Here is a 144,179-nt window from a genome sequence, read left to right as displayed (position 1 = left end):
AGAGGGGTGTTGTATTTGCAATCCTCCAGTCCTCTGGCACCGCCCCCATATCTAAGGAGGATTGGAAGATTGTGGCCAGAGCCTCCGCAATTTCCACCCTTACTCCCCTCAGTAACCGAGGATGCCTCCCATCAGGACCGGGTGACTTTTCTACTTCCAGTACTGTCAACCTTTTAAGTACCTCCTCTTTATCTATTATTCTCCTATCCAATATCGCTACTGCCTCCTCTTTCACTGTTACAAGGGTTTTCATTTAGTGCCTCAGCCATGCCCTCTGCCCCACAAGAAGATTGTCTGTTTTGTCCCTAATCGCCCCCACCCTTCCTTTGACTACCCTTTCACTATTTATATGGTGATAAGAGACTTTTGGGTTGCCTTTTATGTTAGCTGCATATCTATTCTCGTAATCTTTCTTTGCCCCTCTTATTCACTTTTTTCGATCGCCTCTGTACTTTCTGTATTCAGCCTGGTTCTCGACTGTATTATCAACCTTACATTTGTCATAAGCCCCCTTTTTCTGTTTGATTTTAATCTATATCTTTAGTCATCCAGGGAGCTCTAGCTTTGGATGTCCTTTCCTTTCCCCCTTGTGGGAATGTGTCTGCTCTGTACCCGAACAAGCTCCTCCTTGAAGACCTCCCATTGTTCAATTATTGTTTTGCCCACCCAATTTTTGACTCCTATCCACCTGGGGAAGATCCCTTTTTAACTCCCTGAAATTACCCCTCCTCCAGCTAAGTATTTTTATGCTTGATTGTTCCTTGTCATTTTCCATAACTATTCTAAGCCTAATGATATTGTGATCACTGTTCCCCAAATGCTCCCCCATTGAAACATGCTCCATTTGCCCCACTTCATTGCCCAGAACTAGCTCCAGCACTGCTTCCTTCCTCGATGGGCTGGAAACACACTGATCAAGAAAGATCCCTTCTACACATTTCAGGAATTCCTCCCCCTCATTGCCCTTCACACTTTTACTGTCCCAGTCTAGATTGGGATAATTAAAGTCCCCCCTTATCACCACTCTATAGTTCTTGCATTTTTCTGTAATTTGCCTGTAAATTTTCTCCTCTTTCTCCTTCCCACTATTTGGTGGCCTATCGTCCCCACCCAATAGTGTAATAGTTCCTTTATTGTTCCTTAATTCAAACCAAATAGATTCTGTCGTTCACCCCTCAACTACACCATCCCTTTCCAGTGCTATAATAGTTTCTTTGATCAATACTGCCTCCCCTCCCCTTTCTTTCCTTCCCTATCATTCCTAAATACCTTGTAGCCAGGAATATTAAGTACCCAATCCTCTCTTTCTTTGAGCCAGGACTCTGTTATTCCCACTATATCATCGTCCCATGTGACGATTTGATCCTGCAGCTCACCAACCTTATTTACCAGGCGACGTGCATTTACACACATGCATTTCAAACTCATCTTAGACTGTCTCGCATTTCCCCCTGTCTGATCCCTCCCATTTCTGAACTATTCTTTTCTCTAGTGTTATTTGTCTCCTCCAATCCTCTGATTCTCTTTTCTAATGTTTCATCCTGGTGCCCATCCCACTGCTAAATTAGTTTAAACCCTCCCCCACAGCAATATTTAATCTTGCCGCGATGACGTTGGTCCCAGCCCTGTTGAGGTGCAACGCGAACCATTTGTACACATCCCTCCTGCCCTAAAACTTGTCCCAGTGCCCATGGAATCTGAAACCCACCCCCCTGCACCATTTTTCCAGCCATGCAGTCTTATCCTACGAATCCTATACTCACTGGCGCGTGGCACTGAGAGCAGTCCAGAGATTACTACCTTTGAGGTCCTGCTTTTTAACTTCCTTCCCAGCTCCTGAAATTCTGACAGCAGGACCTCATCCCTTTTCCTTCCGATGTCGTTGATACCCACATGGACCACAACGTCTGGCTCTTTTTCTCCCTCTCCTCAAAATGTTCTGCAACTTTTGAATTAGAACCATCTGTGGATCCCCTGTCACGATCAGTAGAGTATCTGGACACCCTGTAAATATTAGTACTGATTCTAGAACCCATCTAAAAATTAGAACCGTCTCTCGATCCCTTGTAAATATTAGTACCATCTCTGGATCCCCTGTAAATATTAGAACCATCTCCAGATCCCCTGTAAATATTAGTACCATCTCTGGATCCCTTGTAAATATTTGCACCGTCTCTAGATCCCCTGTAATTATTAGTACCATCTCTGGATCCCTTGTAAATATTCGTACTGTCTCTGGATCCCCTGTAAACATTAGTACTGTCTCTGGATCCCCTGTAAATATTAGTACAGTCTCTGGATCCCCTGTAAATATTAGAACCGTCTCTCGATCCGTTGTAAATATTAGTACTGTCTCTGGATCCCCTGTAAATATTAGTACTGTCTCTGGATGCCCTGTAAATATTAGTACAGTCTCTGGATCCCCTGTAAATATTTGAACCATCTCTAGATCCCCTGTAAATATTTGCACCGTCTCTGGATCCCCTGTAAATATTAGTACCATCTCTGGATCCCTTGTAAATATTAGAACCATCTCTAGATCCTCTGTAAATATTTGCACCGTCACTAGATCCCCTGTAAATATTAGTACCATCTCTGGATCCCCTGTAAATATTAGTACAGTCTCTGGATCCCCTGTAAATATTAAGACGGTCTCTAGATCCCCTGTAAATATTGATGCCGTCCTGGATCCCCTGTAAATATTAGAACCGCCTCGAGATGCCCTGTATATATTAGTACCATCTCTGGATCCCCTGTAAATATTAGTACCGTCTCTGGATCCCCTGTAAATATTACTATCGTCTCTGGATCCCCCGTAAATATTAGTACCGTCTCTGGATCCCCTGTAAATATTACTATCGTCTCTGGATCCCCTGTAAATATTAGTACCGTCTCTGGATCCCCTGTAAATATTTCTATCGTCTCTGGATCCCCTGTAAATATTAGTACCGTCTCTGGATCCCCTGTAAATATTAGTACAGTCTCTGGATCCCCTGCAAATATTAGAACAATCTCTAGATCCACTGCAAATATTACCACCATCTCTCGATCCCCTGTAAATATTAGCACCATCTCCAGATCTCCTGTAAATATTAATACCGTCTCTGGATCCCCTGCAGATATTACAACCATCTCTAGATCCCCTGTAAATATTAGCACCATCTCGAGATCCCCTGTAAATATTGGTACCATCTCTAGATCCCCTGTAAATATTAGCACCATCTCTGGATCCCCTGTAAATAGTAGTACCATCTCTAGATCCCCTGTAAATATTAGTACCATCTCCGGATCCCCTGCAGATATTACAACAATCTCTAGACCCCCTGTAAATATTAATACCGTCTCTAGATCCCGTGTAAATATTAGTACCCTCTCCGGATCCCCTGTAAATATTAGTGCCGAATCTCGATCCCCTGAAAATATTAGCACCATCTCTATATTCCAAGTAAATATTCGTACCATATCTGAAAAGCCTGTTAATATTAGTACCATCTCTGCATTCCCTGCAAATGTTCGTCCCCTCTCTGGATCCCCTGTAAATATTAGTAGTGTCCCTGGATCCTCTATAAATACTGAACCAACTATGGATCCCCTTTAAATATTGATATCGTATCTGGATCCGTCTGTAAATATGACAGACTATGGAACACTGTAAATATTAATACAGTATCGAGATCACCTCTAAACATTAGTACCGTTTCTGGATCCCCTGTAAATATTCATACCGTCTCTGGATCTCCTGTAAATATTAATACTGCCTCTCGATCCTTGTAGCTATTAATACCATCTCTGGATCCCCCCATTACGATCAATACCAACTCTGGATCCACTGTAAATATTAGTACAGTCTCTGGAAACCCTGTCAGTATTAGCAACGTTACTGGTTCCCCCTGTTACTATCAGTACTGTCTCCAGATCCACTGTAAATATTAGTACCATCTCTGCTTCCCCGGTAAATATTAGTAACTACTCTGGAATCCCCTGCAACTGTTACTACCCTCTCTTGATCCCCTGCAACTATTAGTACTTTATCTGGGTCCCCATGTAAATGTTAGCACCATCTCTGGATCCCCTGCATGTATTAATACCATCTCTGGATGCTCTGAAACTATTAGTACCATTTCTGGACCCCCTGTCAATATTAGTACCATTTCAGGACCCCCTGCAAATATTAGTATCATCTCTAGATTCCTTGTAAATATTAGAAACGTCTCTGGATCTCCCTGTAAATATTAGTACCATCTCTGGTTCCTCGGTAAATAATAGTACTGTCGGTGGAACCCCTGCAAATATCATCAACATCTCTGGAGTCCACCTGTAACTATTAGTACTATCTCTGGATCACCCTGAAACTATTAGTAAATTCTCTGGATCTACTGTAAATATTGGTACTGTATCTAGATTCCTTGTAACGATTAGTTACATCTCTGGATCTCCACTGTAACTATTAGTACTGACTATGGATCCCCCTGATACTATTAGTAATTTCTCCGGGAACTCGGTACATATTAGTACCGTCTCTGGATTCACTGTGAATAATTGAACCGTCACTTAATCCCGTGTGAAAAATAGTACTGTTTCCAGATCCCTTGTAAATATTAGACCGTCTCTGGAACCCCTGTAAATATCAGACCGTCTCTGGATCCTTTTAAAAATTAGTACTGTTTCTGGATCCCCTGTAAATATTAGAACGTCTCTGGAACCCCTGTAAATATCAGACCGTCTCTGGATCCTTTGTAAATATTAGTGCTGTTTCTGGATCCCCTGTAAATATTAGACCGTCTCTGGAACCCCTGTAAATATCAGACCGTCTCTGGATCCTTTGTAAATATTAGTGCTGTTTCTGGATCCCCTGTAAATATTAGTGCCGTGTCTGGATCCCCTGTAAATATTGTTACCGTCTCTGGATCCCCTGTTAATATTAGTTCAGTTTCTGGTACCCCTGTAAATATTAGTGCCGTCTCTGGATCCCCTGTAAATTTTAGTGTCGTCTATGGAACCCCTGTAAATATTGGTACCGTCTCTGGATCCCCTGTAAATATTAGCACCATCTCAGGATTCCCCAATAACGATTGATATTGCCTCTGGGTCTCTTGTAAATGATAGTGGAATCTCGTGAAACCCTGCAAATATTAATACTGTCTCTGGATCCACTGTAAATATTACTACCGTCTCTGGATCCCATGTAAATATTAGTACCGTCTCTGGATCCACTGTAAACATCAGTACTGTCTCTGGATCCCCTGTAAATATTTGTGCCGTCTCTGGATCCCTGTAAATATTAATACCGTGGCTGGATCCGCTGTAAATGAGGGTACGTTAGCGTAGTGGTTATGTTACTGGGCTAGTAACATAACCACTATGCCTGGAATAAAATCCAGAGTCACGAGTTCAAATCCCGCCACGGCGGCTGGCGAATTTAAATTCAATTCATTAAATAAAATCTGGAATTAAAATACTAGTATCAATAATGATAGCCGTGAAACTACCGGATTGTCGGAAAAACCCATCTGGTTCACGAATGTCCTTCAGGGAAGGAAACCTGCCATCCTGACCCGGTCTGGCCAATATGTGACTCCAGACCCACAGCAATGTGGTTGATTCTTAATTGCCCTCTGAAATGGCCGAGTACGCCACTCAGTTGTAAAAAAAATCTCGCTTGGGATGGGCAATAAATGCCGGCCTTGCCAGCAACGCCCACATCCCGTGAACGAATAGAAAAAAAAATGTTAGTACTGTCTCTGGATCCGCTGTAAATATTAATGCAGTTTCTGGTACCCCTGTAAATATTGGTGCCGTCTCTGGATCCCCTGTAAATTTTAGTGCCGTCTCTGGAACCCCTGCAAATATTGGTACCGTCTCTGGATCCCCTGCAAATATTAGCACCATCTCAGGATTCTCGAATAACGATTGATATTGTCTCTGGGTCTCTTGTAAATGATAGTGGAATCTCGTGAAACCCTGCAAATATTAATACTGTCTCTGGATCCACTGTAAATATTACTACCGTCTCTGGATCCGCTGTAAATATCAGTATTGTCTCTAGATCCCTGTAAATATTAGTACTGTCCCTGGAACCCCTGTAAATATTAGTACAGTCTCTGAATCCCATGTAAATATTAGTAGCGTCTCTGGATCCCAGTGCCCATGGAATCTGAAACCCTCCCTCCTGCACCATTTTTCCAGCCATGCAGTCTTATCCTACGAATCCTATACTCACTGGCGCGTGGCACTGAGAGCAGTCCAGAGATTACTACCTTTGAGGTCCTGCTTTTTAACTTCCTTCCCAGCTCCTGAAATTCTGACAGCAGAACCTCATCCCTTTTCCTTCCTTTGTCGTTGATACCCACATGGACCACAACGTCTGGCTCTTTTTCTCCCTCTCCTCAAAATGTTCTGCAACCTTTGAATTAGTACCATCTGTGGATGCCCTGTCACGATCAGTAGAGTATCTGGACACCCTGTAAATATTAGTACTGTTTCTAGAACCCATCTAAAAATTAGAACCGTCTCTCGATCCCTTGTAAATATTAGTACCATCTCTGGATCCCCTGTAAATATTAGAACCATCTCCAGATCCCCTGTAAATATTAGTACCATCTCTGGATCCCCTGTAAATATTACTATCGTCTCTGGATCCCCTGTAAATATTAATGCAGTTTCTGGTACCCCTGTAAATATTCGTGCCGTCTCTGGATCCCCTGTAAATTTTAGTGCCGTCTCTGGAACCCCTGCAAATATTGGTACCGTCTCTGGATCCCCTGTAAATATTAGCACCATCTCAGGATTCTCCAATAACGATTGATATTGTCTCTGGGTCTCTTGTAAATGATAGTGGAATCTCGTGAAACCCTGCAAATATTAATACTGTCTCTGGATCCACTGTAAATATTACTACCGTCTCTGGATCCGCTGTAAATATCAGTATTGTCTCTAGATCCCTGTAAATATTAGTACTGTCCCTGGAACCCCTGTAAATATTAGTACAGTCTCTGAATCCCCTGTAAATATTAGTAGCGTCTCTGGATCCCTGTAAATATTAGTACAGTCTCTGAATCCCCTGTAAATATTCGTACTGTCCCTGGATCCCTTGAAAATCTTTGTGTCGTTTTTGGATCCCCTGTAAACATTAGTACTGACTCTGGATCCCCTGTAAATATTTGTGCCGTCTCTGGATCCCTGTAAATATTGGTACCGCGTCTGGATCCCCTGTAAATATTCGTACCATCTCTGGATCCCCTGTAGATATTAGTACCGTAACTGGATCCTCTGTAAATATTAGTGCTGTCTCTGGATCCCCTGTAAATATTAGTACTGTTTCTGGATCCCCTGTAAATATTGGTACTGACTCTGGATCCCCTATAAATATTAGTACTGTCTTTGTATCCCCTGTAATTATTAGTACAGCCTCTGGATCTCCTGTAATTATTAATACTGTCTCTGGATCCCTGTAAATATTATTACTGTCTCTGTATTCCTTGTAAATCTTTGTGTCGTCTTTGGATTCACTGCAACCATTAGTACTGTCTCTGGATCCCCTGTAATTATTAATACTGTCTCTGGATCCCTGTAAATATTCGTACTGTCTCTGTATTCCTTGTAAATCTTTCTGTCGTCTTTGGATCCCCTGCAACCATTCGTACTGTCTCTGGTTCCCCTGTAAATATTAGTACTGTCTCTGGATCCCCTGTAATTACTAGTACTGTCTCTGGATCCCCTGTAAATATTACTGCTATCTCTGGATCCCTGTAAATATTAGTACAGTCTTTGGATCCCCAGTAAATATTATTACAGTCTCTGGATCCCCTGTTAATATTAGTGCTGTCTCTGGATCCCTGTAAATATTAGTACAGTCTCTGGATCCCCTGTAATTATTGGTACTGTCTCTGGATCCCCTGGTAGTATTAGTACAGTCTCTGGATTCCCTGTAAATATCAGTACTGTCTCTAGATCCCTGTAAATATTAGTACTGTCCCTGTAACCCCTGTAAATACTAGTACAGTCTAAGGATCCCCTGTAAATATTGGTAGCGTCTATGGATCCTGTAAATATTCGTACTGTCTCTGGATCCCTTGTAAATATTAGACCTGTCTCTGGATCCCCTGTATATCTTTGTGCCGTCTCTGGATGCCTGTAAATATTAGTACCGTGTCTGGATCCCCTGTAAATATTAGTGCAGTTTCTTGTACCCCTTTAAATATTAGTGCCGTCTCTGGATCCCCTGTAAATTTTCGTGCCGTCTCTGGAACCCCTGTAAATATTGGTACCATCTCTGGATCCCCTGTAAATATTAGCATCATCTCAGCATTCCCCAATAACGATTGATATTGTCTCTGGGTCTCTTGTAAATGACAATGGAATCTCGTGAAACCCTGCAAATATTAATACTGTCTCTGGATCCACTGTAAATATTACTACCGTCTCTGGATCCCTGTAAATATTAGTACCGTCTCTGGATCCACTGTAAATATTAATACTGTCTCAGGATCCCCTGTAAATATTTGTGCCGTTTCTGGATCCCTGTAAGTATTAGTACTGTGTCTGGATCCGCTGTAAATATTAGTACCGTATCTGGATCCCCTGTAAATATTAGTACCGACACTGGATCATCTGTAAATATTAGTACTGTCTCTGGATCCCCTGTAAATATTAGTACTGTCTCTGGATCCCCTGTTAGTATTAGTACAGTCTCTGGATTCCCTGTAAATATCAGTATTGTCTCTAGATCCCTGTAAATATTAGTACTGTCCCTGTAACCCCTGTAAATATTAGTACAGTCTCTGGATCCCCTGTGAATATTAGTAGCGTCTCTGGATCCCTGTAAATATTGGTACCGCGTCTGGATCCCCTGTAAATATTAGTACCGTCTCTGGATCCCCTGTAGATGTTAGTACCGTAACTGGATCCTGTGTAAATATTAGTGCTGTCTCTGGATCCCCTGTAAATATTAGTACTGTTTCTGGATCCCCTGTAATTATTAGTACTGTCGCTGGATCCCCTGTAATTATTAATACTGTATCTGGATCCCTGTAAATATTAGTACTGTCTCTGCATTCCTTTTAAATCTTTGTGTCGTCTTTGGATCCCCTGCAACCTTACGTACTGTCTCTGGATCCCCTGTAAATATTAGTACTGTCTCTGGATCCCCTGAAAATATTAGTTCTGTCTCTGGATCCCCTGTAATTACTAGTACTGTCTCTGGATCCCTTTTAAATATTAGTACCGTCTCTGGATCCACTGTAAATATTAGTACTGTGTCTGGATCCCTGTAAATATTAGTACTGTCTCTGGATCCCCTGTAAATATTAGTACGGTCTTTGGATCCCCTGTATATATTATTACAGTCTCTGGATCCACTGTAAATATTAGTGCTGTCTCTGGATCCCTGTAAATATTAGTACAGTCTCTGGATCCCCTGTAATTATTAGTGCTGTCTCTGTTTCCCATGTTAGTATCAGGACAGTCTCTGGATTCCCTGTAAATGTCAGTACTGTCTCCAGATCCCTGTAAATATTAGTACTGCCCCTGGAACCCCTGTAAATATTAGTACAGTCTCTGGATCCACTGTAAATATTAGTAGCGTCTCTGGATCCCTGTCAGTATTCGTTCTGTCTCTGGATCCCTTGAAAATCTTTGTGTCGTCTTTGGATCCCCTGTAAATATTAGTACTGTCTCTGGATCCCCTGTAAATATCAGTACCGTCTCTGGATCCCCTGTAAATATTAGTACTGTCTCTGGATCCCCTGTAAATATTTGTGCCGTCTCTGGATCCCTGTAAATATTAGTACCGTCTCTGGATCCCCTGTAATTATTAGTACCGTCTCTGGATCCCCTGTAAATATTAGGACCGTCACTGGATCCTCTGACAATATTAGTACTGTCTCTGGATCCCCTGTAAATATTAGTACTGTCTCTGGATCCGCTGTAAATATTAGTACTGTCTTTGGATCCCCTGTAAATATTGGTACAGTCTCTGGATCCCCTGTAATTATTAATACTGTCTCTGGATCACTGTAAATATTAGTACTGTCTCTAGATTACCTGTAAATATTTGTGTCGTCTTTGGACCCCCTGCAACCATTAGTACTGTCTCTGGATCCCCTGTAAATATTAGTACAGTCTCTGGATCCCTGTAAATATTAGAAACGACTTTGGATCCTGTGTAAATATTAGTACCGTCTCTGGATCCCCTGTAAATATTTGTACTGTCTCTGGGTCCCTGTAAATATTTGTGCTCTTTCTGGATCCCTGTAAATATTAGTACCGTCACTGGATCCTGTGTAAATATTAATACCATCTCTGGATTCCTGAAAATATTAGTACCATCTGTGGATCACTGTAAATATTAGTACTGTCTCTGGATTCGCTGTAAATATTAGTACTGTCTCTGGATCCCCTGTAAATATTAGTAAAGTCTTTGGATCACCTGTAATTATTAGTACAGCCTCTGGATCCCCTGTAATTATTAATACTGTCTCTGGATCCCTGTAAAAATTCGTACTGTCTCTGGATTCCTTGTAAATCTTTGTGTCGTCCTTGGATCCACTGCAATCATTAGTACTGTCTCTGGATCCACTGTAATTATTAATACTGTCTCTGGATCCCTGGAATTATTAGTACTATCTCTGGAACACCTGTAAATATTAGTACTGTCTCTGGATTCCCTGTAATTACTAGTACTGTCTCTGGATCCCTTTTAAATGTTAGCACCGTCTCTGGATCCCCTGTAAATATTAGTACTGTTCTGGATCCCCTGTAAATATTAGTACAGTCTCTGGATCCCCTGTACATATTAGTACAGTCTTTGGATCCCCTGTAAATATTATTACAGTCTCTGGATCCCCTTTAAATATTAGTGCTGTCTCTGGATCCCTGTAAATATTAGTACAGTCGCTGGATCCCCTGTAATTATTAGTACTGTCTCTGGATCCCCTGTTAGTATTAGTACAGTCTCTGGATTCCCTGTAAATATCAGTACTGTCTCTAGATCCCGTTTAATATTAGCACTGTCCCTGGAACCCCTGTAAATATTAGTACAGTCTCTGGAACCCCTGTAAATATTAGTAGCGTCTCTGGATCCCTGTAAATATTCGTTCTGTCTCTGGATTCCTTTGAAAATCTTTGTGTCGTCTTTGGATCCCCTGGAAACATTGGTACTGTCTCTGGATCCCCTGTAAACATTAGTAATGTCTCTGGATCCCCTGTAAATGTTAGTACCGTCTCTGGATCCCATGTAAATATTAGTACTGTGTCTGGATGCCCTGTAAATATTAGTACCATCTCTGGATCCCCTGTAAATATTAGTACCGTAAATGGATCCTCTGAAAATATTCGTACTGTCTCTGGATCCCCTGTACATATTAGTACTGTCTCTGGATCCCCTGTAAATATTAGTACTGTCTCTGGATCCCCTTTAAATATTAGTGCTGTCTCTGGATCCCTGTAAATATTAGTACAGTCTCTGGATCCCCTGTAAGTATTAGTACTGTCTCTGGATCCCCTGTTAGTATTAGTACAGTCTCTGGATTCCCTGTAAATATCACTACTGTCTCTAGATCCCTGTAAATATTAGCACTGTCCCTGGAACCCCTGTAAATATTAGTACAGTCTCTGGAACCCCTGTAAATATTGGTAGCGTCTCTGGATCCCTGTAAATATTCGTACTGTCTCTGGATCCCTTGAAAATCTTTGTGTCGTCTTTGGATCCCCTGTAAACATTAGTACTGTCTCTGGATCCCCTGTAAACATTAGTAATGTCTCTGGATCCCCTGTAAATGTTAGTACCGTCTCTGGATCCCATGTAAATATTAGTACTGTCTCTGGATCCCCTGTAAATATTAGTACCGTCTCTGGATCCCCTGTAAATATTGGTACCGTCACTGGATCCCTGTAAATATTAGTACTGTCTTTGGATCCCCTGTAAATATTAGTACAGTCTCTGGATCCCCTGTAATTATTAATACTGTCACTGGATCCCTGTAAATATTAGTACTGTCTCTGGATTCCTTGCAAATCTTTGTGTCGTCTTTGGATCCCCTGCAACCATTAGTACTGTCTCTGGATCCCCTGTAATTATTCGCACCGTCTCTGTATCCCCCTATTAACATTGGTATTGTCTGTGGGTCTCTTGCAAATTATAGTGTAATCTCTGGAAACCCTGCAAATATAAATACTGTCTCTGGATACACTGTAAATATTAATACCGCCTCTGGATCCCCTGTAAATATTTTGACGTCCCTGTATCCCTGTAAATATTAGTACCATCTCTGGATCTCCAGTAAATATTGGGACCGTCTCTGGAAGCCCTGTAAATGTTAGTACCGTCTCTGGATCCCCTGTAGATAATAGTACCGTCTCTGGATCCCCTGTAAATATTAGCACCGTCTCTGGATCCCCTGTAATTATTAGTACTGTCTCTGGATCCCCTGTCATTATTAGTACTGTCTCTGGATCCCTGTAAATATTAGTACTGTCTCTGGATCCACTGTAAATATTATTACCGTCTCTGGATCCTATGTAAATATTTTTGCCGTCTCTGGATCCCTGTAAATATTTTTGCCGTCTCTGGATCCCTGAAAATATTAGTACTGTCTCTGGATCCCTGTAAATATTAGTACCGCCTCTGGATCCCCTGTGAATATTTTGCCGTCCCTGTATCCCTGTAAATATTAGTACCGTCTCTGGAAGCCCTGTAAATGTTAGTACCGTCTCTGGATCCCCTGTAGATAATAGTACCGTCTCTGGATCCCCTATAAATATTAGCACCGTCTCTGGATCTCCTGTAAATATTAGTACCGTCACTGGATCCCCTGTAAATATTAGTACTGTCTCAGGATCCCCTGTAATTATTAGTACTGTCTCTGGATCCCTGTAAATATTAGTACTGTCTCTGGATCCACTTTAAATATTAGTACCGTCTCTGGATCCCCTTTAAACATTAGTTCAGTCTCTGGATCCCCTGTAGATGTTAGTACCGTAACTGGATTCTCTGTAATTATTAGTGCTGTCTCTGGATCCCCTGTAATTATTAGTACTCTCTCTGGATCCCTGTAAATATTAGTACTGTCTCTGCATCCACTGTAAATATTATTACCGTCTCTGGATCCCCTGTAAATATTTTTGCCGTCTCTGGATCCCTGTAAATATTAGTACCGTCTCTGGATACCTTTTAAATAGTAGAACTGTCTCTGGATCTCCTGTAAATATTAGTACCGTCACTGGATCCCCTGTAAATATTAGTACTGTCTCAGGATCCCCTGTAATTATTAGTACTGTCTCTGGATCCCTGTAAATATTTTTGCCGTCTCTGGATCCCTGTAATGATTAGTATCGTCTCTGGATCCCCCTATAACGATTGATATTGCCTCTGGGTCTCTTGCAACTCATAGTGGAATCTCTGCAAACCCGGCAAATATTAATACTTTCTCTGGATCCACTTTAAATATTAATACCGTCTATGGATCCCCTGTAAATATTAGTACCGTCTCTGGATCCCTTTATAATATTAGCACAGTCTCTATATCCCCTGTAGATATTAGTACCGTCTCTGGATCCCCTGTAAATATTAGCACCGTCTCTGTATCCCCCGATAACGATTGATATTGTCTCTGGGTATCTTGCAAATAATAGTGTAATCTCTGGAAACCCTGCAAATATTAATGCTGTCTCTGGATCCACTGTAAATATTAGTAACGGCTCTGGATCCCCTGTAAATATTAGTACCGTCACTGGATCCCCTGTAAATATTAGCACCGTCTCTAGATCCCCTATAGATATTAGTACCATCGCTGGATCCCCTGTAAATATTTGCACCGTCTCTGGATCCCCCTATAACGATTGATATTGCCTCTGGGTCTCGTGCAAATAATAGTGGAATCTCTGGAAACCCTGCAAATATTAATACTGTCTCTGGATCCACGGTAAATATTAGTACCGTTTCTGGACCCCCTGTAAATATTAATACCGTCTCTGGATCCCCTGTAAATATTAGTACTATCTCTGGATCCCCTGTAAATATTCGTACCGTCACTGGATCACCTGTCCATATTAGTACTGTCTCTGGATCCCATGTTAATTTTAGTACTGTCCTTGGATCCCCTGTAATTATTAGTACTGTCTCTGGATCCCCTGTAAATATTAGTACTGTCTCTGGATCCCCTGTAAATATTAGTACCGTCTCTAGATCCCCTGTAAATATTAGTACCGTCACTGGATCCTCTGAAAATATTCGTACAGTCTCTGGATCCCCTGTACATATTAGGACTGTCTCTGGATCCCCTGTAAATATGAGTACTGTCTCTGGATCCCTGTAAATATTAGTACTGTCTTTGGATCCCCTGTAAATATTAGTACAGTCTCTGGATCCCCTGTAATTATTAATACTGTCACTGGATCCCTGTAAATATTAGTACTGTCTCTGGATTCCTTGCAAATCTTTGTGTCGTCTTTGGATCCCCTGCAACCATTAGTACTGTCTCTGGATCCCCTGTAATTATTCGCAACGTCTCTGTATCCCCCTATTAACATTGGTATTGTCTGTGGGTCTCTTGCAAATTATAGTGTAATCTCTGGAAACCCTGCAAATATAAATACTGTCTCTGGATACACTGTAAATATTAATACCGCCTCTGGATCCCCTGTAAATATTTTGACGTCCCTGTATCCCTGTAAATATTAGTACCATCTCTGGATCTCCAGTAAATATTGGTACCGTCTCGGGAAGCCCTGTAAATGTTAGTACCGTCTCTGGATCCCCTGTAGATAATAGTACCGTCTCTGGATCCCCTGTAAATATTAGCACCGTCTCTGGATCCCCTGTAATTATTAGTACTGTCTCTGGATCCCCTGTCATTATTAGTACTGTCTCTGGATCCCTGTAAATATTAGTACTGTCTCTGGATCCACAGTAAATATTATTACCGTCTCTGGATCCTATGTAAATATTTTTGCCGTCTCTGGATCCCCGTAAATATTTTTGCCGTCTCTGGATCCCTGTAAATATTAGTACTGTCTCTGGATCCCTGTAAATATTAGTACCGCCTCTGGATCCCCTGTGAATATTTTGCCGTCCCTGTATCCCTGTAAATATTAGTACCGTCTCTGGAAGCCCTGTAAATGTTAGTACCGTCTCTGGATCCCCTGTAGATAATAGTACCGTCTCTGGATCCCCTATAAATATTAGCACCGTCTCTGGATCTCCTGTAAATATTAGTACCGTCACTGGATCCCCTGTAAATATTAGTACTGTCTCAGGATCCCCTGTAATTATTAGTACTGTCTCTGGATCCCTGTAAATATTAGTACTGTCTCTGGATCCACTTTAAATATTAGTACCGTCTCTGGATACCCTGTAAATATTTTTGCCGTCTCTGGATCCCTGTAATTATTAGTACTGTCTCTGGATCCCCTGTAAGTATTAGTACAGTCTCTGGATCACATGTAAATATTAGTACATAATCTGGATCCCCTTTAAACATTAGTTCAGTCTCTGGATCCCCTGTAGATGTTAGTACCGTAACTGGATCCTCTGTAATTATTAGTGCTGTCTCTGGATCCCCTGTAATTATTAGTACTGTCTCTGGATCCCTGTAAATATTAGTACTGTCTCTGCATCCACTGTAAATATTATTACCGTCTTTGGATCCCCTGTAAATATTTTTGCCGTCTCTGGATCCCTGTAAATATTAGTACCGTCTCTGGATACCTTTTAAAAAGTAGAACTGTCTCTGGATCTCCTGTAAATATTAGTACCGTCACTGGATCCCCTGTAAATATTAGTACTGTCTCAGGATCCCCTGTAATTATTAGTACTGTCTCTGGATCCCTGTAAATATTTTTGCCGTCTCTGGATCCCTGTAATGATTCATATCGTCTCTGGATCCCCCTATAACGATTGATATTGCCTCTGGGTCTCTTGCAACTAATAGTGGAATCTCTGCAAACCCGGCAAATATTAATACTTTCTCTGGATCCACTTTAAATATTAATACCGTCTATGGATCCCCTGTAAATATTAGTACCGTCTCTGGATCCCTTTATAATATTAGCACAGTCTCTATATCCCCTGTAGATATTAGTACCGTCTCTGGATCCCCTGTAAATATTAGCACCGTCTCTGTATCCCCCGATAACGATTGATATTGTCTCTGGGTATCTTGCAAATAATAGTGTAATCTCTGGAAACCCTGCAAATATTAATGCTGTCTCTGGATCCACTGTAAATATTAGTAACGGTTCTGGATCCCCTGTAAATATTAGTACCGTCACTGGATCCCCTGTAAATATTAGCACCGTCTCTAGATCCCCTATAGATATTAGTACCATCGCTGGATCCCCTGTAAATATTTGCACCGTCTCTGGATCCCCCTATAACGATTGATATTGCCTCTGGGTCTCGTGCAAATAATAGTGGAATCTCTGGAAACCCTGCAAATATTAATACTGTCTCTGGATCCACGGTAAATATTAGTACCGTCTCTGGACCCCCTGTAAATATTAATACCGTCTCTGGATCCCCTGTAAATATTAGTACTATCTCTGGATCCCCTGTAAATATTCGTACCGTCACTGGATCACCTGTCCATATTAGTACTGTCTCTGGATCCCATGTTAATTTTAGTACTGTCCTTGGATCCCCTGTAATTATTAGTACTGTCTCTGGATCCCCTGTAAATATTAGTACTGTCTCTGGATCCCCTGTAATTATTACTACTGTCTCTGGATCCCTGTAAATATTAGTACTGTCTCTGGATCCCCTGTAATTATCAGTACTGTCTCTGGATCCCCTATAAATATTAGTACCGTCACTGGATGCCCTGTAAATATCAGTACTGTCTCTGGATCCCCTTTAAATACTAGTACTTTCTGTTGACTCCCCTTTAAGGATTAGAAGCATCTCTGGATCGCCCTGTTAATATTAATGCAGTCTCTGGACCACCTGAAAATAGTTAGAAGTCGGGAGGGATGTGGTCGAGGAGGCGAGCAATGAGGGAGAGGAGGGGACGAGTGGCAGAGAGGAAGGGAGGAATGGGGATAGGAGGACAGGACGAGGACAAGAAGCGAATTACAGGGGAGAGGAGGGGAGAATTGGGGAGCGGAGAGGAGGAATGGGGAGAGGAGGGGAGGAATGGGGAGAGGAGAGGGCGAGACGAAGTGAGGAACGGGGAGAGGAGGCGAGGAACGGGGAGAAGAGGTGAGGAATGTGGCGAGGAGGCGCGGAACGGGACGAGGAGGCGAGGAACGGGACGAGGAGGCGCGGAACAGGGAGAGGAGGGTAGGAACAGGGGGAGAGGAGTGGAGGAACAGGGGGAGAGGAGGGGAGGAACGGGGGAGAGGAGTGGAGGAACAGGGGGAGAGGAGCAATGAGGGACAGGAGTGGAGGAATGAGTGAGTGCAGGGAGGAACGGGGGAGATGAAGGGTCAATGGGAAAAGTAGAGAGGAATGGGGAGAGTAGGAGAGGATCATGAGAGGAGAGGAGTAATGGGTTTAGGTGGGGAAGAATGGATAGGAGGAATGGGGACAGAAGGAGAGGAATGGGGGAGAGGAGGGGATCCCCCTGCAAATAATAGTACTTTATCTGGATCCCCTGAAAATATTAGTACCGTCTCTGGATCCCCTGTAAATATATGTGCCGTCTCTGGATCCCCTGTAAATATTAATACCGTCTCTGGATCCCCTGTAAATATTTGTACCGTCTCTGAATCACCTGTAAATATTAGTAGCATCTCTGCAGTCCACATATAACTATTATTAATGTCTCTGGATCAGCCTATAACTGTAAGGAATTACTCTCGGTACTCTATCAATCTTAGTACCGTCCCTGGATCCCTTCCAAATATTTGTACCCTCTCTGGATCACCCTGTAACTATTCGTACCATTTCTGGGCCTGCTGCAAAAATTAATACCGTCTCTAGATCCCTTTTGAATTTAAGCACTGCTTTTGTATTCTCTGCAAATATTAATACTTTACCTGGATCCCCATGCAAATATTAGTACCATCTTTGCTTCCCCGGTAAATATTAGTAACTACTCTGGAATCCCCTGCAACTGTTTGTACCCTATCTGGATCCCCTGAAACTATTAGTACTTTATCTGGGTCCCCATGAAAATGTTAGTACCATCTCTAGATCCCCTGCATGTATTAATACCATCTCTGGATGCTCTGTAAATATTAGTACCATTTCTGGACCCCCTGTCAATATTCGTACCATTTCTGGACCCCCTGCAAATATTAGTATCATCTCTAGATTCCTTGTAAATATTAGTAACGTCTCTGCATCTCCCTGTAAATATTAGTACCATCCCTGGACCCTCGGTAAATATTAGTACTGTCGCTGGATCCCCTGCAAATATCATCAACATCTCTGGAGTCCACCTGTAACTATTAGTACTATCTCTGGATCACCCTGATACGATTAGTAATTTCTCTGGATCTACTCTAAATATTGGGACTGTATCTTGATCCCTTGGAAATATTAGTTACATCTCAGGATCCCCACTGTAACTATTAGTACTGACTCTGGATCCCCCTGATACTATCAGTAATTTCTCCGGTACTCGGTACATATTGGTACCGTCTCTGGATTCACTGTGAATATTTGAACCGTCTCTGAATATCATGTAAACATTAGGACTGTTTCTGGATCCCCTGTAAATATTAGACTGTCTCAGGATTCCCTGTAAATATCAGACCGTCTCTAGATCCTTTGTAAATATCAGACCGTCTCTCGATCCTTTGTAAATATTAGTACTGTTTCTGGATCCCCTGTAAATATTGGAACCGTCTCTGGATCCCCTTTAAATTCTAGTGCATTCTCTGGATCCCCTGTAATTATTACTGCCGTCTCTGGATCCTCTGTAAATATTAGTGCCGTCTCTGGATCCCCTGTAAATATCAGTGTCGTCTCTGGATCCCCTGTAAATATTGGTACCGTCTCTTGATCCCCTGTAAATATTACTGCCGTCTCTGGATCTCCTGTAAATATGAGTGCCGTCTCCAGATCCGCTGTAAATATTAGTGCCGTCTCTGGAAACCCTGTAAATATTGGTACCGTCTCTGGAAGCCCTGTAAATATTAGTACCGTCTCTTGATTCCCTGTAGATATTAGTACCGTCTCTTGATCCCCTGTAATTATTCGAACCGTCTCTGTATCCCCCTATTAACATTGATATTGTCTGTGGGTCTCTTGCAAATTATAGTGTAATCTCTGGAAACCCTGCAAATATAAATACTGTCTCTGGATACACTGTAAAGATTAGTACCGCCTCTGGATCCCCTGTAAATATTTTGACGTCCCTGGATCCCTGTAAATATTAGTACCATCTCTGGATACCCTGTAAATATTAGTACCGTCTCTGGTTCCCTGTAAATATTCGTACTGTCTCTGGATCCCCTGCAAATATTGGTACCGTCTCTGGAAGCCCTGTAAATATTAGTACCGTCTCTGGATCCCCTGTAGATAACAGTACCGTCTCTGGAACCCCTGTAAATATTAGCACCGTCTCTGCATCCCCCTATAACGAATGATATTGCCTCTGGGTCACGTGCAAATAATAGTGGAATCTCTGGAAACCCGGAAAATATTAATACTGTCTCTGGATCCACTGTAAATATTAGTACCGTCTCTGGATCCCCTGTTAATATTAGCACTGTCCTTGGATCCCCTGTAAATATTAGTACTGTCTCTGGATCCCCTGCAAATATTACTGCTGACTTTGGATCCCCTGTAAATATTAGGACAGACTCTGGATCCCCTGTAATTATTAGTACTGTCTCTGGATCCCCTGCAAGCATCAGTGCAGCCTCTGGATCCCAGGTAAATACTAGTACAGAATCTGGATCCCCTTTATATATTAGCACAGACTCTGGATCCCCTGTAATTATTAGTACTGTCTCTGGATTGCCTGTAAATATTAGTACTGTTTTTGGATCCCCTGTAAATATTAGTAAAGTCTCTGGATTCACTGTAAATATTAGTACTGTCTCTAGATCCCCTGTAAATATTGGTGGCGTCTCTGGATCCACTATAAATATTAGTACCGTGTCTGGATCCCCTGTAAATATTAGTACCGTCACTGGATCCCCTTTAAAAATTAGAACTGTCTCTGGATCCCCTGTTAATATTAGTACTGTCCTTGGATACCCTGTAAATATTAGTACAGTCTCTGGATCCCCTGTAATTATTAGTACTGTCTCTGGATCCCCTGTAAGTATTAGTACAGTCTCTGGATCACATGTAAATATTAGTACATAATCTGGATCCCCTTTAAACATTAGTTCAGTCTCTGGATCCCTGTAAATATTAGTACAGTCTCTGGATCCCCTGTAATTATTAGTACTGTCTCTGGATTCCCGGTAAATATTAGTACTTTCTTCGGATCCCCTGGAAATATTAGTACAGTCTCTGGATTCCCTGTAAATATTAGTACTGTCTATAGATCCCCTGTAAATATTAGTGCCGTCTCTGGATACCCTGTAAATATTGGTACCGCCTCTGGAAGCCCTGTAAATATTAGCACCGTTTCTGTATCCCCTGTAAATATTAGTACCGTCTCCAGATCCCCTGTAGATATCAGTGCTGTCTCTGGATCCCCTGTAAATATTAGCACCATCTCTGGATGCCCCTATAACGATTGATATTGTCTCTGGGTCTCTTGCAAATAATAGTGTAATCTCTGGAAACCCTGCAAATATTAATACTGTCTCTGGATCCACTGTAAATATTAGTACCGTCTCTGGATCCCCTGTAAATATTTTTCCCGTCTCTGGTTCCCTGTAAATATTAGTACAGTGTCTGGATCCCCTGTAAATATTAGCACCATCTCCGGATCCCCTGGAAATATTGGTACCGTCTCTGGAATCCCTGTAAATATTGGTACCGTCTCGAGATCCCCTGTGGATATTAGTACCGTTTCTGGATCCCCTGTAAATATTTGCCCCGTCTCTGGATCCCCCTCTCACGATTGATATTGCCTCTGGGTCTCTTGCAAATAATAGTGGAATCTCTGGAAACCCGGAAAATATTAATACTGTCTCTGGATCCACTGTAAATATTAGTACCGTCTCTGGATCCCCTGTACATATTAGTACCGTCTCTGGATCCCCTGCAAATATTAGTACTGTCTCTGGATCCCCTGTTAATGTTAGTACTGTCCTTGGATCCCCTGTAAATATTACTACTGTCTCTGGATTCCTTTAAAATATTACTGCTGTCGGTGGATCCCCAGTAAATATTAGCACAGTATCTGGAACCCCTTTAATTATTAGTACTGTCTCTTGATCCCCTGTAAATATTAGTACAGTCTCTGGATCCCCTGCAAATATTAGTACAGTATCTGGATCCCCTTTAAATATTAGTACAGTCTCTGGATCCCTGTAAATATTAGTACAGATCTGCATCCCCTGTACATATTAGTACCGTCACTGGATACCCTGTAAATATTAGTACTGTCTCTGGATCCCCTGTTAATTTTAGTACTGTCCTTGGATCCCCTGTAAATATTAGTAATGTCTCTGGATCCCCTGTAAATATTACTACTGTCTTTGTATCCCTGTAAATATTAGTACAGTCTCTGGATCCCCTGTAATTATTGTACTGTCTCTGGATCCCCTGTAAATATTAGTACAGCCTCTGGATCCCCTGTAAATATTAGTACATAATCTGGATCCCCTTTAAATATTAGTACAGTCTCTGGATCCCTGTAAATATTAGTACAGACTCTGGATCCCCAATAATTATTAGTACTGTCTCTGGATTCCCTGTAACTATTAATACTGTCTCAGGATCCACTGTAAATATTCGTACTGTCTCTGGATTCCCTGTAAATATTAGTGCTGTCTCTAGATCCCCCTTAAATATTAGTGCCGTCTCTGGATCCCCTGAAAATATTGGTACCGTCTCTGGATCCCCTATAAATATTAGTGCTGTCTCTGGATCCCCTGTAAATATTGGTACCGCCTCTTGATGTCCTGTAAATATTAGCACCGTTTCTGGATCCCCTGTAAATATTAACAACGTCTCTAGATCCCCTGTAGATATTAGTACTGTCTCTGGATCCCCTTTAAATATTAGCACCATCATGGATCCCCCTATAACGATTGATATTGTCTCTGGGTCTCTTGCAAATAATATTGTAATCTCGGAAACCCTGCAAATATTAATACTGTCTCTGGATCCACTGTAAATATTAATTCCGTCTCTGGATCACATTAAATATTAATACGGTGTCTGGATCCCCTTTAAATATTAGTACCGTCTCTGGATCCCCTGTAAATATTTGCACCGTCTCTGGATCCCCCTATAACGATTGATATTGCCTCTGGGTCTCTTGCAAATAACAGTGGTATCTCTTGGAAAGCCTGCAAATATTAATACTCTCTCTGGATCCACTGTAAATATTAGTACCGTCTCTGGATCCCCTGTAAATATTAGTACCGTCTCTGGATCGCCTGTGAATATTAGTACTGTCTCTGCATCCCCTGTACATATTAGTACCGTCACTGGATCCCCTGTAAATATTAGCACTGTCTCTGGATCCCCTGTAAATATTACTACTGTCTTTGGATCCCCTGTAAATATTAGTACAGTCTCTGGATCCCCTGTAATTATTAGTACTGTCACTGGATCCCCTGTAAATATTAGTACAGTCTCTGGATCCCCTGTAAATATTAGTACAGAATCTGGATCCCCTTTAAATATTAGTACAGTCTCTGTAACCCTCTAAATATTAGTACAGTCTCTGGATCCCCGATAATTATTAGTACTGTCTCTGGATTCCCTGCAACTTTTAGTACAGTCTCTGGATCCCCTGTAAATATTAGTACAGAATCTGGATCCCCTTTAAATATTCGTACAGTCTCTGGATCCCTGTAAATATTAGTACCGTCTCTAGATCCCCTGTAGATATTAGCACTGTCTCTGGATCCCCTGTAAAAATTAGCACCATCTCTGGATCCCCCTATAACAATTGATATTGTTTCTGGGTCTCTTGCAAATAATAGTGTAATCTCTGGAAACCCTGCAAATATCAATACTGTCTCTGGATCCACTGTAAATATTAGTACCGTCTCTGGATACCCTGTAAATGTTTTTTCCCGTCTCTGGATCCCTTTAAATATTAATACTGTGTCTGGAACCCATGTAAATATTAGTACCGTCCATGGATCCCCTGTAAATATTACTACTGTCTCTGGATCCCCTGCAAATATCACTGCTGACTTTGGATCCCCAGTAAATATTCGGACAGTCTCTGGATCCCCTGTAATTATGAGTACTGTCTCTGGATCCCCTGCAAATATTAGTACAGTCTCTGGATCCCATGTAAATACTAGTACAGAATCTGGATCCCCTTTAAATATTAGTACAGTCTCTGGATCCCTGTAAATAATAGTACAGTCTCTGGATCCCCTATAATTATTAGTACTGTCTCTGGAATGCCTGTAAATATTAGTACTGTTTTTGGATCCCCTTTAAATATTAGTACAGTCTCTGGATTCACTGTAAATATTAGTACTGTCTCTAGATCCCCTGTAAATATTGGTGCCATCTCTGGATCCAATGTAAATATAGTACCGTCTCTGGATCCCCTGTAAATATTAGTGCCGTCTCTGGATGCTCTGTATATATTGGTACCGCCTCTGGAAGCCCTGTAAATATTAGGATCGTTTCTGGATCCCCTGTAAATATTAGTACCGTCTCTAGATCCCCTGTAAATATCAGTACAGTCTCTGGATCCCCTGCAAATATTAGTACAGTATCTGGATCCCCTTTAAATATTCGTACAGTCTCTGGATCCCTGTAAATATTAGTACAGATCTGCATCCCCTGTACATATTAGTACCGCCACTGGATCCCCTGTAAATATTAGTACTGTCTCTGGGTCCCCTGTTAATGTTAGTACTGTCCTTGGATCCCCTGTAAATATTAGTAATGTCTCTGGATCCCCTGTAAATATTACTACTGTCTTTGTATCCCTGTAAATATTAGTACAGTCTCTGGATCCCCTGTAATTATTCGTACTGTCTCTGGATCCCCTGTAAATATTAGTACAGCCTCTGGATCCCCTGTAAATATTAGTACAGAATCGGGATCCCCTTTAAATATTAGTACAGTCTCTGGATCCCTGTAAATATTAGTACAGTCTCTGGATTCATTATTATTATTAGTACTGTCTCTGGATTCCCTGTAACTATTAGTACTGTCTCAGGATCCACTGTAAATATTCGTACTGTCTCTGGATTCCCTGTAAATATTAGTGCTGTCTCTAGATCCCCTGTAAATATTACTGCCATCTCTGGATCCCCTGAAAATATTGGTACCGTCTCTGGTTCTCCTATAAATATTAGTGCCGTCTCTGGATCCCCTGTAAATATTGGTACCGCCTCTGGAAGCCCTGTAAATATGAGCACCGTTTCTGGATCCCCTGTAAATATTAGTACCGTCTCTAGATCTCCTGTAGATATTAGTACTGTCTCTGGATCCCCTGTAAATATTAGCACCATCTCTGGATCCCCCTATAACGATTGATATTGTCTCTGGGTGTCTTGCAAATAATATTGTAATCTCGGAAACCCTGCAAATATTAATACTGTCTCTGGATCCACTGTAAGTATTAATTCCGTCTCTGGATCCCATTAAATATTAATACGGTGTCTGGATCCCCTTCAAATATTCGTACCGTCTCTGGATCCCCTGTAAATATTTGCAAGGTCTCCGCATCCCCCTACAACGATTGATATTGCCTCTGGGTATCTTGCAAATAATAGTGGAATCTCTTGGAAAGCCTGCAAATATTAATACACTCTCTGGATCCACTGTAAATATTAGTACCGTCTCTGGATCCCCTGTAAATATTAGTACCGTCTCTGGATCCCCTGTAAATATTAGTACTGTCTCTGCATCCCCTGTACATATTAGTACCGTCACTGGATCCCCTGTAAATATTAGCACTGTCTCTGGAGCCCCTGTAAATATTACTACTGTCTTTGGATTCCCTGTAAATATTAGTACAGTCTATGGATCCCCTGTAATTATTAGTACTGTCTCTGGATCCCCTGTAAATATTAGTACAGTCTCTGGATCCCCTGTAAATATTAGTACAGAATCTGGATCCCCCTTAAATATTAGTACAGTCTCTGGAACCCTCTAAATATTAGTACAGTCTCTGGATACCCTAAAATTATTAGTACTGTCTCTGGATTCCCTGCAACTATTAGTACAGTCTCTGGATCCCCTGTAAATATTAGTACAGAATCTGGATCCCCTTTAAATATTAGTACAGTCTCTGGATCCCTGTAAATATTAGTGCAGTCTCTGGATCCCCTATAATTATTAGTGCTGTCTCTGGATTCCCTGCAACTATTAGTACTGTCTTAGGATCTCCTCTAAATATTAGTACAGTCTCTGGATTCCCTGTAAATATTAGTACCGTCTCTCGATCCCCTGTAGATATTAGCACTGTCTCTGGATCCCCTGTAAATATTAGCACCATCTCTGGATCCCCCTATAACAATTGATATTGTTACTGCGTCTCTTGCAAATAATAGTGTAATCTCTGGAAACCCTGCAAATATCAATACTGTCTCTGGATCCAATGTAAATATTAGGACCGTCTCTGGATCCCCTGTAAATATTTTTCCCGTCTCTGGATCCCTTTAAATATTAATACTGTGTCTGGAACCCATGTAAATATTAGTACCGTCCCTGGATCCCCTGTAAATATTTGCACCGTCTCTGGATCCCCCTATCACGATTGATATTGCCTCTGGGTCTCTTGCAAATATAGTGGAATCTCTGGAAACCTTGCAAATATTAATCCTCTCTCTGGATCCACTGTAAATATTGGTACCGTCTCTGGATCCCCCGTAAATATTAGTACTGTCTCTGGATCCCCTGAACATATTAGTACCGTCACTGGATCCCCTGTAAATATTAGTACTGTCTCTGGATCCCCTATTAATATTAGTACTGTCCTTGGATCCCCTGTAAATATTATACTGTCTCTGGATCCTCTGCAAATATCACTGCTGAATTTGGATCCCCTGTAAATATTAGGACAGTCTCTGGATCCCCTGTAATTATGAGTAATGTCTCTGGATCCCCTGCAAATATTAGTACAGTCTCTGGATCCCTGTAAATAATAGTACAGTCTCTGGATCCCCTGTAATTATTAGTACTGTCTCTGGATTGCCTGTAAATATTAGTACTGTTTTTGAATCCCCTGTAAATATTAGTACAGTCTCTAGATCCCCTCTAAATATTGGTGCCGGCTCTGGATCCACTGTAAATATTAGTACCGTCTCTGGATCCCCTGTAAATATTAGTGCCGTCTCTGGATGCTCTGTATATATTGGTACCGCCTCTGGAAGCCCTGTAAATATTAGGATCGTTTCTGGATCCCCTGTAAATATTAGTACCGTCTCTAGATCCCCTGTAAATATTGGTACAGTCTCTGGATCCCCTGCAAATATTAGTACTGTCTCTGGATCCCCTGTTAATGTTAGTAGTGTCCATGGATCCCATGTAAATATTAGTAATGTCTCTGGATCCCCTGTAAATATTACTACTGTCTCTGTATCCCTGTAAATATTAGTACAGCCTCTGGATCCCCTGTAAATATTAGTACAGAATCTGGATCCCCTTTAAATATTAGTACAGTATCTGGATCCCTGTAAATATTAGTACACTCTCTGGATCCCCTATAATTATTAGTACTGTCTCTGGATTCCCGGTAACTATTAGTACTGTCTCAGGATCCACTGTAAATATTCGTACTGTCTCTGGATTCCCTGTAAATATTAGTGCTGTCTCTAGATCCCCTGTAAATATTAGTGCCGTCTCTGGATCCCCTGAAAATATTGGTACCGTCTCTGGTTCCCCTATAAATATTAGTGCCGTCTCTGGTTCCCCTGTAAATATTGGTATCGCCTCTGGAAGCCCTGTAAATATGAGCACAGTTTCTGGATCCCCTGCAAATATTAGTACCGTCTCTAGATCTCCTGTAGATATTAGTAATGTCTCTGGATCCCCTGTAAATATTAGCACCATCTCTGGATCCCCCTATAACGATTGATATTGTCTCTGGGTCTCTTGCAAATAATATTGTAATCTCGGAAACCCTGCAAATATTAATACTGTCTATGGATCCACTGTAAGTATTAATTCCGTCTCTGGATCCCCTGTAAATATTTTTCCCGTCTCTGGATCCCATTAAATATTCATACGATGTCTGGATCCCCTTTAAATATTCGTACCGTCTCTGGATCCCCTGTAAATATTTGCACCGTCTCTGGATCCCCCTATAACGATTGATATTGCCTCAGGGTCTCTTGCATATAATAGTGGAAGCTCTTGGAAAGCCTGCAAATATTAATACTCTCTCTGGATCCACTGTAAATATTAGTACCGTCTCTGGATCCCCTGTAAATATTACTACCGTCTCTGGATCCCCTGTAAATATTAGTACTGTCTCTGCATCCCCTGTACATATTAGTACTGTCACTGGATCCCCTGTAAATATTAGCACTGTCTCTGGAGCCCCTGTAAATATTACTACTGTCTTTGGATTCCCTCTAAATATTAGTACAGTCTCTGGATCCCCTATAATTATTAGTACTGTCTAGGGATTCCCTGCAACTATTAGTACAGTCTCTGGATCCCCTGTAAATATTAGTACAGAATCTGGATCCCCTTTAAATATCAGTACAGTCTCTGGATCCCTGTAAATATTAGTACAGTCTCTGGATCCCCTATAATTATTCGTACTGTCTCTGGATTCCCTGCAACTATTAGTACTGTCTTAGGATCTCCTCTAAATATTAGTACAGTCTCTGGATCCCCCGTAATTATTAGTACTGTCTCTGGATCCCCTGTAAATATTAGTACAGCCTCTGGATCCTCTGTAAATATTAGTACAGAATCTCGATCCCCTTTAAATAGTAGTACAGTCTCTGGATCCCTGTAAATATTAGTACAGTCTCTGGATCCCCTATAATTATTAGTACTGTCTCTGGATTCCCTGTAACTATTAGTACTGTCTCAGGATCCACTGTAAATATTCGTACTGTCTCTGGATTCCCTGTAAATATTAGTGCTGTCTCTAGATCCCCTGTAAATATTAGTGCCGTCTCTGGATCCCCTGAAAATATTGGTACCGTCTCTGGTTCCCCTATAAATATTAGTGCCGTCTCTGGATCCCCTGTAAATATTGGTACCGCCTCTGGAAGCCCTGTAAATATGAGCACAGTTTCTGGATCCCCTGTAAATATTAGTACCGTCTCTAGATCTCCTGTAGATATTAGTAATGTCTCTGGATCCCCTGTAAATATTGGCACCATCTCTGGATCCCCCTATAACGATTGATATTGTCTCTTGGTCCCTTGCAAATAATATTGTAATCTCGGAAACCCTGCAAATATTAATACTGTCTCTGGATCCACTGTAAATATTAGGACCGTCTCAGAATCCCCTGTAAATATTTTCCCGTCTCTGGATCCCTTTAAATATTAATACTGTGTCTGGAACCCATGTAAATATTAGGTCCGTCCCTGGATCCCCTGTAAATATTTGCACCGTCTCTGGATCCCGCCATAACGATTGATATTGCCTCTTGGTCTCTTGCAAATAATAGTAGAATCTCTGGAAACCTTGCAAATATTAATCCACTCTCTGGATCCACTGTAAATATTGGTAACGTCTCTGGATCCCCGTAAATATTGGTACTGTCTCTGGGTCCCTTGCTGTTTGTGGTCGACATTAATGACTTGGATATGAATGTAAAAGGTATGATCAGTAAGTTCGCTGCTGATACAAAAATTGGTAGTGTGGTAAATAGCGAGGAGGATAGCCTCAGTCTGCAGGACGATATAGATGGGTTGTTCAGATGGGCGGAACAGTGGCAAATGGAATTTAACCCGGAAAAGTGCGAGGTGATCCAATTTGGAGGGACTAACGAGGCAAGGGAATACACAATGAATGGGAGGACCCTAGGCAAGACAGAGGGTCAGAGGGATCTTGGTGTGCAAGTTCACAGATCCCTGAAGGCGGCGGAACAGGTAGATAAGGTGGTAAAGAAGGCATATGGGATACTTGCCTTTATTAGCCGAGGCATAGAATATAAGAGCAAGGAGGTTATGATGGAGCTGTATAAAACACTGGTTAGGCCACAGCTGGAGTACTGTGTGCAGTTCTGGTCGCCACACTACAGGAAGGATGTGATCGCTTTGGAGAGGGTGCAGAGGAGATTCACCAGGATGTTACCAGGGCTGGAGCGCTTCAGCTATGAAGAGAGACTGGGAAGATTGGGTTTGTTTTCCTTGGAGCAGAGAAGGCTGAGGGGGGACATGATTGAGGTGTACAAAATTATGAGGGGCACAGATAGGATGGATACTAAGGAGCTTTTTCCCTTCGTTGAGGGTTCTACAACAAGGGGACATAGATTCAACGTAAAAGGCGGGAGGTTTAGAGGGGATTTGAGAAAGAACTTTTTCACCCAGAGGGTGGTTGGAGTCTGGATCTCACTGCCTGAAAGGGTTGTGGAGGCAGGAACCCTCACAACATTCAAGAAGCATTTGGATGAGCACTTGAAATGCCATAGCATACAAGGCTACGGACCAAATGCTGGAATATGGGATTAGAGTAGACAGGGCTGATGGCCGGCGCGGACACGATGGGCCGAAGGGCCGCTATCCGTGCTGTATAACTCTATGACTCTAGATTAGTACCGTCACTGGAACCCCTGTAAATATTAGTACTGTCTCTGGATCCCCTGTTAATATTAGTACTGTCCTTGGATCCCCTGTAAATATTAGTACTGTCTCTGGATCCCCTGCAAATATTACTGCTGACTTTGGATCCCCTGTAAATATTAGGACAGTCTCTGCATCCCCTGTAATTGTTAGTACTGTCTCTGGATCCCCTGCAAATATTAGTACAGTCTCTGGATCCCATGTAAATACTAGTACAGAATCTGGATCCCCTTTAAATATTAGTACAGTCTCTGGATCCCTGTAAATAATAGTACAGTCTCTGGATCCCCTGTAATTATGAGTACGGTCTCTGGATTGCCTGTAAATATTAGTGCTGTTTTTGGATCCCCTGTAAAAGTAGTACAGTCTCTGGATTCACTGTAAATATTAGTACTGTCTCGAGAACCCCTGTAAATATTGGTGCCGTCTCTGGATCCACTGTAAATATTAGTACCGTCTCTGGATCCCCTGTAAATATTCGTGCCATCTCTGGATCCTCTGTAAATATTGGTACCGCCTTTGGAAGCCCTGTGAATATTAGGACCGTTTCTGGATCACCTGTAAATATTAGTACCGTCTCTAGATCCCCTGTAGATATTAGTACTGTCTCTGTATCCCCTGTAAATATTTTCCCGTCTCTGGATCCCTTTTAATATTAATACGGTGTCTGGATGCCCTCTAAATATTAGTACCGTCTCTGGATCCCCTGTAAATATTTGCACCGTCTCTGGATCCCACTACAACGATTGATATTGCCTCTGGGTCTCTTGCAAATAATAGTGGAATCTCTGGAAACCCTGCAAATATTAATACTGTCTCTGGATCCACTGTAAATATTAGTACCGTGTCTGGATCCCCTGTAAATATTCGTTCCGTCTCTGGATCCACTGTAAATATTAGTACTGTCTCTGCATCCCCTGTACATATTAGTACCGTCACTGGAGCCCTGTAAATATTAGTACTGTCTCTGGATCCCCTGTTAATATTAATACTGTCCTTGGATCCCCTGTAAATATTAGCACTGACTCTGGATCCACTGTAAATATTACTACTGTCTCTGGATCCCCTGTAAATATTAATGCAGAATCTGGATCCCTTTAAATATTAGTACAGTCTCTGGATCCCTGTAAATACTAGTACAGTCTCTGGATCCCCTATAATTATTAGTACTGTCTCTGGATTCCCTGCAACTATTAGTACTGTCTTCGGATCCCCTGTAAATATTAGTACAGTCTCTGGATTCCCTGTAAATATTACTACCGTCTCTAGATCCCCTGTAGATATTAGCACTGTCTCTGGATCCCCTGTAAATATTAGCACCATCTCTGGATCTCTCAAAAACGATTGATATTGTCTCTGGGTCTATTGCAAATAATAGTGTAATCTCTGGAAACCCTGCAAATAGTGACTGGATCCCCTGTACATATTATTAGTACTGTCTCTGGATCCCCTGTAAATATTAATGCAGAATCTGGATCCCTTTAAATATTAGTACAGTCTCTGGATCCCTGTAAATATTAGTACAGTCTCTGCATCCCCTGTAATTATGAGTACTGTCTCTGGATCCCCTGTAAATATTAGTACAGTCTCTGGATCCCATGTAAATACTGGTACAGAATCTGGATACCCTTGAAATATTGGTGCAGTCTCTGGATCCCTGTAAATAATAGTACAGTCTCTGGATCCCTTGTAATTATTAGTACTGTCTCTGGATTGCCTGTAAATGTTAGTACTGTTTTAGGATGCACTGTAAATATCAGTACAGTCTCTGGATTCCCTGTAAATATTCGTGCCGTCTCTGGATCCTCTGTAAATATTGGTACCGCCTCTGGAAGCCCTGTAAATATTTGGACCATTTCTGGATCCACTGTAAATATTAGTACTGTCTCTGGATCACCTGTAAATATTAGCACCATCTCTGGATGCCCCGATAACGATTGATATTGTCTCTGGGTCTCTTGTAAATAATAGTGGAATCTCTGGAAACCCTGCAAATATTAATACTGTCTCTGGATCAAATGTAAATTTTAGTACCGTGTCTGGATCGCCTGTAAATATTAGTACCGTCTCTGGATCCCCATTAAATATTAGTACTGTCTCTGGATCCCCTCTAAATATTAGTGTTGTCACTGGATCCCCTGTAAATATTAGTACCGTCTCCGGGTCCCCTGTAATTATTAGTTCAGTCACTGGATCCCCTGTAAATATTTGCACTGTCTCTGGATCCCCGATAATTATTAGTACTGTCTCTGGATTCCCTGTAACTATTAGTACTGTCTTAGCATCCCCTGTAAATATTAGTGCCGTCTCTGGATCCCCTGTTAATATTTGTACTGCCTCTGGAAGCCCTGTAAATAATTGCACCGTTTCTGGATCCCCAGTAAATATTAGTACCGTCTCTAGATCCCCTGTAGATATTAGTACTGTCTCTGGATCCCCTGTAAATATTAGCACCATCTCTGGATCCCCCTCCAACGATTGATATTGTCTCTGGGTCTCTTGCAAATAATAGTGTAATCTCTGGAAACCATGCAAATATTAATAATGTCTCTGGATCCACTGTAAATATTAGGACCGTCTCTGGATCCCCTGTAAATATTTTTCGCGTCTCTGGATCCCTGTTAATGTTAGTACTGTCTCTGGATCCCCTGAAAATATTTGCACCGTCTCTCGATCCCCCTATAACGATTGATATTGCCTCTGGGTCTCTTGCAAATAATAGTGGAATCTCTGGAAAACCTGAACATATTAATACTCTCTCTGGATCCACTGTAAATATTAGTACCGTCTCTGGATGCCCTGTAAATATTAGTACCGTCTCTGGATCCCCTTTAAATATTAGTGCTGTCTCTGGATCCCCTGTACATATTAGTACCGTCACTGGATTCCCTGTAAATAATAGCACAGTCTCTGGATCCCCTGTAGATATTAAGACGGTCTCCAGATCCCCTGTAAATATTGATGCCGTCTCTGGATCCCCTGTAAATATTAGAACCGCCTCGAGATGCCCTGTATATATTAGTACCATCTCTGGATTCCCTGTAAATATTAGTACCGTCTCTGGATCCCCTGCAAATATTAGAACAATCTCCAGATCCACTGCAAATATTACTGCCATCTCTAGATCGCCTGTAAATATTAGCACCGTCTCTAGATCCCTGTAAATATTCATACCGTCTCTGGATCCCCTGCAATTATTACGACCGTCTCTAGATCCCCTGTAAATATTAGTACCATCTCCAGATCTCCTGTAAATATTAATACCGTCGCTGGATCCCCTGCAGATATTATAACCATCTCTAGGTCCCCTGTAAATATTGGTACCATCTCGAGATCCCCTGTAAATATTAGCACCATCTCTGGATCCCCAGTAAATATTAGCACCGTCTCTAGATCCCCTGTAAATATTAGTACCATCTCCGGATCCCCTGCAGATATTACAACAATCTCTAGATCCCCTGTAAATATTAATACCGTCTCTAGATCCCGTGTAAATATGAGTAGTGTCTCTGGATCCTCTGTAAATACTGAACCAACTATGGATCCCCTTTAAATATTGATATCGTATCTTGATCCGTCGGTAAATATTACAGACTATGGAACAATGTAAATATTAATACAGTATCGAGATCACCTCTAAACATTAGTACCGTTTCTGGATCTCCTGTTAATATTTGTACTGCCTCTGGAAGCCCTGTAAATAATTGCACCGTTTCTGGATCCCCAGTAAATATTAGTACCGTCTCTAGATCCCCTGTAGATATTAGTACTGTCTCTGGATCCCCTGTAAATATTAGCACCATCTCTGGACCCCCCTCCAACGATTGATATTGTCTCTGGGTCTCTTGCAAATAATAATGTAATCTCTGGAAACCATGCAAATATTAATACTGTCTCTGGATCCACTGTAAATATTAGGACCGTCTCTGGACCCCCTGTAAATATTTTTCGCGTCTCTGGATCCCTGTTAATGTTAGTACTGTCTCTGGAACCCCTGTAAATATTCGTACCGTCTCCGGATCCCCTGTAAATATTAGTTCAGTCACTGGATCCCCTGTAAATATTTGCACTGTCTCTGGATCCCCTTTAAATATTAGTACAGTCTCTGGATCCCTGTAAATATTAGTACAGTCTCTGGATCCCCGATAATTATTAGTACTGTCTCTGGATTCCCTGTAACTATTAGTACTGTCTTAGCATCCCCTGTAAATATTAGTGCCGTCTCTGGATCCCCTGTTAATATTTGTACTGCCTCTGGAAGCCCTGTAAATAATAGCACCGTTTCTGGATCCCCAGTAAATATTAGTACCGTCTCTAGATCCCCTGTAGATATTAGTTCTGTCTCTGGATCCCCTGTAAATATTAGCACCATCTCTGGATCCCCCTTCAACGATTGATATTGTCTCTGGATCTCTTGCAAATAATAGTGTAATCTCTGGAAACCATGCAAATATTAATACTGTCTCTGGATCCACTGTAAATATTAGGACCGTCTCTGGATCCCCTGTAAATATTTTTCGCGTCTCTGGATCCCTGTTAATGTTAGTACTGTCTCTGGATCCCCTTAAAATATTTGCACCGTCTCTCGATCCCCCTATGACGATGGATATTGCCTCTGGGTCTCTTGCAAATAATAGTGGAATCTCTGGAAAACCTGAACATATTAATACTCTCTCTGGATCCACTGTAAATATTACTACCGTCTCTGGATGCCCTATGAATATCATTACCGTCTCTGGATCCCCTTTAAATATTAGTGCTGTCTCTGGATCCCCTGTACATATTAGTACCGTCACTGTATCCCCTGTAAATAATAGCACAGTCTCTGGATCCCCTGTAGATATTTAGACGGTCTCCAGATCCCCTGTAAATATTGATGCCGTCTCTGGATCCCCTGTAAATATTAGAACCGCCTCGAGATGCCCTGTATATATTAGTACCATCTCTGGATTCCCTGTAAATATTAGTACCGTCTCTGGATCGCCTGTAAATATTACTAGCGTCTCTGGATCCCCTGTAAATATTAGTACCGTCTCTGGATCCCCTGTAAATATTAGTACAGTCTCTGGATCCCCTGCAAATATTAGAACAATCTCCAGATTCGCTGCAAATATTACTGCCATCTCTCGATCCCCTGTAAATATTAGCACCGTCTCTAGATCCCTGTAAATATTCATACCGTCTCTGGATCCCCTGCAATTATTACGACCGTCTCTAGATCCCCTGTAAATATTAGTACCATCTCCAGATCTCCTGTAAATATTAATACCGTCGCTGGATCCCCTGCAGATATTATAACCATCTCTAGATCCCCTGTAAATATTAGTACCATCTCTAGATCCCCTGTAAATATTAGCACCATAACTGGATCCCCTGTAAATATTGGAACCATCTCGAGATCCCCTGTAAATATTAGCACCATCTCTGGATCCCCTGTAAATATTAGCACCGTCTCTGGATCCCCTGTAAATATTAGTACCATCTCCGGATCCCCTGCAGATATTACAACAATCTCTAGATCCCCTGTAAATATTAATACCGTCTCTAGATCCCGTGTAAATATTAGTACCCTCTCCGGATCCCCTGTAAATATTAGTGCCGACTCTCGATCCCCTGAAAATATTAGCACCTTCTCTAGATTCCAAGTAAATATTAGTACCATATCTGTAAAGCCTGTTAATATTAGTACCATCTCTGCATTCCCTGCAAATGTTCGTACCCTCTCTGGATCCCCTGTAAATATGAGTAGTGTCTCTGGATCCTCTGTAAATACTGAACCAACTATGGATCCCCTTTAAATATTGATATCGTATCTTGATCCGTCTGTAAATATAACAGACTATGGAACACTGTAAATTTTAATACAGTATCGAGATCACCTCTAAACATTAGTACCGTTTCTGGATCCCCTGTTAATATTTGTACTGCCTCTGGAAGCCCTGTAAATAATTGCACCGTTTCTGGATCCCCAGTAAATATTAGTACCGTCTCTAGATCCCCTGTAGATATTAGTACTGTCTCTGGATCCCCTGTAAATATTAGCACCATCTCTGGATCCCCCTCCAACGATTGATATTGTCTCTGGGTCTCTTGCAAATAATAGTGTAATCTCTGGAAACCATGCAAATATTAATACTGTCTCTGGATCCACTGTAAATATTAGGACAGTCTCTGGATCCCCTGTAAATATTTTTCGCGTCTCTGGATCCCTGTTAATGTTAGTACTGTCTCTGGATCCCCTGAAAATATTTGCACCGTCTCTCGATCCCCCTATAACGATTGATATTGCCTCTGGGTCTCTTGCAAATAATAGTGGAATCTCTGGAAAACCTGAACATATTAATACTCTCTCTGGATCCACTGTAAATATTAGTACCGTCTCTGGATGCCCTGTAAATATTAGTACCGTCTCTGGATCCCCTTTAAATATTAGTGCTGTCTCTGGATCCCCTGTAGATATTAAGACGGTCTCCAGATCCCCTGTAAATATTGATGCCGTCTCTGGATCCCCTGTAAATATTAGAACCGCCTCGAGATGCCCTGTATATATTAGTACCATCTCTGGATTCCCTGTAAATATTAGTACCGTCTATGGATCCCCTGTAAATATTACTAGCGTCTCTGGATCCCCTGTAAATATTAGTACCGTCTCTGGATCCCCTGTAAATATTAGTACAGTCTCTGGATCCCCTGCAAATATTAGAACAATCTCCAGATCCACTCCAAATATTACTGCCATCTCTAGATCCCCTGTAAATATTAGCACCGTCTCTAGATCCCTGTAAATATTCATACCGTCTCTGGATCCCCTGCAATTATTACGACCGTCTCTAGATCCCCTGTAAATATTAGTACAATCTCCAGATCTCCTGTAAATATTAATACCGTCGCTGGATCCCCTGCAGATATTATAACCATCTCTAGATCCCCTGTAAATATTAGTACCATCTCTAGATCCCCTGTAAATATTAGCACCATAACTAGATCCCCTGTAAATATTGGTACCATCTCGAGATCCCCTGTAAATATTAGCACCATCTCTGGATCCCCTGTAAATATTAGCACCGTCTCTAGATCCCCTGTAAATATTAGTACCATCTCCGGATCCCCTGCAAATATTACAACAATCTCTAGATCCCCTGCAAATATTAATACCGTCTCTAGATCCCGTGTAAATATTAGTACCCTCTCCGGATCCCCTGTAAATATTAGTACCCTCTCCGGATCCCCTGAAAATATTAGCACCATCTCTAGATTCCAAGTAAATATTAGTACCATATCTGTAAAGCCTGTTAATATTAGTACCATCTCTGCATTCCCTGCAAATGTTCGTACTCTCTCTGGATCCCCTGTAAATATGAGTAGTGTCTCTGGATCCTCTGTAAATACTGAACCAACTATGGATCCCCTTTAAATATTGATATCGTATCTTGATCCGTCTGTAAATATAACAGACTATGGAACACTGTAAATATTAATACAGTATCGAGATCACCTCTAAACATTAGTACCGTTTCTGGATCCCCTGTAAATATTCATACCGTCTCTGGATCTCCTGTAAATATTAATACTGCCTCTCGATCCTTGTAGCTATTAATACCATCTCTGGATCCCCCGTTACGATCAATACCAACTCTGGATCCACTGTAAATATTAGTACAGTCTCTGGAAACCCTGTCAGTATCAGCAACGTTCCTGTTTCCCCCTGTTACTATCAGTACTGTCTCCAGATCCACTGTAAATATTAGTACCATCTCTGCTTCCCCGGTAAATATTAGTAACTACTCTGGAATCCCCTGCAACTGTTACTACCCTCTCTGGATCCCCTGCAACTATTAGTACTTTATCTGGGTCCCCATGTAAATGTTAGCACCATCTCTAGATCCCCTGCATGTATTAATACCATCTCTGGATGCTCTGAAAATATTAGTACCATTTCTGGACCCCCTGTCAATATTAGTACAATTTCAGGACCCCCTGCAAATATTAGTATCATCTCTAGATTCCTTGTAAATATTAGAAACGTCTCTGGATCTCCCTGTAAATATTAGTACCATCTCTGGATCCTCGGTAAATAATAGTACTGTCGGTGGAACCCCTGCAAATATCAACATCTCTGGAGTCAACCTGTAACTATTAGTACTATCTCTGGATCACCCTGATACTATTAGTAAATTCTCTGGATCTACTGTAAATATTGGCACTGTATCTAGATTCCTTGTAACGATTAGTTACATCTCTGGATCTCCACTGTAACCATTAGTACTGACTCTGGATCCCCCTGATACTATTAGTAATTTCTCCGGGAACTCTGTACATATTAGTACCGTCTCTGGATTCACTGTGAATAATTGAACTGTCACTTAATCCCGTGTGAAAAATAGTACTGTTTCCAGAATCCCTTGTAAATATTAGACCGTCTCTGGAACACCTGTAAATATCAGACCGTCTCTGGATCCTTTGTAAATATGAGTGCTGTTTCTGGATCCCCTGTAAATATTAGTGCCGTCTCTGCATCCCCTGTAAATATTGGTACCGTCTCTGGATCCCATGTTAATATTACTGCAGTTTCTGGTACCCCTGTAAATATTAGTGCCGTCTCTGGATCCCCTGTAAATTTTAGTGTCGTCTATGGAACCCCTGTAAATATTGGTACCGTCTCTGGGTCCCCTGTAAATATTAGCACCATCTCAGGATTCCCCAATAACGATTAATATTGTCTCTGGGTCTCTTGTAAATGATAGTGGAATCTCGTGAAACCCTGCAAATATTAATACTGTCTCTGGATCCACTGTAAATATTACTACCGTCTCTGGATCCCATGTAAATATTAGTACCGTCTCTGGATCCACTGTAAATATTAGTACTGTCTCTGGATCCCCTCTAAATATATGTGCCGTCTCTGGATCCCTGGAAATATTCGTACCGTGTCTGCATCCGCTGTAAATATTAGTACCCACTCTGGATCCCCTGTAAATATCAGTACCGCCACTGGATCCTATGTAAATATTAGTGCCGTCTCTGGATCCCCGGTAAATATTGGTACCGTCTCTGGATCCCCTGTAAATATTAATGCAGTTTCTGGTACCCCTGTAAATATTCGTGCCGTCTCTGGATCCCCTGTAAATGTTAGTGCCGTCTCTGGAACCCCTGTAAATATTGGTACCGTCTCTGGATCCCCTGTAAATATTAGCACCATCTCAGGATTCTCCAATAACGATTGATATTGTCTCTGGGTCTCTTGTAAATGATAGTGCAATCTCGTGAAAACCTGCAAATATTAATACTGTCTCTGGATCCACTGTAAATATTACTACCGTCTCTGGATCCCCTGTAAGTATTAGTACCGTCTCTGGATCCACTGTAAATATTAGTACTGTCTCTGGATCCCCTGTAAATATTTGTGCCGTCTCTGGATCCCTGTAAATATAAGTACCGTGTCTGGATCCGCTGTAAATATTAGTACAGTCTCTGGATCCCCTGTAAATATTAGTACCGCCACTGGATCCTCTTTAAATATTAGTACTGTCTCTGGTACCGCTGTAAATATTAGTACAGTCTCTGGATCCCCTGTAAATATTAGTACCGCCACTGGATCCTCTGCAAATATGAGTACTGTCTCTGGATCCCCTGTACATATTAGTACAGTCTTTGAATCCCCTGTAAATATCAGTAGCGTCTCTGGATCCCTGTAAATATTGGTACCGCGTCTGGATCCTCTGTAAATATTAGTACCATCTCTGGATCCCCTGTAAATATTTGTGCCGTCTCTGGATCCCTGTAAATATTGGTACCGCGTCTGGATCCCCTGTAAATATTAGTACCATCTCTGGATCCCCTGTAAATATTTGTGCCGTCTCTGGATCCCTGTAAATATTGGTACCGTGTCTGGATCCCCTGTAAATATTAGTACCATCTCTGGATCCCCTGTAGATGTTAGTACCGTAACTGGATTCTCTGTAATTATTAGTGCTGTCTCTGGATCCCCTGTAATTATTAGTACTGTCTCTGGATCCCTGTAAATATTAGTACTGTCTCTGGATCCACTGTAAATATTATTACCGTCTCTGGATCCCCTGGAAATATTCGTACCGTGTCTGGATCCGCTGTAAATATTAGTACCCACTCTGGATCCCCTGTAAATATCAGTACCGCCACTGGATCCTATGTAAATATTAGTGCCGTCTCTGGATCCCCGGTAAATATTGGTACCGTCTCTGGATCCCCTGTAAATATTAATGCAGTTTCTGGTACCTCTGTAAATATCAGTACCGCCACTGGATCCTATGTAAATATTAGTGCCGTCTCTGGATCCCCGGTAAATATTGGTACCGTCTCTGGATCCCCTGTAAATATTAATGCAGTTTCTGGTACCCCTGCAAATATTAATACTGTCTCTGGATCCACTGTAAATATTACTACCGTCTCTGGATCCCCTGTAAGTATTAGTACCGTCTCTGGATCCACTGTAAATATTAGTACTGTCTCTGGATCCCCTGTAAATATTTGTGCCGTCTCTGGATCCCTGTAAATATAAGTACCGTGTCTGGATCCGCTGTAAATATTAGTACAGTCTCTGGATCCCCTGTAAATATTAGTACCGCCACTGGATCCTCTTTAAATATTAGTACTGTCTCTGGTACCGCTGTAAATATTAGTACAGTCTCTGGATCCCCTGTAAATATTAGTACCGCCACTGGATCCTCTGCAAATATGAGTACTGTCTCTGGATCCCCTGTACATATTAGTACAGTCTTTGAATCCCCTGTAAATATCAGTAGCGTCTCTGGATCCCTGTAAATATTGGTACCGCGTCTGGATCCTCTGTAAATATTAGTACCATCTCTGGATCCCCTGTAAATATTTGTGCCGTCTCTGGATCCCTGTAAATATTGGTACCGCGTCTGGATCCCCTGTAAATATTAGTACCATCTCTGGATCCCCTGTAAATATTTGTGCCGTCTCTGGATCCCTGTAAATATTGGTACCGTGTCTGGATCCCCTGTAAATATTAGTACCATCTCTGGATCCCCTGTAGATGTTAGTACCGTAACTGGATTCTCTGTAATTATTAGTGCTGTCTCTGGATCCCCTGTAATTATTAGTACTGTCTCTGGATCCCTGTAAATATTAGTACTGTCTCTGGATCCACTGTAAATATTATTACCGTCTCTGGATCCCCTGGAAATATTCGTACCGTGTCTGGATCCGCTGTAAATATTAGTACCCACTCTGGATCCCCTGTAAATATCAGTACCGCCACTGGATCCTATGTAAATATTAGTGCCGTCTCTGGATCCCCGGTAAATATTGGTACCGTCTCTGGATCCCCTGTAAATATTAATGCAGTTTCTGGTACCTCTGTAAATATCAGTACCGCCACTGGATCCTATGTAAATATTAGTGCCGTCTCTGGATCCCCGGTAAATATTGGTACCGTCTCTGGATCCCCTGTAAATATTAATGCAGTTTCTGGTACCCCTGCAAATATTAATACTGTCTCTGGATCCACTGTAAATATTACTACCGTCTCTGGATCCCCTGTAAGTATTAGTACCGTCTCTGGATCCACTGTAAATATTAGTACTGTCTCTGGATCCCCTGTAAATATTTGTGCCGTCTCTGGATCCCTGTAAATATAAGTACCGTGTCTGGATCCGCTGTAAATATTAGTACAGTCTCTGGATCCCCTGTAAATATTAGTACCGCCACTGGATCCTCTTTAAATATTAGTACTGTCTCTGGTACCGCTGTAAATATTAGTACAGTCTCTGGATCCCCTGTAAATATTAGTACCGCCACTGGATCCTCTGCAAATATGAGTACTGTCTCTGGATCCCCTGTACATATTAGTACAGTCTTTGAATCCCCTGTAAATATCAGTAGCGTCTCTGGATCCCTGTAAATATTGGTACCGCGTCTGGATCCTCTGTAAATATTAGTACCATCTCTGGATCCCCTGTAAATATTTGTGCCGTCTCTGGATCCCTGTAAATATTGGTACCGCGTCTGGATCCCCTGTAAATATTAGTACCATCTCTGGATCCCCTGTAAATATTTGTGCCGTCTCTGGATCCCTGTAAATATTGGTACCGTGTCTGGATCCCCTGTAAATATTAGTACCATCTCTGGATCCCCTGTAGATGTTAGTACCGTAACTGGATTCTCTGTAATTATTAGTGCTGTCTCTGGATCCCCTGTAATTATTAGTACTGTCTCTGGATCCCTGTAAATATTAGTACTGTCTCTGGATCCACTGTAAATATTATTACCGTCTCTGGATCCCCTGTAAATATTTTTGCCGTCTCTGGATCCCTGTAAATATTAGTACCGTCTCTGGATACCTTTTAAATAGTAGAACTGTCTCTGGATCTCCTGTAAATATTAGTACCGTCACTGGATCACCTGTAAATATTGGTACTGTCTCAGGATCCCCTGTAATTATTAGTACTGTCTCTGGATCCCTGTAAATATTTTTGCCGTCTCTGGATCCCTGTAATGATTAGTATCGTCTCTGGATCCCCCTATAACGATTGATATTGCCTCTGGGTCTCTTGCAACTAATAGTGGAATCTCTGCAAACCTGGCAAATATTAATACTTTCTCTGGATCCAATTTAAATATTAATACCGTCTATGGATCCCCTGTAAATATTAGTACCGTCTCTGGATCCCTTTATAATATTAGCACAGTCTCTATATCCCCTGTAGATATTAGTACCGTCTCTGGATCCCCTGTAAATATTAGCACCGTCTCTGTATTCCCCGATAACGATTGATATTGTCTCTGGGTATCTTGCAAATAATAGTGTAATCTCTGGAAACCCTGCAAATATTAATGCTGTCTCTGGATCCACTGTAAATATTAGTAACGGCTCTGGATCCCCTGTAAATATTAGTACCGTCACTGGATCCCCTGTAAATATTAGCACCGTCTCTAGATCCCCTATAGATATTAGTACCATCGCTGGATCCCCTGTAAATATTTGCACCGTCTCTGGATCCCCCTATAACGATTGATATTGCCTCTGGGTCTCGTGCAAATAATAGTGGAATCTCTGGAAACCCTGCAAATATTAATACTGTCTCTGGATCCACGGTAAATATTAGTACCGTCTCTGGACCCCCTGTAAATATTAATACCGTCTCTGGATCCCCTGTAAATATTAGTACTATCTCTGGATCCCCTGTAAATAATCGTACCGTCACTGGATCACCTGTCCATATTAGCACTGTCTCTGGATCCCATGTTAATTTTAGTACTGTCCTTGGATCCCCTGTAATTATTAGTACTGTCTCTGGATCCCCTGTAAATATTATTAACGTCTCTAGATCCCCTGTCGATATTAGTACTGTCTCTGGATCCCCTTTAAATATGAGCACCATCTCTGGATCCCCCTATAACGATTGATATTGTCTCAGGGTCTCTTGCAAATAATATTGTAATCTCGGAAACCCTGCAAATATTAATGCTGTCTCTGGATCCACTGTAAATATTAATTCCGTCTCTGGATCCCATTAAATATTAATACGGTGTCTGGATCCCCTTTAAATATTAGTACCGTCTCTGGATCCCCTGTAAATATTTGCACCGTCTCTGGATCCCCATATAACGATTGATATTGCCTCTGGGTCTCTTGCAAATAACAATGGAATCTCTTGGAAAGCATGCAAATATTAATACTCTCTCTGGATCCACTGTAAATATTAGTACCGTCTCTGGATCCCCTGTAAGTATTAGTACCGTCTCGGGATCCCCTGTGAATATTAGCACTGTCTCTGGAGCCCCTGTAAATATTACTACTGTCTTTGGATCCCCTGTAAATATTAGTACAGTCTCTGGATCCCCTATAATTATTAGTACTGTCTCTGGATTCCCTGCAACTATTAGTACAGTCTCTGGATACCCTGTAAATGTTAGTACAGAATCTGGATCCCCTTTAAATATTAATACAGTCTCTGGATCCCTGTGAATATTAGTACAGTCTCTGGATCCCCTATAATTATTAGTACTGTCTCTGGATTCCCTGCAACTTTTAGTACTGTCTTAGGATCCCCTCTAAATATTAGTGCAGTCTCTGGATTCCCTGTAAATATTAGTACCGTCTCTAGATCCCTGTAGATATTAGCACTGCATCTGGATCCCCTGTAAATATTAGCACCATCTCTGGATCCCCCTATAACAATTGATATTGTTTATGGGTCTCTTGCAAATAATAGTGTAATCTCTGGAAACCCTGCAAATATCAATACTGTCTCTGGATCCACTGTAAATATTAGAACCGTCCCTGGAGCCCCTGTAAATATTTGCACCGTCTCTGGATCCCCCTATAACGATTGATATTGCCTCTGGGTCTCTTGCAAATAATAGTGGAATCTCTGGAAACCTTGCAAATATTAATCCTCTCTCTGGATCCACTGTAAATATTGGTACCGTCTCTGGATCCCCCGTAAATATTAGTACTGTCTCTGGATCCCCTGTTAATATTAGTACTGTCCTTGGATCCCCTGTAAATATTAGTACTGTCTCTGGTTCCCCTGCAAATATTACTGCTGTCTTTGGATCCCCTGTAAATATTAGGACAGTCTCTGGATCCTCTGTAATTATGAGTACTGTCTCTGGATCCCCTGCAAATATTAGTACAGTCTCTGGATCCCATGTAAATAATAGTACAGTCTCTGGATCCCCTGTAATTATTAGTACTGTCTCTGGATTGCCTGTAAATATTAGTACTGTTTTTGGATCTCCTGTAAATATTAGTACAGTCTCTGGATTCACTGTAAATATTAGTACTGTCTCTAGATCCCCTGTAAATATTGGTGCCGTCTCTGGATCCACTGTAAATATTAGTACTGTCTCTGGATCCCCTGTAAATATCAGTGCCGTCTCTGGATCCTCTGTAAATATTGGTACCGCCTCTGGAGGCCCTCTAAATATTAGGATCGTTTCTGGATCCCCTGTAAATATTAGTACAGTCTCTAGATCCCCTGTAAATATTAATACAGTCTCTGGATCCCATGTAAATACTAGTACAGAATCAGGATCCCCTTTAAATATTAGTACAGTCTCTGGATCCCTGTAAATATTAGTACAGATCTGCATCCCCTGTACATATTAGTTCCGTCACTGGATCCCCTGTGAATATTAGTACCGCCACTGGATCCTCTTTAAATATTAGTACTGTCTCTGGTACCGCTGTAAATATTAGTACAGTCTCTGGATCCCCTGTAAATATTAGTACCGCCACTGGATCCTCTGCAAATATGAGTACTGTCTCTGGATCCCCTGTACATATTAGTACAGTCTTTGAATCCCCTGTAAATATCAGTAGCGTCTCTGGATCCCTGTAAATATTGGTACCGCGTCTGGATCCTCTGTAAATATTAGTACCATCTCTGGATCCCCTGTAAATATTTGTGCCGTCTCTGGATCCCTGTAAATATTGGTACCGCGTCTGGATCCCCTGTAAATATTAGTACCATCTCTGGATCCCCTGTAAATATTTGTGCCGTCTCTGGATCCCTGTAAATATTGGTACCGTGTCTGGATCCCCTGTAAATATTAGTACCATCTCTGGATCCCCTGTAGATGTTAGTACCGTAACTGGATTCTCTGTAATTATTAGTGCTGTCTCTGGATCCCCTGTAATTATTAGTACTGTCTCTGGATCCCTGTAAATATTAGTACTGTCTCTGGATCCACTGTAAATATTATTACCGTCTCTGGATCCCCTGTAAATATTTTTGCCGTCTCTGGATCCCTGTAAATATTAGTACCGTCTCTGGATACCTTTTAAATAGTAGAACTGTCTCTGGATCTCCTGTAAATATTAGTACCGTCACTGGATCCCCTGTAAATATTGGTACTGTCTCAGGATCCCCTGTAATTATTAGTACTGTCTCTGGATCCCTGTAAATATTTTTGCCGTCTCTGGATCCCTGTAATGATTAGTATCGTCTCTGGATCCCCCTATAACGATTGATATTGCCTCTGGGTCTCTTGCAACTAATAGTGGAATCTCTGCAAACCTGGCAAATATTAATACTTTCTCTGGATCCAATTTAAATATTAATACCGTCTATGGATCCCCTGTAAATATTAGTACCGTCTCTGGATCCCTTTATAATATTAGCACAGTCTCTATATCCCCTGTAGATATTAGTACCGTCTCTGGATCCCCTGTAAATATTAGCACCGTCTCTGTATTCCCCGATAACGATTGATATTGTCTCTGGGTATCTTGCAAATAATAGTGTAATCTCTGGAAACCCTGCAAATATTAATGCTGTCTCTGGATCCACTGTAAATATTAGTAACGGCTCTGGATCCCCTGTAAATATTAGTACCGTCACTGGATCCCCTGTAAATATTAGCACCGTCTCTAGATCCCCTATAGATATTAGTACCATCGCTGGATCCCCTGTAAATATTTGCACCGTCTCTGGATCCCCCTATAACGATTGATATTGCCTCTGGGTCTCGTGCAAATAATAGTGGAATCTCTGGAAACCCTGCAAATATTAATACTGTCTCTGGATCCACGGTAAATATTAGTACCGTCTCTGGACCCCCTGTAAATATTAATACCGTCTCTGGATCCCCTGTAAATATTAGTACTATCTCTGGATCCCCTGTAAATAATCGTACCGTCACTGGATCACCTGTCCATATTAGCACTGTCTCTGGATCCCATGTTAATTTTAGTACTGTCCTTGGATCCCCTGTAATTATTAGTACTGTCTCTGGATCCCCTGTAAATATTATTAACGTCTCTAGATCCCCTGTCGATATTAGTACTGTCTCTGGATCCCCTTTAAATATGAGCACCATCTCTGGATCCCCCTATAACGATTGATATTGTCTCAGGGTCTCTTGCAAATAATATTGTAATCTCGGAAACCCTGCAAATATTAATGCTGTCTCTGGATCCACTGTAAATTTTAATTCCGTCTCTGGATCCCATTAAATATTAATACGGTGTCTGGATCCCCTTTAAATATTAGTACCGTCTCTGGATCCCCTGTAAATATTTGCACCGTCTCTGGATCCCCATATAACGATTGATATTGCCTCTGGGTCTCTTGCAAATAACAATGGAATCTCTTGGAAAGCATGCAAATATTAATACTCTCTCTGGATCCACTGTAAATATTAGTACCGTCTCTGGATCCCCTGTAAGTATTAGTACCGTCTCGGGATCCCCTGTGAATATTAGCACTGTCTCTGGAGCCCCTGTAAATATTACTACTGTCTTTGGATCCCCTGTAAATATTAGTACAGTCTCTGGATCCCCTATAATTATTAGTACTGTCTCTGGATTCCCTGCAACTATTAGTACAGTCTCTGGATACCCTGTAAATGTTAGTACAGAATCTGGATCCCCTTTAAATATTAATACAGTCTCTGGATCCCTGTGAATATTAGTACAGTCTCTGGATCCCCTATAATTATTAGTACTGTCTCTGGATTCCCTGCAACTTTTAGTACTGTCTTAGGATCCCCTCTAAATATTAGTGCAGTCTCTGGATTCCCTGTAAATATTAGTACCGTCTCTAGATCCCTGTAGATATTAGCACTGCATCTGGATCCCCTGTAAATATTAGCACCATCTCTGGATCCCCCTATAACAATTGATATTGTTTATGGGTCTCTTGCAAATAATAGTGTAATCTCTGGAAACCCTGCAAATATCAATACTGTCTCTGGATCCACTGTAAATATTAGAACCGTCCCTGGAGCCCCTGTAAATATTTGCACCGTCTCTGGATCCCCCTATAACGATTGATATTGCCTCTGGGTCTCTTGCAAATAATAGTGGAATCTCTGGAAACCTTGCAAATATTAATCCTCTCTCTGGATCCACTGTAAATATTGGTACCGTCTCTGGATCCCCCGTAAATATTAGTACTGTCTCTGGATCCCCTGTTAATATTAGTACTGTCCTTGGATCCCCTGTAAATATTAGTACTGTCTCTGGTTCCCCTGCAAATATTACTGCTGTCTTTGGATCCCCTGTAAATATTAGGACAGTCTCTGGATCCTCTGTAATTATGAGTACTGTCTCTGGATCCCCTGCAAATATTAGTACAGTCTCTGGATCCCATGTAAATAATAGTACAGTCTCTGGATCCCCTGTAATTATTAGTACTGTCTCTGGATTGCCTGTAAATATTAGTACTGTTTTTGGATCTCCTGTAAATATTAGTACAGTCTCTGGATTCACTGTAAATATTAGTACTGTCTCTAGATCCCCTGTAAATATTGGTGCCGTCTCTGGATCCACTGTAAATATTAGTACTGTCTCTGGATCCCCTGTAAATATCAGTGCCGTCTCTGGATCCTCTGTAAATATTGGTACCGCCTCTGGAGGCCCTCTAAATATTAGGATCGTTTCTGGATCCCCTGTAAATATTAGTACAGTCTCTAGATCCCCTGTAAATATTAATACAGTCTCTGGATCCCATGTAAATACTAGTACAGAATCAGGATCCCCTTTAAATATTAGTACAGTCTCTGGATCCCTGTAAATATTAGTACAGATCTGCATCCCCTGTACATATTAGTACCGTCACTGGATCCCCTGTAAATATTAGTACTGTCTCTGGATCCCCTGTTAATGTTAGTACTGTCCTTGGATCCCCTGTAAATATTAGTAATGTCTCTGGTTCCCATGTAATTATTACTACTGTCTTTGTAACCCTGTAAATATTAGTACTGTCTCTGGATTCCCTGCAACTATTAGTACAGTCTCTGGATACCCTGTGAATATTAGTACAGAATCTGGATCCCCTTTAAATATTAGTACCGTCTCTGGATCCCTGTAAATATTAGTACAGTCTCTGGATCCCCTATAATTATTAGTACTGTCTCTGGATTCCCTGCAACTATTAGTACTGTCTTAGGATCCTCTCTAAATATTAGTACAGTCTCTGGATTCCCTGTAAATATTAGTACCGTCTCTAGATGCCCTGTAGATATTAGCACTGCCTCTGGATCCCCTGTAAATATTAGCACCATCTCTGGATCCCCCTATAACAATTGATATTGTTTCTGGGTCTCTTGCAAATAATAGTGTAATCTCTGGAAACCCTGCAAATATCAATACTGTCTCTGGATCCACTGTAAATATTAGTACCGTCTCTGGATCCCCTGTCAATATTTTTCCCGTCTCTGGATCCCTTCAAATATTAATACTGTGTCTGGCACCCATATAAATATTAGTACAGTCTCTGGATTCACTGTAAATATTAGTACTGTCTCTAGATCCCCTGGAAATATTGGTGCCGTCTCTGGATCCACTGTAAATATTAGTACTGTCTCTGGATCCCCTGTAAATATCAGTGCCGTCTCTGGATCCTCTGTAAATATTGGTACCGCCTCTGGAGGCCCTCTAAATATTAGGATCGTTTCTGGATCCCCTGTAAATATTAGTACCGTCTCTAGATCCCCTGTAAATATTAGTACAGTCTCTGGATCCCCTGCAAATATTAGTACAGTATCTGGATCCCCTTTAAATATTAGTACAGTCTCTGGAACCCTGTAAATATTAGTACAGATCTGCATCCCCTGTACATATTAGTACCGTCACTGGATCCCCTGTAAATATTAGTACTGTCTCTGGATCCCCTGTTAATGTTAGTACTGTCCTTGGATCCCCTGTAAATATTAGTAATGTCTCTGGTTCCCATGTAAATATTACTACTGTCTTTGTAACCCTGTAAATATTAGTACAGTCTCTGGATCCCCTATAATTATTAGTACTGTCTCTGGATTCCCTGCAACTATTAGTACAGTCTCTGGATACCCTGTAAATATTAGTACAGAATCTGGATCCCCTTTGAATATTAGTACCGACTCTAGATCCCTGTAAATATTAGTACAGTCTCTGGATCCCCTATAATTATTAGTACTGTCTCTGGATTCCCTGCAACTATTAGTACTGTCTTAGGATCCTCTCTAAATATTAGTACAGTCTCTGGATTCCCTGTAAATATTAGTACCGTCTCTAGATGCCCTGTAGATATTAGCACTGCCTCTGGATCCCCTGTAAATATTAGCACCATCTCTGGATACCCCTATAACGATTGATATTGCCTCTGGGTCTCTTGCAAATAATAGTGGAATCTCTGGAAACCTTGCAAATATTAATCCTCTCTCTGGATCCACTGTAAATATTGGTACCGTCTATGGATCCCCCGTAAATATTAGTACTGTCTCTGGATCCCATGTACATATTAGTACCGTCACTGGATCCCCTGTAAATATTAGTACTGTCTCTGGATCCCCTGTTAATATTAGTACTGTCCTTGGATCCCCTGCAAATATTACTGCTGTCTTTGGATCCCCTGTAAATATTAGGACAGTCTCTGGATCCCCTGTAATTATGAGTACTGTCTCTGGATCCCCTGCAAATATTAGTACAGTCTCTGGATCGCATGTAAATACTAGTACAGAATCTGGATCCCCTTTAAATATTAGTACAGTCTCTGGATCCCTGTAAATAATAGTACAGTCTCTGAATCCCCTCTAATTATTAGTACTGTCTCTGGATTGCCTGTAAATATTAGTACTGTTTTTGGATCCCCTGTAAATATAAGTACAGTCTCTGGATTCACTGTAAATATTAGTACTGTCTCTAGATCCCCTGTAAATATTGGTGCCGTCTCTGGATCCACTGTAAATATTAGTACCGTCTCTGGATCCCCTGTAAATATCAGTGCCGTCTCTGGATCCTCTGTAAATATTGGTACCGCCTCTGGAAGCCCTGTAAATATTAGGATCGTTTCTGGATCCCCTGTAAATATTAGTACCGTCTCTAGATCCCCTGTAAATATTAGTACAGTCTCAGGATCCCCTGCAAATATTAGTACAGTATCTGGATCCCCTTTAAATATTAGTACAGTCTCTGGATCCCTGTAAATATTAGTACAGTCTCTGGATCCCCTATAATTATTAGTACTGTCTCTGGATTCCCTGCAACTATTAGTACTGTCTTCGGATCCTCTCTAAATATTAGTACAGTCTCTGGATCTCCTATAATTATTAGTACTGTCTCTGGATTCCCTGCACTATTAGTACTGTCTTAGGATCCTCTCTAAATATTAGTACAGTCTCTGGATTCCCTGTAAATATTAGTACCGTCTCTAGATGCCCTGTAGATATTAGCACTGCCTCTGGATCACCTGTAAATATTAGCACCATCTCTGGATCCCCCTATAACGATTGATATTGCCTCTGGGTCTCTTGCAAATAATAGTGGAATCTCTGGAAACCTTGCAAATATTAATCCTCTCTCTGGATCCACTGTAAATATTGGTACCGTCTCTGGATCCCCCGTAAATATTAGTACTGTCTCTGGATCCGATGTACATATTAGTACCGTCACTGGATCCCCTGTAAATATTAGTACTGTCTCTGGATCCCCTGTTAATATGAGTACTGTCCTTGGATCCCCTGTAAATATTAGTACTGTCTCTGGATCCCCTGCAAATATTACTGCTGTCTTTGGATCCCCTGTAAATATTAGGACAGTCTCTGGATCGCATGTAAATACTAGTACAGAATTTGGATCCCCTTTAAATATCAGTACAGTCTCTGGATCCCAGTAAATAATAGTACAGTCTCTGGATCCCCTCTAATTATTAGTACTGTCTCTGGATTGCCTGTAAATATTAGTACTGTTTTTGGATCCCCTGTAAATATAAGTACAGTCTCTGGATTCACTGTAAATATTAGTACTGTCTCTAGATCCCCTGTAAATATTGGTGCCGTCTCTGGATCCACTGTAAATATTAGTACCGTCTCTGGATCCCCTGTAAATATCAGTGCCGTCTCTGGATCCTCTGTAAATATTGGTACCGCCTCTGGAAGCCCTGTAAATATTAGGATCGTTTCTGGATCCCCTGTAAATATTAGTACCGTCTCTAGATCCCCTGTAAATATTAGTACAGTCTCTGGATCCCCTGCAAATATTAGTACAGTATCTGGATCCCCTTTAAATATTAGTACAGTCTCTGGATCCCTGTAAATATTAGTACAGATCTGCATCCCCTGTACATATTAGTACCGTCACTGGATCCCCTGTAAATATTAGTACTGTCTCTGGATCCCCTGTTAATGTTAGTAGTGTCCTTGGATCCTCTGTAAATATTAGTAATGTCTCTGGTTCCCGTGTAAATATTACTACTGTCTTTGTATCCCTGTAAATATTAGTACAGTCTCTGTATCCACTGTAATTATTAGTAATGTATCTGGATCCCCTGTAAATATTAGTACAGCCTCTGGATCCCCTGTAAATATTAGTACAGTATCTGGATCCCCTTTAAATATTAGTACAGTCTCTGGATCCCTATAAATATTAGTACAGTCTCTGGATCCCCTATAATTATTAGTACTGTCTCTAGATTCCCTGTAACTATTAGTACTGTCTCAGGATCCACTGTAAATATTCGTACTGTCTCTAGATTCCTTGTAAATATTAGTGCTGTCTCTAGATCCCCTGTAAATATTAGTGCCGTCTCCGGATCCCTTGAAAATATTGGTACCGTCTCTGAATCCCCTATAAATATTAGTGCCGTCTCTGGATCCCCTGTAAATATTGGTACCGCCTCTGGAAGCCCTGTAATATGAGCACCGTTTCTGGATTCCCTGTAAATATTAGTACCGTCTCTAGATCTCCTGTAGATATTAGTACTGTCTCTGGATCCCCTGTAAATATTAGCACCATTTCTGGATCCCCCTATAACGATTGATATTGTCTCTGGGTCTCTTGCAAATAATATTGTAATCTCGGAAACCCTGCAAATATTAATACTGTCTCTGGATCCACTGTAAGTATTAATTCCGTCTCTGGATCCCCTGTAAATATTTTTCCCGTCTCTGGATCCCATTAAATGTTAATACGGTGTCTGGATCCCCTTTAAATATTCGTACCGTCTCTGGATTCCCTGTAAATATTTGCACCGTCTCTGGATCCCCCTATAACGATTGATATTGCCTCTGGGTCTCCAGCAAATAATAGTGGAATCTCTTGGAAAGCCTGCAAATATTAATATTCTCTCTGGATCCACTGTAAATATAAGTACCGTCTCTGGATCCCCTGTAAATATTAGTACCGTCTCTGGATCCCCTGTAAATATTAGTGCTGTCTCTGCATCACCTGTACATATTAGTACCGTCACTAGATCCCCTGTACATATTAGTACAGTCTCTGGATCCGTGTAAATATTAGTACAGTCTCTGGATCCCCTATAATTATTAATACTGTCTCTGGATTCCCTGCAACAATTAGTACTGTCTTAGGATCTCCTCTAAATATTAGTACAGTCTCTGGATTCCCTGTAAATATCAGTACCGTCTCTAGATCCCCTGTAGATATTAGCACTGTCTCTGGATCCCCTGTAAATATTTGCACCGTCTCTGGATCCCCCTATAACGATTGATATTGCCTCTGGGTCTCTTGCAAATAATAGTGGAAACTCTTGGAAAGCCTACAAATATTAATACTCTCTCTGGATCCACTGTAAATATTAGTACCGTCTCTGGATCCCCTGTAAATATTAGTACCGTCTCTGGATCCCCTGTAAATATTAGTACTGTCTCTGCATCCCCTGTACATATTAGTACTGTCACTGGATCCCCTGTAAATATTAGCACTGTCTCTGGAGCCCCTGTAAATATTACTACTGTCTTTGGATTCCCTGTAAATATTGGTACAGTCTCTGGATCCCCTGTAATTATTAGTACAGTCTCTGGATCCCCTGTAAATATTAGTACAGAATCTGGATTCTCTTTAAATATTACTACAGTCTCTGGAACCCTCTAAATATTCGTACAGTCTCTGGTTCCCCTATAATTATTAGTACTGTCTCTGGATTCCCTGCAACTATTAGTACAGTCTCTGGATCCCCTGTAAATATTAGTACAGAATCTGGATCCCCTTTAAATATTAGTACAGTCTCTGGATCCCTGTAAATATTAGTACAGTCTCTGGATCCCCGAAAATTATTAGTACTGTCTCTGGATTCCCTGCAACTATCAGTACTGTCTTAGGATCTCCTCTAAATATTAGTACAGTCTCTGGATTCCCTGTAAATATTAGTACCGTCTCTAGATCCCCTGTAGATATTAGCACTGTCTCTGGATCCCCTGTAAATATTGGCACCATCTCTGGATCCCCCTATAACAATTGATATTGTTTCTGGGTCTCTTGCAAATAATAGTGTAATCTCTGGAAACCCTGCAAATATCAATACTGTCTCTGGATCCACTGTAAATATTAGGACCGTCTCTGGATCCCCTGTAAATATTTTTCCCGTCCCTGGATCCCTTTAAATATTAATACTGTGTCTGGAACCCATGTAAATATTAGGACCGTCCCTGGATCCCCTGTAAATATTTGCACCGTCTCTGGATCCCCCTATAACGATTGATATTGCCTCTGGGTCTCTTGCAAATAATAGTGGAATCTCTGGAAACCTTGCAAATATTAATCCTCTCTCTGGATCCACTGTAAATATTGGTACCGTCTCTGGATCCCCCGTAAATATTGGTAAGTCTCTGGGTCCCTTGCTGTTTGTGGTCTACATTAATGACTTGGATATGAATGTAAAAGGTATGATCAGTAAGTTCGCTGACGATACAAAAATTGGTAGGGTGGTAAATAGCGAGGAGGATAGCCTCAGTCTGCAGGACGATATAGATGGGTTGGTCAGATGGGCGGAACAGTGGCAAATGGAATTTAACCCGGAAAAGTGCGAGATGATGCACTTTTGAGGGACTAACAAGGCAAGGGAATACACAATGAATGGGAGGACCCTAGGCAAGACAGAGGGTCAGAGGGATCTTGGTGTGCAAGTTCACAGATCCCTGAAGGCGGCGGAACAGGTAGATAAGGTGGTAAAGAAGGCATATGGGATACTTGCCTTTATTAGCCGAGGCATAGAATATAAGAGCAAGGAGGTTATGATGGAGCTGTATAAAACACTGGTTAGGCCACAGCTGGAGTACTGTGTGCAGTTCTGGTCGCCACACTACGGAAGGATGTGATCGCTTTGGAGAGGGTGCAGAGGAGATTCACTAGGATGTTACCAGGGCTGGAGCGCTTCAGCTATGAAGAGAGACTGGGAAGATTGGGTTTGTTTTCCTTGGAGCAGAGGAGGCTGAGGGGGGACATGATTGAGGTGTACAAAATTATGAGGGGCACAGATAGGATGGATACTAAGGAGCTGTTTCCCTTCGTTGAGGGTTCTATAACAAGGGGACATAGATTCAAGGTAAAAGGCGGGAGGTTTAGAGGGGATTTGAGAAAGAACTTTTTCACCCAGAGGGTGGTTGGAGTCTGGAACTCACTGCCTGAAAGGGTTGTGGAGGCAGGAACCCTCACAACATTCAAGAAGCATTTGGATGAGCACTTGAAATGCCATAGCATACAAGGCTACGGACCAAATGCTGGAATATGGGATTAGAGGAGACAGGGCTGATGGCCGCCGAGGACACGATGGCCCGAAGGGCCGCTATCCGTGCTGCATAACTCTATGACTCTATATTAATACCGTCACTGGATCCCCTGTAAATATTAGTACTGTCTCTGGATCCCCTGTTAATATTAGTGCTGCCCTTGGATCCCCTGTAAATATCAGTACTGTCTCTGGATCCCCTGCAAATATTACTGCTGACTTTGGATCCCCTGTAAATATTAGGACAGTCTCTGGATCCCCTGTAATTAATAGTACTGTCTCTGGATCCCCTGCAAATATTAGTACAGTCTCTGGATCCCATGTAAATACTAGTAGAGAATCTGGATCCCCTTTAAATATTGGTACAGTCTCTGGATCCCTGTAAATAATAGTACAGTCTCTGGATGCCCTGTAATTATTCGTACTGTCTCTGGATTGCCTGTCGATATTAGTACTGTCTCTGGATCCCCTGTAAATATTTTGCCCGTCTCTGGATCCCCTGTAAATATTAGTACAGTCTCTGGATCCCCTGGAAATATTAGTACCGTCTCTGGATTCCCTGTAAATATTTGCACCGTCTCTGGATCCCCTGTAGATATTAGCACTATCTCTGGATCCACTGTAAATATTAGTACCGTCTCTGGATCCCCTGTTATTATTTTTCCCGTCTCTGGATCCCTTTAAATATTAATACAGTGTCTGGAACCCCTGTAAATATTAGTACCGTCCCTGGATCCCCTGTAAATATTTGCACCGTCTCTGGATCCCCCTATAACTATTGATATTGCCTCTGGGTCTCTTGCAAAGAATAGTGGAATCTCTGGAAACCCTGCAAATATTAATCCTCTCTCTGGATCCCCTGTAAATATTAGTACTGTCTCTGGATCCCCTGCACATATTAGTACCGTCACTGGATCCCCTGTAAATATTAGTACTGTCTCAGGATCCCCTGTTAATATTAGTACTGTCCTTGGATGCCCTGTATATATTAGTACTGTCTCTGGATACCCTGCAAATATTACTACTGACTTTGGATCCCCTGTAAATATTAGTACAGTCTCTGCATCCGCTGTAATTATGAGTACTGTCTCTGGATCCCCTGCAAATATTACTACTGACTTTGGATCCCCTGTAAATATTAGTAGAGTCTCTGCATCCCCTGTAATTATGAGTACTGTCTCTGGATCCCCTGTAAATATTAGTACAGTCTCTGGATCCCATGTAAATACTGGTACAGAATCTGGATACCCTTGAAATATTAGTACAGTCTCTGGATCCCTGTAAATAATAGTACCGTCTCTGGATCCCCTGTAATTATTAGTACTGTCTCTGGATTGCCTGTAAATATTAGTACTGTTTTAGGATGCACTGTAAATATCAGTACAGTCTCTGGATTCCCTGTAAATATAAGTACTGTCTCTGGATCCCCTGTAAATATTTCTGCCATCTTTGGATCCACTGTAAATATTAGTACCGCCTCTGGATCCCCTGTAAATATTCGTGCCGTCTCTGGATCCTCTGTAAATATTGGTACCGCCTCTGGAAGCCCTGTAAATATTAGGACCGTTTCTGGATCCACTGTAAATATTAGTAATGTCTCTGGATCACCTGTAAATATTAGCACCATCTCTGGATGCCCCGATAAAGATTGAAATTGTCTCTGGGTCTCTTGTAAATAACAGTGGAATCTCTGGAAACCATGCAAATATTAATACTGTCTCTGGATCCAATGTAAATATTAGTACCGTGTCTGGATCGCCTGTAAATATCAGTACCGTCTCTGGATCCCCTTTAAATATTAGTACTGTCTCTGGATCCCCTGTAAATATTAGTATAGTCACTGGATCCCCTGTAAATATTAGTACCGTCTCCGGATCCCCTGTAAATATTAGTTCAGTCACTGGATCCCCTGTAAATATTAGCACTGTCTCTGGATCCCCTTTAAATATTGGTACCGTCTCTGGAAGCCCTCTAAATATTAGTACCGTCTCTTGATCACCTGCAGATATTAGTACCGTTTCTGGATCCCCTGTAAATATTGCGCCGTCTCTGGATCCCACAAAAACGATTGATATTGCCTCTGTGTCTCTTGCAAATAATAGTGGAATCTCTGCAAACCCAGCAAATATTCATACTGTCTCTGGATCCACTGTAAATATTAGGACCGTTTCTGGATCCCCTTTAAATATTTTTCGCGTCTCTGGATCCCTGTTAATATTAGTACTGTCTCTGGATCCCCTGTAAATATTAGTACTATCTCTGGATCACATGTACATATTAGTACCGTCACTGGATCCCCTGTAAATATTAGTACAATATCTGGATCCCCTGTTAATATTAGAACTGTCCTTGAATCCCCTGTAAATAATAATACTGTCTCTGGATCCCCTGTAAATATTACTACTGTCTTTGGATCCCCTGTAAATATTAGTTCAGTCTCTGGATACCCAGTAATTATTAGTACTGTCTCTGGATCCCCTTTAAATAATGGTACAGTCTCTGGATCCACTGTAAATATTAGGACAGAATCTGGTTCCCCTTTAAATATTAGTACAGTCTCTGGATCCCCTTTAAATATTAGTACTGTCTCTGGATCCCCTGTAAATATCAGTATAGTCACTGGATCCCCTGTAAATATTAGTACCGTCTCCGGATCCCCTGTAAATATTAGTTCAGTCACTGGATCCCCTGTAAATATTAGCACTGTCTCTGGATCCCCTTTAAATATTGGTACCGTCTCTGGAAGCCCTGTAAATATTAGTACCGTCTCTTGATCACCTGCAGATATTAGTACCGTTTCTGGATCCCCTGTAAATATTTGCGCCGTCTCTGGATCCCCCAAAAACGATTGATATTGCCTCTGTGTCTCTTGCAAATAATAGTGGAATCTCTGCAAACCCAGCAAATATTCATACTGTCTCTGGATCCACTGTAAATATTAGTACCGTCTCTGGATCCCCTGTAAATATTAGTACAGTCTCTGGATCACCTGTAAATATTAGTACTATCTCTGGATCACATGTACATATTAGTACCGTCACTGGATCCCCTATAAATATTAGTACAATATCTGGATCCCCTGTTAATATTAGAACTGTCCTTGAATCCCCTGTAAATAATAATACTGTCTCTGGATCCCCTGTAAATATTACTACTGTCTATGGATCCCCTGTAAATATTAATACCGTCTCTGGATACCCAGTAATTATTAGTACTGTCTCTGGATCCCCTTTAAATATTCGTACAGTCTCTGGATCCCCTGTAAATATTAGGACAGAATCTGGATCCCCTTTAAATATTAATACAGTCTCTGGATCCCTGTAAATATTAGTACAGTCTCTGGATCCCCGATAATTATTAGTACTGACTCTGGATTCCCTGTAACTATTAGTACTGTCTTAGGATCCCCTGTAAATATTAGTGCCGTCTCTGGATCCCCTGTAAATATTTGTACCGCCTCTGGAAGCCCTGTAAATAATAGCACCGTTTCTGGATCCCCAGTAAATATTAGTACCGTCTCTAGATCCCCTGTAGATATTAGTACTGTCTCTGGATCCCCTGTAAATATTAGGACCGTTTCTGGATCCCCTGTAAATATTTTTCGCGTCCCTGGATCCCTGTTAGTATTAGTATTTTCTCTGGATCACCCTCCAACGATTGATATTGTCTCTGGGTCTCTTGCAAATAATAGTGTAATCTCTGGAAACCCTGCAAATATTAATACTGTCTCTGGATCCACTGTAAATATTAGGACCGTTTCTGGATCCCCTGTAAATATTTTTCGCGTCTCTGGATCCCTGTTAATATTAGTACTGTCTCTGGATCCCCTGAAAATATTTGCACCGTCTCTCGATCCACCTATAACGATTGATATTGCCTCTGGGTCTCTTGGAAATAATAGTGGAATCTCTGGAAAACCTGAACATATTAATACTCTCTCTGGATCCACTGTAAATATTAGTACCGTCTCTGGATCCCCTGTAAATATTAGTACCGTCTCTGGATACCCTGCAAATATTACTACTGACTTTGGATCCCCTGTAAATATTAGTACAGTCTCTGCATCCGCTGTAATTATGAGTACTGTCTCTGGATCCCCTGCAAATATTACTACTGACTCTGGATCCCCTGTAAATATTAGTAGAGTCTCTGCATCCCCTGTAATTATGAGTACTGTCTCTGGATCCCCTGTAAATATTAGTACAGTCTCTGGATCCCATGTAAATACTGGTACAGAATCTGGATACCCTTGAAATATTAGTACAGTCTCTGGATCCCTGTAAATAATAGTACCGTCTCTGGATCCCCTGTAATTATTAGTACTGTCTCTGGATTGCCTGTAAATATTAGTACTGTTTTACGATGCACTGTAAATATCAGTACAGTCTCTGGATTCCCTGTAAATATAAGTACTGTCTCTGGATCCCCTGTAAATATTGCTGCCATCTCTGGATCCACTGTAAATATTAGTACCGCCTCTGGATCCCCTGTAAATATTCGTGCCGTCTCTGGATCCTCTGTAAATATTGGTACCGCCTCTGGAAGCCCTGTAAATATTAGGACCGTTTCTGGATCCACTGTAAATATTAGTAATGTCTCTGGATCACCTGTAAATATTAGCACCATCTCTGGATGCCCCGATAAAGATTGAAATTGTCTCTGGGTCTCTTGTAAATAACAGTGGAATCTCTGGAAACCATGCAAATATTAATACTGTCTCTGGATCCAATGTAAATATTAGTACCGTGTCTGGATCGCCTGTAAATATCAGTACCGTCTCTGGATCCCCTTTAAATATTAGTACTGTCTCTGGATCCCCTGTAAATATTAGTATAGTCACTGGATCCCCTGTAAATATTAGTACCGTCTCCGGATCCCCTGTAAATATTAGTTCAGTCACTGGATCCCCTGTAAATATTAGCACTGTCTCTGGATCCCCTTTAAATATTGGTACCGTCTCTGGAAGCCCTCTAAATATTAGTACCGTCTCTTGATCACCTGCAGATATTAGTACCGTTTCTGGATCCCCTGTAAATATTGCGCCGTCTCTGGATCCCACAAAAACGATTGATATTGCCTCTGTGTCTCTTGCAAATAATAGTGGAATCTCTGCAAACCCAGCAAATATTCATACTGTCTCTGGATCCACTGTAAATATTAGGACCGTTTCTGGATCCCCTTTAAATATTTTTCGCGTCTCTGGATCCCTGTTAATATTAGTACTGTCTCTGGATCCCCTGTAAATATTAGTACTATCTCTGGATCACATGTACATATTAGTACCGTCACTGGATCCCCTGTAAATATTAGTACAATATCTGGATCCCCTGTTAATATTAGAACTGTCCTTGAATCCCCTGTAAATAATAATACTGTCTCTGGATCCCCTGTAAATATTACGACTGTCTTTGGATCCCCTGTAAATATTAGTACAGTCTCTGGATACCCAGTAATTATTAGTACTGTCTCTGGATCCCCTTTAAATATTCGTACAGTCTCTGGATCCCCTGTAAATATTAGGACAGAATCTGGATCCCCTTTAAATATTAGTACAGTCTCTGGATCCCCTTTAAATATTAGTACTGTCTCTGGATCCCCTGTAAATATTAGTATAGTCACTGGATCCCCTGTAAATATTAGTACCGTCTCCGGATCCCCTGTAAATATTAGTTCAGTCACTGGATCCCCTGTAAATATTAGCACTGTCTCTGGATCCCCTTTAAATATTGGTACCGTCTCTGGAAGCCCTCTAAATATTAGTACCGTCTCTTGATCACCTGCAGATATTAGTACCGTTTCTGGATCCCCTGTAAATATTTGCGCCGTCTCTGGATCCCCCAAAAACGATTGATATTGCCTCTGTGTCTCTTGCAAATAATAGTGGAATCTCTGCAAACCCAGCAAATATTCATACTGTCTCTGGATCCACTTTAAATATTAGTACCGTCTCTGGATCCCCTGTAAATATTAGTACAGTCTCTGGATCACCTGTAAATATTAGTACTATCTCTGGATCACATGTACATATTAGTACCGTCACTGGATCCCCAAAAATATTAGTACAATATCTGGATCCCCTGTTAATATTAGAACTGTCCTTGAATCCCCTGTAAATAATAATACTGTCTCTGGATCCCCTGTAAATATTACTACTGTCTTTGGATCCCCTGTAAATATTAGTACCGTCTCTGGATACCCAGTAATTATTAGTACTGTCTCTGGATCTCCTTTAAATATTCGTACAGTCTCTGGATCCCCTGTAAATATTAGGACAGAATCTGGATCCCCTTTAAATATTAATACAGTCTCTGGATCCCTGTAAATATTAGTACAGTCTCTGGATCCCCGATAATTATTAGTACTGACTCTGGATTCCCTGTAACTATTAGTACTGTCTTAGGATCCCCTGTAAATATTAGTGCCGTCTCTGGATCCCCTGTAAATATTTGTACCGCCTCTGGAAGCCCTGTAAATAATAGCACCGTTTCTGGATCCCCAGTAAATATTAGTACCGTCTCTAGATCCCCTGTAGATATTAGTACTGTCTCTGGATCCCCTGTAAATATTAGCACCATCTCTGGATCCCCCTCCAACGATTGATATTGTCTCTGGGTCTCTTACAAATAATACTGTAATCTCTGGAAACCCTGCAAATATTAATACTGTCTCTGGATCCACTGTAAATATTAGGACCGTTTCTGGATCCCCTTTAAATATTTTTCGCGTCTCTGGATCCCTGTTAATATTAGTACTGTCTCTGGATCCCCTGTCAATATTCGTACGATCTCTGGATCACATGTACATATTAATACCGTCACTGGATCCCCTGAAAATATTAGTACAATATCTGGATCCCCTGTTAATATTAGAACTGTCCTTGAATCCCCTGTAAATAATAATACTGTCTCTGGATCCCCTGTAAATATTACTACTGTCTTTGGATCCCCTGTAAATATTAGTACAGTCTCTGGATACCCAGTAATTATTAGTACTGTCTCTGGATCCCCTTTAAATATTCGTACAGTCTCTGGATCCCCTGTAAATATTAGGACAGAATCTGGATCCCCTTTAAATGTTAGTACAGTCTCTGGATCCCTGTAAATATTAGTACAGTCTCTGGATCCCCGATAATTATTAGTACTGTCTCTGGATTCCCTGTAACTATTAGTACTGTCTTAGGAACCCCTGTAAATATTAGTGCCGTCTCTGGATCCCCTGTAAATATTTGTACCGCCTCTGGAAGCCCTCTAAATAATAGCACCGTTTCTGGATCCCCAGTAAATATTAGTACCGTCTCTAGATCCCCTGTAGATATTAGTACTGTCTCTGGATCCCCTGTAAATATTAGGACCGTTTCTGGATCCCCTGTAAATATTTTTCGCGTCTCTGGATCCCAGTTAGTATTAGTACTATCTCTGGATCCCCCTCCAACGATTGATATTGTCTCTGGGTCTCTTGCAAATAATAGTGTAATCTCTGGAAACCCTGCAAATATTAATACTGTCTCTGGATCCACTGTAAATATTAGGACCGTTTCTGGATCCCCTGTAAATATTTTTCGCGTCTCTGGATCCCTGTTAATATTAGTACTGTCTCTGGATCCCCTGAAAATATTTGCACCGTCTCTCGATCCACCTATAACGATTGATATTGCCTCTGGGTCTCTTGGAAATAATAGTGGAATCTCTGGAAAACCTGAACATATTAATACTCTCTCTGGATCCACTGTAAATATTAGTACCGTCTCTGGATCCCCTGTAAATATTAGTACCGTCTCTGGATCCCCTTTAAATATTAGTGCTGTCTCTGGATTCCCTGTACATATTAGTACCGTCACTGGATCCCCTGTAAATATTAGTACTGTCTCTGGATCCCCTGTTAATATTAGTACTGTCTCTGGATCCCCTGTAAATATTACTCCTGACTTTGGATCCACTGTAAATATTAGTACTGTCTCTGTATCCCCTGTCATTATTAGTACTGTCTCTGGATCCCCTGTAAATATAAGTGCAGTCTCTCGATCCTCTATAAATATTAGTACAGAATCTGGATCCCCTTTAAATATTAGTACAGTCTCTGGATCCCTTGTAATTATTAGTACTGTCTCTGGATTCTCTGTAAATATTCGTACTGTTTTAGGATCCCCTGTAAATATTAGTACAGTCTCTGGATCCACTGTAAATATTAGTACCGTCTCTGGATCCCCTGTCAATAGTATTGCGGTCTCTGGATCCCCTGTAAATGTTGGTACCGCCTTTCGAAGCCCTGTAAATATTAGCACCGTTTCTGGATCACCTGTAAATATTGGTACCGTCTCTAGATCCCCTGTAGATGTTCGTACTTTCTCTGGATCCCCTGTAAATATTAGTACAGTCTCTGGATACCCAGTAATTATTAGTACTGTCTCTGGATCCCCTTTAAATATTCGTACAGTCTCTGGATCCCCTCTAAATATTAGGACAGAATCAGGATCCCCTTTAAATATTTATACAGTCTCTGGATCCCTGTAAATATTAGTACAGTCTCTGGATCCCCGATAATTATTAGTACTGTCTCTGGATCCCCTTTAAATATTCGTACAGTCTCTGGATCCCCTCTAAATATTAGGACAGAATCAGGATCCCCTTTAAATATTTATACAGTCTCTGGAATCCCTGTAACTATTAGTACTGTCTCTGGATCCCCTGTAAATATTAGCACCATCTCTGGATCCCCCTCCAACGATTGATATTGTCTCTGGGTCTCTTGCAAATAATAGTGTAATCTCTGGAAACCCTGCAAATATTAATACTGTCTCTGGATCCACTGTAAATATTAGGACCGTTTCTGGATCCCCTGTAAATATTTTTCGCGTCTCTGGATCCCTGTTAATATTAGTACTGTCTCTGGATCCCCAGTAAATATTAGTACTATCTCTGGATCACATGTACATATTAGTACCGTCACTGGATCCTCTATAAATATTAGTACAATATCTGGATCCCCTGTTAATATTAGTACTGTCCTTGAATCCCCTGTAAATAATAATACTGTCTCTGGATCCCCTGTAAATATTACGACTGTCTTTGGATCCCCTGTAAATATTAGTACAGTCTCTGGATACCCAGTAATTATTAGTACTGTCTCTGGATCCCCTTCAAATATTCGTACAGTCTCTGGATCCCCTGTAAATATTAGGACAGAATCTGGATCCCCTTTAAATATTAGTACAGTCTCTGGATCCCTGCAAATATTAGTACAGTCTCTGGATCCCCGATAATTATTAGTACTGTCTCTGGATTCCCTGTAACTATTAGTACTGTCTTAGGATCCCCTGTAAATATTAGTGCCGCCTCTGGATCCCCTATAAATATTTGTACCGCCTCTGGAAGCCCTGTAAATAATAGCACCGTTTCTGGATCCCCAGTAAATATTAGTACCGTCTCTAGATCCCCTGTAGATATTAGTACTGTCTCTGGATCCCCTGTAAATATTAACACCATCTCTGGATCCCCCTCCAACGATTGATATTGTCTCTGGGTCTCTTGCAAATAATAGTGTAATCTCTGGAAACCCTGCAAATATTACTCCTGACTTTGGATCCACTGTAAATATTAGTGCTGTCTCTGTATCCCCTGTCATTATTAGTACTGTCTCTGGATCCCCTGTAAATATAACTGCAGACTCTCGATCCCCTTTAAATATTAGTACAGTCTCTGGATCCATGTAAATATTATTAGAGTCTCTGGATCCCTTGTAATTATTAGTACTGTCTCTGGATTCTCTGTAAATATTAGTAATGTTTTAGGATCCCCTGTAAATATTAGTACAGTCTCTGGATCCACTGTAAATAGTAGTACCGTCTCTGGATCCCCTGTCAATAGTATTGCGGTCTCTGGATCCCCTGTAAATGTTGGTACCGCCTTTCGAAGCCCTGTAAATATTAGCACCGTTTCTGGATCACCTGTAAATATTGGTACCGTCTCTAGATCCCCTGTAGATGTTCGTACTTTCTCTGGATCCCCTGGAAATATTAGTACTGTCTCTGGATTCCCTGTAACTATTAGCACTGTCTTAGGATCCCCTGTAAATATTAGCACTGTTTCTAGATCCCCTGTAAATATTAGTGCCGTCTCTGGATCCCCTGTAAATATTGGTACCGCCTCTGGAAACCCTGTAAATTTTAGCACCGTTTCTGGATCACCTGTAAATATTAGTACCGTCTCTAGATCTCCTGTAGATATTAGTACTGTCTCTGGATCCCCTGTAAATATTAGTACAGTCTCTGGATCCCCTATAATTATTAGTACTGTCTCTGGATTCCCTGTAACTATTAGTACTGTCTTAGGATCCCCTGTAAATATTAATACAGTCTCTGGATTCCCTGTAAATATTAGTCCAGTCTCTGGATCCCCTTTAAATATTAGTACAGAATCTGGATCCCCTTTAAATATTAGTACAGTCTCTGGATCCCTGCAAATATTAGTACAGACTCTGGATCCCCTATAATTATTAGTACTGTCTTTGGATTCCCTGTAACTATTAGTACTGTCTAGGGATCCCCTGTAAATATTAGTGCCGTCTCTGGATCCCCTGTAAGTATTGGTACCGACTCTGGAAGCCCTGTAAATATTAGCACCGTTTCTGGATTCCCTGTAAATATTAGTACCGTCTCTAGATTCCCCGTAGATATTAGTACTGTCTAAGGATCCCCTGTAAATATTAGCACCATCTCTGGACACCCTATAACGATTGATATTGTCTCTGGGTCTCTTGAAAATAATAGTGTAATCTCTGGAAACCCTGCAAATATTAATACTGTCTCTGGATCAACTGTAGATATTAGTACCGTCTCTGGATCCCCTGTAAATATTTTTCCCGTCTCTGGATCCCTGTAAACATTAGTACCGTCTCTGGATCCCCTGTAAATATTTGCACCTTATCTAGATCCCCCGATAATGATTGATATTGCCTCTCGGTCTCTTGCAAATAACAGTGGAATCTCTGGAAAGCCTGCAAATATTAATACACTCTCTGGATCCACTGTAAATATTAGTACCGTCTCTGGTTCCCCTGTAAATATTAGTACCGTCTCTGGATCACCTGTAAATATCAGTACTGTCTCTGGATCCCTTGTACATATTAGTACCGTCACTGGGTCCACTGTAAATATTAGTACGGTCTCTGGAACCCCTGTTAATATTAGTACTGTCCTTGTATCCCCTCTAAATATTAGTACTGTCTCTGGATCCCCTGTAAATATTACTACTGACTTTGGATCCCCTGTAAATATTAGTACATTCTCTGGATCCCCTGTAATTATTAGTACTGTCTCTGGATCCCCTGTAAATATTAGTACAGTGTCTGGATCCCCTGTAAATATTAGTACAGCATCTGGATCCCCTTTAAATATTAGTGCAGTCTCTGGATCCCTGTAAATATTAGTACAGTCTCTGGATCCCCTGTAATTATTAGTACTGTCTCTGGATTCCCTGTAGATATTAGTGCTGTTTTAGGATCCCTTGTAAATATTAGTGCAGTCTCTGGATTCCCAGTAAATATTAGTACTGTCTCTAGATCGCCTGTAAATATTAGTGCCGTCCCTGGATCCACTGTAAATATTAATACCGTCTCTCGATCCCCTGTAGATATTAGTACTGTCTCTGGATCCCCTGTAGATATTAGCACCATCTCTGAATCCCCCTATAACGATTGATATTGTCTCTGGGTCTCTTGCAAATAATAGTGGAACCTCTGGAAAGCCTGCAAATATTAATACTGTCTCTGGATCCACTGTAAATATTAGTACCGTGTCTGGATCCCCTGTTATTATTAGTTCCGTCTCTGGATCCCCTGTAAATATTTGTACCGTCACTGGATCCCCTGTAAATATTATTACTGTCTCTGGATCCCCTGCAAATATAAATACTGTCTCTGGATCCCCTGTAAATATTAGTACCGTCTCTGGATCCCCTGTAAATATTAGTACTGTCTCTGGATCCCCTCTACATATTAGTACCGTCACTGGATCCCCTGTAAATATTAGTACTGTCTCTGGAACCCCTCTTAATATTAGTACTGTCTTTGGATCCCCTGTAATTATTAGTACTGTCTCGGGATCCACTGTATATATTAGTACAGTCTCTGAATCCACTGTAAATATTAGTACAGAATCTGGATCCCCTTTACATATTAGTACAGCCTCTGGATCCCTGTAAATATTAGTACAGTGTCTGGATCCCCTATAATTATTGGTACTGTATCTGGATTACCTGTAAATATTAGTACTGTCTTAGGATCCCCTGTAAATATTAGTAAAGTCTCTGGATTCCCTGTAAATATTAGTACTGTCTCCAGATCCCCTGTAAAAAATTAGTGCCGTCTCTGCATCCCCTGTAAATATTAGTGCCGTCTCTGGATCCCCTGCAAATATTAGTGCCGTCTCTGGATCCCCTGTAAATGTTGGTACCGCCTTTGGAAGCCCTGTAAATATTAGCACCGTTTCTGGATCACCTGTAAATATTAGTACCGTCTCTAGTTCCCCTGTCGATGTTCGTACTTTCTCTGGATCCCCTGGAAATATTAGTACTGTCTCTGGATTCCCTGTAACTATTAGCACTGTCTTAGGATCCCCTGTAAATATTACTACTGTCTTTGGATCCCCTGTAAATATCAGTACAGTCTCTGGATCACCTGTAATTATTAGTACTGTCTCTGGATCCCCTGTAAATATTAGTACTGTCTCTGGATCCCCTGTAAATATTCTTACTGTCTTTGGATCCCCTGTAAATATTAGTACAGTCTCTGGATCCCCTGTAATTATTAGTACTGTCTCTGGATCCCCTTTAAATATTAGTACAGTCTCTGGATCCCCTGTAAATATTAGTAGAGAATCTGGATCCCTTTTAAATATTAGTACAGTCTCTGGATCACTGTAAATATTAGTGCAGTCTCTGGATCCCCTGTAATTATTAGTAGTGTCTCTGGATTCCATTGTAAATATTTGTACCGTCACTGGATCCCCTGTAAATATTAGTACTATCTCTGGATCCCCTGTTAATATTAGTCCTGTCCTTGGATCACCTGTAAATATTAGTACCGTCACTGGATCCCCTATAAATATTAGTACAGTCTCTGGATCCCCTGTAATTATTAGTACTGTCTCTGGATCCATTGTAAATATTAGTACAGTCTCTGGACCCACTGTAAATATTAGAACAGAATCTGGATCCCCTTTAAATATTAGTACAGTCTCTGGATCCCTGTAAATATTAGTACAGTCTCTGGATCAAATGTAATTATTTGGACTGTCCCTGGATTCCCTGTAAATATTAGTGCTGTCTTAGGATCCCCTGTAAATATTAGTGCCGTCTCTCGATCCCCTGTAAATATTAGTGCCGTCTCTGGATCCCCTGTCAATATTACTACTGTCTTTGGATCCCCTGTGAATATCAGTACAGTCTCTGGATCACCTGTAATTATTAGTACTGTCTCTGGATCCCCTGTAAATATTAGTACTGTCTCTGGATCCCCTGTAAATATTCTTACTGTCTTTGGATCCCCTGTAAATATTAGTACAGTCTCTGGATCCCCTGTAATTATTAGTACTGTCTCTGGATCCCCTTTAAATATTAGTACAGTCTCTGGATCCCCTGTAAATATTAGTAGAGAATCTGGATCCCTTTTAAATATTAGTACAGTCTCTGGATCACTGTAAATATTAGTGCAGTCTCTGGATCCCCTGTAATTATTAGTAGTGTCTCTGGATTCCATTGTAAATATTTGTACCGTCACTGGATCCCCTGTAAATATTAGTACTATCTCTGGATCCCCTGTTAATATTAGTCCTGTCCTTGGATCACCTGTAAATATTAGTACCGTCACTGGATCCCCTATAAATATTAGTACAGTCACTGGATCCCCTGTAATTATTAGTACTGTCTCTGTATCCCCCTATAACGATTGATATTGTCTCTGGGTATCTTGCAAATAATAGTGTAGTCTCTGGAAACCCAGCAAATATTAATGCTGTCTCTGGATCCACTGTAAATATTAGTACCGGCTCTGGATCCCCTGTAAATATTAGTTCCGTCACTGGATACCCTGTAAATATTAGCACCGTCTCTCGATACCCTATAGATAGTAGTACCATCGCTGGATCCCCTGTAAATATTTGCACCGTCTCTGGATCCCCCTATAACGATTGATATTGCCTCTGGGACTCGTGCAAAGAATAGTGGAATCTCTAGAAACCCTGCAAATATTAATACTGTCTCTGGATCCACTGTAAAAATTAGTACCGTCTCTGGATCGCCTGTAAATATTAGTACCGTCTCTGGATCCCCTGTAAATATTAGTACTATCTCTGGATCCCCTCTAAATATTAGTACCGTCACTGGATCTGCTGTAAATATTAGTGCTGTCTCTGGATCCACTGTTAATTTTAGTACTGTCCTTGGATCCCCTGTAATTATTAGTACTATCTTTGGATCCACTGTAAATGGTAGTACAGTCTCTGGATTCCCTCTAAATATTAGTACTGTCTCTGGATCCCCTGTAAATATTAGTACAGTCTCTGGATCCCCTGTAATTATCAGTACTGTCTCAGGATCGCCTGTAAATATTAGTACTGTCTCTGGATCCCCTTTAATTATCAGCACTGTCTCTGGATCCCTGTAAATATTAGAACCGTCTCTGGATACCCTTTAAATATTAGTACTGTCTCTGGATCCCCTGTAATTATTAGTACCGTCACTGGATCCCCTGTAAATGTTAGTACTGTCTCAGGATCCGCTGTAATTATTTGTACTGTATCTGGATCCACTGTAGATATTAGTACCATCTCTGGATCCCCTGTAAATATTTTTGCCGTCTCTGGATCCCTGTAAATATTAGTACTGTCACTGGATCCCCTATTAATATGAGTACTGTCCTTGGATCCCCTGTAAATATTTGTACTGTCTCTGGATCCCCTGGAAATATTACTACTGTCTTCGGATTCCCTGTAAATATTGGTACTGTCTCTGGATCCCTGTTAATATTAGTACTGTCTCTGGATCCACTCTAAATATTAGTACCGTCTCTAGATCCCCGATAGATATTTGTACCATCGCTGGATCCCCTGTAAATATTTGCACCGTCTCTGGATTCCCGATAACGATTGATATTGCCGGTGGGTCTCTTGCAAATAATAGTGAAATCTCTGGAAACCCTGCAAATATTAATACCGTCTCTGGATCCCCTGAAAATATAAGTACCGTCTCTGGATCCCCTATATATATTAGTACCGTCACTGGATCCCCTGTAAATATTAGAACTGTCTCTGGATCCCCTGTTAATATTAGTACTGTCCTTGGATCCCCTGTAAATATTAGTACTGTCTCTGGATCCCCTGTAAATATTACTACTGCCTTTGGTTCCCCTGTAAATATTAGTACAGTCTCTGGATCCCCTGTAATTATTAGTACTGTCTCTGGATCCCCTGTAAATATTAGTACAGTCTCTGGATCCCCTGTAAATATTAGTACAGAATCTGGATCCCCTTTAAATATTAGTACAGTATCTGGATCCCTGTAAATATTAGTACAGTCTCTGGATCCCCTGTAATTATTAGAAATGTCTCTGGATTCCCTGTAAATATTAGTACTGTCTTCGGATCCCCTGTATATATTAGTCCAGTCTCTGGATTCCCTGTAAATATTAGTACTGCCTCTAGATCCCCTGTAAATATTAGTGCCGTCTCTGGATCCCCTGTAAATATTGGTACCGTCTCTGCATCCCCTGTAAATATTAGTGCCGTCTCTGGATCCCCTGTAATTATTAGTACTGTCTCTGGATCCCCTTTAAATATTAGTACAGTCTCTGGATCCCCTGTAAATATTAGTACAGTATCTGGATCCCCTTTAAATATTAGTACAGTCTCTGGATCACTGTAAATATTAGTGCAGTCTCTGGATCCCCTGTAATTATGAGTACTGTCTCTGGATTCCATGTAAATATTTGTACCGTCACTGGATCGCCTGTGAATATTAGTACTATCTCTGGATCCCCTGTTCATATTAGTCCTGTCCTTGGATCACCTGTAAATATTAGTACCGTCACTGGATCCCCTGTAAATATTATTACAGTCTCTGGATCTCCTGTAATTAATAGTACCGTCTCTGGATCCCCTGTAAATATTAGTATTGACTCTGGATCCCCTGGAAATATTTTTGCAGTCTCTGGATCCCTGTAAATATGAGGACCGTTTCTGGATCCCCTGTAAATATTGGTGCCATCACTGGATCCCCTGTAAATATTAGTACTGTCTCTGGATCCCCTGTAAATATTAGTACGGTCTCTGGATCCCATTTAATTATTAGTACTGTATATGGATCCCGTGTAAACATTAGTACTGTCTCTGGATCCCCTGTATATATTAGTACCGTCACTGGATCCCCTGTAAATTTTAGTACTGTCTCTGGATCACATGTTAACATTAGTACTGTCCTTGGATCCCCTGTAAATATTAGTGCTGTCTCTGGATCCCCTGCAAATATTACTACTGTCTTTGCATCCCCTGTAAATATTAGTACATTATCTGGATCCCCTGTAATTATTAGTACTGTCTCTGGATCCGCTGTAAATATTAGTAATGTATTTGGATCCACTGTAAATATTAGCACAGTCTCTGGATTACCTGTAAATATTAGTACTGTCTATAGATCCCCTGTAAATATTAGTGCCGTCTCTGGATCCCCTGTAAATATTAGTGCCGTATCTGGATCCCCTGTAAATATTGGTACCGTCTCTGGAAGCCATGTAAATATTAGTGCCGTATCTGGATCCCCTGTAAATATTGGTACCGTCTCTGGAAGCCCTGTAATTATTAGGACCGTTTCTGGAATCCGTGTAAATATTAGTACCATCACTAGATCCCCTGTGGATAGTAGTACCGTCTCTGGATCCCCTGTAAATATTAGCACCATCTCTGGATTCCCCTATAACGATTGATATTGTCTCTGGGTCTCTTGCAAATAATAGTGTAATCTCTGGAAACCATGCAAATATTAATACTGTCTTTGGATCCACTGTAGATATTAGTACCGTCTCTGGATCCCTGTAAATATTAGTACAGTGTCCGGATCCCCTGTAAATATTAGTACCGTCACTGGATCCCCTGTAAATATTAGTACTGTCTCTGGATCCCCTGTAAATATTGGTACCGTGTCTGGAAGCCCTGTAAATATTAATACCGTCTCTAGATCCCCTGTAGATATTAGTAACGTCTCTGGATCCCTCTAAATATTTGCACCGTCTCTGGATCCCCATTTTACGATTGATATTGCCTCTGGGTCTCTTGCAAATAATAGTGGAATATCTGGAAATCCTGTAAATATTGGTACTGTCTCTGGATCCATTGTAAATATAAGTACCGTCTCTGGATCCCCTGTAATTATTAGTACTGTCTCTGGATCCCCTGTAAATATTACTACAGTCTCTGGATCCCCTGTAAATATTAGTACACTCTCTGGATCCCCTGTAAATATTAGTACCGTCACTGGATCCCCTGTAAATATTAGTACTGTCTCTGGATCCCCTGTAAATATTGGTACTGTCTCTGGAAGCCCTGTAAATATCAGTACCGTCTCTAGATCCCCTGTAGATATTAGTACCGTCTCTGGATCCCCTGTAAATATTTGCATCGTCTCTGGACCCCCTATAACGATTGATATTGCCTCTGGGTCACTTGCAAATAATAATGGAATCTCTGGAAACCCTGCAAATATTAATAGTGTCTCTGGATCCACGGTAAATATTAGTACTGTCTCTGGATCCCCTGCAATTATGAGTACTGTCTCTGGCTCCCCTGTAAATATTAGTACAGTCTCTGGATCCCCTGTAAATATTAGTACTGTCTATAGATCCCCTGTAAATATTAGTGCCGTCTCTGGATCCCCTGTAAATATTAGTAATGTATTTGGATCCCCTGTGGATATTGGTACCGTCTCTGGATCCCCTGTAAATATTGGTACCGTCTCTGGAAGCCCTGTAAATATTAGTACCGTCTCTAGATCCCCTGTAGATATTAGTACCGTTTCTGGATCCCCTGTAAATATTTGCACCTTCTCTGGATCCCACAATAACGATTGATATTGCCTCTGGGTCTCTTGCAAATAATAGTGGAATCTCTGGAAACACTTCAAATATTAATACTGTCTCTGGATCCACTGTAAATATGAGTACTGTCTCTGGATCCCCTGTAAATATTACTACTGTCTTTGGATCCCCTGTAAATATCAGTACAGTCTCTGGATCACCTGTAATTATTAGTACTGTCTCTGGATCCCCTGTAAATATTAGTACTGTCTCTGGATCCCCTGTAAATATTCTTACTGTCTTTGGATCCCCTGTAAATATTAGTACAGTCTCTGGATCCCCTGTAATTATTAGTACTGTCTCTGGATCCCCTTTAAATATTAGTACAGTCTCTGGATCCCCTGTAAATATTAGTAGAGAATCTGGATCCCTTTTAAATATTAGTACAGTCTCTGGATCACTGTAAATATTAGTGCAGTCTCTGGATCCCCTGTAATTATTAGTAGTGTCTCTGGATTCCATTGTAAATATTTGTACCGTCACTGGATCCCCTGTAAATATTAGTACTATCTCTGGATCCCCTGTTAATATTAGTCCTGTCCTTGGATCACCTGTAAATATTAGTACCGTCACTGGATCCCCTATAAATATTAGTACAGTCTCTGGATCCCCTGTAATTATTAGTACTGTCTCTGGATCCCCTATAATTATTAGTACTGTCTCTGGATTCCCTGCAACTATTAGTACAGTCTCTGGATACCCTGTAAATATTAGTACAGAATCTGGATCCCCTTTGAATATTAGTACCGACTCTAGATCCCTGTAAATATTAGTACAGTCTCTGGATCCCCTATAATTATTAGTACTGTCTCTGGATTCCCTGCAACTATTAGTACTGTCTTAGGATCCTCTCTAAATATTAGTACAGTCTCTGGATTCCCTGTAAATATTAGTACCGTCTCTAGATGCCCTGTAGATATTAGCACTGCCTCTGGATCCCCTGTAAATATTAGCACCATCTCTGGATACCCCTATAACGATTGATATTGCCTCTGGGTCTCTTGCAAATAATAGTGGAATCTCTGGAAACCTTGCAAATATTAATCCTCTCTCTGGATCCACTGTAAATATTGGTACCGTCTATGGATCCCCCGTAAATATTAGTACTGTCTCTGGATCCCATGTACATATTAGTACCGTCACTGGATCCCCTGTAAATATTAGTACTGTCTCTGGATCCCCTGTTAATATTAGTACTGTCCTTGGATCCCCTGCAAATATTACTGCTGTCTTTGGATCCCCTGTAAATATTAGGACAGTCTCTGGATCCCCTGTAATTATGAGTACTGTCTCTGGATCCCCTGCAAATATTAGTACAGTCTCTGGATCGCATGTAAATACTAGTACAGAATCTGGATCCCCTTTAAATATTAGTACAGTCTCTGGATCCCTGTAAATAATAGTACAGTCTCTGAATCCCCTCTAATTATTAGTACTGTCTCTGGATTGCCTGTAAATATTAGTACTGTTTTTGGATCCCCTGTAAATATAAGTACAGTCTCTGGATTCACTGTAAATATTAGTACTGTCTCTAGATCCCCTGTAAATATTGGTGCCGTCTCTGGATCCACTGTAAATATTAGTACCGTCTCTGGATCCCCTGTAAATATCAGTGCCGTCTCTGGATCCTCTGTAAATATTGGTACCGCCTCTGGAAGCCCTGTAAATATTAGGATCGTTTCTGGATCCCCTGTAAATATTAGTACCGTCTCTAGATCCCCTGTAAATATTAGTACAGTCTCAGGATCCCCTGCAAATATTAGTACAGTATCTGGATCCCCTTTAAATATTAGTACAGTCTCTGGATCCCTGTAAATATTAGTACAGTCTCTGGATCCCCTATAATTATTAGTACTGTCTCTGGATTCCCTGCAACTATTAGTACTGTCTTCGGATCCTCTCTAAATATTAGTACAGTCTCTGGATCTCCTATAATTATTAGTACTGTCTCTGGATTCCCTGCACTATTAGTACTGTCTTAGGATCCTCTCTAAATATTAGTACAGTCTCTGGATTCCCTGTAAATATTAGTACCGTCTCTAGATGCCCTGTAGATATTAGCACTGCCTCTGGATCACCTGTAAATATTAGCACCATCTCTGGATCCCCCTATAACGATTGATATTGCCTCTGGGTCTCTTGCAAATAATAGTGGAATCTCTGGAAACCTTGCAAATATTAATCCTCTCTCTGGATCCACTGTAAATATTGGTACCGTCTCTGGATCCCCCGTAAATATTAGTACTGTCTCTGGATCCGATGTACATATTAGTACCGTCACTGGATCCCCTGTAAATATTAGTACTGTCTCTGGATCCCCTGTTAATATGAGTACTGTCCTTGGATCCCCTGTAAATATTAGTACTGTCTCTGGATCCCCTGCAAATATTACTGCTGTCTTTGGATCCCCTGTAAATATTAGGACAGTCTCTGGATCGCATGTAAATACTAGTACAGAATTTGGATCCCCTTTAAATATCAGTACAGTCTCTGGATCCCAGTAAATAATAGTACAGTCTCTGGATCCCCTCTAATTATTAGTACTGTCTCTGGATTGCCTGTAAATATTAGTACTGTTTTTGGATCCCCTGTAAATATAAGTACAGTCTCTGGATTCACTGTAAATATTAGTACTGTCTCTAGATCCCCTGTAAATATTGGTGCCGTCTCTGGATCCACTGTAAATATTAGTACCGTCTCTGGATCCCCTGTAAATATCAGTGCCGTCTCTGGATCCTCTGTAAATATTGGTACCGCCTCTGGAAGCCCTGTAAATATTAGGATCGTTTCTGGATCCCCTGTAAATATTAGTACCGTCTCTAGATCCCCTGTAAATATTAGTACAGTCTCTGGATCCCCTGCAAATATTAGTACAGTATCTGGATCCCCTTTAAATATTAGTACAGTCTCTGGATCCCTGTAAATATTAGTACAGATCTGCATCCCCTGTACATATTAGTACCGTCACTGGATCCCCTGTAAATATTAGTACTGTCTCTGGATCCCCTGTTAATGTTAGTAGTGTCCTTGGATCCTCTGTAAATATTAGTAATGTCTCTGGTTCCCGTGTAAATATTACTACTGTCTTTGTATCCCTGTAAATATTAGTACAGTCTCTGTATCCCCTGTAATTATTAGTAATGTATCTGGATCCCCTGTAAATATTAGTACAGCCTCTGGATCCCCTGTAAATATTAGTACAGTATCTGGATCCCCTTTAAATATTAGTACAGTCTCTGGATCCCTATAAATATTAGTACAGTCTCTGGATCCCCTATAATTATTAGTACTGTCTCTAGATTCCCTGTAACTATTAGTACTGTCTCAGGATCCACTGTAAATATTCGTACTGTCTCTAGATTCCTTGTAAATATTAGTGCTGTCTCTAGATCCCCTGTAAATATTAGTGCCGTCTCCGGATCCCTTGAAAATATTGGTACCGTCTCTGAATCCCCTATAAATATTAGTGCCGTCTCTGGATCCCCTGTAAATATTGGTACCGCCTCTGGAAGCCCTGTAATATGAGCACCGTTTCTGGATTCCCTGTAAATATTAGTACCGTCTCTAGATCTCCTGTAGATATTAGTACTGTCTCTGGATCCCCTGTAAATATTAGCACCATTTCTGGATCCCCCTATAACGATTGATATTGTCTCTGGGTCTCTTGCAAATAATATTGTAATCTCGGAAACCCTGCAAATATTAATACTGTCTCTGGATCCACTGTAAGTATTAATTCCGTCTCTGGATCCCCTGTAAATATTTTTCCCGTCTCTGGATCCCATTAAATGTTAATACGGTGTCTGGATCCCCTTTAAATATTCGTACCGTCTCTGGATTCCCTGTAAATATTTGCACCGTCTCTGGATCCCCCTATAACGATTGATATTGCCTCTGGGTCTCCAGCAAATAATAGTGGAATCTCTTGGAAAGCCTGCAAATATTAATATTCTCTCTGGATCCACTGTAAATATAAGTACCGTCTCTGGATCCCCTGTAAATATTAGTACCGTCTCTGGATCCCCTGTAAATATTAGTGCTGTCTCTGCATCACCTGTACATATTAGTACCGTCACTAGATCCCCTGTACATATTAGTACAGTCTCTGGATCCGTGTAAATATTAGTACAGTCTCTGGATCCCCTATAATTATTAATACTGTCTCTGGATTCCCTGCAACAATTAGTACTGTCTTAGGATCTCCTCTAAATATTAGTACAGTCTCTGGATTCCCTGTAAATATCAGTACCGTCTCTAGATCCCCTGTAGATATTAGCACTGTCTCTGGATCCCCTGTAAATATTTGCACCGTCTCTGGATCCCCCTATAACGATTGATATTGCCTCTGGGTCTCTTGCAAATAATAGTGGAAACTCTTGGAAAGCCTACAAATATTAATACTCTCTCTGGATCCACTGTAAATATTAGTACCGTCTCTGGATCCCCTGTAAATATTAGTACCGTCTCTGGATCCCCTGTAAATATTAGTACTGTCTCTGCATCCCCTGTACATATTAGTACTGTCACTGGATCCCCTGTAAATATTAGCACTGTCTCTGGAGCCCCTGTAAATATTACTACTGTCTTTGGATTCCCTGTAAATATTGGTACAGTCTCTGGATCCCCTGTAATTATTAGTACAGTCTCTGGATCCCCTGTAAATATTAGTACAGAATCTGGATTCTCTTTAAATATTACTACAGTCTCTGGAACCCTCTAAATATTCGTACAGTCTCTGGTTCCCCTATAATTATTAGTACTGTCTCTGGATTCCCTGCAACTATTAGTACAGTCTCTGGATCCCCTGTAAATATTAGTACAGAATCTGGATCCCCTTTAAATATTAGTACAGTCTCTGGATCCCTGTAAATATTAGTACAGTCTCTGGATCCCCTATAATTATTAGTACTGTCTCTGGATTCCCTGCAACTATCAGTACTGTCTTAGGATCTCCTCTAAATATTAGTACAGTCTCTGGATTCCCTGTAAATATTAGTACCGTCTCTAGATCCCCTGTAGATATTAGCACTGTCTCTGGATCCCCTGTAAATATTGGCACCATCTCTGGATCCCCCTATAACAATTGATATTGTTTCTGGGTCTCTTGCAAATAATAGTGTAATCTCTGGAAACCCTGCAAATATCAATACTGTCTCTGGATCCACTGTAAATATTAGGACCGTCTCTGGATCCCCTGTAAATATTTTTCCCGTCCCTGGATCCCTTTAAATATTAATACTGTGTCTGGAACCCATGTAAATATTAGGACCGTCCCTGGATCCCCTGTAAATATTTGCACCGTCTCTGGATCCCCCTATAACGATTGATATTGCCTCTGGGTCTCTTGCAAATAATAGTGGAATCTCTGGAAACCTTGCAAATATTAATCCTCTCTCTGGATCCACTGTAAATATTGGTACCGTCTCTGGATCCCCCGTAAATATTGGTAAGTCTCTGGGTCCCTTGCTGTTTGTGGTCTACATTAATGACTTGGATATGAATGTAAAAGGTATGATCAGTAAGTTCGCTGACGATACAAAAATTGGTAGGGTGGTAAATAGCGAGGAGGATAGCCTCAGTCTGCAGGACGATATAGATGGGTTGGTCAGATGGGCGGAACAGTGGCAAATGGAATTTAACCCGGAAAAGTGCGAGATGATGCACTTTTGAGGGACTAACAAGGCAAGGGAATACACAATGAATGGGAGGACCCTAGGCAAGACAGAGGGTCAGAGGGATCTTGGTGTGCAAGTTCACAGATCCCTGAAGGCGGCGGAACAGGTAGATAAGGTGGTAAAGAAGGCATATGGGATACTTGCCTTTATTAGCCGAGGCATAGAATATAAGAGCAAGGAGGTTATGATGGAGCTGTATAAAACACTGGTTAGGCCACAGCTGGAGTACTGTGTGCAGTTCTGGTCGCCACACTACGGAAGGATGTGATCGCTTTGGAGAGGGTGCAGAGGAGATTCACTAGGATGTTACCAGGGCTGGAGCGCTTCAGCTATGAAGAGAGACTGGGAAGATTGGGTTTGTTTTCCTTGGAGCAGAGGAGGCTGAGAGGGGACATGATTGAGGTGTACAAAATTATGAGGGGCACAGATAGGATGGATACTAAGGAGCTGTTTCCCTTCGTTGAGGGTTCTATAACAAGGGGACATAGATTCAAGGTAAAAGGCGGGAGGTTTAGAGGGGATTTGAGAAAGAACTTTTTCACCCAGAGGGTGGTTGGAGTCTGGAACTCACTGCCTGAAAGGGTTGTGGAGGCAGGAACCCTCACAACATTCAAGAAGCATTTGGATGAGCACTTGAAATGCCATAGCATACAAGGCTACGGACCAAATGCTGGAATATGGGATTAGAGGAGACAGGGCTGATGGCCGCCGAGGACACGATGGCCCGAAGGGCCGCTATCCGTGCTGCATAACTCTATGACTCTATATTAATACCGTCACTGGATCCCCTGTAAATATTAGTACTGTCTCTGGATCCCCTGTTAATATTAGTGCTGCCCTTGGATCCCCTGTAAATATCAGTACTGTCTCTGGATCCCCTGCAAATATTACTGCTGACTTTGGATCCCCTGTAAATATTAGGACAGTCTCTGGATCCCCTGTAATTAATAGTACTGTCTCTGGATCCCCTGCAAATATTAGTACAGTCTCTGGATCCCATGTAAATACTAGTAGAGAATCTGGATCCCCTTTAAATATTGGTACAGTCTCTGGATCCCTGTAAATAATAGTACAGTCTCTGGATGCCCTGTAATTATTCGTACTGTCTCTGGATTGCCTGTCGATATTAGTACTGTCTCTGGATCCCCTGTAAATATTTTGCCCGTCTCTGGATCCCCTGTAAATATTAGTACAGTCTCTGGATCCCCTGGAAATATTAGTACCGTCTCTGGATTCCCTGTAAATATTTGCACCGTCTCTGGATCCCCTGTAGATATTAGCACTATCTCTGGATCCACTGTAAATATTAGTACCGTCTCTGGATCCCCTGTTATTATTTTTCCCGTCTCTGGATCCCTTTAAATATTAATACAGTGTCTGGAACCCCTGTAAATATTAGTACCGTCCCTGGATCCCCTGTAAATATTTGCACCGTCTCTGGATCCCCCTATAACTATTGATATTGCCTCTGGGTCTCTTGCAAAGAATAGTGGAATCTCTGGAAACCCTGCAAATATTAATCCTCTCTCTGGATCCCCTGTAAATATTAGTACTGTCTCTGGATCCCCTGCACATATTAGTACCGTCACTGGATCCCCTGTAAATATTAGTACTGTCTCAGGATCCCCTGTTAATATTAGTACTGTCCTTGGATGCCCTGTATATATTAGTACTGTCTCTGGATACCCTGCAAATATTACTACTGACTTTGGATCCCCTGTAAATATTAGTACAGTCTCTGCATCCGCTGTAATTATGAGTACTGTCTCTGGATCCCCTGCAAATATTACTACTGACTTTGGATCCCCTGTAAATATTAGTAGAGTCTCTGCATCCCCTGTAATTATGAGTACTGTCTCTGGATCCCCTGTAAATATTAGTACAGTCTCTGGATCCCATGTAAATACTGGTACAGAATCTGGATACCCTTGAAATATTAGTACAGTCTCTGGATCCCTGTAAATAATAGTACCGTCTCTGGATCCCCTGTAATTATTAGTACTGTCTCTGGATTGCCTGTAAATATTAGTACTGTTTTAGGATGCACTGTAAATATCAGTACAGTCTCTGGATTCCCTGTAAATATAAGTACTGTCTCTGGATCCCCTGTAAATATTTCTGCCATCTCTGGATCCACTGTAAATATTAGTACCGCCTCTGGATCCCCTGTAAATATTCGTGCCGTCTCTGGATCCTCTGTAAATATTGGTACCGCCTCTGGAAGCCCTGTAAATATTAGGACCGTTTCTGGATCCACTGTAAATATTAGTAATGTCTCTGGATCACCTGTAAATATTAGCACCATCTCTGGATGCCCCGATAAAGATTGAAATTGTCTCTGGGTCTCTTGTAAATAACAGTGGAATCTCTGGAAACCATGCAAATATTAATACTGTCTCTGGATCCAATGTAAATATTAGTACCGTGTCTGGATCGCCTGTAAATATCAGTACCGTCTCTGGATCCCCTTTAAATATTAGTACTGTCTCTGGATCCCCTGTAAATATTAGTATAGTCACTGGATCCCCTGTAAATATTAGTACCGTCTCCGGATCCCCTGTAAATATTAGTTCAGTCACTGGATCCCCTGTAAATATTAGCACTGTCTCTGGATCCCCTTTAAATATTGGTACCGTCTCTGGAAGCCCTCTAAATATTAGTACCGTCTCTTGATCACCTGCAGATATTAGTACCGTTTCTGGATCCCCTGTAAATATTGCGCCGTCTCTGGATCCCACAAAAACGATTGATATTGCCTCTGTGTCTCTTGCAAATAATAGTGGAATCTCTGCAAACCCAGCAAATATTCATACTGTCTCTGGATCCACTGTAAATATTAGGACCGTTTCTGGATCCCCTTTAAATATTTTTCGCGTCTCTGGATCCCTGTTAATATTAGTACTGTCTCTGGATCCCCTGTAAATATTAGTACTATCTCTGGATCACATGTACATATTAGTACCGTCACTGGATCCCCTGTAAATATTAGTACAATATCTGGATCCCCTGTTAATATTAGAACTGTCCTTGAATCCCCTGTAAATAATAATACTGTCTCTGGATCCCCTGTAAATATTACTACTGTCTTTGGATCCCCTGTAAATATTAGTTCAGTCTCTGGATACCCAGTAATTATTAGTACTGTCTCTGGATCCCCTTTAAATAATGGTACAGTCTCTGGATCCACTGTAAATATTAGGACAGAATCTGGTTCCCCTTTAAATATTAGTACAGTCTCTGGATCCCCTTTAAATATTAGTACTGTCTCTGGATCCCCTGTAAATATCAGTATAGTCACTGGATCCCCTGTAAATATTAGTACCGTCTCCGGATCCCCTGTAAATATTAGTTCAGTCACTGGATCCCCTGTAAATATTAGCACTGTCTCTGGATCCCCTTTAAATATTGGTACCGTCTCTGGAAGCCCTGTAAATATTAGTACCGTCTCTTGATCACCTGCAGATATTAGTACCGTTTCTGGATCCCCTGTAAATATTTGCGCCGTCTCTGGATCCCCCAAAAACGATTGATATTGCCTCTGTGTCTCTTGCAAATAATAGTGGAATCTCTGCAAACCCAGCAAATATTCATACTGTCTCTGGATCCACTGTAAATATTAGTACCGTCTCTGGATCCCCTGTAAATATTAGTACAGTCTCTGGATCACCTGTAAATATTAGTACTATCTCTGGATCACATGTACATATTAGTACCGTCACTGGATCCCCTATAAATATTAGTACAATATCTGGATCCCCTGTTAATATTAGAACTGTCCTTGAATCCCCTGTAAATAATAATACTGTCTCTGGATCCCCTGTAAATATTACTACTGTCTATGGATCCCCTGTAAATATTAATACCGTCTCTGGATACCCAGTAATTATTAGTACTGTCTCTGGATCCCCTTTAAATATTCGTACAGTCTCTGGATCCCCTGTAAATATTAGGACAGAATCTGGATCCCCTTTAAATATTAATACAGTCTCTGGATCCCTGTAAATATTAGTACAGTCTCTGGATCCCCGATAATTATTAGTACTGACTCTGGATTCCCTGTAACTATTAGTACTGTCTTAGGATCCCCTGTAAATATTAGTGCCGTCTCTGGATCCCCTGTAAATATTTGTACCGCCTCTGGAAGCCCTGTAAATAATAGCACCGTTTCTGGATCCCCAGTAAATATTAGTACCGTCTCTAGATCCCCTGTAGATATTAGTACTGTCTCTGGATCCCCTGTAAATATTAGGACCGTTTCTGGATCCCCTGTAAATATTTTTCGCGTCCCTGGATCCCTGTTAGTATTAGTATTTTCTCTGGATCACCCTCCAACGATTGATATTGTCTCTGGGTCTCTTGCAAATAATAGTGTAATCTCTGGAAACCCTGCAAATATTAATACTGTCTCTGGATCCACTGTAAATATTAGGACCGTTTCTGGATCCCCTGTAAATATTTTTCGCGTCTCTGGATCCCTGTTAATATTAGTACTGTCTCTGGATCCCCTGAAAATATTTGCACCGTCTCTCGATCCACCTATAACGATTGATATTGCCTCTGGGTCTCTTGGAAATAATAGTGGAATCTCTGGAAAACCTGAACATATTAATACTCTCTCTGGATCCACTGTAAATATTAGTACCGTCTCTGGATCCCCTGTAAATATTAGTACCGTCTCTGGATACCCTGCAAATATTACTACTGACTTTGGATCCCCTGTAAATATTAGTACAGTCTCTGCATCCGCTGTAATTATGAGTACTGTCTCTGGATCCCCTGCAAATATTACTACTGACTCTGGATCCCCTGTAAATATTAGTAGAGTCTCTGCATCCCCTGTAATTATGAGTACTGTCTCTGGATCCCCTGTAAATATTAGTACAGTCTCTGGATCCCATGTAAATACTGGTACAGAATCTGGATACCCTTGAAATATTAGTACAGTCTCTGGATCCCTGTAAATAATAGTACCGTCTCTGGATCCCCTGTAATTATTAGTACTGTCTCTGGATTGCCTGTAAATATTAGTACTGTTTTACGATGCACTGTAAATATCAGTACAGTCTCTGGATTCCCTGTAAATATAAGTACTGTCTCTGGATCCCCTGTAAATATTGCTGCCATCTCTGGATCCACTGTAAATATTAGTACCGCCTCTGGATCCCCTGTAAATATTCGTGCCGTCTCTGGATCCTCTGTAAATATTGGTACCGCCTCTGGAAGCCCTGTAAATATTAGGACCGTTTCTGGATCCACTGTAAATATTAGTAATGTCTCTGGATCACCTGTAAATATTAGCACCATCTCTGGATGCCCCGATAAAGATTGAAATTGTCTCTGGGTCTCTTGTAAATAACAGTGGAATCTCTGGAAACCATGCAAATATTAATACTGTCTCTGGATCCAATGTAAATATTAGTACCGTGTCTGGATCGCCTGTAAATATCAGTACCGTCTCTGGATCCCCTTTAAATATTAGTACTGTCTCTGGATCCCCTGTAAATATTAGTATAGTCACTGGATCCCCTGTAAATATTAGTACCGTCTCCGGATCCCCTGTAAATATTAGTTCAGTCACTGGATCCCCTGTAAATATTAGCACTGTCTCTGGATCCCCTTTAAATATTGGTACCGTCTCTGGAAGCCCTCTAAATATTAGTACCGTCTCTTGATCACCTGCAGATATTAGTACCGTTTCTGGATCCCCTGTAAATATTGCGCCGTCTCTGGATCCCACAAAAACGATTGATATTGCCTCTGTGTCTCTTGCAAATAATAGTGGAATCTCTGCAAACCCAGCAAATATTCATACTGTCTCTGGATCCACTGTAAATATTAGGACCGTTTCTGGATCCCCTTTAAATATTTTTCGCGTCTCTGGATCCCTGTTAATATTAGTACTGTCTCTGGATCCCCTGTAAATATTAGTACTATCTCTGGATCACATGTACATATTAGTACCGTCACTGGATCCCCTGTAAATATTAGTACAATATCTGGATCCCCTGTTAATATTAGAACTGTCCTTGAATCCCCTGTAAATAATAATACTGTCTCTGGATCCCCTGTAAATATTACGACTGTCTTTGGATCCCCTGTAAATATTAGTACAGTCTCTGGATACCCAGTAATTATTAGTACTGTCTCTGGATCCCCTTTAAATATTCGTACAGTCTCTGGATCCCCTGTAAATATTAGGACAGAATCTGGATCCCCTTTAAATATTAGTACAGTCTCTGGATCCCCTTTAAATATTAGTACTGTCTCTGGATCCCCTGTAAATATTAGTATAGTCACTGGATCCCCTGTAAATATTAGTACCGTCTCCGGATCCCCTGTAAATATTAGTTCAGTCACTGGATCCCCTGTAAATATTAGCACTGTCTCTGGATCCCCTTTAAATATTGGTACCGTCTCTGGAAGCCCTGTAAATATTAGTACCGTCTCTTGATCACCTGCAGATATTAGTACCGTTTCTGGATCCCCTGTAAATATTTGCGCCGTCTCTGGATCCCCCAAAAACGATTGATATTGCCTCTGTGTCTCTTGCAAATAATAGTGGAATCTCTGCAAACCCAGCAAATATTCATACTGTCTCTGGATCCACTTTAAATATTAGTACCGTCTCTGGATCCCCTGTAAATATTAGTACAGTCTCTGGATCACCTGTAAATATTAGTACTATCTCTGGATCACATGTACATATTAGTACCGTCACTGGATCCCCAAAAATATTAGTACAATATCTGGATCCCCTGTTAATATTAGAACTGTCCTTGAATCCCCTGTAAATAATAATACTGTCTCTGGATCCCCTGTAAATATTACTACTGTCTTTGGATCCCCTGTAAATATTAGTACCGTCTCTGGATACCCAGTAATTATTAGTACTGTCTCTGGATCTCCTTTAAATATTCGTACAGTCTCTGGATCCCCTGTAAATATTAGGACAGAATCTGGATCCCCTTTAAATATTAATACAGTCTCTGGATCCCTGTAAATATTAGTACAGTCTCTGGATCCCCGATAATTATTAGTACTGACTCTGGATTCCCTGTAACTATTAGTACTGTCTTAGGATCCCCTGTAAATATTAGTGCCGTCTCTGGATCCCCTGTAAATATTTGTACCGCCTCTGGAAGCCCTGTAAATAATAGCACCGTTTCTGGATCCCCAGTAAATATTAGTACCGTCTCTAGATCCCCTGTAGATATTAGTACTGTCTCTGGATCCCCTGTAAATATTAGCACCATCTCTGGATCCCCCTCCAACGATTGATATTGTCTCTGGGTCTCTTACAAATAATACTGTAATCTCTGGAAACCCTGCAAATATTAATACTGTCTCTGGATCCACTGTAAATATTAGGACCGTTTCTGGATCCCCTTTAAATATTTTTCGCGTCTCTGGATCCCTGTTAATATTAGTACTGTCTCTGGATCCCCTGTCAATATTCGTACGATCTCTGGATCACATGTACATATTAATACCGTCACTGGATCCCCTGAAAATATTAGTACAATATCTGGATCCCCTGTTAATATTAGAACTGTCCTTGAATCCCCTGTAAATAATAATACTGTCTCTGGATCCCCTGTAAATATTACTACTGTCTTTGGATCCCCTGTAAATATTAGTACAGTCTCTGGATACCCAGTAATTATTAGTACTGTCTCTGGATCCCCTTTAAATATTCGTACAGTCTCTGGATCCCCTGTAAATATTAGGACAGAATCTGGATCCCCTTTAAATGTTAGTACAGTCTCTGGATCCCTGTAAATATTAGTACAGTCTCTGGATCCCCGATAATTATTAGTACTGTCTCTGGATTCCCTGTAACTATTAGTACTGTCTTAGGAACCCCTGTAAATATTAGTGCCGTCTCTGGATCCCCTGTAAATATTTGTACCGCCTCTGGAAGCCCTCTAAATAATAGCACCGTTTCTGGATCCCCAGTAAATATTAGTACCGTCTCTAGATCCCCTGTAGATATTAGTACTGTCTCTGGATCCCCTGTAAATATTAGGACCGTTTCTGGATCCCCTGTAAATATTTTTCGCGTCTCTGGATCCCAGTTAGTATTAGTACTATCTCTGGATCCCCCTCCAACGATTGATATTGTCTCTGGGTCTCTTGCAAATAATAGTGTAATCTCTGGAAACCCTGCAAATATTAATACTGTCTCTGGATCCACTGTAAATATTAGGACCGTTTCTGGATCCCCTGTAAATATTTTTCGCGTCTCTGGATCCCTGTTAATATTAGTACTGTCTCTGGATCCCCTGAAAATATTTGCACCGTCTCTCGATCCACCTATAACGATTGATATTGCCTCTGGGTCTCTTGGAAATAATAGTGGAATCTCTGGAAAACCTGAACATATTAATACTCTCTCTGGATCCACTGTAAATATTAGTACCGTCTCTGGATCCCCTGTAAATATTAGTACCGTCTCTGGATCCCCTTTAAATATTAGTGCTGTCTCTGGATTCCCTGTACATATTAGTACCATCACTGGATCCCCTGTAAATATTAGTACTGTCTCTGGATCCCCTGTTAATATTAGTACTGTCTCTGGATCCCCTGTAAATATTACTCCTGACTTTGGATCCACTGTAAATATTAGTACTGTCTCTGTATCCCCTGTCATTATTAGTACTGTCTCTGGATCCCCTGTAAATATAAGTGCAGTCTCTCGATCCTCTATAAATATTAGTACAGAATCTGGATCCCCTTTAAATATTAGTACAGTCTCTGGATCCCTTGTAATTATTAGTACTGTCTCTGGATTCTCTGTAAATATTCGTACTGTTTTAGGATCCCCTGTAAATATTAGTACAGTCTCTGGATCCACTGTAAATATTAGTACCGTCTCTGGATCCCCTGTCAATAGTATTGCGGTCTCTGGATCCCCTGTAAATGTTGGTACCGCCTTTCGAAGCCCTGTAAATATTAGCACCGTTTCTGGATCACCTGTAAATATTGGTACCGTCTCTAGATCCCCTGTAGATGTTCGTACTTTCTCTGGATCCCCTGTAAATATTAGTACAGTCTCTGGATACCCAGTAATTATTAGTACTGTCTCTGGATCCCCTTTAAATATTCGTACAGTCTCTGGATCCCCTCTAAATATTAGGACAGAATCAGGATCCCCTTTAAATATTTATACAGTCTCTGGATCCCTGTAAATATTAGTACAGTCTCTGGATCCCCGATAATTATTAGTACTGTCTCTGGATCCCCTTTAAATATTCGTACAGTCTCTGGATCCCCTCTAAATATTAGGACAGAATCAGGATCCCCTTTAAATATTTATACAGTCTCTGGAATCCCTGTAACTATTAGTACTGTCTCTGGATCCCCTGTAAATATTAGCACCATCTCTGGATCCCCCTCCAACGATTGATATTGTCTCTGGGTCTCTTGCAAATAATAGTGTAATCTCTGGAAACCCTGCAAATATTAATACTGTCTCTGGATCCACTGTAAATATTAGGACCGTTTCTGGATCCCCTGTAAATATTTTTCGCGTCTCTGGATCCCTGTTAATATTAGTACTGTCTCTGGATCCCCAGTAAATATTAGTACTATCTCTGGATCACATGTACATATTAGTACCGTCACTGGATCCTCTATAAATATTAGTACAATATCTGGATCCCCTGTTAATATTAGTACTGTCCTTGAATCCCCTGTAAATAATAATACTGTCTCTGGATCCCCTGTAAATATTACGACTGTCTTTGGATCCCCTGTAAATATTAGTACAGTCTCTGGATACCCAGTAATTATTAGTACTGTCTCTGGATCCCCTTCAAATATTCGTACAGTCTCTGGATCCCCTGTAAATATTAGGACAGAATCTGGATCCCCTTTAAATATTAGTACAGTCTCTGGATCCCTGCAAATATTAGTACAGTCTCTGGATCCCCGATAATTATTAGTACTGTCTCTGGATTCCCTGTAACTATTAGTACTGTCTTAGGATCCCCTGTAAATATTAGTGCCGCCTCTGGATCCCCTATAAATATTTGTACCGCCTCTGGAAGCCCTGTAAATAATAGCACCGTTTCTGGATCCCCAGTAAATATTAGTACCGTCTCTAGATCCCCTGTAGATATTAGTACTGTCTCTGGATCCCCTGTAAATATTAACACCATCTCTGGATCCCCCTCCAACGATTGATATTGTCTCTGGGTCTCTTGCAAATAATAGTGTAATCTCTGGAAACCCTGCAAATATTACTCCTGACTTTGGATCCACTGTAAATATTAGTGCTGTCTCTGTATCCCCTGTCATTATTAGTACTGTCTCTGGATCCCCTGTAAATATAACTGCAGACTCTCGATCCCCTTTAAATATTAGTACAGTCTCTGGATCCATGTAAATATTATTAGAGTCTCTGGATCCCTTGTAATTATTAGTACTGTCTCTGGATTCTCTGTAAATATTAGTAATGTTTTAGGATCCCCTGTAAATATTAGTACAGTCTCTGGATCCACTGTAAATAGTAGTACCGTCTCTGGATCCCCTGTCAATAGTATTGCGGTCTCTGGATCCCCTGTAAATGTTGGTACCGCCTTTCGAAGCCCTGTAAATATTAGCACCGTTTCTGGATCACCTGTAAATATTGGTACCGTCTCTAGATCCCCTGTAGATGTTCGTACTTTCTCTGGATCCCCTGGAAATATTAGTACTGTCTCTGGATTCCCTGTAACTATTAGCACTGTCTTAGGATCCCCTGTAAATATTAGCACTGTTTCTAGATCCCCTGTAAATATTAGTGCCGTCTCTGGATCCCCTGTAAATATTGGTACCGCCTCTGGAAACCCTGTAAATTTTAGCACCGTTTCTGGATCACCTGTAAATATTAGTACCGTCTCTAGATCTCCTGTAGATATTAGTACTGTCTCTGGATCCCCTATAAATATTAGTACAATATCTGGATCCCCTGTTAATATTAGAACTGTCCTTGAATCCCCTGTAAATAATAATACTGTCTCTGGATCCCCTGTAAATATTACTACTGTCTATGGATCCCCTGTAAATATTAATACCGTCTCTGGATCCCCTGTAAATATTAGTACCGTCTCCGGATCCCCTGTAAATATTAGTTCAGTCACTGGATCCCCTGTAAATATTAGCACTGTCTCTGGATCCCCTTTAAATATTGGTACCGTCTCTGGAAGCCCTGTAAATATTAGTACCGTCTCTTGATCACCTGCAGATATTAGTACCGTTTCTGGATCCCCTGTAAATATTTGCGCCGTCTCTGGATCCCCCAAAAACGATTGATATTGCCTCTGTGTCTCTTGCAAATAATAGTGGAATCTCTGCAAACCCAGCAAATATTCATACTGTCTCTGGATCCACTGTAAATATTAGTACCGTCTCTGGATCCCCTGTAAATATTAGTACAGTCTCTGGATCACCTGTAAATATTAGTACTATCTCTGGATCACATGTACATATTAGTACCGTCACTGGATCCCCTATAAATATTAGTACAATATCTGGATCCCCTGTTAATATTAGAACTGTCCTTGAATCCCCTGTAAATAATAATACTGTCTCTGGATCCCCTGTAAATATTACTACTGTCTATGGATCCCCTGTAAATATTAATACCGTCTCTGGATACCCAGTAATTATTAGTACTGTCTCTGGATCCCCTTTAAATATTCGTACAGTCTCTGGATCCCCTGTAAATATTAGGACAGAATCTGGATCCCCTTTAAATATTAATACAGTCTCTGGATCCCTGTAAATATTAGTACAGTCTCTGGATCCCCGATAATTATTAGTACTGACTCTGGATTCCCTGTAACTATTAGTACTGTCTTAGGATCCCCTGTAAATATTAGTGCCGTCTCTGGATCCCCTGTAAATATTTGTACCGCCTCTGGAAGCCCTGTAAATAATAGCACCGTTTCTGGATCCCCAGTAAATATTAGTACCGTCTCTAGATCCCCTGTAGATATTAGTACTGTCTCTGGATCCCCTGTAAATATTAGGACCGTTTCTGGATCCCCTGTAAATATTTTTCGCGTCCCTGGATCCCTGTTAGTATTAGTATTTTCTCTGGATCACCCTCCAACGATTGATATTGTCTCTGGGTCTCTTGCAAATAATAGTGTAATCTCTGGAAACCCTGCAAATATTAATACTGTCTCTGGATCCACTGTAAATATTAGGACCGTTTCTGGATCCCCTGTAAATATTTTTCGCGTCTCTGGATCCCTGTTAATATTAGTACTGTCTCTGGATCCCCTGAAAATATTTGCACCGTCTCTCGATCCACCTATAACGATTGATATTGCCTCTGGGTCTCTTGGAAATAATAGTGGAATCTCTGGAAAACCTGAACATATTAATACTCTCTCTGGATCCACTGTAAATATTAGTACCGTCTCTGGATCCCCTGTAAATATTAGTACCGTCTCTGGATACCCTGCAAATATTACTACTGACTTTGGATCCCCTGTAAATATTAGTACAGTCTCTGCATCCGCTGTAATTATGAGTACTGTCTCTGGATCCCCTGCAAATATTACTACTGACTCTGGATCCCCTGTAAATATTAGTAGAGTCTCTGCATCCCCTGTAATTATGAGTACTGTCTCTGGATCCCCTGTAAATATTAGTACAGTCTCTGGATCCCATGTAAATACTGGTACAGAATCTGGATACCCTTGAAATATTAGTACAGTCTCTGGATCCCTGTAAATAATAGTACCGTCTCTGGATCCCCTGTAATTATTAGTACTGTCTCTGGATTGCCTGTAAATATTAGTACTGTTTTACGATGCACTGTAAATATCAGTACAGTCTCTGGATTCCCTGTAAATATAAGTACTGTCTCTGGATCCCCTGTAAATATTGCTGCCATCTCTGGATCCACTGTAAATATTAGTACCGCCTCTGGATCCCCTGTAAATATTCGTGCCGTCTCTGGATCCTCTGTAAATATTGGTACCGCCTCTGGAAGCCCTGTAAATATTAGGACCGTTTCTGGATCCACTGTAAATATTAGTAATGTCTCTGGATCACCTGTAAATATTAGCACCATCTCTGGATGCCCCGATAAAGATTGAAATTGTCTCTGGGTCTCTTGTAAATAACAGTGGAATCTCTGGAAACCATGCAAATATTAATACTGTCTCTGGATCCAATGTAAATATTAGTACCGTGTCTGGATCGCCTGTAAATATCAGTACCGTCTCTGGATCCCCTTTAAATATTAGTACTGTCTCTGGATCCCCTGTAAATATTAGTATAGTCACTGGATCCCCTGTAAATATTAGTACCGTCTCCGGATCCCCTGTAAATATTAGTTCAGTCACTGGATCCCCTGTAAATATTAGCACTGTCTCTGGATCCCCTTTAAATATTGGTACCGTCTCTGGAAGCCCTCTAAATATTAGTACCGTCTCTTGATCACCTGCAGATATTAGTACCGTTTCTGGATCCCCTGTAAATATTGCGCCGTCTCTGGATCCCACAAAAACGATTGATATTGCCTCTGTGTCTCTTGCAAATAATAGTGGAATCTCTGCAAACCCAGCAAATATTCATACTGTCTCTGGATCCACTGTAAATATTAGGACCGTTTCTGGATCCCCTTTAAATATTTTTCGCGTCTCTGGATCCCTGTTAATATTAGTACTGTCTCTGGATCCCCTGTAAATATTAGTACTATCTCTGGATCACATGTACATATTAGTACCGTCACTGGATCCCCTGTAAATATTAGTACAATATCTGGATCCCCTGTTAATATTAGAACTGTCCTTGAATCCCCTGTAAATAATAATACTGTCTCTGGATCCCCTGTAAATATTACGACTGTCTTTGGATCCCCTGTAAATATTAGTACAGTCTCTGGATATCCAGTAATTATTAGTACTGTCTCTGGATCCCCTTTAAATATTCGTACAGTCTCTGGATCCCCTGTAAATATTAGGACAGAATCTGGATCCCCTTTAAATATTAGTACAGTCTCTGGATCCCCTTTAAATATTAGTACTGTCTCTGGATCCCCTGTAAATATTAGTATAGTCACTGGATCCCCTGTAAATATTAGTACCGTCTCCGGATCCCCTGTAAATATTAGTTCAGTCACTGGATCCCCTGTAAATATTAGCACTGTCTCTGGATCCCCTTTAAATATTGGTACCGTCTCTGGAAGCCCTGTAAATATTAGTACCGTCTCTTGATCACCTGCAGATATTAGTACCGTTTCTGGATCCCCTGTAAATATTTGCGCCGTCTCTGGATCCCCCAAAAACGATTGATATTGCCTCTGTGTCTCTTGCAAATAATAGTGGAATCTCTGCAAACCCAGCAAATATTCATACTGTCTCTGGATCCACTTTAAATATTAGTACCGTCTCTGGATCCCCTGTAAATATTAGTACAGTCTCTGGATCACCTGTAAATATTAGTACTATCTCTGGATCACATGTACATATTAGTACCGTCACTGGATCCCCAAAAATATTAGTACAATATCTGGATCCCCTGTTAATATTAGAACTGTCCTTGAATCCCCTGTAAATAATAATACTGTCTCTGGATCCCCTGTAAATATTACTACTGTCTTTGGATCCCCTGTAAATATTAGTACCGTCTCTGGATACCCAGTAATTATTAGTACTGTCTCTGGATCTCCTTTAAATATTCGTACAGTCTCTGGATCCCCTGTAAATATTAGGACAGAATCTGGATCCCCTTTAAATATTAATACAGTCTCTGGATCCCTGTAAATATTAGTACAGTCTCTGGATCCCCGATAATTATTAGTACTGACTCTGGATTCCCTGTAACTATTAGTACTGTCTTAGGATCCCCTGTAAATATTAGTGCCGTCTCTGGATCCCCTGTAAATATTTGTACCGCCTCTGGAAGCCCTGTAAATAATAGCACCGTTTCTGGATCCCCAGTAAATATTAGTACCGTCTCTAGATCCCCTGTAGATATTAGTACTGTCTCTGGATCCCCTGTAAATATTAGCACCATCTCTGGATCCCCCTCCAACGATTGATATTGTCTCTGGGTCTCTTACAAATAATACTGTAATCTCTGGAAACCCTGCAAATATTAATACTGTCTCTGGATCCACTGTAAATATTAGGACCGTTTCTGGATCCCCTTTAAATATTTTTCGCGTCTCTGGATCCCTGTTAATATTAGTACTGTCTCTGGATCCCCTGTCAATATTCGTACGATCTCTGGATCACATGTACATATTAATACCGTCACTGGATCCCCTGAAAATATTAGTACAATATCTGGATCCCCTGTTAATATTAGAACTGTCCTTGAATCCCCTGTAAATAATAATACTGTCTCTGGATCCCCTGTAAATATTACTACTGTCTTTGGATCCCCTGTAAATATTAGTACAGTCTCTGGATACCCAGTAATTATTAGTACTGTCTCTGGATCCCCTTTAAATATTCGTACAGTCTCTGGATCCCCTGTAAATATTAGGACAGAATCTGGATCCCCTTTAAATGTTAGTACAGTCTCTGGATCCCTGTAAATATTAGTACAGTCTCTGGATCCCCGATAATTATTAGTACTGTCTCTGGATTCCCTGTAACTATTAGTACTGTCTTAGGAACCCCTGTAAATATTAGTGCCGTCTCTGGATCCCCTGTAAATATTTGTACCGCCTCTGGAAGCCCTCTAAATAATAGCACCGTTTCTGGATCCCCAGTAAATATTAGTACCGTCTCTAGATCCCCTGTAGATATTAGTACTGTCTCTGGATCCCCTGTAAATATTAGGACCGTTTCTGGATCCCCTGTAAATATTTTTCGCGTCTCTGGATCCCAGTTAGTATTAGTACTATCTCTGGATCCCCCTCCAACGATTGATATTGTCTCTGGGTCTCTTGCAAATAATAGTGTAATCTCTGGAAACCCTGCAAATATTAATACTGTCTCTGGATCCACTGTAAATATTAGGACCGTTTCTGGATCCCCTGTAAATATTTTTCGCGTCTCTGGATCCCTGTTAATATTAGTACTGTCTCTGGATCCCCTGAAAATATTTGCACCGTCTCTCGATCCACCTATAACGATTGATATTGCCTCTGGGTCTCTTGGAAATAATAGTGGAATCTCTGGAAAACCTGAACATATTAATACTCTCTCTGGATCCACTGTAAATATTAGTACCGTCTCTGGATCCCCTGTAAATATTAGTACCGTCTCTGGATCCCCTTTAAATATTAGTGCTGTCTCTGGATTCCCTGTACATATTAGTACCGTCACTGGATCCCCTGTAAATATTAGTACTGTCTCTGGATCCCCTGTTAATATTAGTACTGTCTCTGGATCCCCTGTAAATATTACTCCTGACTTTGGATCCACTGTAAATATTAGTACTGTCTCTGTATCCCCTGTCATTATTAGTACTGTCTCTGGATCCCCTGTAAATATAAGTGCAGTCTCTCGATCCTCTATAAATATTAGTACAGAATCTGGATCCCCTTTAAATATTAGTACAGTCTCTGGATCCCTTGTAATTATTAGTACTGTCTCTGGATTCTCTGTAAATATTCGTACTGTTTTAGGATCCCCTGTAAATATTAGTACAGTCTCTGGATCCACTGTAAATATTAGTACCGTCTCTGGATCCCCTGTCAATAGTATTGCGGTCTCTGGATCCCCTGTAAATGTTGGTACCGCCTTTCGAAGCCCTGTAAATATTAGCACCGTTTCTGGATCACCTGTAAATATTGGTACCGTCTCTAGATCCCCTGTAGATGTTCGTACTTTCTCTGGATCCCCTGTAAATATTAGTACAGTCTCTGGATACCCAGTAATTATTAGTACTGTCTCTGGATCCCCTTTAAATATTCGTACAGTCTCTGGATCCCCTCTAAATATTAGGACAGAATCAGGATCCCCTTTAAATATTTATACAGTCTCTGGATCCCTGTAAATATTAGTACAGTCTCTGGATCCCCGATAATTATTAGTACTGTCTCTGGATCCCCTTTAAATATTCGTACAGTCTCTGGATCCCCTCTAAATATTAGGACAGAATCAGGATCCCCTTTAAATATTTATACAGTCTCTGGAATCCCTGTAACTATTAGTACTGTCTCTGGATCCCCTGTAAATATTAGCACCATCTCTGGATCCCCCTCCAACGATTGATATTGTCTCTGGGTCTCTTGCAAATAATAGTGTAATCTCTGGAAACCCTGCAAATATTAATACTGTCTCTGGATCCACTGTAAATATTAGGACCGTTTCTGGATCCCCTGTAAATATTTTTCGCGTCTCTGGATCCCTGTTAATATTAGTACTGTCTCTGGATCCCCAGTAAATATTAGTACTATCTCTGGATCACATGTACATATTAGTACCGTCACTGGATCCTCTATAAATATTAGTACAATATCTGGATCCCCTGTTAATATTAGTACTGTCCTTGAATCCCCTGTAAATAATAATACTGTCTCTGGATCCCCTGTAAATATTACGACTGTCTTTGGATCCCCTGTAAATATTAGTACAGTCTCTGGATACCCAGTAATTATTAGTACTGTCTCTGGATCCCCTTCAAATATTCGTACAGTCTCTGGATCCCCTGTAAATATTAGGACAGAATCTGGATCCCCTTTAAATATTAGTACAGTCTCTGGATCCCTGCAAATATTAGTACAGTCTCTGGATCCCCGATAATTATTAGTACTGTCTCTGGATTCCCTGTAACTATTAGTACTGTCTTAGGATCCCCTGTAAATATTAGTGCCGCCTCTGGATCCCCTATAAATATTTGTACCGCCTCTGGAAGCCCTGTAAATAATAGCACCGTTTCTGGATCCCCAGTAAATATTAGTACCGTCTCTAGATCCCCTGTAGATATTAGTACTGTCTCTGGATCCCCTGTAAATATTAACACCATCTCTGGATCCCCCTCCAACGATTGATATTGTCTCTGGGTCTCTTGCAAATAATAGTGTAATCTCTGGAAACCCTGCAAATATTACTCCTGACTTTGGATCCACTGTAAATATTAGTGCTGTCTCTGTATCCCCTGTCATTATTAGTACTGTCTCTGGATCCCCTGTAAATATAACTGCAGACTCTCGATCCCCTTTAAATATTAGTACAGTCTCTGGATCCATGTAAATATTATTAGAGTCTCTGGATCCCTTGTAATTATTAGTACTGTCTCTGGATTCTCTGTAAATATTAGTAATGTTTTAGGATCCCCTGTAAATATTAGTACAGTCTCTGGATCCACTGTAAATAGTAGTACCGTCTCTGGATCCCCTGTCAATAGTATTGCGGTCTCTGGATCCCCTGTAAATGTTGGTACCGCCTTTCGAAGCCCTGTAAATATTAGCACCGTTTCTGGATCACCTGTAAATATTGGTACCGTCTCTAGATCCCCTGTAGATGTTCGTACTTTCTCTGGATCCCCTGGAAATATTAGTACTGTCTCTGGATTCCCTGTAACTATTAGCACTGTCTTAGGATCCCCTGTAAATATTAGCACTGTTTCTAGATCCCCTGTAAATATTAGTGCCGTCTCTGGATCCCCTGTAAATATTGGTACCGCCTCTGGAAACCCTGTAAATTTTAGCACCGTTTCTGGATCACCTGTAAATATTAGTACCGTCTCTAGATCTCCTGTAGATATTAGTACTGTCTCTGGATCCCCTGTAAATATTAGTACAGTCTCTGGATCCCCTATAATTATTAGTACTGTCTCTGGATTCCCTGTAACTATTAGTACTGTCTTAGGATCCCCTGTAAATATTAATACAGTCTCTGGATTCCCTGTAAATATTAGTCCAGTCTCTGGATCCCCTTTAAATATTAGTACAGAATCTGGATCCCCTTTAAATATTAGTACAGTCTCTGGATCCCTGCAAATATTAGTACAGACTCTGGATCCCCTATAATTATTAGTACTGTCTTTGGATTCCCTGTAACTATTAGTACTGTCTAGGGATCCCCTGTAAATATTAGTGCCGTCTCTGGATCCCCTGTAAGTATTGGTACCGACTCTGGAAGCCCTGTAAATATTAGCACCGTTTCTGGATTCCCTGTAAATATTAGTACCGTCTCTAGATTCCCCGTAGATATTAGTACTGTCTAAGGATCCCCTGTAAATATTAGCACCATCTCTGGACACCCTATAACGATTGATATTGTCTCTGGGTCTCTTGAAAATAATAGTGTAATCTCTGGAAACCCTGCAAATATTAATACTGTCTCTGGATCAACTGTAGATATTAGTACCGTCTCTGGATCCCCTGTAAATATTTTTCCCGTCTCTGGATCCCTGTAAACATTAGTACCGTCTCTGGATCCCCTGTAAATATTTGCACCTTATCTAGATCCCCCGATAATGATTGATATTGCCTCTCGGTCTCTTGCAAATAACAGTGGAATCTCTGGAAAGCCTGCAAATATTAATACACTCTCTGGATCCACTGTAAATATTAGTACCGTCTCTGGTTCCCCTGTAAATATTAGTACCGTCTCTGGATCACCTGTAAATATCAGTACTGTCTCTGGATCCCTTGTACATATTAGTACCGTCACTGGGTCCACTGTAAATATTAGTACGGTCTCTGGAACCCCTGTTAATATTAGTACTGTCCTTGTATCCCCTCTAAATATTAGTACTGTCTCTGGATCCCCTGTAAATATTACTACTGACTTTGGATCCCCTGTAAATATTAGTACATTCTCTGGATCCCCTGTAATTATTAGTACTGTCTCTGGATCCCCTGTAAATATTAGTACAGTGTCTGGATCCCCTGTAAATATTAGTACAGCATCTGGATCCCCTTTAAATATTAGTGCAGTCTCTGGATCCCTGTAAATATTAGTACAGTCTCTGGATCCCCTGTAATTATTAGTACTGTCTCTGGATTCCCTGTAGATATTAGTGCTGTTTTAGGATCCCTTGTAAATATTAGTGCAGTCTCTGGATTCCCAGTAAATATTAGTACTGTCTCTAGATCGCCTGTAAATATTAGTGCCGTCCCTGGATCCACTGTAAATATTAATACCGTCTCTCGATCCCCTGTAGATATTAGTACTGTCTCTGGATCCCCTGTAGATATTAGCACCATCTCTGAATCCCCCTATAACGATTGATATTGTCTCTGGGTCTCTTGCAAATAATAGTGGAACCTCTGGAAAGCCTGCAAATATTAATACTGTCTCTGGATCCACTGTAAATATTAGTACCGTGTCTGGATCCCCTGTTATTATTAGTTCCGTCTCTGGATCCCCTGTAAATATTTGTACCGTCACTGGATCCCCTGTAAATATTATTACTGTCTCTGGATCCCCTGCAAATATAAATACTGTCTCTGGATCCCCTGTAAATATTAGTACCGTCTCTGGATCCCCTGTAAATATTAGTACTGTCTCTGGATCCCCTCTACATATTAGTACCGTCACTGGATCCCCTGTAAATATTAGTACTGTCTCTGGAACCCCTCTTAATATTAGTACTGTCTTTGGATCCCCTGTAATTATTAGTACTGTCTCGGGATCCACTGTATATATTAGTGCAGTCTCTGAATCCACTGTAAATATTAGTACAGAATCTGGATCCCCTTTACATATTAGTACAGCCTCTGGATCCCTGTAAATATTAGTACAGTGTCTGGATCCCCTATAATTATTGGTACTGTATCTGGATTACCTGTAAATATTAGTACTGTCTTAGGATCCCCTGTAAATATTAGTAAAGTCTCTGGATTCCCTGTAAATATTAGTACTGTCTCCAGATCCCCTGTAAAAAATTAGTGCCGTCTCTGCATCCCCTGTAAATATTAGTGCCGTCTCTGGATCCCCTGCAAATATTAGTGCCGTCTCTGGATCCCCTGTAAATGTTGGTACCGCCTTTGGAAGCCCTGTAAATATTAGCACCGTTTCTGGATCACCTGTAAATATTAGTACCGTCTCTAGTTCCCCTGTCGATGTTCGTACTTTCTCTGGATCCCCTGGAAATATTAGTACTGTCTCTGGATCCCCTGTACATATTAGTACCGTCACTGGGTCCACTGTAAATATTAGTACGGTCTCTGGAACCCCTGTTAATATTAGTACTGTCCTTGTATCCCCTGTAAATATTAGTACCGTCTCTGGATCCCCTGTAAATATTAGTACTGTCTCTGGATCCCCTGTACATATTAGTACCGTCACTGGATCCCCTGTAAATATTAGTACTGTCTCTGGATCCCCTGTTAATATTAGTACTGTCCTTGGATCCTCTGTAAATATTAGTAATGTCTCTGGATCCCCTGTAAATATTACTACTGTCTTTGGATCCCCTGTAAATATTAGTACTGTCTCCGGATCCACTGTATATATTAGTACAGTCTCTGAATCCACTGTAAATATTAGTACAGAATCTGGATCCCCTTTACACATTAGTACAGCCTCTGGATCCCTGTAAATATTATTACAGTGTCTGGATCCCCTGTAATTATTGGTACTGTATCTGGATTCCCTGTAAATATGAGTACTGTCTTAGGATCCCCTGTAAATATGAGTAAAGTCTCTGGATTCCCTGTAAATATTAGTACTGTCTATAGATCCCCTGTAAAAATTAGTGCCGTCTCTGCATCCCCTGGAAATATTAGTACCGTCTCTGGATCCCCTGCAAATATTAGTGCCGTCTCTGGATCGCCTGTAAATATTGGTACCGCCTTTGGAAGCCCTGTAAATATTCGCACCGTTTCTGGATCACCTGTAAATATTAGGACCGTCTCTAGTTCCCCTGTCGATGTTCGTACTTTCTCTGGATCCCCTGGAAATATTAGTACTGTCTCTGGATTCCCTGTAACTATTAGCACTGTCTTAGGATCCCCTGTAAATATTAGTGCCGTCTCTGGATCCCCTGTAAATATTAGCACTGTCTCTAGATCCCCCGTAAATATTAGTGACGTCTCTGGATCCCCTCTAAATATTGGTACCGCCGCTGGAAACCCTGTAAATATTAGCACCGTTTCTGGATCACCTGTAAATATTAGTACCGTCTCTAGATCTCCTGTAGATATTAGTACTGTCTCTGGATCCCCTGTAAATATTAGTACAGTCTCTGGATCCCCTATAATTATTAGTACTGTCTCTGGATTCCCTGTAACTATTACTACTGTCTTAGGATCCAATGTAAATTTTAGTACAGTCTCTGGATTCCCTGTAAATATTAGTCGAGTCTCTGGATCCCCTGTAAATATTAGTACAGAATCTGGATCCCCTTTAAATATTAGTACAGTCTCTGGATCCCTGCAAATATTAGTACAGTCTCTGGATCCCCTGTGAATATTTGCACCTTCTCCAGATCCCCCGATAATGATTGATATTGCCTCTCGGTCTCTTGCAAATAACAGTGGAATCTCTGGAAAGCCTGCAAATATTAATACTCTCTCTGGATCCACTGTAAATATTAGTACCGTCTCTGGTACCCCTGTAAATATTAGTATCGTCTCTGGATCACCTGGAAATATTAGTACTGTCTCTGGATCCCCTGTACATAATAGTACCGTCACTGGGTCCACTGTAAATATTAGTACGGTCTCTGGAACCCCTGTTAATATTACTACTGTCCTTGTATCCCCTGTAAATATTAGTACTGTCTCTGGATCACCTGTAAATATTACTACTGACTTTTGATCCCCTGTAAATATTAGTACATTCTCTGGATCCCCTGTAATTATTAGTACTGTCTCTGGATCCCCTGTAAATATTAGTACAGTGTCTGGATCCCCTGTAAATATTAGTACAGCATTTGGATCCCCTTTAAATATTAGTGCAGTCTCTGGATCCCTGTAAATATTAGTACAGTCTCTGGATCCCCTGTAATTATTAGTACTGTCTCTGGATTCCCTGTAGATATTAGTGCTGTTTTAGGATCCCTTGTAAATATTAGTGCAGTCTCTGGATTCCCAGTAAATATTAGTACTGTCTCTAGATCGCCTGTAAATATTAGTGCCGTCCCTGGATCCACTGTAAATATTAATACCGTCTCTCGATCCCCTGTAGATATTAGTACTGTCTCTGGATCCCCTGTAGATATTAGCACCATCTCTGAATCCCCCTATAACGATTGATATTGTCTCTGGGTCTCTTGTAAATAATAGTGGAATCTCTGTAAAGCCTGCAAATATTAATACTGTCTCTGGATCCACTGTAAATATTAGTACCGTGTCTGGATCCACTGTAATTATTAGTACCGTCTCTGGATCCCCTGTAAATATTTGTACCGTCACTGGATCCCCTGTAAATATTATTACTGTCTCTGGATCCCCTGCAAATATAAATACTGTCTCTGGATCCCCTGTAAATATTAGTACCGTCTCTGGATCCCCTGTAAATATTAGTACTGTCTCTGGATCCCCTCTACATATTAGTACCGTCACTGGATCCCCTGTAAATATTAGTACTGTCTCTGGATCCCCTGTTAATATTAGTACTGTCCTTGGATCCTCTGTAAATATTAGTAATGTCTCTGGATCCCCTGTAAATATTACTACTGTCTTTGGATCCCCTGTAAATATTAGTACTGTCTCCGGATCCACTGTATATATTAGTACAGTCTCTGAATCCACTGTAAATATTAGTACAGAATCTGGATCCCCTTTACATATTAGTACAGCCTCTGGATCCCTGTAAATATTAGTACAGTGTCTGGATCCCCTGTAATTATTGGTACTGTATCTGGATTCCCTGTAAATATTAGTATTGTCTTAGGATCCCCTGTAAATATTAGTAAAGTCTCTGGATTCCCTGTAAATATTAGTACTGTCTCTAGATCCCCTGTAAAAATTAGTGCCGTCTCTGCATCCCCTGTAAATATTAGTACCGTCTCTGGATCCCCTGCAAATATTAGTGCCGTCTCTGGATCCCCTGTAAATGTCGGTACCGCCTTTGGAAGCACTGTAAATATTAGCACCGTTTCTGGATCACCTGTAAATATTAGGACCGTCTCTAGTTCCCCTGTCGATGTTCGTACTTTCTCTGGATCCCCTGGAAATATTAGTACTGCCTCTGGATTCCCTGTAACTATTAGCACTGTCTTAGGATCCCCTGTAAATATTAGTGCCGTCTCTGCATCCCCTGTAAATATTAGCACTGTCTCTAGATCCCCTGTAAATATTAGCACCGTTTCTGGATCACCTGTAAATATTAGTACCGTCTCTAGATCTCCTGTAGATATTAGTACTGTCTCTGGATCCCCTGTAAATATTAGTACAGTCTCTGGATCCCCTATAATTATTAGTACTGTCTCTGGATTCCCTGTAACTATTAGTACTGTCTTAGGATCCCCTGTAAATATTAGTACAGTCTCTGGATTCCCTGTAAATATTAGTCGAGTCTCTGGATCCCCTGTAAATATTAGTACAGAATCTGGATCCCCTTTAAATATTAGTACAGTCTCTGGATCCCTGCAAATATTAGTACAGTCTCTGGATCACCTGTGAATATTTGCACCTTCTCTAGATCCCCCGATAATGATTGATATTGCCTCTCGGTCTCTTGCAAATAACAGTGGAATCTCTGGAAAGCCTGCAAATATTAATACTCTCTCTGGATCCACTGTAAATATTAGTACCGTCTCTGGTTCCCCTGTAAATATTAGTACCGTCTCTGCATCACCTGTAAATATTAGTACTGTCTCTGCATCCCCTGTACATATTAGTACCGTCACTGGGTCCACTGTAAATATAGTACGGTCTCTGGAAACCCTGTTAATATTAGTACTGTCCTTGTATCCACTGTAAATATTAGTACTGTCTCTGGATCCCCTGTAAATATTACTACTGACTTTGGATCCCCTGTAAATATTAGTACATTCTCTGGATCCCCTGTAATTATTAGTACTGTCTCTGGATCCCCTGTAAATATTAGTACAGTGTCTGGATCCCCTGTAAATATTAGTACAGCATCGGGATCCCCTTTAAATATTAGTGCAGTCTCTGGATCCCTGTAAATATTAGTGCAGTCTCTGGATCCCTGTAAATATTAGTACTGTCTCTGGATCCCCTGTAATTATTAGTACTGTCTCTGGATTCGCTGTAGATATTAGTGCTGTTTTAGGATCCCTTGTAAATATTAGTGCAGTCTCTGGATTCCCAGTAAATATTAGTACTGTCTCTAGCTCGCCTGTAAATATTAGTGCCGTCCCTGGATCCACTGTAAATATTAATACCGTCTCTCGATCCCCTGTAGATATTAGTACTGTCTCTGGATCCACTGTAGATATTAGCACCATCTCTGAATCCCCCTATAACGATTGATATTGTCTCTGGGTCTCTTGCAAATAATAGTGGAATCTCTGGAAAGCCTGCAAATATTAATACTGTCTCTGGATCCACTGTAAATATTAGTACCGTGTCTGGATCCCCTGTAATTATTAGTACCGTCTCTGGATCCCCTGAAAATATTTGTACCGTCACTGGATCCCCTGTAAATATTATTACTGTCTCTGGATCCCCTGCAAATATAAATACTGTCTCTAGATCCCCTGTAAATATTAGTACCGTCTCTGGATCCCCTGTAAATATTAGTATTGTCTCTGGATCCCCTCTACATATTAGTACCGTAACTGGATCCCCTGTAAATATTAGTACTGTCTCTGGATCCCCTGTTAATATTAGTACTGTCCTTGGATCCTCTGTAAATATTAGTAATGTCTCTGGATCCCCTGTAAATATTACTACTGTCTTTGGATCCCCTGTAAATATTAGTACTGTCTTAGGATCCCCTGTAAATATTAGTAAAGTCTCTGGATTCCCTGTAAATATTAGTACTGTCTCTAGATCCCCTGTAAAAATTAGTGCCGTCTCTGCATCCCCAGTAAATATTAGTGCCGTCTCTGGATCCCCTGCAAATATTAGTGCCGTCTCTGTATCCCCTGTAAATGTTGGTACCGCCTTTGGAAGCCCTGTAAATATTAGCACCGTTTCTGGATCACGTGTAAATATTAGGACCGTCTCTAGTTCCCCTGTCGATGTTCGTACTTTCTCTGGATCCCCTGGAAATATTAGTACTGTCTCTGGATTCCCTGTAACTATTAGCACTGTCTTAGGATCCCCTGTAAATATTAGTGCCGTCTCTGGATCCCCTGTAAATATTAGCACTGTCTCTAGATCCCCTGTAAATATTAGTGCCGTCTCTGGATCCCCTGTAAATATTGGTACCGCCTCTGGAAACCCTGTAAATATTAGCACCGTTTCTGGATCACCTGTAAATATTAGTACTGTCTCTAGATCTCCTGTAGATATTAGTACTGTCTCTGGATCCCCTGTAAATATTAGTACTGTCTCTGGATCCCCTATAATTATTAGTACTGTCTCTGGATTCCCTGTAACTATTAGTACTGTCTTAGGATCCCCTGTAAATATTAGTAAAGTCTCTGGATTCCCTGTAAATATTAGTCGAGTCTCTGGATCCCCTGTAAATATTAGTACAGAATGTGGATCCGCTTTAAATATTAGTACAGTCTCTGGATCCCTGCAAATATTAGTACAGTCTCTGGATCCCCTATAATTATTAGTACTGTCTCTGGATTCCCTGTAACTATTAGTACTGTCTTAGGATCCCCTGTAAATATTAGTGCCGTCTCTGGATCCCCTGTAAATATTGGTACCGACTCTGGAAGCCCTGTAAATATTAGCACCGTTTCTGGATTCCCTGTAAATATTAGTACCGTCTCTAGATCCCCTGTAGATATTAGTACTGTCTAAGGATCCCCTGTAAATATTAGCACCATCTCTGGACCCTCGAAAACGATTGATATTGTCTCTGGGTCTCTTGAAAATAATAGTTTAATCTCTGGAAACCCTGCAAATATTAATACTGTCTCTGGATCAACTGTAGATATTAGTACCGTCTCTGGATCCCCTGTAAATATTTTCCCGTCTCTGGATCCCTGTAAACATTAGTACCGTCTCTGGATCCGCTGTAAATATTTGCACCTTGTCTAGATCCCCCAATAACGATTGATATTGCCTCTCGGTCTCTTGCAAATAACAGTGGAATTTCTGGAAAGCCTGCAAATATTAATACTCTCTCTGGATCCACTGTAAATATTAGTACCGTCTCTGGTTCCCCTGTAAATATTAGTACCGTCACTGGATCCCCTGTAAATATTAGTACTGTCTCTGGATCCCCTGTTAATATCAGTACTGTCCTTGGATCCTCTGTAAATATTAGCAATGTCTCTGGATCCCCTGTAAATATTACTACTGTCTTTGGATCCCCTGTAAATATTAGTACTGTCTTAGGATCCCCTGTAAATATTAGTAAAGTCTCTGGATTCCCTGTAAATATTAGTACTGTCTCTAGATCCCCTGTAAAATTTAGTGCCGTCTCTGCATCCCCTGTAAATATTAGTGCCGTCTCTGGATCCCCTGCAAATATTAGTGCGCTCTCTGGATCCCCTGTAAATGTTGGTACCGCCTTTGGAAGCCCTGTAAATATTAGCACCGTTTCTGGATCACCTGTAAATATTAGGACCGTCTCAAGTTCCCCTGTCGATGTCCGTACTTTCTCTGGATCCCCTGGAAATATTAGTACTGTCTCAGGATTCCCTGTAACTATTAGCACTGTCTTAGGATCCCATGTAAATATTAGTGCCGTCTCTGGATCCCCTCTAAATATTAGCACTGTCTCTAGATCCCCTGTAAATATTAGTGCCGTCTCTGGATCCCCTCTAAATATTGGTACCGCCTCTGGAAACCCTGTAAATATTAGCACCGTTTCTGGATCACCTGTAAATATTAGTACCGTCTCTAGATCTCCTGTAGATATTAGTACTGTCTCTGGATCCCCTGTAAATATTAGTACTGTCTCTGGATCCCCTATAATTATTAGTACTGTCTCTGGATTCCCTGTAACTATTAGTACTGTCTTAGGATCCCCTGTAAATATTAGTACAGTCTCTGGATTCCCTGTAAATATTAGTCGAGTCTCTGGCTCCCCTGTAAATATTAGTACAGAATCTGGATCCGCTTTAAATATTAGTACAGTCTCTGGATCCCTGCAAATATTAGTACAGTCTCTGGATCCCCTATAATTATTAGTACTGTCTCTGGATTCCCTGTAACTATTAGTACTGTCTAAGCATCCCCTGTACATATTAGTACCGTCACTGGGTCCCCTGTAAATATTAGTACTGTCTCTGGAACCCCTGTTAATATTAGTACTGTCCTTGTATCCCCTGTAAATATTAGTACTGTCTCTGGACCGCCTGTAAATATTACTACTGACTTTGGATCCCCTGTAAATATCAGTACATTCTCTGGATCCCCTGTAATTATTAGTACTGTCTCTGGATCCCCTGTAAGTATTAGTACAGTGTCTGGATCCCCTGTAAATATTAGTACAGCATCTGGATCCCCTGTAAATATTAGTATCGTCTCTGGATCACCTGGAAATATTAGTACTGTCTCTGGATCCCCTGTACATAATAGTACCGTCACTGGGTCCACTGTAAATATTAGTACGGTCTCTGGAACCCCTGTTAATATTACTACTGTCCTTGTATCCCCTGTAAATATTAGTACTGTCTCTGGATCACCTGTAAATATTACTACTGACTTTTGATCCCCTGTAAATATTAGTACATTCTCTGGATCCCCTGTAATTATTAGTACTGTCTCTGGATCCCCTGTAAATATTAGTACAGTGTCTGGATCCCCTGTAAATATTAGTACAGCATTTGGATCCCCTTTAAATATTAGTGCAGTCTCTGGATCCCTGTAAATATTAGTACAGTCTCTGGATCCCCTGTAATTATTAGTACTGTCTCTGGATTCCCTGTAGATATTAGTGCTGTTTTAGGATCCCTTGTAAATATTAGTGCAGTCTCTGGATTCCCAGTAAATATTAGTACTGTCTCTAGATCGCCTGTAAATATTAGTGCCGTCCCTGGATCCACTGTAAATATTAATACCGTCTCTCGATCCCCTGTAGATATTAGTACTGTCTCTGGATCCCCTGTAGATATTAGCACCATCTCTGAATCCCCCTATAACGATTGATATTGTCTCTGGGTCTCTTGTAAATAATAGTGGAATCTCTGTAAAGCCTGCAAATATTAATACTGTCTCTGGATCCACTGTAAATATTAGTACCGTGTCTGGATCCACTGTAATTATTAGTACCGTCTCTGGATCCCCTGTAAATATTTGTACCGTCACTGGATCCCCTGTAAATATTATTACTGTCTCTGGATCCCCTGCAAATATAAATACTGTCTCTGGATCCCCTGTAAATATTAGTACCGTCTCTGGATCCCCTGTAAATATTAGTACTGTCTCTGGATCCCCTCTACATATTAGTACCGTCACTGGATCCCCTGTAAATATTAGTACTGTCTCTGGATCCCCTGTTAATATTAGTACTGTCCTTGGATCCTCTGTAAATATTAGTAATGTCTCTGGATCCCCTGTAAATATTACTACTGTCTTTGGATCCCCTGTAAATATTAGTACTGTCTCCGGATCCACTGTATATATTAGTACAGTCTCTGAATCCACTGTAAATATTAGTACAGAATCTGGATCCCCTTTACATATTAGTACAGCCTCTGGATCCCTGTAAATATTAGTACAGTGTCTGGATCCCCTGTAATTATTGGTACTGTATCTGGATTCCCTGTAAATATTAGTATTGTCTTAGGATCCCCTGTAAATATTAGTAAAGTCTCTGGATTCCCTGTAAATATTAGTACTGTCTCTAGATCCCCTGTAAAAATTAGTGCCGTCTCTGCATCCCCTGTAAATATTAGTACCGTCTCTGGATCCCCTGCAAATATTAGTGCCGTCTCTGGATCCCCTGTAAATGTCGGTACCGCCTTTGGAAGCACTGTAAATATTAGCACCGTTTCTGGATCACCTGTAAATATTAGGACCGTCTCTAGTTCCCCTGTCGATGTTCGTACTTTCTCTGGATCCCCTGGAAATATTAGTACTGCCTCTGGATTCCCTGTAACTATTAGCACTGTCTTAGGATCCCCTGTAAATATTAGTGCCGTCTCTGCATCCCCTGTAAATATTAGCACTGTCTCTAGATCCCCTGTAAATATTAGTGCCGTCTCTGGAACCCCTGTAAATATTGGTACCGCCTCTGGAAACCCTGTAAATATTAGCACCGTTTCTGGATCACCTGTAAATATTAGTACCGTCTCTAGATCTCCTGTAGATATTAGTACTGTCTCTGGATCCCCTGTAAATATTAGTACAGTCTCTGGATCCCCTATAATTATTAGTACTGTCTCTGGATTCCCTGTAACTATTAGTACTGTCTTAGGATCCCCTGTAAATATTAGTACAGTCTCTGGATTCCCTGTAAATATTAGTCGAGTCTCTGGATCCCCTGTAAATATTAGTACAGAATCTGGATCCCCTTTAAATATTAGTACAGTCTCTGGATCCCTGCAAATATTAGTACAGTCTCTGGATCACCTGTGAATATTTGCACCTTCTCCAGATCCCCCGATAATGATTGATATTGCCTCTCGGTCTCTTGCAAATAACAGTGGAATCTCTGGAAAGCCTGCAAATATTAATACTCTCTCTGGATCCACTGTAAATATTAGTACCGTCTCTGGTTCCCCTGTAAATATTAGTACCGTCTCTGCATCACCTGTAAATATTAGTACTGTCTCTGCATCCCCTGTACATATTAGTACCGTCACTGGGTCCACTGTAAATATAGTACGGTCTCTGGAAACCCTGTTAATATTAGTACTGTCCTTGTATCCACTGTAAATATTAGTACTGTCTCTGGATCCCCTGTAAATATTACTACTGACTTTGGATCCCCTGTAAATATTAGTACATTCTCTGGATCCCCTGTAATTATTAGTACTGTCTCTGGATCCCCTGTAAATATTAGTACAGTGTCTGGATCCCCTGTAAATATTAGTACAGCATCGGGATCCCCTTTAAATATTAGTGCAGTCTCTGGATCCCTGTAAATATTAGTGCAGTCTCTGGATCCCTGTAAATATTAGTACTGTCTCTGGATCCCCTGTAATTATTAGTACTGTCTCTGGATTCGCTGTAGATATTAGTGCTGTTTTAGGATCCCTTGTAAATATTAGTGCAGTCTCTGGATTCCCAGTAAATATTAGTACTGTCTCTAGATCGCCTGTAAATATTAGTGCCGTCCCTGGATCCACTGTAAATATTAATACCGTCTCTCGATCCCCTGTAGATATTAGTACTGTCTCTGGATCCACTGTAGATATTAGCACCATCTCTGAATCCCCCTATAACGATTGATATTGTCTCTGGGTCTCTTGCAAATAATAGTGGAATCTCTGGAAAGCCTGCAAATATTAATACTGTCTCTGGATCCACTGTAAATATTAGTACCGTGTCTGGATCCCCTGTAATTATTAGTACCGTCTCTGGATCCCCTGAAAATATTTGTACCGTCACTGGATCCCCTGTAAATATTATTACTGTCTCTGGATCCCCTGCAAATATAAATACTGTCTCTAGATCCCCTGTAAATATTAATACCGTCTCTGGATCCCCTGTAAATATTAGTATTGTCTCTGGATCCCCTCTACATATTAGTACCGTAACTGGATCCCCTGTAAATATTAGTACTGTCTCTGGATCCCCTGTTAATATTAGTACTGTCCTTGGATCCTCTGTAAATATTAGTAATGTCTCTGGATCCCCTGTAAATATTAGTGCCGTCTCTGGATCCCCTGTAAATATTAGCACTGTCTCTAGATCCCCTGTAAATATTAGTGCCGTCTCTGGATCCCCTGTAAATATTGGTACCGCCTCTGGAAACCCTGTAAATATTAGCACCGTTTCTGGATCACCTGTAAATATTAGTACTGTCTCTAGATCTCCTGTAGATATTAGTACTGTCTCTGGATCCCCTGTAAATATTAGTACTGTCTCTGGATCCCCTATAATTATTAGTACTGTCTCTGGATTCCCTGTAACTATTAGTACTGTCTTAGGATCCCCTGTAAATATTAGTAAAGTCTCTGGATTCCCTGTAAATATTAGTCGAGTCTCTGGATCCCCTGTAAATATTAGTACAGAATGTGGATCCGCTTTAAATATTAGTACAGTCTCTGGATCCCTGCAAATATTAGTACAGTCTCTGGATCCCCTATAATTATTAGTACTGTCTCTGGATTCCCTGTAACTATTAGTACTGTCTTAGGATCCCCTGTAAATATTAGTGCCGTCTCTGGATCCCCTGTAAATATTGGTACCGACTCTGGAAGCCCTGTAAATATTAGCACCGTTTCTGGATTCCCTGTAAATATTAGTACCGTCTCTAGATCCCCTGTAGATATTAGTACTGTCTAAGGATCCCCTGTAAATATTAGCACCATCTCTGGACCCTCGAAAACGATTGATATTGTCTCTGGGTCTCTTGAAAATAATAGTTTAATCTCTGGAAACCCTGCAAATATTAATACTGTCTCTGGATCAACTGTAGATATTAGTACCGTCTCTGGATCCCCTGTAAATATTTTCCCGTCTCTGGATCCCTGTAAACATTAGTACCGTCTCTGGATCCGCTGTAAATATTTGCACCTTGTCTAGATCCCCCAATAACGATTGATATTGCCTCTCGGTCTCTTGCAAATAACAGTGGAATTTCTGGAAAGCCTGCAAATATTAATACTCTCTCTGGATCCACTGTAAATATTAGTACCGTCTCTGGTTCCCCTGTAAATATTAGTACCGTCACTGGATCCCCTGTAAATATTAGTACTGTCTCTGGATCCCCTGTTAATATCAGTACTGTCCTTGGATCCTCTGTAAATATTAGAAATGTCTCTGGATCCCCTGTAAATATTACTACTGTCTTTGGATCCCCTGTAAATATTAGTACTGTCTTAGGATCCCCTGTAAATATTAGTAAAGTCTCTGGATTCCCTGTAAATATTAGTACTGTCTCTAGATCCCCTGTAAAATTTAGTGCCGTCTCTGCATCCCCTGTAAATATTAGTGCCGTCTCTGGATCCCCTGCAAATATTAGTGCGCTCTCTGGATCCCCTGTAAATGTTGGTACCGCCTTTGGAAGCCCTGTAAATATTAGCACCGTTTCTGGATCACCTGTAAATATTAGGACCGTCTCAAGTTCCCCTGTCGATGTCCGTACTTTCTCTGGATCCCCTGGAAATATTAGTACTGTCTCAGGATTCCCTGTAACTATTAGCACTGTCTTAGGATCCCATGTAAATATTAGTGCCGTCTCTGGATCCCCTCTAAATATTAGCACTGTCTCTAGATCTCCTGTAAATATTAGTGCCGTCTCTGGATCCCCTCTAAATATTGGTACCGCCTCTGGAAACCCTGTAAATATTAGCACCGTTTCTGGATCACCTGTAAATATTAGTACCGTCTCTAGATCTCCTGTAGATATTAGTACTGTCTCTGGATCCCCTGTAAATATTAGTACTGTCTCTGGATCCCCTATAATTATTAGTACTGTCTCTGGATTCCCTGTAACTATTAGTACTGTCTTAGGATCCCGTGTAAATATTAGTACAGTCTCTGGATTCCCTGTAAATATTAGTCGAGTCTCTGGCTCCCCTGTAAATATTAGTACAGAATCTGGATCCGCTTTAAATATTAGTACAGTCTCTGGATCCCTGCAAATATTAGTACAGTCTCTGGATCCCCTATAATTATTAGTACTGTCTCTGGATTCCCTGTAACTATTAGTACTGTCTAAGCATCCCCTGTACATATTAGTACCGTCACTGGGTCCCCTGTAAATATTAGTACTGTCTCTGGAACCCCTGTTAATATTAGTACTGTCCTTGTATCCCCTGTAAATATTAGTACTGTCTCTGGACCGCCTGTAAATATTACTACTGACTTTGGATCCCCTGTAAATATCAGTACATTCTCTGGATCCCCTGTAATTATTAGTACTGTCTCTGGATCCCCTGTAAGTATTAGTACAGTGTCTGGATCCCCTGTAAATATTAGTACAGCATCTGGATCCCCTTTAAATATTAGTACAGTCTCTGGATCCCCTGTAATTATTAGTACTGTCTCTGGATTCCCTGTAGATATTAGTACTGTTTCAGGATCGCTTGTAAATATTAGTGCAGTCTCTGGATTCCCAGTAAATATTAGTACTGTCTCTAGATCGCCTGTAAATATTAGTGCCGTCCCTGGATCCACTGTAAATATTAATACCGTCTCTCGATCCCCTGTAGATATTAGTACTGCCTCTGGATCCCCTGTAGATATTAGCACCATCTCTGAATCCCCCTATAACGATTGATATTGTCTCTGGGTCTCTTGCAAATAATAGTGGAATCTCTGGAAAGCCTGCAAATATTAATACTGTCTCTGGATCCACTGTAAATATAAATACTGTCTCTGGATCCCCTGCAAATATAAATACTGTCTCTGGATCCCCTGTAAATATTAGTACCGTCTCTGGATCCCCTGCAAATATTAGTGCCGTCTCTGGATCCCCTGTAAATGTCGGTACCGCCTTTGGAAGCACTGTAAATATTAGCACCGTTTCTGGATCACCTGTAAATATTAGGACCGTCTCTAGTTCCCCTGTCGATGTTCGTACTTTCTCTGGATCCCCTGGAAATATTAGTACTGCCTCTGGATTCCCTGTAACTATTAGCACTGTCTTAGGATCCCCTGTAAATATTAGTGCCGTCTCTGCATCCCCTGTAAATATTAGCACTGTCTCTAGATCCCCTGTAAATATTAGTGCCGTCTCTGGAACCCCTGTAAATATTGGTACCGCCTCTGGAAACCCTGTAAATATTAGCACCGTTTCTGGATCACCTGTAAATATTAGTACCGTCTCTAGATCTCCTGTAGATATTAGTACTGTCTCTGGATCCCCTGTAAATATTAGTACAGTCTCTGGATCCCCTATAATTATTAGTACTGTCTCTGGATTCCCTGTAACTATTAGTACTGTCTTAGGATCCCCTGTAAATATTAGTACAGTCTCTGGATTCCCTGTAAATATTAGTCGAGTCTCTGGATCCCCTGTAAATATTAGTACAGAATCTGGATCCCCTTTAAATATTAGTACAGTCTCTGGATCCCTGCAAATATTAGTACAGTCTCTGGATCACCTGTGAATATTTGCACCTTCTCTAGATCCCCCGATAATGATTGATATTGCCTCTCGGTCTCTTGCAAATAACAGTGGAATCTCTGGAAAGCCTGCAAATATTAATACTCTCTCTGGATCCACTGTAAATATTAGTACCGTCTCTGGTTCCCCTGTAAATATTAGTACCGTCTCTGCATCACCTGTAAATATTAGTACTGTCTCTGCATCCCCTGTACATATTAGTACGGTCACTGGGTCCACTGTAAATATAGTACGGTCTCTGGAAACCCTGTTAATATTAGTACTGTCCTTGTATCCACTGTAAATATTAGTACTGTCTCTGGATCCCCTGTAAATATTACTACTGACTTTGGATCCCCTGTAAATATTAGTACATTCTCTGGATCCCCTGTAATTATTAGTACTGTCTCTGGATCCCCTGTAAATATTAGTACAGTGTCTGGATCCCCTGTAAATATTAGTACAGCATCGGGATCCCCTTTAAATATTAGTGCAGTCTCTGGATCCCTGTAAATATTAGTGCAGTCTCTGATCCCTGTAAATATTAGTACTGTCTCTGGATCCCCTGTAATTATTAGTACTGTCTCTGGATTCGCTGTAGATATTAGTGCTGTTTTAGGATCCCTTGTAAATATTAGTGCAGTCTCTGGATTCCCAGTAAATATTAGTACTGTCTCTAGATCGCCTGTAAATATTAGTGCCGTCCCTGGATCCACTGTAAATATTAATACCGTCTCTCGATCCCCTGTAGATATTAGTACTGTCTCTGGATCCACTGTAGATATTAGCACCATCTCTGAATCCCCCTATAACGATTGATATTGTCTCTGGGTCTCTTGCAAATAATAGTGGAATCTCTGGAAAGCCTGCAAATATTAATACTGTCTCTGGATCCACTGTAAATATTAGTACCGTGTCTGGATCCCCTGTAATTATTAGTACCGTCTCTGGATCCCCTGAAAATATTTGTACCGTCACTGGATCCCCTGTAAATATTATTACTGTCTCTGGATCCCCTGCAAATATAAATACTGTCTCTAGATCCCCTGTAAATATTAGTACCGTCTCTGGATCCCCTGTAAATATTAGTATTGTCTCTGGATCCCCTCTACATATTAGTACCGTAACTGGATCCCCTGTAAATATTAGTACTGTCTCTGGATCCCCTGTTAATATTAGTACTGTCCTTGGATCCTCTGTAAATATTAGTAATGTCTCTGGATCCCCTGTAAATATTACTACTGTCTTTGGATCCCCTGTAAATATTAGTACTGTCTTAGGATCCCCTGTAAATATTAGTAAAGTCTCTGGATTCCCTGTAAATATTAGTACTGTCTCTAGATCCCCTGTAAAAATTAGTGCCGTCTCTGCATCCCCAGTAAATATTAGTGCCGTCTCTGGATCCCCTGCAAATATTAGTGCCGTCTCTGTATCCCCTGTAAATGTTGGTACCGCCTTTGGAAGCCCTGTAAATATTAGCACCGTTTCTGGATCACGTGTAAATATTAGGACCGTCTCTAGTTCCCCTGTCGATGTTCGTACTTTCTCTGGATCCCCTGGAAATATTAGTACTGTCTCTGGATTCCCTGTAACTATTAGCACTGTCTTAGGATCCCCTGTAAATATTAGTGCCGTCTCTGGATCCCCTGTAAATATTAGCACTGTCTCTAGATCCCCTGTAAATATTAGTGCCGTCTCTGGATCCCCTGTAAATATTGGTACCGCCTCTGGAAACCCTGTAAATATTAGCACCGTTTCTGGATCACCTGTAAATATTAGTACTGTCTCTAGATCTCCTGTAGATATTAGTACTGTCTCTGGATCCCCTGTAAATATTAGTACTGTCTCTGGATCCCCAATAATTATTAGTACTGTCTCTGGATTCCCTGTAACTATTAGTACTGTCTTAGGATCCCCTGTAAATATTAGTAAAGTCTCTGGATTCCCTGTAAATATTAGTCGAGTCTCTGGATCCCCTGTAAATATTAGTACAGAATGTGGATCCGCTTTAAATATTAGTACAGTCTCTGGATCCCTGCAAATATTAGTACAGTCTCTGGATCCCCTATAATTATTAGTACTGTCTCTGGATTCCCTGTAACTATTAGTACTGTCTTAGGATCCCCTGTAAATATTAGTGCCGTCTCTGGATCCCCTGTAAATATTGGTACCGACTCTGGAAGCCCTGTAAATATTAGCACCGTTTCTGGATTCCCTGTAAATATTAGTACCGTCTCTAGATCCCCTGTAGATATTAGTACTGTCTAAGGATCCCCTGTAAATATTAGCACCATCTCTGGACCCTCGAAAACGATTGATATTGTCTCTGGGTCTCTTGAAAATAATAGTTTAATCTCTGGAAACCCTGCAAATATTAATACTGTCTCTGGATCAACTGTAGATATTAGTACCGTCTCTGGATCCCCTGTAAATATTTTCCCGTCTCTGGATCCCTGTAAACATTAGTACCGTCTCTGGATCCGCTGTAAATATTTGCACCTTGTCTAGATCCCCCAATAACGATTGATATTGCCTCTCGGTCTCTTGCAAATAACAGTGGAATTTCTGGAAAGCCTGCAAATATTAATACTCTCTCTGGATCCACTGTAAATATTAGTACCGTCTCTGGTTCCCCTGTAAATATTAGTACCGTCACTGGATCCCCTGTAAATATTAGTACTGTCTCTGGATCCCCTGTTAATATCAGTACTGTCCTTGGATCCTCTGTAAATATTAGAAATGTCTCTGGATCCCCTGTAAATATTACTACTGTCTTTGGATCCCCTGTAAATATTAGTACTGTCTTAGGATCCCCTGTAAATATTAGTAAAGTCTCTGGATTCCCTGTAAATATTAGTACTGTCTCTAGATCCCCTGTAAAATTTAGTGCCGTCTCTGCATCCCCTGTAAATATTAGTGCCGTCTCTGGATCCCCTGCAAATATTAGTGCGCTCTCTGGATCCCCTGTAAATGTTGGTACCGCCTTTGGAAGCCCTGTAAATATTAGCACCGTTTCTGGATCACCTGTAAATATTAGGACCGTCTCAAGTTCCCCTGTCGATGTCCGTACTTTCTCTGGATCCCCTGGAAATATTAGTACTGTCTCAGGATTCCCTGTAACTATTAGCACTGTCTTAGGATCCCATGTAAATATTAGTGCCGTCTCTGGATCCCCTCTAAATATTAGCACTGTCTCTAGATCCCCTGTAAATATTAGTGCCGTCTCTGGATCCCCTCTAAATATTGGTACCGCCTCTGGAAACCCTGTAAATATTAGCACCGTTTCTGGATCACCTGTAAATATTAGTACCGTCTCTAGATCTCCTGTAGATATTAGTACTGTCTCTGGATCCCCTGTAAATATTAGTACTGTCTCTGGATCCCCTATAATTATTAGTACTGTCTCTGGATTCCCTGTAACTATTAGTACTGTCTTAGGATCCCCTGTAAATATTAGTACAGTCTCTGGATTCCCTGTAAATATTAGTCGAGTCTCTGGCTCCCCTGTAAATATTAGTACAGAATCTGGATCCGCTTTAAATATTAGTACAGTCTCTGGATCCCTGCAAATATTAGTACAGTCTCTGGATCCCCTATAATTATTAGTACTGTCTCTGGATTCCCTGTAACTATTAGTACTGTCTAAGCATCCCCTGTACATATTAGTACCGTCACTGGGTCCCCTGTAAATATTAGTACTGTCTCTGGAACCCCTGTTAATATTAGTACTGTCCTTGTATCCCCTGTAAATATTAGTACTGTCTCTGGACCGCCTGTAAATATTACTACTGACTTTGGATCCCCTGTAAATATCAGTACATTCTCTGGATCCCCTGTAATTATTAGTACTGTCTCTGGATCCCCTGTAAGTATTAGTACAGTGTCTGGATCCCCTGTAAATATTAGTACAGTCTCTGGATCCCTGCAAATATTAGTACAGTCTCTGGATCCCCTATAATTATTAGTACTGTCTCTGGATTCCCTGTAACTATTAGTACTGTCTTAGGATCCCCTGTAAATATTAGTGCCGTCTCTGGATCCCCTGTAAATATTGGTACCGACTCTGGAAGCCCTGTAAATATTAGCACCGTTTCTGGATTCCCTGTAAATATTAGTACCGTCTCTAGATCCCCTGTAGATATTAGTACTGTCTAAGGATCCCCTGTAAATATTAGCACCATCTCTGGACCCTCGAAAACGATTGATATTGTCTCTGGGTCTCTTGAAAATAATAGTTTAATCTCTGGAAACCCTGCAAATATTAATACTGTCTCTGGATCAACTGTAGATATTAGTACCGTCTCTGGATCCCCTGTAAATATTTTCCCGTCTCTGGATCCCTGTAAACATTAGTACCGTCTCTGGATCCGCTGTAAATATTTGCACCTTGTCTAGATCCCCCAATAACGATTGATATTGCCTCTCGGTCTCTTGCAAATAACAGTGGAATTTCTGGAAAGCCTGCAAATATTAATACTCTCTCTGGATCCACTGTAAATATTAGTACCGTCTCTGGTTCCCCTGTAAATATTAGTACCGTCACTGGATCCCCTGTAAATATTAGTACTGTCTCTGGATCCCCTGTTAATATCAGTACTGTCCTTGGATCCTCTGTAAATATTAGAAATGTCTCTGGATCCCCTGTAAATATTACTACTGTCTTTGGATCCCCTGTAAATATTAGTACTGTCTTAGGATCCCCTGTAAATATTAGTAAAGTCTCTGGATTCCCTGTAAATATTAGTACTGTCTCTAGATCCCCTGTAAAATTTAGTGCCGTCTCTGCATCCCCTGTAAATATTAGTGCCGTCTCTGGATCCCCTGCAAATATTAGTGCGCTCTCTGGATCCCCTGTAAATGTTGGTACCGCCTTTGGAAGCCCTGTAAATATTAGCACCGTTTCTGGATCACCTGTAAATATTAGGACCGTCTCAAGTTCCCCTGTCGATGTCCGTACTTTCTCTGGATCCCCTGGAAATATTAGTACTGTCTCAGGATTCCCTGTAACTATTAGCACTGTCTTAGGATCCCATGTAAATATTAGTGCCGTCTCTGGATCCCCTCTAAATATTAGCACTGTCTCTAGATCCCCTGTAAATATTAGTGCCGTCTCTGGATCCCCTCTAAATATTGGTACCGCCTCTGGAAACCCTGTAAATATTAGCACCGTTTCTGGATCACCTGTAAATATTAGTACCGTCTCTAGATCTCCTGTAGATATTAGTACTGTCTCTGGATCCCCTGTAAATATTAGTACTGTCTCTGGATCCCCTATAATAATTAGTACTGTCTCTGGATTCCCTGTAACTATTAGTACTGTCTTAGGATCCCCTGTAAATATTAGTACAGTCTCTGGATTCCCTGTAAATATTAGTCGAGTCTCTGGCTCCCCTGTAAATATTAGTACAGAATCTGGATCCGCTTTAAATATTAGTACAGTCTCTGGATCCCTGCAAATATTAGTACAGTCTCTGGATCCCCTATAATTATTAGTACTGTCTCTGGATTCCCTGTAACTATTAGTACTGTCTAAGCATCCCCTGTACATATTAGTACCGTCACTGGGTCCCCTGTAAATATTAGTACTGTCTCTGGAACCCCTGTTAATATTAGTACTGTCCTTGTATCCCCTGTAAATATTAGTACTGTCTCTGGACCGCCTGTAAATATTACTACTGACTTTGGATCCCCTGTAAATATCAGTACATTCTCTGGATCCCCTGTAATTATTAGTACTGTCTCTGGATCCCCTGTAAGTATTAGTACAGTGTCTGGATCCCCTGTAAATATTAGTACAGCATCTGGATCCCCTTTAAATATTAGTACAGTCTCTGGATCCCCTGTAATTATTAGTACTGTCTCTGGATTCCCTGTAGATATTAGTACTGTTTCAGGATCGCTTGTAAATATTAGTGCAGTCTCTGGATTCCCAGTAAATATTAGTACTGTCTCTAGATCGCCTGTAAATATTAGTGCCGTCCCTGGATCCACTGTAAATATTAATACCGTCTCTCGATCCCCTGTAGATATTAGTACTGCCTCTGGATCCCCTGTAGATATTAGCACCATCTCTGAATCCCCCTATAACGATTGATATTGTCTCTGGGTCTCTTGCAAATAATAGTGGAATCTCTGGAAAGCCTGCAAATATTAATACTGTCTCTGGATCCACTGTAAATATAAATACTGTCTCTGGATCCCCTGCAAATATAAATACTGTCTCTGGATCCCGTGTAAATATGGGTACCGTCTCTGGAAGCCCTGTAAATATTAGTACCGTTTCTGGATCCGCTTTAAATATTAGTACCGACTCTGGATCCCCTGTAAATATTAGCATTGACTCTGGATCTCCTGGAAATAATAGTACCGTTTCTGGATCCCCTGTAAATATTGGTGCCGTCACTGTATCCCCTGCAAATATTTGTACCGTCTCTGGATCCCCTGTAAATATTAGCACCGTCTCTGGATCCCCTGTAAATATTGGTGCCGTCACTGGATCCCCTGTAAATATTAGTACCGTCACTGGTTCCCCTGTAAATATTAGTACTGTCTCTGGATCACATGTTAATATTTGTACTGTCCTTGGATACCATGTAATATTCGTAATGTCTCTGGATACCCTGTAAATATTACTACTGTCTTTGGATCCCCTGTAAATATGAGTACAGTCTCTGGATCCCCTGTAAATATTAGTACAGTCTCTGGATTCCCTATAAATAATAGTACTGTCTCTAGATTCCCTGTAAATATTTGTGCCGTCTCTGGATCCCCTGCCAATATTAGTACCGTCTCTGGATCCCCTGTAAATATTAGTACTGACTCTGGAACCCCTGGAAATATTTTTGCAGTCTCTGGATCCCTGTATATATTAGTACCGTCTCTGGATAACATGTTAGCATTAGTACTGTCCTTGGATACCCTGTAAATATTCGTAGTGTTTCTGGATCCCCTGTAAATATTACTACTATCTTTGGATCCCCTGTAAATATTAGTACAGTCTCTGGATCCCCTGTATTTATTAGTACTGTCTCTGGATCCCCTGTAAATATTAGTACAGTCTCTGGATCCCCTGAAAATATCAATACAGTCTCTGGATCCCCTGAAAATATTAGTACAGTCTCTGGATCCCTGTAAATATTAGTACAGTCTCTGGATCCCCTGTAAATATTAGTACAGTCTCTGGATCCCGTGTAAATATTAGTAATGTATTTGGATCCACTGTAAATATTAGTACAGCCTCTGGATTCCCTGTAAATATTAGTGCCGTCTCTGGACCCCCTGCAAATATTGGTACCGTATCTGGATCCACTGTAAATATTAGTGCCGTCTCTGGATCCCCTGTAAATATTGGTACCGTCTCTGGATCCCCTGTAATTATTAGCACCATCTCTGGATCCCCCAATAACGATTGATATTGTCTCTGGATCCCCTGTAAATATTTCTACAGTCTCTGCATTCCCTGTAAATAGTAGTACTGTCTCTAGATACCCTGTAAATATTAGTGCCGTCTCTGGATCCCCTGCCAATATTAGTACCGTCTCTGGATCCCCTGTAAATATTAGCACCATCTCTGGATCCACTTATAACGATTGATATTGTCTCTGGGTCTCTTGCAAATAATAGTGGAATATCTGGAAAACCTGCAAAAATTAATGCTGTCTCTGGATCGACTGAAAATATTACTACTATCTTTGGATCCCCTGTAAATATTAGTACAGTCTCTGGATCCCGTGTAAATATTAGTACAGAACCTGGATCCCCTTTAAATATTAGTACTGTCTCTGGATCCCTGTACATATTAGTACAGTCTCTGGATCCCCTGTAATTATTAGTACTGTCTCTGGATTCCCTGTAAATATTAGTGCCGTCTCTGGATCCAATGTAAATATTAGTACCGTCTCTGGATCCCCTGTAAATATTAGCACCGTCACTGGATCCCCTATAAATATTATTACTCTCTCTGGATCCCCTGCAAATATTGGTACCGTCTCTGGAAGCCCTGTAATTATTAGTACCGTCCCCAGCTCGCATGCAGATATTACTACGGTCTCTGGAACCCCTGTAAATATTAGCACCATCTCTGGATCCCCCTATAACGATTGATATTGCCTCTGGGTCTCTTGTAAATAACAGTGGAATCTCTGGAAAACCTGCAAATATTAATACTGTCTCTGGATCCACTGTAAATATTAGTACCGTCTCTGGATCCACTGAAAATATTCGGACCGTCTCTGAATCCCCTGTAAATATTAGTACTGTCTCTGGATCCCCTGTAAATATTACGACTGTCTCTGGATCCCCTGTAAATATTACGACTGTCTTTGGTTCCCCTGTAAATATTAGTACAGTCTCTGGATCCCCTGTAATTATTAGTACTGTCTCTGGATCCACTGTAAATATTAGAACAGTGTCTGGATCCACTGTAAATATTAGTACAGTCTCTGGATACCCTGTAAATATTAGTACTGTCTCTGGATACCCTTTAAATATTAGTACCGTCACTGGATCCCCTGTAAATATTAGTACTGTCTCTCGATCCCCTGTAAATATTAGTACAGAATCTGGATCCCCTTTAAATATTAGTACTGTCTCTGGATCCCTGTAAATATTAGTACAGTCTCTGGATCCCCTGTAATTATTAGTACTGTCTCTGGATTCCCTGTAAATATTAGTGCCGTCTCTGGATCCAATGTAAATATTAGTACCGTCTCTGGATCCCCTGTAAATATTAGCACCGTCAGTAGATCCCCTATAAATATTATTACTCTCTCTGGATCCCCTGCAAATATTGGTACCGTCTCTGGAAGCCCTGTAATTATTAGTACCGTCTCCAGATCGCATGTAGATATTAGGATGGTCTCTGGAACCCCAGTAAATAATAGTACCGTCTCTGGATCCACTGTAAATATTAGTACCATCTCTGGATCCCCTGTAAATATTAGTACTGTCTCTGGATCACCTGTAAATATTAGTACTGTCTCTGGATCCCCTGTAAATATTACGACTGTCTTTGGTTCCCCTGTAAATATTAGTACAGTCTCTGGATCCCCTATAATTATTAGTACTGTCTCTGGATCCACTGTATATATTAGAACAGTGTCTGGATCCACTGTAAATATTAGAAAAGAATCTGGATCCCCTTTAAATATTAGTACATTCTCTGGATCCCTGGAAATATTAGGACAGTCTCTGGATCCCCTGTAATTATTAGTACTGTCTCTGGATTCCCTGTAAATATTAGTACTGTCTTAGGATCCCCTGTAAATATTAGCATCAGCTCTGGATCCCCCTATAACGATTGATATTGCCTCTGGGTCTCTTGCAAATAACAGTGGAATCACTGGAAACCCTGCAAATATTAATACTGTCTCTGGATCCACTGTAAATATTAGTACCGTCTCTGGATCCACTGTAAATATTAGTACCGTCTCTGGATCCCCTCTAAATATTAGTACTGTCTATGGATCCCCTGTACATGTTAGTACCGTCAATGGATCCCCTGTAAATATTAGTACTGTCTCTGGATCCCCTGTTAATATTAGTACTGTCCTTGGATCACCTTTAAATATTAGTACCGTCACTGGATCCCCTGTTAATATTAGTACTGTCTTTGGATCCCCTGCAAATATTAGTACAGTCTCTGGTTCCCCTGTAATTATTAGTACTGTCTCTGGATCCACTGTAAATCTTAGTACAGTCTCTGGATCCACTGTAAATATTAGTACAGAATATGGATCCCCTTTAAATATTAGTACAGTATCTAATCCCTGTAATATTAGCACAGTCTCTGGATCACTTGTAATTATTAGTACTGTCCCTGGATTCCCTGTAAATATTAGTACTGTCTTAGGAACCCCTGTAAATATTAGTAAAGTCTCTGGATTCCCTGTAAATATTAGTACTGTCTCTCGATTCCCTGTAAATATTAGTGCCGTCTCTGGATCCCCTGTAAATATTCGTACCGTCTCTTGATCCCCTGTAAATATTGGTACCGTCTCTGGAAGCCCTGTAAATATTAGTACCGTTTCTGGACCCTCTGTAAATATTAGTGCCGTCTCTGGATCCCCTGTAAATATTAGCACCATCTCTGGTTCCCCCTATAACGATTGATATCGTCTCTGGGTCTCTTGCACAGTATAGTGGAATATCTGGAAACCCTGCAAAAATTAATACTGTCTCTGGATCGACTGTAAATATTAGTGCCGTCTCTGGGTCCCCTGTAAATATCAGTAACGTCTCTGGATCCCCTGAAAATATCAGTACTGACTCTGGATCCCCTGGAAATATTTTTGCAGTCTCTGGATCCCTGTAAATATTAGTACCGTCTCTGGATCCCCTGTAAATATTAGTGGCGTCACTGGATCCTCTGTCAATATTAGTACTGTCTCTGGTTCCCCTGTAATATTAGTACTGTCCTTGGATCCCCTGTAAATATTTGTACTGTCTCTGGATCCCCTGTAAATATTACTACTGTCTTTGGTTCCTCTGGAAATGTTAGTAGTCTCTGGATCCCCTCTAATTATTAGTCCTGTCTCTGGATCCCCTGTAAATATTAGTACAGTCTCTGGATCCCCTGTAAATATTAGTACAGTCTCTGGATGCCCTGTAAATATTAGTACAGTCTCAGGATCCCCTGTAATTATTAGTACTGTCTCTGGATCCCCTGTAAATATTAGTAATGTATTTGGATCCACTGTAAATATTAGTACAGTCTCGGGATTCCCTGTAAATATTAGTACTGTCTATAGATCCCCTGTAAATAGTAGTGCCGTCACTGGATCCAATGCAAATATTGGTACTGTTTCTGGATCCCCTGTAAATGTTAGTACCGTCACTAGATCCCCTGTGGATATTTGTACCGTCTCTGGATCCCCTGTAAATATTAGCACCATCTCTGGATCGCCCAATAACGATTGATATTTTCTCTGGATCCCCTGTAAATATTAGTAATGTATTTGGATTCACTGTAAATATTAGTACTGTCTCTGGATCCCCTGTAAATATTAGCACTGTAACTCGATCCCCTGTAAATATTAGTACCGTCTCTGGATCCTCTGTAAATTTTAGTACCGTCTCTGGATCCCTGTATATATTTGTGCCATCTCTGGATCCCCTGTAAATATTAGTACCGTCTCTGGATCCCTGTAAATATTTGTGCCATCTCTGTATCCCCTGTAAATATTACTACTGTCTTTGGTTCCTCTGGAAATGTTAGTACAGTCTCTGGATCCCCTCTAATTATTAGTCCTGTCTCTGGATCCCCTGTAAATATTAGTACAGTCTCTGGATCCCCTGTAAATATTAGTACAGTCTCTGGATGCCCTGTAAATATTAGTACAGTCTCTGGATCCCTGTAAATATTACTACAGTCTCAGGATCCCCTGTAATTATTAGTACTGTTTCTGGATCCCCTGTAAATATTAGTAATCTATTTGGATCCACTGTAAATATTAGTACAGTCTCGGGATTCCCTGTAAATATTAGTACTGTCTATAGATCCCCTGTAAATATTAGTATCGTCTCTGAATCACCTGTAAATGTTTTTGCCGTCTCTGGATCCCTGTAAATATTTGTACCGTCACTGGATCCCCTGTAAATATTGGTACTGTCTCTGGATCCCCAGTAAATATTAGTACCGTCTCTGGAAGCTCTGTAAATATTAGCACCGTCGCTGGATCACCCTATATCGATTGATATTGCCTCTGGCTCTCTTGCAAATAACAGTGTAATCTCTGGAAAACCTGCAAATATTAATACTGTCTCTGGATCCACTGTAAATATTACTACCTTCGATAGATCCACTGTAAATATTTTTGCCGTCTCTGGATCCCTGTAAATATTTGTACCGTGTCTGGATCCCGTGTAAATATTAGTACTGTCTCTGGATCCCCTATAAATATTGTTACCGTCTCTGGAAGACCTGTAAATATTAGTACCGTCTCCAGATCCCCCGTAGATATTAGGACCGTCGCTCGATCCCATGTAAATATTACCACCGTCTCTGGAACCCCTACAACGATTGATGTTGCCTCTGGGTACCTTGCAAATAATAGTGGAACCTCTGGAAACCCTGCAAATATTAATACTGTCTCTGGATCCACTGTAAATATTAGTACCGTCTCTGGAGCCCCTTTAAATATTAGTACCGTCTCTGGATCCCCTTTAAATATTAGTACTGTCTCTGGATCCCCTATTAATATTAGTACTGTCCTTGGATCCCCTGTAAATATTACTGCCGTCTCTGGATCCCCTGTAAATATTGGTACCGTCTCTGGATCCCCTGTCAATATTAGTGTCGCCTCTGGAACCCCTGGAAATATTGGTACCGTCTTGGAAGCCCTGTAAATATTAGTACCGTCTCTGGATCCCCTGTAAATATTACTACCGTCTCGAGAGCCCCTGTAGATATTAGCACCGTCTCTGGATCACCTGTAAATATTAGCACAGTATCTGAAATCCCCTCGAACGATTCATATTGTCTCCAGGTCTCTTGCAAATCATAGGATAATCTCTGGAAACCCTGCAAATATTAATACTCTCTCTGTATCCACTGTAAATATTAGTGCCTTCTCTGGACCCCCTGTAAATATTTTTGGCGTCTCTGCATCCCTGTAAATATTATTACCGTGTCTGGATCCCCTGTAAATATTAGAACCGTCTTTGGAAGCCCTGTAAATATTAGTACAGGCTTTAGATCCCATGTAGATATTAGTACCGTCTCTGGATCCCCTGTAAATATTAGCACCGTCTCTGGATCCCCTGCAAATATTAGCACCGTCTCAGGATCCCCCTATAACGATTGATATTGCATCTGGGTCTCATGCAAATAATAATGGAATCTCTGGAAACCCTGCAAATGTTAATACTGTCTCTGGATCCACTGTAAATATTAGTACCGTCTCTGGATCCCCTGTAAATATTAGTACCGTCTCTGGATCCCCTGTAATATTTCTACTGTCTCTGGATCCCCTGTACATATTAGTACCGTCACTGGATCCCCTGTAAATATTAGTACTGTCTCTGGATCCCCTGTAAATATTATTACTGTCCTTGGATCCCCTGTAAATATTAGTACAGTCTCTGGATCCCCTGTATTTATTAGTACTGCCTCTGGATCCCCTGTAAATATTCGTACAGTCTCTGGATCCCCTGTAAATATTAGTACAGAATCTGGACCCCCTTTAAATATTACTACAGTCTGTGGATCCTTGTAAATATTAGTACATTCTCTGGATCCCCTGTAATTATTAGTACTGTCTCTGGATTCCTTGTAAATATTAATACTGTCTCTAGATACCCTGGAAATATTAGTGCCGTCTCTGGATCCCCTGTAAATATTGGTACAGTCTCTGGATCACCTGTAATTATTAGGACTGTCTCTGGATCCCCGGTAAATATTAGTACTGTCTCTGGATCCCTTGTAAATATTAGTACAGTCTCTGGATCCCCTGTAATTATTCGTACTGTCTCTGGATCCCTTGTAAACTTTACTACAGTCTCTGGATTCCCTATAAATATTCGAACTTTCTCTGGATGCCCTGTAATTATTAGTACTGTCTCTGGATCCCCTGTAAATATTAGTACTGTCTCAGGATTCCCTGTAATTATTAGTACTGTCTCTGGATCCTCTGTAAATATTCGTACTGTCCATGGATTCCCTGTAAATATTCGTACTGTCCCTCGATCCCCTGCAAATATTAGTGCCGTCTCTGGAACCCCTGGAAATATTGTTACCGTCTCTGGAAGCCCTGTAAATATTCGTACCGTCTCTGGATCCCCTGTAATTATTTGTACTGTCTCTGGATCCCCTGTAAATATTAGTACTGTCTCAGGATTCCCTGTAATTATTAGTACTGTCTCTGGATCCTCTGTAAATATTCGTACTGTCCATGGATTCACTGTAAATATTAGTACTGTCCCTCGATCCCCTGCAAATATTAGTGCCGTCTCTGGAACCCCTGGAAATATTGTTACCGTCTCTGGATCCCCTGTAAATATTAGTACCGTCGCTTGATCCCCTGTAGTTATGAGTAGCGTCTCTGGATCCACTGTAATTATTAACACCGTCTCTGTATCCCCCTACAACGATTGATATTGTCTCTGGGTCTCTTGCAAATAATAGTGTAATCTCTGGAAACCCTGCAAATATACATACTGTCCCTGGATACACTGTAAATATTAGTATCGTCTCTGGATCACATGTAAATGTTTTTGCCGTCTCTGGATCCCTGTAAATATTTGTACCGTCACTGGATCCCCTGTAAATATTGGTACTGTGTCTGGATCCCCTGTAAATATTAGTACCGTCTCTGGAAGCTCTGTAAATATTAGCACCGTCGCTGGATCACCCTATAACGATTGATATTGCCTCTGGCTCTCTTGCAAATAATAGTGTAATCTCTGGAAACCCTGCAAATATTAATACTGTCTCTGGATCCACTGTAAATATTACTACCTTCTATGGATCCACTGTAAATATTTTTGCCGTCTCTGGATCCCTGTAAATATTAGTACCGTCTCCAGATCCCCCGTAGATATTAGGACCGTCGCTCGATCCCATGTAAATATTACCACCGTCTCTGGATCCCCCTACAACGATTGGTGTTGCCTCTGGTTCCCTTGCAAATAATATTGGAATCTCTGGAAACCCTGCAAATATTAATACTGTCTCTGGATCCACTGTAAATATTAGTACCGTCTCTGGAGCCCCTTTAAATATTAGTACCGTCTCTGGATCCCCTTTAAATATTAGTACTGTCTCTGGATCCCCTATTAATATTAGTACTGTCCTTGGATCCCCTGTAAATATTAGTACTGTTTCTGGATCCCCTGTAAACATTACTCCTGTCGTTGGATCCCCTGTAAATATTACTGCCGTCTCTGGATCCCCTATAAATATTGGTACTGTCTCTGGATCCCCTGTAAATATTAGTGTCGCCTCTGGAACCCCTGGAAATATTGGTACCGTCTCTGGAAGCCCTGTAAATATTAGTACCGTCTCTGGATCCCCTGTAAATATTACTACCGTCTCGAGATCCCCTGTAGATATTAGCACCGTCTCTGGATCACCTGTAAATATTAGCACAGTATCTGAATCCCCCTCTAACGATTCATATTGTCTCCAGGTCTCTTGCAAATAACAGGATAATCTCTGGAAACCCTGCAAATATTAATACACTCTCTGTATCCACTATAAATATTAGTGCCTTCTCTGGATCCCCTGTAAATATTTTTGGCGTCTCTGCATCCCTGTAAATATTATTACCGTGTCTGGATCCCCTGTGAATATTAGAACCGTCTTTAGAAGCCCTGTAAATATTAGTAGTCTTTGGATCCCCTGCAGATATTAGTACCGTCTCTGGATCCCCTGTAAATATTAGCACCGTCTCTGGATCCCCTGCAAATATTAGCACCGCCTCAGGATCCCCCTATAACGATTGATATTGCCTGAGGGTCTCATGCAAATAATAATGGAATCTCTGGAAACCCTGCAAATATTAATACTGTCTGTGGATCCACTGTAAATATTAGTACCGTCTCTGGATCCCCTGTAATTATTAGTACCGTCTCTGGATCCCCTGTAATATTTCTACTGTCTCTGGATCCCCTGTACATATTAGTACCGTCACTGGATCCCCTGTAAATATTAGTACTGTCTCTGGGTCCCCTGTAAATATTATTACTGTCCTTGGATCCCCTGTAAATATTAGGACAGTCTCTGGATCCCCTGTAAATATTAGTACATAATCTGGACCCCCTTTAAATATTACTACAGTCTGTGGATCCTTGTAAATATTTGTACATTCTCTGGATCCCCTGTAATTATTAGTACTGTTTTTGGATTCCGTGTAAATATTAGTACTGTCTCTGGATTCCTTGTAAATATTAGTACTGTCTCTAGATACCCTGTAAATATTAGTGCCGTCTCTGGATCCCCTGTAAATATTGGTACCGCGTCTGGAAGCCCTGTAAATATTAGTACCGTTTCTGGATCCCCTGTAAATATTAGTACTGTCTCTAGATCCCCCCTGGATATTAGTACCGTCTCTGGATCCCCTGTAAATATTAGCACCATCGCTGGTTCCCCCTGTAACGTTTGATATTGTCTCTGGGTCTCTTCTAAATAATAGTAGAATCTCTGGAAACTCTGCAAAAATAATACTGTCTCTGGGTCGACTGTAATTATTAGTACCGTCTCAGGGTCCCCTGTAAATATTGGTACCGTCTCTGGATCCCCTGTAAATATTAGTACTGACTCTGGATCCCCTGGAAATATTTTTGCCGTCTCTGCTTCCCTGTAAATATTAGTGTCGCCTCTGGATCCCCTGTAACTATTAGTACCGTCACCGGATCCCCTGTAATTATTAGGACTGTCTCTGGATTCCCTTTAATTATTACCACAGTCTCTGGATCCCCTGTAAACATTAGTACAGTCTCTGGATCCCTGTAAATATTAGTACAGTCTCTGGATCCCCTGCAGTTATTAGTACTGTCTCTGGATCCGCTGTAAATAATAGTACAGTCTCTGGATTCCCTGTAAATATTAGTACTGTGTCTGGATCCCCTGTAAATATTCGTACCGTCTCTGGATCCCCTGTAAATATTAGTGCCGTCTCTGGAACCACTGGAAATATTGGGACCGTCTCTGGAAGCCCTGTAAATATTAATAACATCTCTGGATCTCTGTAAATATTAGTACCATCTCTGGATCCCTGTAATTATTAGTCCAATCTCTGGATCCCCTGGAAATATTAGTAGAGTCTCTGGATTCACTATAAATATGAGTACTGTCTCTGGATCGCTGTAAATATTAGCACTGTCTCTGGATCCCTGTAAATATTAGTACATTCTCTGGATCCCCTGTAATTATTAGCACAGGCTCTGGATTCCCAATAAATAATAGTACTGTCTCTGGATTCCCTGTAAATACCAGTACCGTCTCTGGATCCCTGTAAATATTGGTGCCGTCTCTGGAAGCCCTGTAAATATTAGTACTCCCTCTGGATCCCCTGTAAATATTGGTACCGTCTCAGGAAGCCCTGTAAAAATTAGTACAGTCTCTGGCTCCCCTGTAAATATTCGAACCGTCTCTAGATCCCCTGTAGATATTAGTACCATCTCTGGATCCCCTGTAAATATTAGCAGCATTTCTGGGTCCCCCTATAAAGAATGATATTGTCCATGGGTCTCTTACAAATAATAGTGGAATCTCTGTAAACCCTGCAAATATTAACACTGTCTCTGGATCCACTGTAAATATTAGTACCGTCTCTTAATCCCCTGTAAATATTAGTACTGTCTCTGGATCCCCGGTAAATATTTTTGCCGTCTCTGGATCCCTGTAAATATTAGTACAGTGTCTGGATCCCCTGTAAATATAAGTACCGTCTCTGGAACCCCTGTAAATATTAATAACATCTCTGGATCCCCTGTAAACATTAGTACTGTCTCTGGATCCCTGTAAATAATAGTACCATCTCTGGATCACTGTAATTATTAAACCAATCTCTGGATGGCCTGTATATATCAGTAGAGTCTCTGGATTCACGATAAATATGAGTACTGTCTCTGGATCCACTGTAAATATTAGTACCGTCTCTTAATCCCCTGTAAATATTAGTACTGTCTCTGGATCCCCTGTAAATATTTTTGCCGTCTCTGGATCCCTGTAAATATTAGTACCGTCTCCAGATCCCCCGTAGATATTAGGACCGTCGCTCGATCCCATGTAAATATTACCACCGTCTCTGGATCCCCCTACAACGATTGGTGTTGCCTCTGGTTCCCTTGCAAATAATATTGGAATCTCTGGAAACCCTGCAAATATTAATACTGTCTCTGGATCCACTGTAAATATTAGTACCGTCTCTGGAGCCCCTTTAAATATTAGTACCGTCTCTGGATCCCCTTTAAATATTAGTACTGTCTCTGGATCCCCTATTAATATTAGTACTGTCCTTGGATCCCCTGTAAATATTAGTACTGTTTCTGGATCCCCTGTAAATATTACTCCTGTCGTTGGATCCCCTGTAAATATTACTGCCGTCTCTGGATCCCCTATAAATATTGGTACTGTCTCTGGATCCCCTGTAAATATTAGTGTCGCCTCTGGAACCCCTGGAAATATTGGTACCGTCTCTGGAAGCCCTGTAAATATTAGTACCGTCTCTGGATCCCCTGTAAATATTACTACCGTCTCGAGATCCCCTGTAGATATTAGCACCGTCTCTGGATCACCTGTAAATATTAGCACAGTATCTGAATCCCCCTCTAACGATTCATATTGTCTCCAGGTCTCTTGCAAATAACAGGATAATCTCTGGAAACCCTGCAAATATTAATACACTCTCTGTATCCACTATAAATATTAGTGCCTTCTCTGGATCCCCTGTAAATATTTTTGGCGTCTCTGCATCCCTGTAAATATTATTACCGTGTCTGGATCCCCTGTGAATATTCGAACCGTCTTTAGAAGCCCTGTAAATATTAGTAGTCTTTGGATCCCCTGCAGATATTAGTACCGTCTCTGGATCCCCTGTAAATATTAGCACCGTCTCTGGATCCCCTGCAAATATTAGCACCGCCTCAGGATCCCCCTATAACGATTGATATTGCCTGAGGGTCTCATGCAAATAATAATGGAATCTCTGGAAACCCTGCAAATATTAATACTGTCTGTGGATCCACTGTAAATATTAGTACCGTCTCTGGATCCCCTGTAATTATTAGTACCGTCTCTGGATCCCCTGTAATATTTCTACTGTCTCTGGATCCCCTGTACATATTAGTACCGTCACTGGATCCCCTGTAAATATTAGTACTGTCTCTGGGTCCCCTGTAAATATTATTACTGTCCTTGGATCCCCTGTAAATATTAGGACAGTCTCTGGATCCCCTGTAAATATTAGTACATAATCTGGACCCCCTTTAAATATTACTACAGTCTGTGGATCCTTGTAAATATTTGTACATTCTCTGGATCCCCTGTAATTATTAGTACTGTTTTTGGATTCCGTGTAAATATTAGTACTGTCTCTGGATTCCTTGTAAATATTAGTACTGTCTCTAGATACCCTGTAAATATTAGTGCCGTCTCTGGATCCCCTGTAAATATTGGTACCGCGTCTGGAAGCCCTGTAAATATTAGTACCGTTTCTGGATCCCCTGTAAATATTAGTACTGTCTCTAGATCCCCCCTGGATATTAGTACCGTCTCTGGATCCCCTGTAAATATTAGCACCATCGCTGGTTCCCCCTGTAACGTTTGATATTGTCTCTGGGTCTCTTCTAAATAATAGTAGAATCTCTGGAAACTCTGCAAAAATAATACTGTCTCTGGGTCGACTGTAATTATTAGTACCGTCTCAGGGTCCCCTGTAAATATTGGTACCGTCTCTGGATCCCCTGTAAATATTAGTACTGACTCTGGATCCCCTGGAAATATTTTTGCCGTCTCTGCTTCCCTGTAAATATTAGTGTCGCCTCTGGATCCCCTGTAACTATTAGTACCGTCACCGGATCCCCTGTAATTATTAGGACTGTCTCTGGATTCCCTTTAATTATTACCACAGTCTCTGGATCCCCTGTAAACATTAGTACAGTCTCTGGATCCCTGTAAATATTAGTACAGTCTCTGGATCCCCTGCAGTTATTAGTACTGTCTCTGGATCCGCTGTAAATAATAGTACAGTCTCTGGATTCCCTGTAAATATTAGTACTGTGTCTGGATCCCCTGTAAATATTCGTACCGTCTTTGGATCCCCTGTAAATATTAGTGCCGTCTCTGGAACCACTGGAAATATTGGGACCGTCTCTGGAAGCCCTGTAAATATTAATAACATCTCTGGATCTCTGTAAATATTAGTACCATCTCTGGATCCCTGTAATTATTAGTCCAATCTCTGGATCCCCTGGAAATATTAGTAGAGTCTCTGGATTCACTATAAATATGAGTACTGTCTCTGGATCGCTGTAAATATTAGCACTGTCTCTGGATCCCTGTAAATATTAGTACATTCTCTGGATCCCCTGTAATTATTAGCACAGGCTCTGGATTCCCAATAAATAATAGTACTGTCTCTGGATTCCCTGTAAATACCAGTACCGTCTCTGGATCCCTGTAAATATTGGTGCCGTCTCTGGAAGCCCTGTAAATATTAGTACTCCCTCTGGATCCCCTGTAAATATTGGTACCGTCTCAGGAAGCCCTGTAAAAATTAGTACAGTCTCTGGCTCCCCTGTAAATATTCGAACCGTCTCTAGATCCCCTGTAGATATTAGTACCATCTCTGGATCCCCTGTAAATATTAGCAGCATTTCTGGGTCCCCCTATAAAGAATGATATTGTCCATGGGTCTCTTACAAATAATAGTGGAATCTCTGTAAACCCTGCAAATATTAACACTGTCTCTGGATCCACTGTAAATATTAGTACCGTCTCTTAATCCCCTGTAAATATTAGTACTGTCTCTGGATCCCCGGTAAATATTTTTGCCGTCTCTGGATCCCTGTAAATATTAGTACAGTGTCTGGATCCCCTGTAAATATAAGTACCGTCTCTGGAACCCCTGTAAATATTAATAACATCTCTGGATCCCCTGTAAACATTAGTACTGTCTCTGGATCCCTGTAAATAATAGTACCATCTCTGGATCCCTGTAATTATTAAACCAATCTCTGGATGGCCTGTATATATCAGTAGAGTCTCTGGATTCACGATAAATATGAGTACTGTCTCTGGATCCACTGTAAATATTAGTACCGTCTCTTAATCCCCTGTAAATATTAGTACTGTCTCTGGATCCCCTGTAAATATTTTTGCCGTCTCTGGATCCCTGTAAATATTAGTACCGTCTCCAGATCCCCCGTAGATATTAGGACCGTCGCTCGATCCCATGTAAATATTACCACCGTCTCTGGATCCCCCTACAACGATTGGTGTTGCCTCTGGTTCCCTTGCAAATAATATTGGAATCTCTGGAAACCCTGCAAATATTAATACTGTCTCTGGATCCACTGTAAATATTAGTACCGTCTCTGGAGCCCCTTTAAATATTAGTACCGTCTCTGGATCCCCTTTAAATATTAGTACTGTCTCTGGATCCCCTATTAATATTAGTACTGTCCTTGGATCCCCTGTAAATATTAGTACTGTTTCTGGATCCCCTGTAAATATTACTCCTGTCGTTGGATCCCCTGTAAATATTACTGCCGTCTCTGGATCCCCTATAAATATTGGTACTGTCTCTGGATCCCCTGTAAATATTAGTGTCGCCTCTGGAACCCCTGGAAATATTGGTACCGTCTCTGGAAGCCCTGTAAATATTAGTACCGTCTCTGGATCCCCTGTAAATATTACTACCGTCTCGAGATCCCCTGTAGATATTAGCACCGTCTCTGGATCACCTGTAAATATTAGCACAGTATCTGAATCCCCCTCTAACGATTCATATTGTCTCCAGGTCTCTTGCAAATAACAGGATAATCTCTGGAAACCCTGCAAATATTAATACACTCTCTGTATCCACTATAAATATTAGTGCCTTCTCTGGATCCCCTGTAAATATTTTTGGCGTCTCTGCATCCCTGTAAATATTATTACCGTGTCTGGATCCCCTGTGAATATTAGAACCGTCTTTAGAAGCCCTGTAAATATTAGTAGTCTTTGGATCCCCTGCAGATATTAGTACCGTCTCTGGATCCCCTGTAAATATTAGCACCGTCTCTGGATCCCCTGCAAATATTAGCACCGCCTCAGGATCCCCCTATAACGATTGATATTGCCTGAGGGTCTCATGCAAATAATAATGGAATCTCTGGAAACCCTGCAAATATTAATACTGTCTGTGGATCCACTGTAAATATTAGTACCGTCTCTGGATCCCCTGTAATTATTAGTACCGTCTCTGGATCCCCTGTAATATTTCTACTGTCTCTGGATCCCCTGTACATATTAGTACCGTCACTGGATCCCCTGTAAATATTAGTACTGTCTCTGGGTCCCCTGTAAATATTATTACTGTCCTTGGATCCCCTGTAAATATTAGGACAGTCTCTGGATCCCCTGTAAATATTAGTACATAATCTGGACCCCCTTTAAATATTACTACAGTCTGTGGATCCTTGTAAATATTTGTACATTCTCTGGATCCCCTGTAATTATTAGTACTGTTTTTGGATTCCGTGTAAATATTAGTACTGTCTCTGGATTCCTTGTAAATATTAGTACTGTCTCTAGATACCCTGTAAATATTAGTGCCGTCTCTGGATCCCCTGTAAATATTGGTACCGCGTCTGGAAGCCCTGTAAATATTAGTACCGTTTCTGGATCCCCTGTAAATATTAGTACTGTCTCTAGATCCCCCCTGGATATTAGTACCGTCTCTGGATCCCCTGTAAATATTAGCACCATCGCTGGTTCCCCCTGTAACGTTTGATATTGTCTCTGGGTCTCTTCTAAATAATAGTAGAATCTCTGGAAACTCTGCAAAAATAATACTGTCTCTGGGTCGACTGTAATTATTAGTACCGTCTCAGGGTCCCCTGTAAATATTGGTACCGTCTCTGGATCCCCTGTAAATATTAGTACTGACTCTGGATCCCCTGGAAATATTTTTGCCGTCTCTGCTTCCCTGTAAATATTAGTGTCGCCTCTGGATCCCCTGTAACTATTAGTACCGTCACCGGATCCCCTGTAATTATTAGGACTGTCTCTGGATTCCCTTTAATTATTACCACAGTCTCTGGATCCCCTGTAAACATTAGTACAGTCTCTGGATCCCTGTAAATATTAGTACAGTCTCTGGATCCCCTGCAGTTATTAGTACTGTCTCTGGATCCGCTGTAAATAATAGTACAGTCTCTGGATTCCCTGTAAATATTAGTACTGTGTCTGGATCCCCTGTAAATATTCGTACCGTCTCTGGATCCCCTGTAAATATTAGTGCCGTCTCTGGAACCACTGGAAATATTGGGACCGTCTCTGGAAGCCCTGTAAATATTAATAACATCTCTGGATCTCTGTAAATATTAGTACCATCTCTGGATCCCTGTAATTATTAGTCCAATCTCTGGATCCCCTGGAAATATTAGTAGAGTCTCTGGATTCACTATAAATATGAGTACTGTCTCTGGATCGCTGTAAATATTAGCACTGTCTCTGGATCCCTGTAAATATTAGTACATTCTCTGGATCCCCTGTAATTATTAGCACAGGCTCTGGATTCCCAATAAATAATAGTACTGTCTCTGGATTCCCTGTAAATACCAGTACCGTCTCTGGATCCCTGTAAATATTGGTGCCGTCTCTGGAAGCCCTGTAAATATTAGTACTCCCTCTGGATCCCCTGTAAATATTGGTACCGTCTCAGGAAGCCCTGTAAAAATTAGTACAGTCTCTGGCTCCCCTGTAAATATTCGAACCGTCTCTAGATCCCCTGTAGATATTAGTACCATCTCTGGATCCCCTGTAAATATTAGCAGCATTTCTGGATCCCCCTATAAAGAATGATATTGTCCATGGGTCTCTTACAAATAATAGTGGAATCTCTGTAAACCCTGCAAATATTAACACTGTCTCTGGATCCACTGTAAATATTAGTACCGTCTCTTAATCCCCTGTAAATATTAGTACTGTCTCTGGATCCCCGGTAAATATTTTTGCCGTCTCTGGATCCCTGTAAATATTAGTACAGTGTCTGGATCCCCTGTAAATATTAATAACATCTCTGGATCCCCTGTAAACATTAGTACTGTCTCTGGATCCCTGTAAATAATAGTACCATCTCTGGATCCCTGTAATTATTAAACCAATCTCTGGATGGCCTGTATATATCAGTAGAGTCTCTGGATTCACGATAAATATGAGTACTGTCTCTGGATCCACTGTAAATATTAGTACCGTCTCTTAATCCCCTGTAAATATTAGTACTGTCTCTGGATCCCCTGTAAATATTTTTGCCGTCTCTGGATCCCTGTAAATATTAGTACAGTGTCTGGATCCCCTGTAAATATAAGTACCGTCTCTGGATCCTCTGTAAATATTAGCACCGTCACTGGATGCCCTGAAAATATTAGCAACGTCTCTGGATACCCTGTAAATAAAATATCATCTCTGGATCCCCTGTAAATATTAGTATCGTCTCAAGATCACCTGTAAATATTAACACCGTCTCTGGATCCCCTGTAAATATTAATACCATCACTGGATCCCTGTCAACATTTGTGCCGTCTCTGGATCCCCTCTAAATATTAGTAGTGTCTCTGGATCCCTGTAAATCTTAGTACCGACTCTGCATCCTGTGTAAATATTTGTGCCGTCTATCGATCCACTGTAAATATTACTACCATCTCTGGATCCCTGTAAATATTAGTACTGTCTCTGGATCCCCTGTAAATATTAGTAATGTCACTGGATCCCATGCAAATATTAGTACAGTCTCTGGATTCCTTGTAAATCTTTGTGTCGTCTTTGGATCCCCTGTAAACATTAGTACAGTCTCTGGATCCCCTGTAATTATTAGCACTGTCTCTGGATCCCCTGTAAATATTAGTACAATCTCTGGATTCCCTGTAAATATTAGTACCGTTTCTGGATCCCTGTAAATATTATTACTGTCTCTGAATCCCTGCAAATATTTGTAACATCTCTGGATCCCCTGGAAATTTTGGTACTGCCTCTGGATTTCTGTAAATATTTGTGCTGTTTCAGGATCCCTGTAAATATTAGTGCTGTCTCTGGATACCCTGTAAATATTAGTACCGTATCTGGATCCCTGAAAATATTTGTGCCGTCTCTGGAACCCCGGGTAATATTAATACTGTCTCTGGACCCCCTGTAAATATTAATAACATCTCTGGATCCCCTGTGAACATTAGTACTGTCTCTGGATCCCTGTAAATATTAGTACCATCTCTGGATCCCTGTAATTATTAGTAGAGTCTCTGGATTCAGTATGAATCTGAGTACTGTCTCTGGATTCCTGTAAATATTAGCACTGTCTCTGGATCCCTGTAATTATTAGTACATTCTCTGGATCCCCTGTAATTATTAGCACAGGCTCTGGATTCCCAATAAATAATAGTACTGTCTCTGGATTCCCTGTAAATACCAGTACTGTCTCTGGATCCCTGCAAATATTGGTGCCGTCTCTGGAAGCCCTGTAAATATTAGTACTCTCTCTGGATCCCCTGTAAATATTGGTACCGTCTCTGGAAGCCCTGTAAAAATTAGTACAGTCTCTGGCTCCCCTGTAAATATTCACGTACAGTCTCTAGATCCCCTGTAGATATTAGTACAGTCTCTGGATCCCCTGTAAATATTAGCACCATATCTGGATCCCCCTATAAAGATTGATATTGTCCATGGGTCTCTTGCAAATAATAGTGGAATCTCTGGAAACCCTGCAAATATTAACACTGTCTCTGGATCCACTGTAAATATTAGTACCGTGTCTTAATCCCCTGTAAATATTAGTACTGTCTCTGGATCCCCTGTAAATATTTTTGCCGTCTCTGGATCCCTGTAAATATTAGTACAGTGTCTGGATCCCCTGTAAATATAAGTGCCGTCTCTGGATCCCCTGTAAATTTTAGCACCGTCACTGGATACCCTGTAAATAAAATATCATCTCTGGATCCCCTGTAAATATTAGCATCGTCTCAAGATCACCTGTAAATATTAAAACCGTCTCTGGATCCCCTGTAAATATGAATACCTTCACTGGATCCCTGTCAATATTTGTGCCGTCTCTGGATCCCCTGTAAATATTAGTACTGTGTCTGGATCCCTGTAAATATTAGTACCGACTCTGCATCCTGTGTAAATATTTGTGCCGTCTCTAGATCCACTGTAAATATTAGTACCGTCTCTGAATCCCTGAAAATATTAGTACTGTCTCTGGATCCCCTGTAAATGTTAGTACTGTCTCTGGATCCCCTGTAAATATTAGTACAGTCTCTGGATCCCTTGTAAATGTTTGTGTCGTCTTTGGATCCCCTGTAACCATTAGTACAGTCTCTGGATCCCCTGTGATTATTAGTTCTGTCTCTGGATCCCTTGTAAATATTGGTACAGTCGATGGATCCCTGTAATTATTAGCACTGTCTCTGGATCCCCTGTAAATATTCGTATAATCTCTGGATTCCCTGTAAATATTAGTACCGTCTCTGGATCCCTGTAAATATTATTACTGTCTCTGGATCCCTGCAAATATTTGTAACATCTCTGGATCCCATATAAATATTTGTACTGCCTCTGGATCCCTGTAAATATTTGTGCTGTTTCAGGATCCCTGTAAATATTAGTGCTGTCTCTGGAACCCCGGTTAATATTAATACTGTCTCTGGATCCCCTGTAAATATTTGTACCGTCACTGGATCCCCTGTAAATATTGGTACTGTCTCTGGATCCCCTGTAAATATTAGTACCGTCTCTGGAAGCTCTGTAAATATTAGCACCGTCGCTGGATCACCCTATAACGATTGATATTGCCTCTGGCTCTCTTGCAAACAACAGTGTAATCTCTGGAAACCCTGCAAATATTATTACTGTCTCTGGATCCACTGTAAATATTACTACCTTCTATGGATCCACTGTAAATATTACTACCGTATCTGGATCCCTTTAAATATTTGTACCGTGTCTGGATCCCGTGTAAATATTAGTACTGTCTCTGCATCCCCTGTAAATATTGTTACCGTCTCTGGAAGACCTGTAAATATTAGTATCGTCTCTAGATCCCCTGTATATATTAGTAACGTCGCTCGATCCCATGTAAATATGACCACCGTCTCTGGATCCCCCTACAACGATTGATGTTGTCTCTGGGTCACTTGCAAATAATAGTGGAATCTCTGGAAACCCTGCAAATATTAATACTGTCTCTGGATCCCCTGTACATATGAGTACCGTCACTGGATGCCCTGTAAATATTAGTGCCGTCTCTGGATCCCCTGTAAATATTGGTACCGTCTCTGGATCCCCTGTAAATATTAGTGTCGCCTCTGGAACCCCTGGAAATATTGGCACCGTCTCTGGAAGCCCTGTAAATGTTAGTACCGTCTCTGGATCCCCTGTAAATATTACTACCGTCTCGAGATCACCTGTAATTATTAGGACTGTCTCTGGATCCCCTGTAAATATTAGTACAGTCTCTGCATCGCCTGCAAATATTAGTACAGAATCTGGACCCCCTTTAAATATTACTACAGTATCTGGCTCCTTGTAAATATTAGTACAGTCTCTGGATCGCCTGTAATTATTCGTACTGTCTCTGGATTCCCTGTAATTATTAGTACTGTCTCAGGATCCCCTGTAAATATTAGTACTGTCTCAGGATCCCCTGTAAATATTAGTACTGTCTCTGGATTCCTTGTAAATATTAGTACTGTCTCGAGATACCCTGGAAATATTAGTGCCGTCTCTGGATCCCCGGTAAATATGAATACCATCACTGGATCCCTGTCAATATTTGTGCCGCCTCTGGATCCCCTGTAAATATTAGTACTGTCTCTGGATCCCTGTAAATATTAGTACCGACTCTGCATCCTGTGTAAATATTTGTGCCGTCTCTCGATCCACTGTAAATATTGGTACCGTCTCTGAATCCCTGTAAATATTAGTACTGTCTCTGGATCCCCTGTAAATATTAGTACTGTCTCTGGATCCCCTGTAAATATTAGTAGTCTCTGGATCCCTTGTAAATCTTTGTGTCGTCTTTGGATCCCCTGTAAACATTAGTACAGTCTCTGGATCCCCTGTAAATATTAGTACTGTCTCTGGATCCCCTGTAAATATTAGTACTGTCTCTGGATCCCCTGTAAATATTAGTAGTCTCTGGATCCCTTGTAAATCTTTGTGTCGTCTTTGGATCCCCTGTAAACATTATTACAGTTTCTGGATCCCCTGTAATTATTAGTACTGTCTCTGGATCCCTTGTAAATATTAGTACAGTCGATGGATCCCTGTAATTATTAGCACTGTCTCTGGATCCCCTGTAAATATTCGTACAATCTCTGGATTCCCTGTAAATATTAGTACCGTCTCTGGTTCCCTGTAAATATTATTACTGTCTCTGGATCCCTGCAAATATTTGTAACATCTCTGGATCCCCTGTAAATATTGGTACTGCTTCTGGATCCCTGTAAATATTTGTGCTGTTTCAGGATCCCTGTAAATATTAGTGCTGTCTCTGGATACCCTGTAAATATTAGTACCGTATCTGGATCCCTGTAAATATTTGTGCCGTCTCTGGAACCCCGGTTAATATTAATACTGTCTCTGGATCCCCTGTAAATATTTGTACCGTCTGTAAATACTAGTTTTTTCTGTTGACCCCCCTTTAAAGATTAGATGCATCTCTGGATCGCCCTGTTAATATTAATGCAGTCTCTGGACCACCTGTAAATGGCGAGAAGTCGGGAGGGATGTGGTCGAGGAGGCGAGCAATGAGGGAGAGGAGGCGACGAGTGGCAGAGAGGAAGGGAGGAATGGGGATAGGAGGAGAGGACCAGGACAAGAAGTGAATTAGAAGGGTGAGGAGGTTAGGAATGGGCAGAGAAGGGGAGGAATGGAGAGAGTAGGGGAGGATTGGGGGGTTGAGAGGGAGAGACGAGGTGAGGAACGGGGACAGGAGGCGAGGAACGGGACGAGGAGGCGCGGAACAGGGAGAGGAGGGGAGGAACAGGGGGAGAGGAGTGGAGGAACAGGGGGAGAGGAGCAATGAGGGACAGGAGTGGAGGAATGAGTGAGTGCAGGGAGGAACGGGGGAGATGAAGGGTCAATGGGAAAAGTAGAGAGGAATGGGGAGAGTAGGAGAGGATCATGAGGGGAGAGGAGTAATGGGTTCTGGTGGCGAAGAATGGATAGGAGGAATGGGGACAGAAGGAGAGGAATGGGGGAGAGGAGGGGATCCCCCTGTAAATAATAGAACTTTATCGAGATCCCCTGTGAATATTAGTACCGTCTCTGGATCCCCTGTAAATATTTGTGCCGTCTCTGGATCCCTGTAAATATTTGTGCCGTCTCCAGATCCCCTGAAAATATTTGTAACGTCTCTGGATCCCCTGTAAATATTAGTACTGTCTATGGATCCCCTGTAAATATTAATACTGTCTCTGGATCCCCTGTAAATATTCGTACCGTCTCTGGATCCCCTGTAAATATTAACAACATCTCTGCAGTCCACCTGTAACTATTAGTAATGTCTCTGGATCACCCTATAACTATAAGGAATTACTCTCGGTACTCTATCAATGTTCGTACCGTCTCTGGATCCCTTCTAAATATTTATACCCTCTCTGGATCACCCTGTAACTATTAGTACCATTTCTGGGCCTGCTGCAAAAATTAATAACGTCTCTAGATCCCTTTTGAATTTAAGCACTGCTTTTATATTCTCTGCAAATATTAGCACTTTACCTGGATCCCCATGTAAATATTAGTACCATATTTGCTTCCCCGGTAAATATTAATAACTACTCTGGAATCCCCTGCAACTGTTAGTACCCTATCTGGATCCCCTGCAACTATTAGTACTTTATCTGGGTCCCCATGTAAATGTTAGCACCATCACTAGATCCCCTGCATGTATTGATACCATCTCTGGATGCTCTGTAAATATTAGTACCATTTCTGGATCCCCTGTAAATATTGTTACCGTCTCTGCATCCCCTGTAAATATTAGTGCCATCTCTGGATCCCCTGTAAATATTAGTGCCGTCTCTAGATCCCCTGTAGATATTAGTACCGTCTCTGGATCCCCTTTAATATTAGCACCATCTCTGGATCCCCCAATAACGATTGATATTGCCTCTGAGTCCCTTGCAAATAATAGTGGAATCACTGGAAACCCTGCAAATATTAATACTGCCTCTGAATCCCTGTAAATATTAGTGCAGTCTCTGGATCCCCTTTAAATATTAATACTGTCTCTGGATCCCCTGTAAATATTAGTACTGTCTCTGGATCCCCTGTAAATATTGTTACCGTCTCTGGAAGCCCTGTAAATATTAGTACCGTCTCTGAATCCCTGTAAATATTAGTGCAGTCTCTGCATCGCCTGTAATTATTC

The 144,179-nt window shown here is 41.0% G+C and overlaps 3 protein-coding genes across 3 annotated transcripts; all 3 read left to right on the top strand.

Annotated features, from left to right (window-relative positions):
* The first annotated feature begins 6,350 nt into the window (after positions 1–6,350).
* Positions 6,351–35,543, top strand: LOC137319602 (uncharacterized). The gene is made up of 6 exons (XM_067981700.1): positions 6,351–6,463; positions 6,565–6,763; positions 9,453–9,655; positions 19,738–19,816; positions 21,684–21,951; positions 35,035–35,543. Exons 1-6 carry the CDS (start codon positions 6,351–6,353, stop codon positions 35,541–35,543), a joined length of 1,371 nt encoding a protein of 456 aa, XP_067837801.1.
* Positions 35,544–38,636: 3,093 nt separating this feature from the next.
* Positions 38,637–42,523, top strand: LOC137319601 (mucin-22-like). Its single transcript, XM_067981699.1, has 6 exons — positions 38,637–38,907; positions 39,679–39,763; positions 39,895–40,187; positions 40,784–40,868; positions 41,000–41,292; positions 42,252–42,523. Exons 1-6 carry the CDS (start codon positions 38,637–38,639, stop codon positions 42,521–42,523), a joined length of 1,299 nt encoding a protein of 432 aa, XP_067837800.1.
* A 7,605-nt stretch (positions 42,524–50,128) lies between these two features.
* LOC137319599 (uncharacterized) lies at positions 50,129–141,335 on the top strand. Its single transcript, XM_067981697.1, has 29 exons — positions 50,129–50,241; positions 52,209–52,345; positions 52,466–52,574; positions 63,361–63,708; positions 64,740–64,907; positions 65,009–65,237; positions 66,860–66,993; positions 76,679–76,815; positions 76,936–77,044; positions 87,831–88,178; positions 89,210–89,377; positions 89,479–89,657; positions 91,248–91,577; positions 94,007–94,235; positions 95,596–95,943; positions 96,975–97,142; positions 97,244–97,472; positions 99,095–99,221; positions 122,181–122,480; positions 123,380–123,649; positions 127,246–127,318; positions 128,891–129,179; positions 130,242–130,405; positions 132,209–132,347; positions 133,410–133,573; positions 135,377–135,515; positions 136,578–136,741; positions 138,818–138,943; positions 141,044–141,335. Exons 1-29 carry the CDS (start codon positions 50,129–50,131, stop codon positions 141,333–141,335), a joined length of 5,730 nt encoding a protein of 1,909 aa, XP_067837798.1.
* The last annotated feature ends 2,844 nt before the right edge of the window (positions 141,336–144,179 follow it).

The sequence above is a fragment of the Heptranchias perlo genome, unplaced genomic scaffold (genome assembly GCF_035084215.1).
Source record: "Heptranchias perlo isolate sHepPer1 unplaced genomic scaffold, sHepPer1.hap1 HAP1_SCAFFOLD_88, whole genome shotgun sequence".
Classification (NCBI taxonomy): Eukaryota; Metazoa; Chordata; class Chondrichthyes; order Hexanchiformes; family Hexanchidae; genus Heptranchias; species Heptranchias perlo.
The sequence above is the reverse complement of the archived record's forward strand: the minus strand, read 5'-3'. Positions and strand labels throughout refer to the sequence as shown.

Bases quoted from the DNA above. Each gene is read 5' to 3' on its own strand.
- LOC137319602 (XM_067981700.1), top strand. From the start codon at position 6,351: ATGGACCACAACGTCTGGCTCTTTTTCTCCCTCTCCTCAAAATGTTCT. The intron at 9,656-19,737 runs GTAAATATTAGT...TGTAAATATTAG, and splicing joins GTGTCGTCTTTGGATCCCCT to GACAGACTCTGGATCCCCTG. The intron at 19,817-21,683 runs GTAAATACTAGT...TTTAAATATTAG, and splicing joins GTGCAGCCTCTGGATCCCAG to TACAGTCTCTGGATCCCTGT.
- LOC137319601 (XM_067981699.1), top strand. From the start codon at position 38,637: ATGTGCCGTCTCTGGATCCCTGGAAATATTCGTACCGTGTCTGCATCC. The intron at 38,908-39,678 runs GTACCGTCTCTG...GATCCCCTGTAG, and splicing joins TGGAACCCCTGTAAATATTG to ATGTTAGTACCGTAACTGGA. The intron at 40,869-40,999 runs GTAAATATTAGT...TGTAAATATCAG, and splicing joins AGTACTGTCTCTGGATCCCT to TACCGCCACTGGATCCTATG.
- LOC137319599 (XM_067981697.1), top strand. From the start codon at position 50,129: ATGAGTACTGTCTCTGGATCCCCTGCAAATATTAGTACAGTCTCTGGA. The intron at 63,709-64,739 runs GTAAATATTAGT...TGCAAATAATAG, and splicing joins TATACAGTCTCTGGATCCCT to TGTAATCTCTGGAAACCCTG. The intron at 133,574-135,376 runs GTAAATATTAGT...TGTAAATATTAG, and splicing joins TTTGCCGTCTCTGCTTCCCT to TGTCGCCTCTGGAACCCCTG.